The following is a 144179-nucleotide window of genomic DNA, read 5'->3' on the forward strand; positions in this document are numbered from 1 at the left end:
GACTCTGTAGGTTCTGCCTGCCGTACCCCGAACGTCGTGGAAGACTTCTTGCTGCATAGTCTTCAGTTGGGTTGAGTCCGCTGATGCGGTAAGGCACGGTTTGGATTTATGGGGTGAGTACCCACTTTCTTCTTGTAGGTGTAGGGCTTTGGGTTACTTTAGGTAATGTTTCACCCGTTGTAAGCCAGGAATAGATTGTAGAGCGGAAAACTTTCGAATCTTTGGTTTCTTCTCGAGTAGTTTCTTTCTTAGAATTCGTCGATCATGGTGGTTCGATGTTACCACGTTGGCTGTGGTCAGTTGTTGCCGCGATGAGTTGGTGCTGTCCGAAGTCACTGGGAACTGCTTTTCTCTGCACTTTTGATGATGGTCTTCCTTCTTCTTCGGTAGCAGAGCAGTGTAACCCAGGAGTGCCGTCGAGACTGAAGATGCGGATGGAGCGATGGTTGCTCAAGAGCCCGATAGTGCAGTGGAGGTTCTTAGTTGCTCAGAAGGCTGATTAACCCATAAAACAGGGCCTCAATTATACTTTGAGAGTCTTTCTAATCTGCGCGCCAAATCAAACCCGATTCTTTGTTGTAGTTTTGGTGGGCTCATTAACGATAACTTGTTTAGGATGTGTCAATCTGTTGGATTCGAGTTACGATTGTAAGAATTAGTTTTGGTGCTGACATTGTTTGCCGAGGCCTGGGTTTTCCATGCAGGCCGGAAAAGTGATTAACATTATGCATGTGCTCGATGGGTTTCATGCTTAGAGCTATAGCTGGCTATCTCTGGGTCAATTGTTGAAATGTTAATGTCTCCTAGGAAGCAGAGTTTTTGAGTTTACACATTTCCCCAGACAATTTGTTTAGCTCTAATATCCCAGACAGCTCCAATACCCAAAGAATGGCTTTTTCAGATAATAGTAGGGGTTTTGCAGCCCTTTTCCCTTGCAGACCCATGCATCTTTTAAAATCCCAAAGTTCATCCTAAGTGAGTTCAAAATGATCCTTCCTTCAGGTTTCGTCACACAGAGGGGGCACCTTGGAATTTTGAGAAAGCTTCGAGTTTTACAGCACCTCCAACAGTGCAATGCTCCAGCAGCACTGCATTGGAGTGTCAGCCTGGATTTTGTATGCCCAAGTCCCTGGAGTGGGACTTGAACCCACAACCTTCTGACCCAGAGGCAAGAGTGCTACCCCACTGAGCCACACCTAAAGTGTTTAGAAGGGTTTTGGCGTGGCTGGGAGTGAGGCGGGGGTGAAAGATTCACCACCCTCCGAGTGAAGAAGTTTCTCCTCATCTCAGTCCTAAATGGGCGACCCCTTATCCTGAGACTGTGACCCCTGGTTCTAGACTCCCCAGCCCGGGGAAAACATCCTCCCTGCATCTGCCCCATCAAGCCCTGTAAGAATGTTGTGTGTTTCAATGACATCACCTCTCATTCTTCTAAACCCTAGAGAACTCTAGATTTGATTTCAGTCGGGACAGCAGTTGGGAACCTTCTGTTGGCCTCAGCACCCGCTTTGGCAAGGGAGAGGAAAAATAAAATCAGCCAGGTCTCCTACAATATTCCAATAACCTCGAGGAACAGCACCTCATATTTCTATCAGGCACTTTGCAGCCTTCTGAACTCAACCTCGAGTTCCACAATTTCAGATCGTGACCTCCGCCCCCATTTTTTCAAACGGCAGCTTTGTGGATGATTCCGACGTTCACATTTACAGCCCCTCTCGACCCAGCCTTTGTTTAGTAAAAACAGAAAGTGCTGGAAACACTCAGCAAGTCGGGCAGCAACTGTGGAGGGAGAAACAGAGTTAGCGTTTCAGGTCGATGACCCTTTCATCAAAACCCCATCTTTTTGCTGCTTTACTTGTCCCATTGCTATCTCCATTGGCCTCAAACCCAGCATCCCTTTTTCTCTCTCTAATCTCTCCTGGCTTCCATCCGATCACAGACCTTCCCTTTCGTTCTGTATCCCCCCTCCCCCTTGCACTTGCTTAAAATCTGTTACGTCGCTAACATTTTCCAGTTCTGCTGAAAGGTCATTGACCTGAAACGTTGGCCGGAATTTTCCCGCTGACGTAAACCGAAGCAGGTCGGGAATCCGCAGTCACCCCGCCTCCTCGCGCCCTTTCCTCGGCCGCTGTCGCCAGCGCGGCAGTAACCCGAACAACTGAGGCAGCCGACCTAATTTAGATCATTATTCGATAGTTGTCAGACCCTTAGGTGTCTTTTTAACCCACATTCTACCCTACGTAAACTTGAGTTGGTCCAAAACTCACTCTGTAACCCGTGTCCTAACTCGCACCGAATCCCGCTTTCCCATCTCCCCCTGCGCTCGCTGACCTACATTGACTTCCAGTTCAATACCTCGATTTAAATATTCTCATCCTTGCTTTCAAATCCCTCCATGGCCCTCGCCCCTCCCTATCTTTGTAATCTCTTCCAACCCCATAACCCCCCGAGATGTCTGCGCTCCTCTAATTCTGCCCTCTTGAGCATCCCTGATTATAATCGCTCCACCATCGGTGGCCGTGCCTTCTGTTGCCTGGGCCCCAAGCTCTGGAACTCCCTCCCTAAACCTCTCCGCCTCTCTACCTCACTTTCCTCCTTCAAAACGCTCCTTAAAACCTCCCTCTTTGACCAAGCTTTTGGTCACGGCGCTAATGTCTGCATATGCAGCTCTGTGTCAATTATGTACCTCATAATACTCCTGTGAAGCGCCTTGAGATGGTTCACTACATTAAAGGCGCTATATGAATACAAGTTGTTGTTGTTGTTGCGCCTTTCCACTTTCATTAAAAGAGCACAGGAACCACACAGTTCGGGAACCATGTCTGTGAACCTGAGGTGGAAGTTCAGTGGACATCGATCGAGGTTATCACTGCACAGCATGGACAGCACAATAAATACTCCCACCTCACATTTGGTGAGTTTCGTGAGGCAGATGATGTTGCTGACTGCATTGTCAAATCTGGCAACAAGCTCATGGTCGACAGGGCTGTAGTGATACCCTCCCTCCTGTATGGCTCAGAGACATGGACCATGTACAGTAGACACCTCAAATCGCTGGAGAAATACCACCAACGATGTCTCCACAAGATCCTGCAAACCCCTGGGAGGACAGACGCACCAACATTAGCGTCCTCGACCAGGCCAACATCCCCAGCATCGAAGCACTGACCACACTCGACCAGCTCCGCTGGGCAGGGCCACATTGTTTGCATGCCTGACACAAGACTCCCAAAGCAAGCGCTCTACTCGGAACTCCTACACGGCAAGCAAGCCCCAGGTGGGCAGAGGACACCCTCAAAGCCACCCTGATAAAATGCAACATCCCCACCGACACCTGGGAGTCCCTGGCCAAAGACCGCCCTAAGTGGAGGAAGAGTATCCGGGAGGGCGCTGAGCACCTCGAGTCTCGTTGCTGAGATGCAGGAAACAAGCGCAGGCAGCGGAAGGAGCGTGCGGCAAACCAAACTCCCCACCCACCCTTTCCTCCAACCACTGTCTGTCCCACCTGTGACAGAGACTGTAATTCCCATATTGGACTGTTCAGTCACCTGAGAACCCATTTTTAGAGTGGAAGCAAGTCTTCCTCAATTCCGAGGGACTGCCTATGATGATGATGATGTCAGCACAGATTTAACTTTCGGAAGTGTTTTCAGGAATTTTGGTAACCACTGTTACCTCATTGTTGCAACCTGTCACACCATTGACAGATTGCATCTCTCATCTCTACTTGACCCGCTTTCCATTTCATCCGCATGGATGCCGTTTATACGATTGTTATAGAGCTCCACCTAGTGGACTACTGTGGTAATGCAGCTGCTGCTGTGAAGAATAAAAGCATCACGTGACAAGGTCACATGACAAGTTCCTGCAGAGCCATCTTCTGTGCAATGTACTTAGTGATGGCGTAAAGAATATATCACAACTGTCTGACCTTGGTCCTCAGAATTGGACCACGATGAGCCCCAACACCAGCAGCACCAGCAACACCAACAACACCACCACCAACCTTCTCCTCAACCACCTGATGTTCCACAGGACAGAGAGCATCAGCGCAGTGCTGCACCGTGCCGGAGGCGATACCCCCAACACAGGGTATACAGGCAGAGGATGGGCTTCCTCAACATGCCTGAGCAGCAGTGCCAAAGGAAGCTCAGGCTATCACGCCAGGTCGTCGCAGACAATTTACAGTTTGCTGGAGCAAGTCCTGCAGCCCAGACCCAGAGGACCTGGTGGACACTCCTTACCAGTGGCTGTCAAAATCACCAGCACCCTCAACTTCTCCACCTCGGGCTCCTTCCAGCGATCTTCAGCAGGCATTTGTGGCATCTCGCAGTCGGCCGCCCACAGATGCAACACCCAGCTCACCGATGCCCTCTTCAGCAAGTCAGCCAATTAGATCAACGCAGCCGCCGGTTACACCAGTGTTACTGGGCGGACGCTGGAGTTGCCATGCTTGGTGGCTTCCCACGAGTGCAGGGCGTCATCGACTGTACACATGTGGTCAGAATCTCGCACCCCACCGTTACCCAGGAGGGTTTGTCAATCGCAAGGGCTTCCACTCCCTCAATGTGCAGCTGGTCTGCGACCACAGGGAGATCGCTCATCATGCACGGTGTGTGCCAAATTACCCGGCAGCTGCCAGGACTCTTTTGTGCTGCGCCAGTTCACCCTCCCTCAGCTCTTCGCTCCTCCAAACACACTTTCCGGCTCGCGGCTTGGAGACAAGGGCTATCCACTGAAGACGAGGCTCATGGCACCCTTATGGAGGCCACGTACTGAGGCCCAAGAGAGATAGTGGGCCAGAAATCCCGGTCGGCTGCTTCCCGCGTGCGATCGGGTAAAAAAGTTACAAAAGATGCGTGTAAAGTCCTTACTCAAAGGCACAAAACCCACACGAGGCACATTCTATGGACAAGGTCACTCTATGACCTGAACCTTTATTCACAGGACCAAGAAGCGATGACCCTGCGTGGGACCTCCCTTTCTATACCTGGATGACCAGGTAAGGAGTGTCTCCCTCAAGTTCACCCCCTGTGGTCAAGGTGTGCATTGTTTAAGTATATCCAGTATTGCAGTGGTGTTACACAGAGGTTACATACATGACAATGCGCACCTACCTGTTCCTGCTGGGCCCACGTGAGTTCCTGGTCCTGAGGCCTCCACTGACTGCGCGTCGCAGCACGTACACGTCAGGACGTGCGCAGGGCTGGAGCTGCAGTCACATGGCTCTGGGCAGCCAATCAGGTAAAGTATGTTCTCAGTCATCATAATTGGAACTCCGTAAGTTGGAGTTCCCATTATTATGAATGAGAAACAGCCCCAAACACACAAAACTCTGATCCACTCAATGCCGAAAACAGTGGAAAGTGTTGACACGCCTGGTGAGGGTGAGTACCTTAAATGTGAAAGGTCAAGATGCTATGCTCTGAGCTCAATGTGCACTCTCTGCTCAATGTAGTGTTTGGGAATCCATACTCGACGTGGGTGAGGCCAGAGGCAAGGGTCCCATTTGAAACCTCACCCACTGCAAGGAACTGCAAGTGCTCTTGACCTTGGTACTGGGTTCTGCAGACCCACCCCTGATGTTGTTGACTCCTCAATCGGACCGAGAGCTGGAAAGTGGGATGAGACTGGATAGCCTCTTGTTGGCCGGCGCAGACACGTTGGGCCGAAATGGCCTCCTTCCGTGCTGTAAACTTCTCTGACTCTATGATTCATATGTGTCTCAAAGACAGTCGCCTCCCCGTTACTGTTAAGTCCTGGCCCCCTAATTGAAGCATTGCCACAGCAAGTCCACGCAGTGAATGGAAGTTACATCGAGCTGTGAAGACTCTTATACAGTAACATCGAATAAACTATGTAAGGCACGTGGGACACAGTGATAGAAGAACTCTAACTCAGACGTTCTCTTTAATCTTACAGGAGAAGCTCTCCCACAACCGTAGGGAGCAGATGCGGACTGCAGGAGGGGACTCTGAACTCCAGGACCTGAGTCCGTTGGAGGAACGTGTCTCGGCCCTGATGGGCGTTCAAGTTGTTACCATGGCGATGGGTGTGGCCGACCCCCGACCCCGGGGACAGTGATGGTGTGTTAAGTTCCTTTTCAGCGTCTGGCAGGCCATTTCGGCCTGACACCACAATCCTTCAGCTCTTTCCATGAGACTGCCGCTCCTGGCCCCCTTCCCTGTCTGTAACCACCCTTCTGTGGCTTTGTGCTTTCAGATGATGACTCAGACGGCCAGGGTCCTGAACGTGGGCCTTCCACTGGTTGCGGCGGTGGAGAGGACGAGGAGGTGGAGGACACCTCTCTGGATGTGACAGAGGTTCCAGTGTCCCCACAGAGCGGGGCCAGCAGCTTTGTGTCGGAAGGCGAGGTCGGGGAGATGGAGGTGGGTGATGCTCCGCGACCCAGTGACCTGCAGCAACACCACGGGGGGAGGGGAGATCAGGGAACCAGCTCCCCGGAGGGTGAGTGCGGCCTGAGTGATGCTCAGCAACACTCTGGTGATGAGGCCGAGTTAGAGGAACACGCCAGACAGTCATTGCAGATGCACAGTGATCTGCTGGCTGTTTTGTCGAGGGTGCCCGAGAGTGTCGATGTACTTACTTTTAGTGTGGTGGAGGCCGCCTCAACGGTTGCATTTGTGTGTCAGCAGCCCATCGAACCCATCCTTAACGTAGATATAGAAACATAGAAAATAGGTGCAGGAGTAGGCCATTCGGCCCTTCAAGCCTGCACCACCATTCAATAAGATCATGGCTGATCATTCCCTCAGTACCCCTTTCCTGCTTTCTCTCCATACCCCTTGATCCCTTTAGCCTTAAGGGCCATATCTAACTCCCTCTTGAATTATCCAATGAACTGGCCTCAACAACTCTCTGTGGCAGGGAATTCCACAGGTTAACAACTCTCAGAGTGAAGAAGTTTCTCCTCATCTCAGTCCTAAATGGCCTACCCCTTATCCTAAGACTGTGTCCCCTGGTTCTGGACTTCACCAACATCGGGAACATTCTTACCGCATCTAACCTGTCCAATCCCGTCAGAATCTTCTACGTTTCGGTGAGATCCCCTCTCATCCTTCTAAACTCCAGTGAATAAAGGCCCAGTTGATCCAGTCTCTCCTCATATGTCAGTCCAGTCATCCCTGGAATTAGTCTGGTGAACCTTCGCTGCACTCCCTCAATAGCAAGAATGTCCTTCCTCAGATTAGGAGACCAAAACTGAACACAATATTCCAGGTGAGGCCTCACTAAGGCCCTGTACAACTGCAGTAAGACCTCCCTGCTCCGATACTCAAATCCTCTAGCTATGAAGGCCAACATATCGTTTACCTTCTTCACCGCCTGCTGTACCTGCATGCCAACTTTCAATGACTGATGAACCATGACACTCAGGTCTCGTTGCACCTCCCCTTTTCCTAATTTGCCGCCATTCAGATAATATTCTGCCTTCGTGTTTTTGCCCCAAAAATGGATAACCTCACATTTATCCACCATATACTGCATCTGCCATGCATTTGCCCACTCACCTAACCTGTCCAGTCATCCTGCAGCCTTTTAGCATCCTCCTCACAGCTCACACTGCCACCCAGTTTAGTGTCATCTGCAAACTTGGAGATATTACACTCAATTCCTTCATCTAAATCGTTAATGTATATTGTAAATAGCTGGGGTCCCAGCACTGATCCCTGCGGCACTCCACTAGTCACTGTCTGCCATTCTGGACCCGTTTATCCCGACTCTCTGCTTCCTGTCTGCCAACCAGTTCTCTATCCACGTCAGTACATTACCGCCAATACCATGTGCTTTGATTTTGCACACCAATCTCTTGTGCAGGACCTTGTCAAAGGCCTTTTGAAAGTCCAAATACACCACATCCACTGGTTCTCCCTTGTCCACTCTGCTAGTTACATCCTCAAAAAATTCCAGAAGATTCGTCAAGTATGATTTCCCCTTCATAAATCCATGCTGACTTTGTCTGATCCTGTCACTGCTTTCCAAATGCGCTGCTATTTCATCCTTAATAATTGATTCCAACATTTTTCCCACTACTGATGTCAGGCTAATTATCGATTTTCTCTCTCCCTCCTTTTTTAAAAAGTGGTGTTACATTAGCTACCCTCCAGTCCATAGGAACTGATCCAGAGTCGATAGACTGTTGGAAAATGATCACCAATGCATCCACTATTTCTAGGGTCACTTCCTTAAGTACTCTGGGATGCAGACTATCAGGCCTCGGGGATTCATCGGCCTTCAGTCCCATCAATTTCCCGAACACAATTTTCTGCCTAATAAAGATATCCTTCAGTTCCTCCTTCTCACTAGACCCACTGTCCCCTAGTACATTCGGAAGTTTATTTGTGTCTTCCTTTGTGAAGACAGAACCGAAGTATTTGTTCAAATGGTCTGCCATTTCTTTGTTCCCCATAATAAATTGACTGAATCCGACTGCAAGGGACCCAAGTTTGTCTTCACTAATCTTTTCTCTTCACATATTTATAGAAGCTTTTGCAGTCAGTTTTTATGTTCCCTGCAAGCTTCCTCTCATACTCTATTTTCCCCCTCCTAATTAAACCCTTAGTCCTCCTCTGTTGAATTCTAAATTTATCCCAGTCCTCAAGTTTGTTGCTTTTTCTAGCCAATTTATATGCCTCTTCCTTACTTTTAACACGATCCTTAATTTCCCTTGTTAGCCATGGTTGAGCCACCTTCCCCATTTTACATAGAAACATAGAAACATAGAAACATAGAAAATAGGTGCAGGAGTAGGCCATTCGGCCCTTCGAGCCTGCACCGCCATTCAATGAGTTCATGGCTGAACATGCAACTTCAGTACCCCATTCCTGTTTTCTCGCCATACCCCTTGATCCCCCTAGTAGTAAGGACTACATCCAACTCTTTTTTGAATATATTTAGTGAATTGGCCTCAACAACTTTCTGTGGTAGAGAATTCCACAGGTTCACCACTCTCTGGGTGAAGAAGTTTCTCCTCATCTTGGTCCTAAATGGCTTACCCCTTATCCTTAGACTGTGACCCCTGGTTCTGGATGTCATGTATTCAACCAGCATTGTAACCCATGTATAATCTGACCTAAGTTGTACACTGTGAGAACAATGACCACAAGGTGGGAAACACTCCTAACCTGGACCTTCAGGTATAAAAGGGGAAGCTCCACCCACCTTCATCACTTGCGTGCCAAGGAATAAAGGACAGGTCACAGACTGACCTTCTCTCAAGCATGGGCCTCGTGTGCATTTATACTGTGTAGTAAGGACGTATCACTGGACTTCCCCAACATTGGGAACATTCTTCCTGCATCTAACCTGTCTAAACGCGTCAGAATTTTAAACGTTTCTATGAGATCCCCTCTCATTCTTCTGAACTCCAGTGAATACAAGCCCAGTTGATCCAGTATTTCTTGATTGGTCAGTCCCGCCATCCCGGGAATCAGTCTGGTGAACCTTCGCTGCACTTCCTCAATAGCAAGAATGTCCTTCCTCAAGTTAGGAGACCAAAACTGTACACAATACTCCTGGTGTGGCCTCACCAAGGCCCTGTACAACTGTAGTAACACCTCCCTGCCCCTGTACTCAAATCTCCTCGCTATGAAGGCCAACATGCCATTTGCTTTCTTAGCCGCCTGCTGTACCTGCATGCCAACCTTCAATGACTGATGTACCATGACACCCAGGTCTCGTTGCACCTCCCCTTTTCCTAATCTGCCACCATTCAGATCATAGTCTGTCTCTATATTCTTACCTCCAAAGTGGATAACCTCCTCCACGGTATTGCTACCAGTTTGGTTAGCCCATTCAATATGTAGATTAAAGTCGCCCATGATAACTGCTGTACCTTTATTGCACACATCCCTTATTTCTTGTTTGATGCTGTCCCCAACCTCACTACTACTGTTTGGAGGTCTGTACACAACTCCCACTAGCGTTTTCTGCCCTTTGGTATTCCGTAGCTCCACCCATACCGATTCCACATCATCCAAGCTAATGTCCCTCCTTACTATTGCATTAATTTCCTCTTTAATAAGCAATGCCACCCCGCCTCCTCTTCCTTTCTGTCTGTCCTTCCTGAATGTTGAATACCCCTGGATGTTGAGTTCCCAGCCTTGGTCACCCTGGAGCCATGTCTCCGTGATGCCAATTATATCATATTCATTAACTGCTATCTGCGAAGTTAATTCGTCCACCTTATTCCGAATACTCCTCGCATTGAGGCACAGAGCCTTCAGGCTTGTCTTTCTAACACTCTTTGCCCCTTTAGAATTTTGATGTAATGTCACCCATTTTGTTTATTGCCTTGGGTTTCTCTGAGCTCCACTTTTACTATTCTCCTTTCTATCTTTTGCTTTTGCCTCCATTTTGTTTCCCTCTGTCTCCCTGCATAGGTTCCCATCCCCCTGCCGTATTAGTTTAACTCCTCCCCAACAGCACCAGCAAACACTCCCCCTAGGACATTGGTTCCGGTCCTGCCCAGGTGCAGACCGTCCAGTTTGTACTGGTCCCACCTCCCCCAGAACCGGTTCCAATGTCCCAGGAATTTGAATCCCTCCCTTCTGCACCACTCCTCAAGCCACGTATTCATCTGGGCTATCCTGCGATTCCTACTCTGACTAGCACGTGGCACTGGTAGCAATCCTGAGATTACTTCTTTTGAGGTCCTACTTTTTAATTTAGCTCCTAGCTCCTTAAATTCGTCTCGTAGGACCTCAACCCGTTTTTTACCTATATCATTGGTACCTATATGCACTATGACAGCTGGCTGTTCACCCCTCCCTTTTCAGAATGTCCTGCACCCGCTCCGAGACATCCTTGACCCTTGCACCAGGGAGGCAACATACCTATCCATTCCCCTTACAATTGAATCCCCTATCACTATTGCTCTCCCACTCTTTCTCCCGCCCTCCTGTGCAGCAGAGCCACCCACGGTGCCATGAACTTGGCTGCTGCTGCTCCCCCCTGATATGTCATCTAACTCAACAATACCCAAAACAGTGTATCTATTTTGCAGGGGAATGAACGCAGGGGACCCCTGCACTACCTTCCTTCCACTGCTCTTCCTGTTGGTCACCCATTCCCTATCTGGCTGTGTACCCTTTACCTGCGGTAAGACCAACTCGCTAAACGTGCTATTCACCTTATTCTCAGCATCATGGATGCTCCAGAGTGAATCCACCCGCAGCTCCAGTGCCGCAATGCCATCTGTCAGGAGCTGGAGACGGATACATTTCCCGCACATGTAGTCGTCAGGGTCACCGGAAGCGTCCCTGACTTCCCACATAGTACAGGAGGAGCATAACACGTGTCCGAGCTCTCCTGCCATGACTTAACCCTTAGATAAACTTAATTTGGCAACAACAATGCTGAAGGTTACTTACTGATAAAGAAAAGAAAATCCTTGGTCGATACTAACGGATGTTGAAAGCATCAAGTGACTATGGGGTCCCAGACATGGTGGCATGGCCTGTGGCTGACGTGGCAGTAGCCATTGAGCACCAGGCGACGCGAAAGTAGGGCTGAAGACTGTCCTGTCGTCAGTGCGTGGTGACATCAATCAGCTCTGTGGTGTGCTGCAGTCCCAGTCTGCCCTGATGCAGAGCCAGCTTGAATCCACGTGGGCACTGACTGCTGCCATCGTGTCTGTGGCTCTATCAGTTGCACGGGGAACTAACGTTGGTGAAGCACGGCAGCAATCTGTGCTCAGCCAGATAGCTCCAGTTGCTGAGGCTCTGCCCCAGGGGGAGTAGCAGTGTGTCGGGCCTGTTACAACCTGATGTCCTCTCTCAGGATGACATCATTCCGCCCTTGTTCTGCCGCTCTCTGCAACCCATCCACCATAGAGTGCTACCGCCCATGCTGAGGTGATGCAGTCGACAGCCAGTCCGTCCAGGCTCCGTGCTGTTGTGGAACATCCTGCTCGGCCATCAGCTGGGGCAACGGCGCCAAAACAATGATCTTGTATCAGCCTTACTGCAATCACTGAGACCCTATTGAGGAGGAGCAGCAGGTCTGGGAGAACATAAGAAATAGAAGCAGGAGTAGGCCATTTGGCCCCTCGAGCCTGCTCCGCCATTCAATTAATTCATGGTTGATCTAATCTTGGCTTCAATTCCACTCGCTCAATCAAATCGCTCGGGGTAGCCTGGAGGAGGAATTCATAGAATGCATACGGGATTGTTTCTTAGAACAGTATGTTACAGAACCTACAAGGGAGCAAGCTATCTTAGATCTGGTCCTGTGTAATGAGACAGGAATAATAAACGATCTCCTAGTAAAAGATCCTCTCGGAATGAGTGATCACAGTATGGTTGAATTTGTAATACAGATTGAGGGTGAGGAAGTAGTGTCTCAAACGAGCGTACTATGCTTAAACAAAGGGGACTACAGTGGGATGAGGGCAGAGTTGGGTAAAGTAGACAGGAAACAAAGACTAAACAGTGGCACAATTGAGGAACAGTGGAGAACTTTCAAGGAGCTTTTTCATAGTGCTCAACAAAAATATATTCCAGTGAAAAAGAAGGGCGGTAAGGGAAGGGATAACCAGCCGTGGATAACCAAGGAAATAAAGGAGAGTATCAAATTAAAAACCAATGCGTATAAGGTGGCCAAGGTTATTGGGAAACTAGAAGATTGGGAAAATTTTAAACGACAGCAAAGAATGACTAAGAAAGCAATAAAGAAAGGAAAGATAGATTACGAAGGTAAACTTGTGCAAAACATAAAAACGGATAGTAAAAGCTTTTACAAATATATAAAACGGAAAAGAGTGACTAAAGTAAATGTTGGTCCCTTAGAAGATGAGAAGGGAGATTTAATAATGGGAAATGTGGAAATGGCTGAGACCTTAAACAATTATTTGGCTTCGGTCTTCACAGTGGAAGGCACAGAAACCATGCCAGAAATTGCTGCTCACAGGAATGTGGGAAGGGAGGACCTTGAGACAATCACTATCACTAGGGGGGTAGTGCTGGACAGGCTAATGGGACTCAAGGTAGACAAGTCCCCTGGTCCTGATGAAAGGCATCCCAGGGTATTAAAAGAGATGGCGGAAGTTATAGCAGATGCATTCGTTATAATCTACCAAAATTCTCTGGACTCTGGGGAGGTACCAGCGGATTGGAAAGCAGCTAATGTAACGCCTCTGTTTAAAAAAGGGGGCAGACAAAAGGCAGGTAACTATAGGCCGCTTAGTTTAACACCTGTAGTGGGGAAAATGCTTGAAACTATCATTAAGGAAGAAATAGCGGGACATCTAGAAAGGAATAGTGCAATCAAGCAGACGCAGCATGGATACATGAAGGGGAAATCATGTTTAACTAATTTACTGGAATTCTTTGAGGATATAACGAGCATGGTGGATAGAGGTGTACCGATGGATGTGGTGTATTTAGATTTTCAAAAGGCATTCGATAAGGTGCCACACAAAAGGTTACTGCAGAAGATAAAGGTACGCAGAGTCAGTGGAACTGTATTAGCATGGAGAGGGAATTGGCTGGTGAACAGAAAGCAGATAGTCTGGATAAATGAGTCCTTTTCGGGTTGGAAATCGGTGGTTAGTGGTGTGCCACAGGGATCGGTGCTGGGACCACAACTGTTTACAATATACATAGATGACCTGGAAGAGGGGACAGAGTGTAGTGTAACAAAATTTGCAGATGACACAAAGATTTGTGGGAAAGCGGGTTGTGTAGAGGACACAGGGAGGCTGCAAAGAGATTTAGATAGGTTAAGCGAATGGGCTAAGGTTTGGCAGATGGAATACAATGTCGGAAAATGTGAGGTCATCCACCTTGGGAAAAAAAACAGTAAAAGGGAATATTATTTGAATGGGGAGAAATTACAACATGCTGAGGTGCAGAGGGACCTGGGGGTCCTTGTGCATGAAACCCAAAAAGTTAGTTTGCAGGTGCAGCAGGTAATCAGGAAGGCGAATGGAATGTTGGCCTTCATTGCGAGAGGGATGGAGTACAAAAGCAGGGAGCTCCTTCTGCAAATGTATAGGGTATTGGTGAGGCCGCACCTGGAGTACTGCGTACAGTTTTGTTCACCTTACTTAAGGAAGGATATACTAACTTTGGAGGGGGTACAGAGACGATTCACTAGGCTGATTCCGGAGATGAAGGGGTTACCTTATGATGATAGATTGAGTAGACTGGGTCTTTACTCGTTGGAGTTCAGAAGGATGAGGGGTGATCTTTTCGAAACATTTAAAATAATGAAAGGGATAGACAAGATAGAGGCAGAGAGGTTGTTTCCACTGGTCGGGGAGACTAGAACTAGGGGGCACAGCCTCAAAATACGGGGGAGCCAATTTAAAACCGAGTTGAGAAGGAATTTCTTCTCCCAGAGGGTTGTGAATCTGTGGAATTCTCTGCCCAAGGAAGCAGTTGAGGCTAGCTCATTGAATGTATTCAAGTCACAGATAGATAGATTTTTAACCAATAAGGGAATTAAGGGTTACGGGGAGCAGGCGGGTAAGTGGAGCTGAGTCCACGGCCAGATCAGCCATGGTCTTGTTGAATGGCGGAGCAGGCTCGAGGGGCTAGATGGCCTACTCCTGTTCCTAATTTTTATGTTCTTATATTCTTATGAATTATCAACAATATCAATACTTTTATTTCTCACCAATCAATTCACCTCCTCTCCTCTCCACAAGACCTTGAATCAACAACACTAACTTGGATTTATATAGCGCCTTTAATGTGATAAAATGTCCCTTCACAGGAGTGTTATCAAGCAAAACTTGACACTGAGCCACATAAGGGGACATAAGGCCAGATGACCCATACCTTGAGCAAAGAGGCAGGTTTTAAGGAGGGTCTTCAAGGGGGAGAGAGAGATAGATGGGCAGAGAGGTTTAGGGAGAGAATTCCAGAGCTTAGGACTACACCAGCTGAAGGCAAGGTCGCCAGTGTTGGAGTGATTAAAATCGGGGATGCACAAGAGGTCAGAATCCTTGCTGGATAAAACAGATACAGTAATACTAATGTACAGGAGGGTGGAATAGTTCATTTTGTTATTGGTAGGTCTTCCATGGTGTTGTTAATAGGTAGTCTGGGGCCTGCAGGCTGCTTACAGATGGTTACTGAACCTCACGCTCTGGTCCCTCACTGACCAGCTCCCCCAGCCCTTGAGTTTGGTGCTCACTCTCTGTTCTGTAAATGTAGACAACTATTTATCACTGGTAGATCACCCATTGCTCAGGACAGTCTGCAGGGTGAGCAATAGTCACAAATGTAACTTGGCCCCGCTGAGAGAAGGGGGCACGGAGACGGCAAACAATGTCATCTCTGCCCATCGCCCGCGCACACAATTCTCTGGTTTATAACCACGTGGAAACCTGTTATTGTATTCTCACACATCCAGTCATTGTAAACTAGGGCCCAAGGGATTTTGGCTAAACACATTTGCATCAAGGTGAGGCCTTTAACTGGACAGGTTAAACCGTGACATCACATTGCAAACCTGACCCTCTCACAACTCATCACAATTAGAAATTAGACATCACAATAGGTTTGTAATCTGGCTCAATTTGAGGCAGGATGCTGGATAACCAGTTTAAGTGAAGGAAAGGTGACTGTGACAAACTGGCTGATCTCTCGAGGAGTGAATGTGGTCGGCTAGAAAACCTGATAAACAGAGCGTGAACAATAGAATCATCACTACCCAGCTACCCATAAAAGGGGCCCGAGACTCGGAGGAGCCACAGGAGCAGCAGCAGGAGGATCGAGAGATCCATAAAAGGGGCCCGAGATTCAGAGGAGCCACAGGAGCTGGAGCAGGAGGAATGAGAGGCCAATAAAAGGGGCCCGAGAGTCGGAGGAGCCACAGGAGCAGCAGCAGGAGGATCGAGAGATCCATAAAAGGGGCCCAAGAGTCGGAGGAACCACATGAGCAGGAGCGGGTGGATTGAGAGGCCAATAAAAGGGACCCGAGAGTCGGAGGAGCCACAGGAGCAGGAGCGGGTGGATCGAGAGGCCCATAAAAGGAACCCGAGACTCGGAGGAGCCACAGGAGCTGGGACAAAAGCTTTAAAAATAATCAAAATCAAAGTGTGCGTCACAAACAAGCGGGTAAGTGATTGGCTGGTGGATTGGTGAGTGTTTTTCTTTTTCATTTCGGTAGGCATTGTTGCCAAATTAAGTTAATTTAAGGGTTAAGTCATGGTAGGTGAGTCCACACCCATGTCATGTTCCTCCTGTGCTATGTGGGAAATTAGAGACACTTCCAGTGATCCTGACTACTATGTGTGCAGGAAGTGTGTCCAGCTGCAGCTCCTGACAGACCGCATTGCGGCACTGGAGCTGCGCATGGATTCACTCTGGAGCATCCGCGATGCTGAGGGTGTCATGAATAGCACGTTTAATGAGTTGGTCACACCGCAGGTAAAGGTTACAAAGGCAGATAGGGAATGGGTGACCATCAGTCAGAGCAGGAGAAGGAAGGCCGTGCAGGGGTCCCTTGCTGTCATCTCCCTCCAAAATAGATTGAATACTGTTGGGGAAGATGGCTCATTAGGAGAAGGCAGCAGCAGCCAAGTTCATGGCACCATGTGTGGCCCTGCTGCACAGGAACGCAGGGAAAAGAGTGGGAGAGCGATAGTGGTCGGGGATTCTATTGCAAGGCAAATACATAGGCATTTCTGCAGCCGCAATCGAGACTCCAGGAAAGTATGTTGCCTCCCCGGTGCAACGGTTAAGGATGTCTCAGAGCGGCTGCACGGCAGTCTGGAGGGGGAGGGCGAACAGCCAGTTATTGTAGTACATTTAGGTACCAGAAATATAGGTAAAAAACGGGACGAAGTCCTACAAGCTGAATTTACGGAGCTAGGAGTTAAATTACAAAGTAGGACCTCAAAGGTAGTAATCTCAGGATTGCTACCAGTGCCACGTGTTAGTCAGAGTAGAACTAGCAGGATAGTTAAGATGAATACGTGGCTTGAGGAATGGTGCAAGAGGGAGGGATTCAAATTTCTGGGACGTTGGAACTGGTTCTGGGGGAGGTGGGAGCAGTACAAACCAGACAGTCTGCACCTGGGCAGGACCGGAACCGATGTCCTCGGGGGAGTGTTTGCAAGTGTTGTTGGGGAGGGTTTAAACAAATCAGGCAGGGGGATGGGAATCTATGCAGGGAGACAGAGGGAAGTAAAATGGGGCCAGAAGCAAAAGTTAGAAAGGAGATAAGAAAAAGTGGAGGGCAGAGAAATCAAGGGCAAAAATCAAATAGGGCCACTTTACAACATAATTCTAAAAGGACAAAGAGTGTGAAATAAACAAGCCTGAAGTCCTGTGTCTCAATGCGAATTATCTGTGCAGATAGCTGTTAACGGATATGATGTAATTGGGATTACGGAGACATAGCTCCAGGTGACCAAGGCTGGGAACTCAACATCCAGGGATATTCAATATTCAGGAAGGATAGACAGAAAGGAAAATGAGGTGGGGTAACGTTACTGCTTAAAGAGAAGATTAACACAATAGCAAGGAAGGACATTAGCCTGGATAATGTGGAATCTGTATGGGTGGAGCTGCGGAACACCAAAGGACAGAAAACGCTAGTGGGAGTTGTGTACAGACCACCAAACAGTAGTAGTGAGGTTGGGGATGGCATCAAACAGGAAATTAGGGATGTGTGCAATAAAGTTACAGCAATTATCATGGGTGACTTTAATCTACGTATAGATTGGGCTAACCAAACTGGTAGCAATACGGTGGAGGAGGATTTCCTGGAGTGTATAAGGGATGGTTTACTAGACCAATATGTCGAGGAACCAATTAGAGAGCTGGCCATCCTCGACTGGGTGTTGTGTAATGAGAGAGGATTAATTAGCAATCTTGTTGTGCATGGCCCTTTGGGGAAGAGTGACCATCATATTGTAGAATTCTTCATTAAGATAGAGAGTGACACAGTTAATTCAGAGACCAGAGTCCTGAACTTTTAAAGAAAGGTAACTTCGATGGTATGAGACGTGAATTGGCTAGGATGGACTGGCAAATGATACTCAAAGGGTTGACGTTAGATAGGCAATGGCAGAAATTTAAAGATCACATGGATGAACTTCAACAATTGTACATCCCTGTCTGGCGTAAAAATAAAATGAGAAAGGTGGCTCAACCGTGGCTAACAAGGGAAATTAAGGATAATGTTAAATCCCAGGAAGAGGCATATAAATTGGCCAGAAAAAGTAGCAAACCTGAGGACTGGGAGGAATTTAGAATTCAGCAAAGGAGGACTAAGGGTTTAATTAGGAGGGGGAAAATAGAGTATGACAAAAAGCTTTGCAGGGAACATAAAAAGTGACTGCAAAAGCTTCTATAAATATGTGAAGTGAAAAAGATGAGTGAAGACAAATGTAGGTCCCTTGTAGTCAGAATCAGGTGAAGTTATAATGGAGGACAAAGAAATGGCAGACCAATTGAACAAATACTTTGGTTCTGTCTGAACTAAGGAAGACACAAATAACATTCCGGAAATACTCGGAGACCGAGGGTCTAGCGAGAAGGAGGAACTGAAGGAAATCCTTATTCGTCAGGAAATTGTGTTGGGGACAATTGATGGGATTGAAGGCCGATAAATCCCCAGGGCCTGATAGGCTGCATCCAAGAGTACTTAAGGAAGTGGCCCTAGAAATAGTGGAAGCATTGGTGGTCATTTTCCAATAGTCTATAGACTCTGGATCAGTTCCTATGGACTGGAGGGTAGCTAATGTAACACCACTTTAAAAAAAATGTGGGAGAGAGAAAACATCGGTAATGGGGAAAATGTTGGAATCAATTATTAAAGATGTAATAGCAGCAAATTTGTAAAGCAGTGACAGGATCAGATGGGTTTATGAAAGGGAAATCATGCTTGACAAATCTTCTAGAATTTTTGAGGATGTAGCTAGTAGAGTGGACAAGGGAGAACCAGTGGATGTGGTGTATTTGGAATTTCAAAAGGCTTTTGACAAGATCCCACACAAGAGATTAGTGTGCAAAATTAACGCACATGGTATTGGGGGTAATGTATTCACGTGGATAGAGAACTGGTTGGCAGACAGGAAGCAAAGAGTCGGAATAAACGGGTCCTTTTCAGAATGGCAGGCAGTGACTAGTGGGGTGCCACAGGGCTCAGTGCTGGGACCCCAGCTATTTATAATATACATCAATGATTTAGATGAATGAATTGAATGTAATATCTCCAAGTTTGCAGATGACACTAAACTGGGTGGCGGTGTGAGCTGTGAGGAGGATCCTGGGGCATTGGAACCGGTTCTGGGGGAGGTGGGACCAGTACAAACCGGACGGTCTGCACCTGGGCAGGACCGGAACCAATGTCCTAGGGGGAGTGTTTGCTAGTGCTGTTGGGGAGGAGTTAAACTAATATGGCAGGGGGATGGGAACCAATGCAGGGAGACAGAGGGAGACAAAAAGGAGGCAAAAGCAAAAGACAGAAAGGAGATGAGAAAAAGTGGGGGGCAGAGAAACCCAAGGCAAAGAACAAAAAGGGCCACTGTACAGCAAAATTATAAAAGGACAAAGGGTGTTAAAAAAACAAGCCTGAAGGCTTTGTGTCTTAATGCAAGGAGTATCCGCAATAAGGTGGATGAATTAACTTTGCAAATAGATGTTAACAAATATGATGTGATTGGGATTACGGAGACGTGGCTCCAGGATGATCAGGGCTGGGAACTCAACATCTAGGGGTATTCAACATTCAGGAAAGATAGAATAAAAGGAAAAGGAGGTGGGGTAGCATTGCTGGTTAAAGAGGAGATTAATGCAATAGTTAGAAGAGACATTAGCTTAGATGATGTGGAATCTATATGGGTAGAGCTGCAGAACACCAAAGGGCAAAAAATGTTAGTGGGAGTTGTGTACAGACCTCCAAACAGTAGTAGTGATGTTGGGGAGGGTATCAAACAGGAAAGTAGAGGTGCATGCAATAAAGGTGCAGCAGTTATAATGGGTGACTTTAATATGCACATAGATTGGGTGAGCCAAACTGGAAGCAATACGGTGGAGGAGGATTTCCTGGAGTGCATAAGGGATGGTTTTCTAGACCAATATGTCGAGGAACCAACTAGGGGGGAGGCCATCTTAGACTGGGTGTTGTGTAATGAGAGAGGATTAATTAGCAATCTCATTGTGCGAGGCCCCTTGGTGGAATATGGTGGAATTCTGCATTAGGATGGAGAATGAAACAGTTAATTCAGAGACCATGGTCCAGAACTTAAAGAAGGGTAACTTTGAAGGTATGAGGCGTGAATTGGCTAGGATAGATTGGCGAATGATACTTAAGGGGTTGACTGTGGATGGGCAATGGCAGACATTTAGAGACCGCATGGATGAACTACAACAATTGTACATTCCTGTCTGCCGTAAAAATAAAAAAGGGAAGGTGGCTCAACCGTGGCTATCAAGGGAAATCAGGGATAGTATTAAAGCCAAGGAAGTGGCATACAAATTGGCCAGAAATAGCAGCGAACCCGGGTACTGGGAGAAATTTAGAACTCAGCAGAGGAGGACAAAGGGTTTGATTAGGGCAGGGAAAATGGAGTACGAGAAGAAGCTTGCAGGGAACATTAAGGCGGATTGCAAAAGTTTCTATAGGTATGTAAAGAGAAAAAGGTTAGTAAAGACAAACGTAGGTCCCCTGCAGTCAGAATCAGGGGAAGTCATAACGGGGAACAAAGAAATGGCAGACCAATTGAACAAGTACTTTGGTTCGGTATTCACTAAGGAGGACACCAACAACCTTCCGGATATAAAAGGGGTCAGAGGGTCTAGTAAGGAGGAGGAACTGAGGGAAATCTTTATCAGTCGAGAAATTGTGTTGGAGACCGATAAATCCCCAGGGCCTGATGGACTGCATCCCAGAGTACTTAAGGAGGTGGCCTTGGAAATAGCAGATGCATTGACAGTCATTTTCCAACATTCCATTGACTCTGGATCAACTCCTATCAAGTGGAGGGTAGCCAATATAACCCCACTTTTTAAAAAAGGAGGGAGAGAGAAAACAGGGAATTATAGACCGGTCAGCCTGACCTCAGTAGTGGGTAAAATGATGGAATCAATTATTAAGGATGTCATAGCAGTGCATTTGGAAAGAGGTGACATGATCGGTCCAAGTCAGCATGGATTTGTGAAAGGGAAATCATGCTTGACAAATCTTCTGGAATTTTTTGAGGATGTTTCGAGTAGAGTGGACAAGGGAGAACCAGTTGATGTGGTATATTTGGACTTTCAGAAGGCTTTCGACAAGGTCCCACACAAGAGATTAATGTGCGAAGTTAAAGCACATGGGATTGGGGGTAGTGTGCTGACGTGGATTGAGAACATGTTGTCAGACAGGAAGCAAAGAGTAGGAGCAAATGGGTGCTTTTCAGAATGGCAGGCAGTGACTAGTGGGGTACCGCAAGGTTCTGTGCTGGGGCCCCAGCTGTTTACATTGTACATTAATGATTTAGACGAGGGGATTAAATGTAGAATCTCCAAATTTGCGGATGACACTAAGTTGGGTGGCAGTGTGAGCTGCGAGGAGGATGCTATGAGGCTGCAGAGTGACTTGGATAGGTTCGGTGAGTGGGCAAATGCATGGCAGATGAAGTATAATGTGGATAAATGTGAGGTTATCCACTTTGGTGGAAAAAACTGAGAGACAGACTATTATCTGAATGGTGACAGATTAGGAAAAGGGGAGGTGCAACGAGACCTGGGTGTCATGGTACATCAGTCATTGAAGGTTGGCATGCAGGTACAGCAGGCGGTTAAGAAAGCAAATCGCATGTTGGCCTTCATAGCGAGGGGATTTGAGTACAGGGGCAGGGAGGTGTTGCTACAGTTGTACAGGGCCTTGGTGAGGCCACACCTGGAGTATTGTGTACAGTTTGGTCTCCTAATCTGAGGAAGGACATTCTTGCTATTGAGGAAGTGCAGCGAAGGTTCACCAGACTGATTCCCGGGATGGCGGGACTGACCTATCAAGAAAGACTGGATCAACTGGGCTTGTATTCACTGGAGTTCAGAAGAATGAGAGGAGATCTCATAGAAACGTTTAAAATTCTGATGGGTTTAGACAGGTTAGATGCAGGAAGAATGTTCCCGATGTTGGGGAAGTCCAGAACCAGGGGTCACAGTCTAAGAATAAGGGGTAAGCCATTTAGGACCGAGATGAGGAGAAACTTCTTCACCCAGAGAGTGGTGAACCTGTGGAATTCTCTACCACAGAAAGTAGTTGAGGCCAATTCACTAAATACATTCAAAAGGGAGTTAGATGAAGTCCTTACTACTCGGGGGATCAAGGGGTATGGCGAGAAAGCTTGAAGTGGGTACTGAAGTTGCATGTTCAGCCATGAACTCATTGAATGGCGGTGCAGGCTAGAAGGGCTGAATGGCCTACTCCTGCACCTATTTTCTATGTTTCTATGTTTCTAGGCTGCAGGGTGACTTGGACAGGTTAGGTGAGTGGGCAGATGCATGGCAGATGCAGTATAATGTCGATAAATGTGAGGTTATCCACTTTGGTGGCCAAAACACGAAGGCAGAATATTTCTGAATGGTGACAGATTAGGAAAAGGGGAGATGCAATAAGACCTGGGTGTCATGGTACATCAGTTATTGAAAGTTGGCATGCAGGTACAGCAGGCGATGAAGAAGGCAAATGGCATGTTAGCCTTCATAGCGAGAGGATTTGAATAAAGGAGCAGGGAGGTCTTACTGCAGTTGTACAGGGTCTTGGTGAGGTCACACCTTGAATATTGTGTTCAGTTTTGGCCTCCTATTCTGAGGAAGGACATTCTTGCTATTGAGGGAATGCAGCGAAGGTTCACCAGACTGATTCCCGGGATGGCAGGACTGACATATGAAGAAAGACTGGATCGACTAGGCTTATATTTACTGGAATTTAGAAGAGTGACAGGGGATCTCATAGAAACATATAAAATTCTATGGGGATTGGACAGGTTAGATGCAGGAAGAATGTTCCCGATGTTGGGGAAGTCCAGAACCAGGAGTCACAGTCTAAGGATAAGGGGTAATCCATTTAGGACCGCGATGAGGAGCAAATTCTTCACCCAGAGAGTGGTGAACCTGTGGAATTCTCGACCACAGAAAGTTGTTGAGGCCAGTCCGACTAAAGGGATCAAGGGGTATGGTGAGAAAGCAGGAATGAAGTTGCATGTTCAGCCATGATCATATTGTATGGTGGTGCAGGCTTGAAGGGCCAATGGCCTACTCTTGCTCCTATTTTCTATGTTGCTATGTTTCTATGACGGTCGGAAGGGTGTTGCTGTAGAAGGTTTGTTTATTCCAGCTTGTATAATTGCCCGTGAAAGTCACAGAGTGGGGAACAGCAATGACCATGCAGACATCAATGCTCAAATCCTGGAAACTAATAACAGTTCAGTAAATGCTAGTTGTTCTGATCAGACGGTCCTGGACCCTGGGATAATCTGTGGGACAAGGAGTCGATGAGAAACTCTTGACCCAGGTGTTACTGGTGCCTTCTGACCTAGCCAATCCCTGGGTCCTTGCCAAGGACCTCATCCCAGGTGTCCTTGAGAGGGATGGAGTACAAAAGCAGAGAGGTCCTTCTGCAACTGTATCGGGTATTGGTGAGGCCGCACCTGGAGTACTGCGTGCAGTTTTGGTCACCTTACTTAAGGAAGGATATACTAGCTTTGGAGGGGGTACACAGACGATTCACTAGGCTGATTCCGGAGATGAGGGGGTTACCTGATGATGATAGATTGAGTAAACTGGGTCTTTACTCGGAGTTCAGAAGGATGAGGGGTGATCTTACAGAAACATTTAAAATAATGAAAGGGATAGACAAGATAGAGGCAGAAAGGTTGTTTCCACTGGTAGGGGAGACTAGAACTAGGGGACACAGCCTCAAAATACGGGGGAGCCAATTTAAAACTGAATTGAGAAGGAATTTCTTCTCCCAGAGGGTTGTGAACCTGTGGAATTCTCTGCCCAAGGAAGCAGTTTGGGCTAGCTCATTGAATGTATTCAAATCACAGATAGATAGATTTTTAACCAATAAGGGAATTAAGGGTTATGGGGAGCGGGCCGGTAAGGGGAGCTGAGTCCACGGCCAGATCAGCCATGATCTTGTTGAATGGCGGAGCAGGCTCGAGGGGCTAGATGGCCTACTCCTGTTCCTAATACTTATGTTCTTATGTTTTTATGTCAGCTGGCTCAGGTACTGCCACCAAAATCCATCCAATTATATCAGAGTAGCTCTTTTTGCCAGTGATCCTGGTTCACCTGATGGCATTGCAGCCATTCTGGACTATCTCTCTGATTCTGAAGAAGGTGTACATTGCCCAACTCCAGAATCTTTCATCATCATGAGCAGCCCTCGAAATAGAGGAAGACTTGCTTCCACTCTAAAAGTGAGTTCTCAGGTGACTGAACAGTCCAATACGAGAGCCACAGTCCCTGTCACAGGTGGGACAGACAGTGGTTGAGGGAAGGGGAGGGTGGGGCTGGTTTGCCGCACGCTCCTTCCGCTGCCTGCGCTTGGTTTCTGCATGCTCTCGGCGACGAGACTCGAGGTGCTCAGCGCCCTCCCGGATGCACTTCCTCCACTTAGGGCGAACTGGTCTTTGGCCAGGGACTCCCAGGTGTCAGTGGGGATGTTGCATTTTATCAAAGAGGCTTTGAGGATGTCCTTGAAATGTTTCCTCTGCCCACCTGGGGCTCGCTTGCCATCTAGGAGTTCTGAGTAGAGCGTTTGCTTTGGGAGTCTTGTGTCAGGCATGCGAACAATGTCACCCGCGCAACGGAGCTGGTCGAGCGTGGTCAGTGCTTCGATGCTGGGGATGTTGGCCTGACCGAAGACACTGATGTTGCTGCTTCTGTCCTCCCAGGGGATTTGCAGGATCTTGTGGAGATATCGTTGGTGGTATTTCTCCAGCAACTTGAGGAATCTACTGTATATGGTCCATGTCTCTGAGCCATACAGGAGGGTGGCTATTACTACAGCCCTGTAGACCATGAGCTTGGTGGCAGATTTGAGGGCCTGAACTTTGAACACTCTCTTCCTCAGGCGGCCTCCAGTGTACCAGCGCAGCCTTCAGCCACCTGAGGAGGAGTGTTCGAAGATCCAGAACCTTTAATACTCAGGTAGCATCAGAATGTGTGGCCAGTAACATTACATGAAAAGAAACTAGTCGATATGTTTTACACCCAGAATCTGCATTAAGCATTTACAGCTTAAATGGTTTACTATACAAGGGCAGCTCGATAGTATCTGTAGTTGTCTTGTTGCGTGCGATCCAGTGATTTTTAAATCTGTAATTTCTTCTTCTGCTCGAGGTAGACGGTTGGGGTCAGGATGAGAGAGAGGAAACAGGCGGTTTGATCAAACTACCTACAGATGAAAGTTGTGAGTAACTAAACCACGAGGACAAGTGGATCAGGCACACAAGAGAGAGCACATCGCGACAGAAATTAAATCAATCTCAGCAGAGAGAGCACTAACGGAGGGAGAGCTGCGACTGAAATTCTCCTCATGCCATCCCTCTGTGTCCCATCCATTTCTCAGTGCCAACTCCACATCTTTTAATTTCTTTTAATTTGATGGCCAATAAACAACCCCCCGCTCCCACTCCCCCGCCCCCACTCCCCCGCCCCCACAGACCCATCTAGCCCTCATGTCCCTGCATCGGCATCAAGCACCAACCCTGCTCCAACTCCAGGCTCAGTCCGGCACTGCTCGGGATTAAGTGCATTGCACCGGGTAAAGCCCAGTCTGCTCCAACCAGTGCCGGCCAGGGGTCCACCTCGGGACTAAACAGGAAAGTCTCAAGAAGGGTCACTCCGTTTGTTGCCCTGCGACTTCCCAGAATTAAGAGGAAGTGTCCTCCCCTGGCACCAGCTGGCTCGGAGGAGTCCGTGCCGACTGGTGACAGGATCTCTCCCAATTCCTGTGGGACATCTCGGTTCCAAGGGCTGTCACTCCCAGGGAGGGGCTATGTGTGCCTCAGTGGCACCTCCCCCAAGAGGCTGGGGCTCATGTCTGGAGGGTCGAACTCAATCGGCCTTCGTATTCATGAGCTCTTAGCTAATCGTTTCCGAAGGCGGGATGCCTCCAGGAAGCTCCCTCGGGCTGAACCGACAGGGAAGGTCGATAGTGAGGCCCTCATCTCTGTTCCCAGGGCCTCACTCTCAACTTTCCCTCTCAGTTCAGGCCGAGGTCGACACCTGGAGGCATCCCACCTTCGGAAGCCAAGCTGGGAGCCTGAGTCGGACCAGCACCTCCAGTCGTTTGGGCTTTTTCATGTATTTAACACAAGGGTGAGGAGTCTGAAACTGTGGGTTCCAGAAGTCCCTTCACTTGGGGGTTTGAGTCTTTACTTGGGGTTTACTCAGGCTGTTGCTGTATTTATCCGACCAATTTCCAGGGCAGTTCGGGTGGACTTAATATGCACCCTTCAGTTAAGGCCAAGGTAGACAGTATCCATAGTATCTCCCCGACCCTGCTTTCACACCTTGCAGTTTACTGTTATCTGGTGAACCTCAGTCGAGAAGGTATCAGAAGGAAGTTCACTGCCCAGTGAAACTAGTCCTGGCCCGCCCACATTTGGGGTCCGGCGGACCTTTCTGTCGGGTTTGGCGCATGTCCCGAATTCCCCACCATCACTGGGGCCGGCTTTACTGACCAGCAGCCTAATGCCTCGCAGGTGAGTTGAGGGAGCAATCCCTGTCAGAGTGAGGACCACCTTCAGAGAGCATCTACTGCAGCAACAAGCTGTGTGTGTGCCCTCAATGTAGGAGCAAGGTCTATCATCCAGAGGGTCTTGCATCGCCAATGGGCTTGGCCATGCAACATGAGGCTCCGTGACCCAAGGAGGTGCTGCAGCAGAACCTTCATCATTCCCAGAATTGATGGAACGAATCCCAAAACCGCTCACCCTCAAGCAGCAGGTTTTAAAAATGCCAATGCGCAGACCCCACACCCATTCATGGAGCGGAGCGAGCTCTGCCCACACCAGGTGGTGCTCCGAGCATGGCTCCGGCTGTATGGAAACCGGCAGAATGTGGGTGACCTCAGCCCGGGAAATGTAAAGATACTTGTTTCTAAACCTTCCTCCTCTCGATGTTGTAGCCCACCCCATCTATAGGCCCCTTCCACTCACCATCACCAATCCTTTCTTATATTTAAGGAGGGAGATGAAACATGTCCAGGGAACTATAGATCAGTCAGCTTAACATTAGTCGTAGGAAAAATAATGCAATCCCTACTAAAGGAGAAAATAGAAGCACATCTAGAAAACAAAAATATAATAATGAATAGCAGCCTGGATTTCAAAAGGAAATGTCTTGCTTGACCAACCTCATTGAAAAGGTAACAGAGAGAGTAGATGTAATTTATCTAGATTTTCAAAAAGTCTTCAATAAGGTACCACAAAATAGACTAAAATATAAGGTCAGAGAAGGTGGAGTCAGGAGACAAGTAACAGATTGGATAGCTAGCTGGTCTCAAGACAGAAAGCAGAGAGTCGGGGTAAAGGGTAGCTATTGACAGTGGCAGAATGTGGGGAATGGTGTTCTACAAGGTTCAGTGCTGGGACCAAGGTTGTTCACAATTTATATCAATGATTTAGACTTTGGAATCAAAAACACAATTTCTAAATTTGCCGATGACAATATACTGGAGGGTAGTCAATACTGAGGAGGCCCGCAACAAATTATAAAGGAGGACATTAATAAACTTGCAGAATGGGCATATAACTGGCAAATGAATTTCAACACAGAAAAATGTGAGGTATTCCATTTTGGTGGGAAGAATAAGGAGATCACTTATTGTTTGGATCGTGCGAGTCTTGGTGGGGGAGAGGAACAAAGGGATCTCAGAGTACAAATACACCAATTGATAAAAGTTGTGACACAGGGTAACAAGGCCATAAAATAAGCAAACCAGGCACTGGGGTTTATTTCTAGAGGGACAGAATTGAAAAGTAGCGAAGTTATGCTAAACTTGTATCGAACCTTGGTTAGACCACACTTGGAGCACTGCGTACAATTCTGGTCACCATATTACAGAAAGGATATAGAGGCACTGGAGTGGGTGCAGAGACAACTTACAAGGATGATACTGAAATGCGAGGGTAAACCTATCAGAAAGTGATGAACAGGCTGGGTCTCTTTTTGCTTGATAAAAGAAGGCTGAGGGGTAACCAATACAGGTCTTTAAAATGATGAAAGGTTTTGATAGAGTAGATACAGAGAGAATGTTTTCACTAGTAGAGCACAACTAGAGGGCATCAATATAAGATAGTCACCCACAAATCAATTAGGAATTCAGAAGGAACTTCTTTACCCAGAGAATGGTGAGATGTGGAACTCACTACCCACAAGAAGTAGTTGAGGCAAATAGTATCGATGTATTTAAGGGGAGGCCAGATGAGATATGTGTGTGCACTAGGTCCGTGCAGCAGAGCAGGTCTCCAGTCGTCTTGGTTAACCCTTGCCATTGGACAAGACCTAGCTCTGTCGAGCCCGTGTGGTGGCTGGTGTGCAACGGCCACCAGATGTTAAAAACATCCCTGCAGAGGCATCTTCCATCCTTGAGGATGTAGTTCGAGTTCTTCATTGAAACACCTGTGAACGCATCCTTTTTTGGTGTGGAAGCAAGTCATCCTCATTTCGAGGGACTGCCTATTATGTTTGATTGAGGAGCATATAAGGGAGAAGTGAATAGAGGGTTATCCTGATAGTTAGATGAGGGGAGACAGGGGGAGGCTCGAGTGGAGTATAAACGCTAGCATGGACTGGTTGAGCCGAATGGCCTGTTTCTGTGCTGTAATCCGATGTAATCATTCACCTCCATAAGCCTTTACAAGGCTTTATCCAGACCGTAATGTCCTTTGTACCATGCTAGCCCATCATTCCCGATTAGGACCTGGAATGCAGGGAGGTAACCTTCGATACCCGTTCCAGCTCCACCTCCCCAAGCAGTGATCAGCAGCCTCGGGGTGTGAATGGTCCAATAGGACATTGTACACTTTCAGTCTCAGTGCCGGGCAAGTCAGCATGTCTACAGACAGACTGTATGACAGTAGTCGGGTATTTCTACAGTGTGGGACCCCCTCCTGGGTCCCTCTGTCAAGTTGACGTGTTCATTCCCATTGGTGCTTGATCGATAGGGTGACACTCTTGCTGCCACATTTGGCCGGGGTGGACATCATCATCATAGGCAGTCCCTCTGAATAGAGGAAGACTTGCTTCCACTCCGAAGTGAGTACTTTGGTGGCTGAGTAGTCCAATAAGAGAGCCACAGACTCTGTCACAGGTGGGACAGATAGTCATTGAGGGTAAGGGAGGGTGGGACTGGTTTGCCGCATTCTCTTTCCGCTGTCTGCGCTTGATTTCCGCACGCTCTCGGCGATGAGACTCGAGGTGCTCAACGCCCTCCTGATGCACTTTCTTCACATAGGGCGGTCTTTGGCCAGGGACTCCTCGGTGTCAGTGATGATGTCGCACTCTATCAGGGAGGCTTTGAGGGTCTCCTTGCACCATTTCCGCTGCCCACCTTTGGCTCATTTGCCGTGAAGGAGCTCCGCATAGTTCACTTGCTTAAGGAATCTCGTGTCTGACATGCGAACGATGTGGCCTGCCCAGCGAAGCTGACCGAGTCTGGTCAGTGATTCAGTGCTGTGGATGTTAGCCTGGACGTGGACACTAATGTTGGTGCACCTGTCCTCCGAGGGGATTTGTAGGATCTTGCGGAGACATCGTTGGTGATATATCTCCAGCGACTTGAGGTGTCTTCTGTACATCGTCCATGCCCCTAAGCCATACAGGAGGGTATTACTACAGCCCTGTAGAGCATGAGCTTGGTGCTAGATAAACGCCCTCCACCAGCCTGTCCTTGCCACAAAGCACTGTCCCCCAGTCATCAAGTTCCATGGCGTGACCCCCGACAACCTGGACCATTTCCCTTACCTCAGGAGCCTCTTATCAACAAAAGCAGATGTTGATGCGGAGATTCAACACCGCCTCCAGTGCGCCAGTGCACAGCCTTTGGCTACCTGAGGAAAAGAGTGTTCGAAGACCAGGCCCTCAAATCTACCACTAAGCTCATGGTCTACAGGGCTGTAGTAATACCCGCCCTCCTGTATGGCTCAGGGGCATGGACCATGTACAGAAGACACCTCAAATCGCTGGAGATATATCACCAATGATGTCTCCGCAAGATCCTTCATATCCCCTGGGAGGACAGACGCACCAACATCAGTGTCCTTGCGTAGGCTAACATCCCCAGCATGGGCAGGTCACTTAGTTCGCATGCCAGGCACGATGCTCCCAAAGCAAGCGCTCTATGCGGTGCTCCTTCATGGTAAACGAGCCAAAGGTGGGCAGTGGAAACATTACAAGGACACCCTCAAAGCCTCCCTGGTGAAGTGTGACATCACCACCGACACCTGGGAGACCCTGGTCGAAGACCGCCTTACGTGGAGAAAGTGTATCCAGGAGAGCGTTGAGCTCTTCGAATCTCAACGCTGCGAGTGTGAAGAGGTCAGGTGCAGGCAGCGGAAGGGGCGTGTGGTAAATCAGTGCCACCCCACCCTTCCCCCGACGAATGTCTGTCCCACCTGTGACAGGGTCTGTGGCTCTCGTATCGGACTGTTCAGCCACGAAAGAACTCACATTAGTCATGGAAGCAAGTCTTCGTTGATTCCGAGGGACTGCCGATGATGATTGATTGAGGAGCATATAAGGAAGAAGTGAATAGAGAGTTATCCTGATAGTTAGATGAGGGGAGACAGGGGGAGGCTCGAGTGGAGTATAAACGCTAGCATGGACTGGTTGAACCGAATGGCCTGTTTCTGTGCTGTAATCCGATGTAATCATTCACCTCCATTAGCCTTTACAAGGCTTTATCCGGACCGTTATGGCCTTTGTACCATGCTAGCCCATCATTCCCGATTAGGACCTGGAATGCAGGGAGGTAACCTTCGATACCCTGTCAAGCTCCACCTCCCCAAGCAGTGATCAGCAGGCTCGGTGTGTGAATGGTCCAATAGGACATTGTACACTTTCAGTCTCAGTGCCGGGCAAGTCAGCATGTCTACAGACAGACTGTATGACAGTAGTCGGGTATTTCGACAGTGTGGGACCCCCTCCTGGGTCCCTCTGTCAAGTTGACGTGTTTATTCCCATTGGTGCTTGATCGACGGGGTGACACTCTTACTGCCACATTTGGCCGGGGTGGACATCATCATCATAGGCAGTCCCTCGGAATAGAGGATGACTTGCTTCCACTCCGAAGTGAGTACTTTGGTGGCTGAGTAGTCCAATAAGAGAGCCACAGACTCTGTCACAGGTGGGACAGATAGTCATTGAGGGTAAGGGAGGGTGGGACTGGTTTGCCGCATTCTCTTTCCGCTGTCTGCGCTTGATTTCCGCACGCTCTCGGCGATGAGACTCGAGGTTCTCAACGCCCTCCCGATGCACTTTCTTCACATAGGGCGGTCTTTGGCCAGGGACTCCTCGGTGTCAGTGATGATGTCGCACTCTATCAGGGAGGCTTTGAGGGTGTCCTTGCACCGTTTCCGCTGCCCACCTTTGGCTCATTTGCCGTGAAGGAGCTCCGCATAGTTCACTTGCTTAAGGAATCTCGTGTCTGACATGCGAACGATGTGGCCTGCCCAGCGAGGCTGACCGAGTGTGGTCAGTGCTTCAGTGCTGGGGATGTTAGCCTGGACGTGGACGCTAATGTTGGTGCACCTGTCCTCCGAGGGGATTTGTAGGATCTTGCGGAGACATCGTTGGTGATATATCTCCAGCGACTTGAGGTGTCTTCTGTACATCGTCCATGCCCCTAAGCCATACAGGAGGGTATTACTACAGCCCTGTAGAGCATGAGCTTGGTGCTAGATAAACGCCCTCCACCAGCCTGTCCTTGCCACAAAGCACTGTCCCCCAGTCATCAAGTTCCATGGCGTGACCCCCGACAACCTGGACCATTTCCCTTACCTCAGGAGCCTCTTATCAACAAAAGCAGATGTTGATGCGGAGATTCAACACCGCCTCCAGTGCGCCAGTGCACAGCCTTTGGCTACCTGAGGAAAAGAGTGTTCGAAGACCAGGCCCTCAAATCTACCACTAAGCTCATGGTCTACAAGGCTGTAGTAATACCCGCCCTCCTGTATGGCTCAGGGGCATGGACCATGTACAGAAGACACCTCAAGTCGCTGGAGATATATCACCAATGATGTCTCCGCAAGAACCTTCATATCCCCTGGGAGGACAGACGCACCAACATCAGTTTCCTTGCGTAGGCTAACATCCCCAGCATGGGCAGGTCACTTAGTTTGCATGCCAGGCACGATGCTCCCAAAGCAAGCGCTCTATGCGGCGCTACTTCATGGTAAACGAGCCAAAGGTGGGCAGTGGAAATATTACAAGGACACACTCAAAGCCTTCCTGGTGAAGTGTGACATCACCACTGACACCTGGGAGACCCTGGCCGAAGACCGCCTTACGTGGAGAAAGTGTATCCAGGAGAGCGTTGAGCTCTTCGAATCTCAACGCTGCGAGTGTGAAGAGGTCAGGCGCAGGCAGCGGAAGGGGCGTGTGGTAAATCAGTGCCACCCCACCCTTCCCGCGACGAATGTCTGTCCCACCTGTGACAGGGTCTGTGGCTCTCGTATCGGACTGTTCAGCCACGAAATAACTCACATTAGTCATGGAAGCAAGTCTTCGGCGATTCCGAGGGACTGCCGATGATGATTGATTGAGATAAGCAGACAAGGGAGAAGTGAATAGAGGGTTATCCTGATAGTTAGATGAGGGGAGACAGGGGGAGGCTCGAGTGGAGTATAAACGCTAGCATGGACTGGTTGAGCCGAATGGCCTGTTTCTGTGCTGTAATCCGATGTAATCATTCACCTCCATAAGCCTTTACAAGGCTTTATCTGGACCGTATTGTCCTTTGTACCATGCTCGCCCATCATTCCCGATTAGGACCTGGAATGCAGGGAGGTAACCTTCGATACCATGTCCAGCTCCACCTCCCGAAGCAGTGATCAGCAGCCTCGGGGTGTGAATGGTCCAATAGGACAGTGTACACTTTCAGTCTCAGTGCCGGGCAAGTCAGCATGTCTACAGACAGACTGTATGACAGTAGTCGGGTATTTCTACAGTGTGGGACCCCCTCCTGGGTCCCTCTGTCAAGTTGACGTGTTTATTCCCATTGGTGCTTGATCGACGGGGTGAAACTCTTGCTGCCATATTTGGCCGGGGTGGTCATCATCATCATAGGCAGTCCCTCGGAATAGAGGAAGACTTGCTTCCACTCCTGAAGTGAGTACTTTGGTGGCTGAGTAGTCCAATAAGAGAGCCACAGACTCTGTCACAGCTGGGACAGATAGTCATTGAGGGTAAGGGAGGGTGGGACTGGTTTGCCGCATTCTCTTTCCCCTGTCTGCGCTTGATTTCCGCACGCTCTCGGCGATGAGACTCGAGGTGCTCAACGCCCTCCCGATGCACTTTCTTCACATAGGGCGGTCTTTGGCCAGGGACTCCTCGGTGTCAGTGATGATGTCGCACTCTATCAGGGAGGCTTTGAGGGTGTCCTTGCACCGTTTCCGCTGCCCACCTTTGGCCCATTTGCCGTGAAGGAGCTCCGCATAGTTCACTTGCTTAAGGAATCTCGTGTCTGACATGCGAACTCTGTGACCTCCCCAGGAAAGCTGACCGACTGTGGTCAGTGCTTCAATGCTGGGGATGTTAGCCTGGACGAGGACGCTAATGTTCTGCTCCTGCCCTCCGAGAGGATTTGTAGGATCTTGCGGAGACATCGTTGATGATATCTCTACAGCGACTTGAGGTGTCTTTTGTACATTGTCCATGCCCCTAAGTCATACAGGAGGGCGGGAATTAGTACAGCCCTGCAGACCAAGAGCTTGGTGGTAGATTTGAGGGCCTGGTCTTTGAACAGTCTTTTTCTCAGACGGCCGAAGGTTCTCCACCAGCCTGTCCTCGCTGCAAAGCACTGTCCCCCAATCATCAAGATCCACGATGCGGCCCTCGACAACGTGGACCATTTCCCTTACCTCAAAACCCTCTTATCAACAAAAGCAGGCTTTGATGCGGAGATTCAACACCGCCTCCAGTGCGCCAGTGCAGCCTTCGGCCACCTAAGGAAAAGAGTGTTTGAAGACCACCAAGCTCATGGTCTACAAGGCTGTAGTAATACCCAACCTCCTGTATGGCTCAGGGGCATGGACGATGTACAGAAGACACCTCAAGTCGCTGGAAATATATCATCAATTATGTCTCCGCAAGATCCTTCAAATCCCCTGGGAGGACAGACGCACCAACATCAGTGTCCTCGCCCAGGTTCACATCCCCAGCATTGAAGCACTGACCACACTCGATCAGCTTCGCTGGGCAGGCCACTTAGTTTGCATGCCAGACACGAGACTCCCAAAGCAAGCGCTCTATGCGGTGCTCCTTCATGGCAAACGAGCCAAAGGTGGGCAGTGGAAACGTTACAAGGACACCTCAAAGCCTCCCTGGTGAAGTGTGACATCACCACTGACACCTGGGAGACCCTGGCTGAAGGCCACCTTAGGTGGAGAAAGTGCATCCAGAAGGGTGTTGAGCTCTTCGAATCTCAACGCTGCGAGTGTGAAGAGGTCAGGCGCAGGCAGCGGAAGGGGCGTGTGGTAAATCAGTGCCACCCCACCCTTCCCCCGACGAATGTCTGTCCCACCTGTGACAGGGTCTGTGGCTCTCGTGTTGGACTGTTCAGCCACTAAAGAACTCACTTTAGTTGTGGAAGCAAGTCTTCCTTGATTCCGAAGGACTGCCTATGATGATGATTATGGGGCCTTGGAAGTTTGGACTGTAGTTGGTCTCGATTGCGATGAAGAATCCTCGCATATCATGGCTATCGGCCAGCTGCTGTATCTCCTGTGCTTTCCCCATCCACCACCTTTTTATTAGGTCCCGGGTTTTTTGTTGGACCTCAGCCTTGAGCCGTCTGTAATGTTGTTTTGCTGCTCCCATGTTGGGTTGTTGTTTGATGCTCAGAAATGCTCTGCGCTTGTGATCGATTAGTTCTTGGATCTCCTGATCATTCTCATCAAACCAGTCCTGGTGTTTTCTGGTTGAGTGACCAAGTGTCTCTTCACAGGCACTGCTTATGGAGGCCTGGAGGGCAGAGCAAGTGCTGTGGGCATTCAGCATCTCAGGGTCATCAAGGCATGTCAGGTTAGCTGTGAGGTGCTGAATGTATAGGTCTCTCTTTGCTGGGTCTTTAAGTGCCCCTGCATTGACTTTTTGTGGCAATGCTTCTGCTGTCCCCTCTGCTTTGGGGCTTTTTAATGTCGATGATGGATAGGATTAGGCGCTGGTCCATCCAGCAGTCGTCAGCTCCTGTCAAGGCGCGGGTGATGCGCACATACTTGTGATCCCTGGCTCGGACGATGACAGTCGAGCAGGTGACAGTATTTGGAGCGAGGGTGTTGCCACGATGCCTTGTATTTGTCCCTCTGGCGGAGCAGGATGTTGGTGATGAGAAGTTCATGTTCTAGACATTTTGTCAGGAGTAGGGTACCGCTGGCTTTCTCTATCCCCTCTCTGCCAATCCCAGAGGGCTGTGTCTTTGCCGACCCTGGCGTGAAGTCACCTAGGAGGATCAGTTTGTCGCCCGCGGGGACGCGGGACAGGGATGTTTCGAGGTTGGAATTCAAACCCTCTTTGGTCTCATCCGTTGCATCGAGTGTCAGGGCCTACTCAATGATGACCGTGGTGCATCGGTTCCGGGATTGGGTGAGTCGAAGAGTCATGAGGCGTTCGTTAACCCCGCAGCGGGAGTCTTTGAGGCGGCCGACCAGCTCACTTTTGATGGCCAAACCGACTCTGTGAAGGCGCATTCTTCCTCTGGTTTACCTTTCCAGAAAAAGGTGTAACCTCCACCTTGTTCCTTGAGCTGGGCTTCCCCTGCCCGCCGGGTCTCGCTTAGGATGGCGAGGTCGATGTCAAAGCGCCTAAGTTCCCGGGCGACAATGGCGGTGAGGCGTTCTGGCCTGTCGCTGTTGGAGTTCTCCGTGAGGGTCCTGACGTTTCAGGTCCCGAATTTCATGTTTACAAAGTGAAAGCTGCCTGTGTGTGAGTTCTTTTAACGTGGGGTGGTCATTGCACAGCGGCTACCACACGGGCTTAGCTGAGCAAGGTCTTGGTCCAGTGGCAAAGGGTCCAAGACGACTGGAGACCAGGCCCTGCTGTATGAGCATAATTGCCTGCGGTGAGATGTTGGTTGCAAGCTCGGTGCCGAGTAGCGCCCTTGATTGTAGGTGTCCCGAGGCTTGGTTGGGGGCAGGCATTAGGAAGGTCAGTTGTCCGCTGGAGTTCCGAGGGATGTTTTAAAAAGTTTCTTCCAAAGTTTAAAAAATAAGTTTTCCAAAATTATTTAAAACTTTCTCCAGAGGTTTGAAACTAATTCCTCCAAATTGTTTAAAAGTTTAAAAGTTTTCTCAAGTTGATTAAAAGTTTAAAAGTTGATTAAAAGTTGATTAAAAGTTTAAGATGTAAGTCAGGAGTAGGTTACTCCCTTGGCACTGCTCCATGGGCACTGCCAGCCCTCTGCAGCTGCACAAAGCCCTGGGCAGACCACACCCGGAGCACCGTGGGGAAGTAGAGGCCCAGTCGTCCCCAAAGGGGGCCCGAACACCCGGACTCCGCCGGGGAGAGGCCCAGACGTCACTGGGGAGAGGCCTGGATGCCACTGGGGGCACGAGCGCAAGCTGGGTGTATTGAGCAGTAGTTTTGGGGAGTTCCCGCCCTGGAGACCCTTCGGTCAGGGTGGACAATACTACAGTCAGCACAGTCAGCCGCTCTGTGGTTCACCCTGACAAGTGGATGATCCATACTGAGATAGTCCAGAATATCTTCAGCACTTTGGGGCTTACCAGATCGATGGACTTGCTCATATCACCGGCCAATCGCCAATCTGCTCGAGGACCTCAGGCAGTCAGGCGGAGGCTGGACAGTCTTTCGTTCTTTAGTTTCTGGATTCTGTTGCTCAGGTGTTGCCTGATCTCCAGGATGCTACAGAAAATTTCAGCAGATGGTTTTTCTGGTTAACCATTTCCTTGCCTCACAGACCGTGCTTCTCATACACCCGCGTGTTGAATATTGCCGGTCTGACTTCAGAAGCCCACAGGAGTCATTTCCAGATTATAAAGACAAGCCTACTTTTTTTAAGGGAATCTTTATTTTTCCACAGTTGGACACTGACCAACCGGTAGTCAGGGTGAGAAGGGTGGGCCCTGCAAGGGAACAGACTCTCCAACTCCCAGGACAAATTGATCAAAGTCAGTGTTATTCACGGACACCAGCGCCAGATCCAAACAGGAAACTGAATCAGCAGGATCTGGATTTGGACCTTGCCAGCTTCTGATTGGTGGCCTGGCTGTTGAGATGGGATGCCCATCAGGTTAGGATGTACCCATGGGTAATAATCACTTTATCACGTCTGTCTGGTCACTTCAGCCTCCTTTCTCATCGTCCTCGTCCACTTGGTGAGTGGCCAGCAGTGTGTGGAGAACGCCCGACTGAAGGTCAGCTCCCTTGTAAGCTGTTCCCTTGTAAGCTGCTCGTCATTCTTCAAGTGACAGCATTTTCAAGCCACCTGGTGGTCTCTTGTGTCTTGTTGTGAGGGAAGTGAATGGATTCTCCTCATTCTGGGTTGTCTTTGGATGTCAACAAACTGAGTTCTGGAGTGTGCTAAAAGTTTACACAGCACGGGAGCTGGGTAAATTGTGCCGATGCATCCCGATAATTAGGTCCCCATCCCCAACCGGATCCTCCCTTCAACCCTCCCATTTGGCCCATTAATGTTTAGGAGTTGATGGTTCATCCAATCACTGCTGGCTCTTTAACTCAATTCCAATCCACTGAGTATGGCAGGGCCCAAAGGAATGGCAAATGAAAGGGATCACAGTTAGCGCTTTCAAAAACAGATTGGCGACAGTGTTTGTGCAAACCGAAGCAACACAAAAGTGAGAACTGGGGACAAGCCGCTGACTGGTTTCAAGTCATCGTCAAATGTTGTCTGTGGGTACAGAGCATCGCAGTTGTGTGGGACAGGCTGGATGGAGCAGCGGGTCTTTTCCTGTCCGTCATTTATGTTTCAAGTCACGTTATTTCAACAACATAAATGTGAGAAGTTTAACATCTGGAAATAAAGGTGCAATGAAGATTAACGAACTTACTGTGTGTTTCCTGATTTGTGCACAGGTCATAGCAAGGAACAAAGGGGGAGAGATGCGTTCTCCGATGGGGGGGGTTACAGACTGGGGATTGTCCTTGGGCTGAGCCACTGTTTGGGTGAACTCTCTGAGTCACACACCAGACAGGGCCCAGAGACAATCCCCAGAGACAAACACATACAAACCTACAAAAAGACCATCAGTAGATAAAGACTCTCAGACAGCATAACCTCGCCTGCTCCTGTCCCACCTCCAGTAACGCTATCTCTTGGCACATACAAAGGAACGTGGCCCATTCAGGAAAAAAACCTCTGGGCAATTGCTCTACAACTCCCTGAGGCTCCAGGGAGAGCATTGCTGCTCCAGTACCATCACAATCTAAAGTGGCCTCTCACTCCCTGTAACTGCTCAGAAACCTTTCAACTTCCCCTGTGAAATGACTGTAGTGCCCCAGCACTCACCCTCTGTTACTCACCACACGTTGCACACGTTTGTTCCAGAGGGTGATGACTCTGTGACAAGCCATCGACTCATACAGCACGCAAGGAGGCCATTCGGCCCATTGTGTCCGTGCTGGATCTTTGCACGAGCCACACAGCAGTCCCATTCCCCTGCTCCCTCCCCACAGCCCCGCACATGGCTCCCACCAACCCCTGCCCTCCCAGCTGTAAGTGGTTTCCCTGAGGTGTTTCCGAAGCACCCCCACTTTGCAATAGTTCTAACACTGGGAATTATTACTGCACTGAACAGATGAATGAGTCAGGGACGGCTACCTTGGTCCGAGTACTGGCAATGCTTTTATTAAAGTTAAAACACACACCTGCTCCCAGTAGAAACACACCCTGGTAGTGTAATACAAACAAATACAGTACAATACACAGTCTGACCTGTCTAAACAGGCCCCGAACGCAAAGTACCCACGTCTAAAACACCTCCCCTGAAAACGCCTAGGATATTGGTTTGGAGAACGCATGATACCCCTCACATCGTGGTTGTGATATTAAAAGATGAGTGTGCAGAGATGATGCTCACCGATTCGCTGGCTCACTTGCTGCTGCTTCCGATGAAAAGATGTCTCTTCTGGTTTCTTCTCTCTGTCCCACATGAAGGGTTGGATTCTTGTCGAGGCAAAGCAGCGAGGCAAGAGAGAGAGAGAGTGGCCACACGGTCTCTTTTATGTCCGTCCGTACTTTCAGGCCGAATAAAGTTTGTTTCGAGGTGAGACTTCCTGTGGGTATGTCTTCTGCTTTTAGCTCAATAAAGTTTTCTTCCTTTATTTCGAGGTTCCCTGTTTTTCCGGTGATGGGTTTCACTTCCGAGCGGTCTGGGCTGAATGGCTTTCTATTGTTCTGGTATATCATCCAGGTAATAGCTCGATCACTGATCAGCTCACTTGACGAGTTCACATTGCTCAACAAAACACAGTCCATCTGCTCATCACCTGCGATGAATTGCCTTAGCTTGGCCATTGTCTTCCCAGAACCCCTGCCCATCATTCTAAGTCCATCATGGAGCCGCACCTGGGCCCCTCCCACAAACAGCTTCCAGCTTTTTCTGTGGTGAGAAAAATATTAAAACGCAAATTCTTGGGGATTAAAACACAATGTCCAGACCCTTGGGGATTCGTTGCTTACAGTCCTTACAGTCCCCCATATGATATTTCAAGAGTCTTCTAGAACATATCAACGTCCGCTGGTGAGCAAGCCTCGTGGTTCCCAACCAATCCTATCCCTTTTTACTTTTAAAACACCCCGAATATACATCCCTGAAATACAACCGTGCATCGCACTGTTACCATGGAGATACAGAACGTTACATTCACGGTTCGTTAACTACGGCCTCCCATCGACTCCGGAGCCTCTGACTTCTCTTTTTACAAGAAATACACAACAGGTATATCACAATCAAACACTGTACAATGACGAGAGCATGTGAGCATATCTGGATCCACGGAGACACCTCCACACTTATACCAAGGTCCCACCAGGGCGGGGCATTTATCCCTTTAATTCTTTCCGCTGTGTCCTGGTTTGTCTGTTCCAGTGTGAAATAATGTTTTTGGGGTTAGCTCGATGGCCTTTAATAACGTTGTTAGGTGTCCCGCCAGAAAAGGAAGCTAATACCCGAACTGGGTAATGTACTGTTGCAGGTTCGGGATTGTGTTGTTTACCGTAATGTGTACCGTGGATGGCTCTGGGATCGGAATAATACGTTCCTGTGCCACTTGAACTTCGGCGTGGGGTTTGAAGCAGAAAGTGCTGTCATTGCCGGACACCAAGTGTCTCGGTGCACTCGATACCGGTCCACACTCGTGGTTACGCAGTATGTCCTGTCGCCCACATATGCTACCTGAGGTGGAACGTGGCTCTGGGCCCTCACCTCCATGGGGCAATTGATGAGCTCTTGACTCTCGGATTCAAACCCACACTCTGGCCGATCGAACATGTTCAAATGCTGGGGACACAATATGACGTGTGCACCCCTGCTCTGGCACCCCTTGTGGTCAGTGCCGGTCATGGCGTGCTCCCACTTTATAACAAATGGTGGGACTGCATGATACCGTGCGTGCACCCCATCCCGTACGCCCCCAATGTTCTCCACCCTGTATACCGGCGCTGGTTGTGATGTCCCACCCATTACCGACATACACAACACTATCCCCATGATTGAGTGTTTGGACGGACCACAATCCACTGGGACTGAGTAGGCTTCAGAGGCTAGACACAGCTGACACGGGCTCATCGAATTACTGTACGGGCTGAGCGCTGCGAGGTGCTGGTTGCTGATCCATGACGGGACGTGACCTTGCTGGAGGTCCTCTAAATTACTGCGCCCCTCGCTCAGCAACCAGGCACCGTACAACACGCACACTTCGTTTCATGCTGCCTGCACCGAGGGATTCCTGTCCTCCCGTATTAATGCATTTACAGTCTCTGCGTGTGTCTCCAGCTCTGCGATAACCTTTAAATGGACAGTCATTGCCTGGTCCTCCTCTAACTCCGACCCTACCACCGCGTTCCCTTCCCCAGGATTTTCCACAGCTGGTCCCTTTAAACCACTGATCTGCAGCTGCACGGTGTCCATGCTGTTGACCAGAGATGTACCCGCGCTAAACGCTGTAGTGACCTCATTGAGCACCCCTCGCCTCTGCCTCCCCGGAGTAACGTTATCCCTCACTCCCATATCATACAATCTTCCCCGACTCACATCCCCGTAACTGCAAACATGTCTTCAGCCTTCGGTAACGGGTAGTGATCCTGTTTTGAAACTCGGTTGATTGTAACCTTGTAGTCTCCACAAATCCTGACAGTGCAATCACTCTTCAATATCGGAACAATGGGGCTGGCCCATTCGTTAAATTCGACCGGTGATATGATCCTTTCACGCTGGAGTCTGTCCAGTTCGATTTCGACCTTCTCCCTCATCATGTACGGAACCGCCCGAGCTTTATGATGGACGGGTCTTGCATTCGAGTCCACGTGGATCTGCTCCTTGGCTCCGGTGAAATTGCCGATGTCTGGTTCAAACAGCGAGGGGAACATACTCAGAACTTGAGCACACGGAGTATCATCCTCCGACAATAACGCTTTGATCTCGTTCCAATTCCATTTGATTTTTTCTAGCCAATTCCTGCCGAACAGCATTGGACCATTGCCTGGAACAATCCATAACGGTAAATCATGAACCGCACCATCATACGACACCTGGACTACTGCACTGCCAATCACCGTTATGAGTTCTTTAGTGTACATACGCAACTTGGCATTGACTGGACTCAGCTTAGGCCTCACAGCCTTATTATCCCACAGCTTGTTGAATGTCCTCTGGCTCATTATTGATTGACTCGCACCCGTGTCCAATTCCATCGGTTCTGGCACACCGTTAAGTTTCACATTAATCATTATCAGTTGGCTCTTTGTTAGGAACGAATACAGTCCATACACTTCCTCCTCTAGTTTCTCGGATTGCATGTCCGGATCCGCGCTAGACTGGTCATCATCCCCCACGTGGTGTGTCGCAGCACGCTTGCTCAGTTGCGGACACATGCACTGGAGATGCCCCCGTCTCAAACAGCCTTTACAAATACACTGTTTAAACTGACCCTGATGAGGCCGATGATTGCCCCCACAATGCCAACATGATGAAATCGGATTCATTCCCATTGGTGGACTTTGGGCAGCCACAGGTTTCACATACACAGTCGAGTAGGCCCTGCCATATGCAGCTCTGCCAAACGACGATACGATCTTGTTTACAGTACTTGCCGAGTTCCGAATTTTCAATGATATCTGCTTTAAGTTTTTATCTGTCGTCATGCATGCCTGGGCAATCGCGATGGCCTTGCTCAAATCCAACGTCTCCGCTGCCAGTAGCTTACGCAGGATCACCTCGTGGTTGATGCCGATTACAAAGAAGTCCTGCAGCATGTCTCCCAACACGTTTTTCAACTTACACGGTCCACCTAGACGTCTTAGGTCGGCAACGAATTCCGACACATCCTGGCCCTCAGAACGAACGTGCTTGTAGAATCGATATGGTGAGATGATGATGCCTTCTTCTGGTTTGAGATGGTCACGTACCAGAGCACACAATGTTTCATAGTCCTTGTCTGTTGGTCTCGCAGGCGAGAGGAGATTCTTTATGAGTCCATAGATTTTCGGACCACAAACCGTGAGGAAGACCGCCCTGCGCCCTGCGTCAGTGGGTTTCTCCATTTTGTTGGCCACAAAGTACTGGTCCAGGCGAGCTACAAAATCTGCCCAGTCCTCTCCCTCCACGAATCTCTCCAGAATTCCAATTGTGCTCATTTTTGCATGCGAAGGTTTTTAAGTTACCTCGTCACCAAATGTGATGTATGTAACAACGCGATAGACTGAATACTGTAAACTAACACAGGTACAAACCTGGCCCTGCTTTATTAGGGCCCAAAGTGATTACATTACATGATGGCTGGCCTTTTATACCTGGGCCACACAGGCGTGCGTACAGCCCAATGACCTCCGACAGTGGCGCCACCTGGTGGCTAGTAATGCCAAGCATACATACATGACAGGTTCAAGGGTTATTATCATAGAACAATACAGCACAGAAGGAGGTCATTTCAGCCCATCGTGTCCGCGCCGGACGACCAAGAGCTACCCAGCCTAATCCCACTTTCCAGCTCTGGGTCCGTAGCCCTGCAGGTTACAGCACTTCAGGTGCACATCCAAGTACTTGTTAAATGTGGTGAGTGTTTCTGCCTCTACCACCCTTTCAGGCCGTGAGTTCCAGATCCCCTCCACCCTCTGGGTGAAGAACTTGCCCCTCAACTCCCCTCAAAACCTCTCCCCAATTATTTTAAATCTGTTGCGAATTCCACATTCTCACCACTCTCTGGGGAAAGAAGTTTCTCCTGAATTCCCCCATTTGATTTCTTAGTGACTGTCTTATATTTGTGGCCTTTCATTCCGGTCTCCCTCCACAAGTGGAAATATCTTCTCTACGTCTACCCTAAACGAACCCTTTCATGATCTTAAAGTCCTCTATCAGGTCACCCCTCAGCCTTCTCTTTTCTCGAGACAGGTTGAACCAACAGTGCTGGTACACGCAGAAACATATCACTACAGAGGCAAGAAAAGACTCTCAGGGCGACCAATCAGACAGTGAAATTCATTGCACCACCCTCCCCAGTCACTGGTAATCATCACAGGCAGTCCCTCGGAATCGAGGAAGACTTGATTCCACTCCTGAAATGAGTCCTTAGATAGCTGAACAGCCCAATACAAGAGCCACAGTCCCTGTCACAGGTGGGACAGACAGTGGTTGAGGGAAGGGGAGGGTGGGACTGGTTTGCCGCACGCTCCTTCTGCTGCCTGCGCTTGGTTTCTGCATGCTCTCGGCGACGAGACTCGAGGTGCTCAGCGCCCTCCCGGATGCTCTTCCTTCACTTAGGGCGATCTTTGGCCAGGGACTCCCAGGTGTCGGTGGGGATGTTGCACTTTATCAGGGAAGCTTTCAGGATGCCCTTGTAACGTTTCCTCTGCCCGCCTTTGGCTCGTTTGCCGTGAAGGAGTTCCGAGTAGAGCGCTTGCTTTGGGAGTCTTGTGTCTAGCATGCGGACAATGTGGCCTGCCCAGTGGAGCTGGTCGAGTGTGGTCAGTCCTTCAATGCTGGGGATGTTGGCCTGGTCGAGGACGCTAACGTTGGTGCGTCTGTCCTCCCAGGGGATTTGTAGGATCTTGCGGAGGCAACGTTGGTGATATTTCTTCAGCGATTTGAGGTGTCTGCTGTACATGGTCCATGTCTCTGAGTCATACATGAGAGCGGTACTGGTAATGCAGGGGGTAACAAATAGAGTAAGAAGCAGGTGGTGCCAGGAACTAAAGGATTGTTAAATAACACTGGGGAAAGATCAGAGCATAGTGCTGTGTATGTATATACCCTGTACACTCAATGTGCAGTTACATAAGACCACTAGATGTACTTTCACACTGTATACACTATGCCTGTACCACCAGAGGGTGCAACTGGTGGAGACCTGGGGGGTCACCTGCACACTGCAGGTAACCAGGTATAAAAGGGATCTCACCTTACTGTATCCTCATTCGGGAGCTGCAATAAATGGACGAAGGTCACAACAGTTCAAGTGCAATACCTTACCTCGTGGAGTCATTACTGGAGTGCTCACAGACACAACAACTGGCGACGAGATTACGAATTTCCATGCGAGAAATGGCTGACCTTGGCAACTTTCAACACTTCGCTGATGGGGAAGATTGGGATGCCTTTGTGGAAAGGCTCGAACATTACTTCATCGCGAATGACCCCCCTGGCGGGAGACACACCGACCCTCGCTGGCTGATAAACGCAGAGCTATCCTGCTCAGCAGTTGTGGGCCCACCGTTTATGGCCTTGTCAGGGACTTGCTAGCCACAGAGAAGGCGACAGCCAAAACATTCGCAGAGCTTGGAACAATGCTACAGGAACAGCTCAAGCCTAAAGAGAGCATCCTCACAGCCAGACACTGGTCCTACACACACTGGCTGCCCGAAGGCCAAGAAATCGCAAAATATGCTGCAGACCTGAGACGATTGGCTGCACCGTGTGATTTTGGCGACCACTACACCAAAGCACTGAGGGACATCTTTGTTATTGGAATCGGCCACGAGGGCCTGCTCCACAGGCTGCTCTCTGCGAACACCACGGTCACCCTGCAGAAGGCAATTAACATCAGCCAGGCATTCATGGCCTCGGCCTGCGATTCCAAGAGGATGATGACTCACCCCCAGGACTCTAACCCGGCAAGACTGCTACCCAGAGTCCCGCAACCCTGAGTCCGCCACCGGCCAACCGGCCAGGCCCATGCTGGCGCTGTGGAGGAAGTCACAGGGCCCACCAGTGCCGATACAGAGACTATACTTGCAAAGTCTGTAACACTGAAGGCCATTTCCAGTGAATGTGTAAAAGACATTTTACTCACCGAGCCACTGAAGAGTTGGCCAATCACCCAGGCTGCAGTGCTGATGAAGACAAAGAGAGAGTCCGGGGGCAGCTCAGCCCCAGGAAGAGGTATACGGAGTGTTTACCTGCTCCACCGAGAATTCTCCATTGAAAATGGAAGTCGAAATTGTAGTGTATGGAGAAAGAGTCAGGCTGAACACTGTGAGCTCAAAGTAAAGTGTGACCTTAGTCTTTTATTGCAGGTCTCCAGAGTGCCTCTCCAACCTGTGAGGCCTCCTTAAATACCTGTGCTCCCAAGGGATTATGGGATCTCTTCGGACTCTAGGGGATGAGCCCTCTGGTGGCTGTACAGAGTAAATACAAGTATACATATATAACAACATTCCCCCCCAAAGTCAATAGTGTAACTATTTACAATGTGAGTCGATCTGGGGCCCTTCTTGCCCTGGTTGATCGTCTCGGTGTGAAGGCTGGTGTTGTTGAATCATTTGTTGGGCCCTCGCTGGGCTGCTGTGCAGCTGGCCTTGCTGGGCTGCCTGGTGTGTTGGGCCCTGCTGGGCTGCTGTGGATGATGGGTTCTGCTTCATGGTCAACCGTGGTATCGGTTGCCACTGGTGTGTGTTGGGGGATCAAAAAAGGTAGGGTCCAAGGTGGGTTGTTCAGGGTAGTCCTGAGTTTGATTTGGTCCAAGTGTTTCCAGTGAACGAGTCCATTTGAAAGTTGACCCGAAACATCCTGCTCCCCTCTTTGGCCACGACAGTGCCGGGAAGCCACTTGGGACCTTGTCCATAATTTAATACAAATACAGGATCATTGATTTTAATCTCACATGATACATTTGCGCTATCATGGTATGCACTTTGTTGAAGCCACCTGCTCTCTACCTGTTCATGTAGATCAGGGTGAACTAGCGAGAGCCTTGTCTTAAGTGCTCTTTTCATGAGCAGTTCAGCAGGTGGGATCCCATTGAGTGAGTGTGGTCTCGTGCGGTAGCTAAGCAGGACTCGGGATAGGCGAGTCTGCAGTGAGCCTTCAGTTACCCTCTTCAAGCCTTGCTTGATGGTTTGCACTGCTCTCTCTGCCTGACCATTGGACGCTGGTTTAAACGGGGTAGATGTGACATGTTTGATCCTGTTACGGGTCATGAATTCTTTGAACTCAGCATTGGTAAAACATGGCCCATTGTCGCTCACCAGGACATCGGGTAAGCCGTGAGTGGCAAACATGGCCCGCAGGCTTTCAGTGGTGGCAGCGAACATGCTAGCCGACAGTATCTCACAGTCAATCCACTTGGATTACGCGTCTACAACCACAAGGAACACTTTACCCCAAGAACGGGCCTGCATAGTTGACGTGTACCCTAGACCACGGTTTGGAGGGCCAAGACCATAAACTTAGCGGTGCCTCCCTGGGTACATTGCTTAACTGCGAGCATGTATTACATCTGTGAACGCAGGACTCTAAATCTGCATCGATACCGGGCCACTACACGTGGGATCTGGCTATCGCTTTCATCATTACGATGCCTGGGAGGTTACTGTGGAGGTCATTGATGAAGGTGTCTCTCCCCTTCTTGGGAACCACTACTCGATTGCCCCACAGAAGGTAGTCTGCCTGGATCGACATTTCATCTTTGCGCCGCTGGAACGGCTTTATCTCTTCCTGCATTTCCACTGGGACACTGGACCAGCTCCTATGAAGCACACAGCCTTTGACTCGGGATAATAAGGGGTTCTGGCTTGTCCAGGTTTTGATCTGCTGGGCAGTGACAGGTGATTGCTCACTCTCAAATGCTTCCATAACCATGGCTAGATCTGCGGGCTGTGCCATTTCCACCCCCGTGGTAGGCAATGGCAGCTTACTGAGAGCATCGGCGCAGTTTTCTGTGCCTGGCCTGTGGCGGATGGCGTAGTTGTATGCGGACAACGTGAGCGCCCATCTCTGGATGCGGGCCGATGCGTTGGTATTCATCCCTTTACTCTCGGAGAACAGGGATATAAGTGGCTTATGGTCAGTTTCCAATTCGTATTTTAGCCCAAACAGGTATTGATGCATTTTCTTTACCCCATAGACACACGCTAACACTTCTTTCTCAATCATGCTGTAGGCTCTCTCAGCCTTAGACAGACTCCTGGGTGCATAAGCAACCGGTTGCAGTTTCCCGAAATCATTAGCTTGATGCTTGACGCCATATGACGACGCATCACATGCTAGTACCAAACACTTACATGGATCATACAACACAAGCAATTTGTTTGAGCATAACAATTTTCTCGCTTTTACAAAGGCATTTTCTTGGCTTTTGCCCCAAACCCATTCATCCCCTTTTCATAATGAGACATGCAGTGGTTCTAACAGTGTGCTGAGACCCGGGAAGAAGTTGCCAAAGTAGTTCAGGAGTCCCAGAAACGACCACAGCTCCGTCACATTCTGTGGCCTCGGTGCGTTCTCGATTGCCTCTGTCTTTGCGTTGGTGGGCCAGATGTTGTACGCTGCAATCCTCCTTCCCAGGAACTCCACTTCAGGCGCCAGTAAAACGCACTTTGATCATTTTAACCTGAGCCCCACGCAGTTGAGTCGACAAAGAACCTCCTCCAGGTTCTGCAGATGCTCGACTGTGTTCCGACCTGTGACCAAGATGTCGTCCTGGAAGACCACGGTGCATGGGACCTACTTCAGTAAGCTTTCCATGTTTCTCTGGAATATCGCCACCGCCGATCGGATTCCAAACAGACATCTGTTATAAACAAAAAGACCTTTGTGCATGTTGATGCAGGTGAGGGCCTTCGATGATTCCTCCAGGTCCTGCATCATGTAGGCTGAAGTCAGATCCAGCTTCCTGAAAGTCTTTTCTCCTGCTAACGTTGCAAAGAGATCGTCAGCCTTTGGTAGTGGGTATTGGTCCTGCAGGGAGAAATGATTGATAGTTACTTTGCAATCGCCACAGATTCTGAAGGTGCCGTCTCCCTTGAGGACTGGGATGATAGGACTGGCCCACTCTTTCAACTCGATCGGGGAAATGATGCCCTCTCTTTGGAGCCAGTCTAGCTTGATCTCTACCCTTTCTCTCATCATGTACAGTACTGCTCTCGCCTTGTGATGGATGGGTCGCGCCCCGGGAATTAGGTGGATCTGCACTTTTGATCCTTGGAATTTCCTGATGCCTGGTTCGAACAGCGAAGGAAATTTGTTTAAGACCTGTGCACACGAAGTGTCGTCAGCGGGCGATAGCGCTCGGACGTCGTCCCAGTCCCAGCTTATCTTTCCCAGCCAGCTCCTGCCGAGCAGCGTGGGACCATCGCCCGGTACCACCCAGAGTGGTAGCTTGTGCACCGCTCCATCGTAGGAGACCTTTACGGCAGCACTGCCGATTACAGGAATCAGATCTTTCGAGTAAGTTCTTAGTTTCATGCAAACTGGAGTTAAGACTGGCCTCGAGGCCTTGTTGCACCAACAACCTTTCGAAAGTCTTTTTGCCCATGATGGATTGGCACACGCCCGTGTCCAGCTCCATTGACACCGGGAGTCCATTTAGTTCAACATTCAGCATTATTGGGGGACAATTCGTGGTGAATGTGTGCACCCCATGTACATCTGCCTCCTCGATCTGAGGCTCTGGTTCATCGTGATCCTCCGTGGATCTGTCCTCCTCTGCAACGTGGTGGTTTGCAGGTTTAACAGGCTTTGCAGCTCACCTGCACACTCGTTGGAGGTGTCCCATTGTTCCACAATCCTTGCAAACGTACCCTTTGAATCGGCATGAATGGAAACGGTGATCACTCCCGCAGCACCAACAAGATGTTAAAGGCCTTGCATTCATCACCCTTGATGGTGGACTCTGAGACATCTGCAGACGTGTAGCTGCAGGCATGTGTGACCTGCCCTGTACATTGCGATTCGAAAACAACATCACTTTGTTCACAGTACTTGCAGCAGCACTTGTGTGCTGAGAGATTTGCTTTGTATTGTCACTGGTGGCAATGAACGCCTGGGCTATCGCTATGGCCTTACTCAAGGTTGGGGTCTCTACAGTCAAAAGATGGCGAAGTATGGTTTCATGGCCAATGCCAAGTACGAAAAAGTCTCTGAGCATGTGCTCCAAATGTCCTTCAAATTCGCAATGTCCTGCAAGGCGTCTTAGCTCAGCGACATAACTCGTCACTTCCTGGCCTTCAGGCCTTTTGTAGGTGTGGAACCGGTACCTCGCCATCAGAACGCTTTCCTTCGGGTTCAAATACTCTCGGACCAGTGTGCACACATCATCGTACGATTTCTATGTGGGTTTTGCTGGAGTGAGCAGATTCTTCATGAGGCCATACGTTGGTGCCCCACAGACGGTGAGGAGGATCGCCCTTCGTTTGGCAGCACTCTCTTTCCCATCTAGCTCATTGGCCATGAAGTATTGGTCAAGTCACTCCACAAAAGTTTCCCAATCATCTCCCTCCAAGAATTTCTCCAGGATGCCCACTGTTCTCTGCATCTTTGGGTTTGCTATCTGTGTCTCGTCGCCAGTTGTAGTGCATGGAGAAAGAGTCAGACTGAACACTGTGAGCTCAAAGTAAAGTGTGACCTTAGTCTTTTATTGCAGGTCTCCAGAGTGCCTCTCCAACCTGTGAAGCCTCCTTAAATACCTGTGCTCCCAAGGGATTATGGGATCCCTTGGAACTCCAGGGGATGAGCCCTCTGGTGGCTGTGCAGAGTAAATACAAGTATACATATATAACAGAAATCAACGGTGCTCCAGTCTCGATGGAGGTGGGCACAGGGGCGAGCCAATCGCTGATGAACCAGACGGCCTTCGAGAAACTCTGGGACAATCCAATCAAACGACCTAAAATGCTCCCGATCCAGGTGAAGCTGCTCACTTACACAAACGACACCATCCCAGTCGTTGGCAGCGTGGATGTCCAGGTGTCCCATGGCGGCGCGATGCACAAGCTACCTTTGTGGATCATAGCTGGGGATGGTCCAACGCTGCTAGGAAGAAGATGGATGAAACAAATCCAAATCTATTGGAGCTGGGAAAGCCTCCAGGCCCCGGCGATCCACGTCCTACGCGGCCCCAAATTTGGATCCATCACAGAACCTGAAGATCCTACCGTCCAACTCGACACAGACCGCACTACCCAACGGCGAGATGATCCAACCCGAACCACCAGAACTCACCTTCTGGGCTCCAGTGGCAGGACTCCGAAGGAAGAAGTTTCCCGACCTTCGTGGCAGAACCTGGGGAGAAAAGGATCACCGCAGCCTACCTCGTGGAGAGAAAGAAGATGGCGCCCGCACCATGAGGTAAAGTGCCTGAAGTCAAGATGGCCACGACCAGACCGCGAGGGGCAGCGTTGAGGGAGCAACACGTGATGCCGAGCATCGAACCGGATTGGGGTAAAGATTGCAAGGCCCTCTTAAAGGAGACCGACAACCCAGCACAATTAAAGGGACAGTTCCACTTTTTGTACAGCGATGCCGGTGACACTAATGTAAAAGCTGTAATTAACAAATGCAAGTATCTAAACGTAACATTGTACAGCGATGCCGGTAGTAGACAGGGAAAAGATGTAATTGACAAAACTGAATTTGTAAAGACAACTAACAATGTCGAGTCGGGTGATTGCGATCGGAGCCAATGTATCATGAATGTAAATGATGGAATAATGTGTGATGCCGGGTTCTACATGTACGCCGACAAAACCAAGGGCAACCTCCCGTGGGAAGCACCCAGGTCCAGTGGGCTATCCCATCATGTAGCCTGTGCCTCCGGGACCAATGGGATGCCCCAGGGAGTGTGGCCACACACAGAGGGAGCATACCCACTGCAGGGCCAGCGATCAGCGGACAGCACAGGCACCACCACTGGCACCCTGCCCCAGATCGGCCCTACCTCTCTGCCCACTAGGGCCAGTGCTGGGAGCAAGAGGCTGGCACCCTTCAACCCCCCGCCCCACCAACAGGACCTGGGATGACCAGGCTCCCACTGCCGCTGAAGGGCAGCAGGGAGACCCTGCAGCCCTCAAAGGTGGACAGGGAGGCCACACATTCCTGTGGCTCTGCCCACCACTAGGCAACAGCAAAAGCCCCGAGACTCAGCCAGGTGAGCGATCCGAGCCCACCCAGCTGGCAGGGGGCACCATCAGACAACCTGGACACAGTCCGGTCACTCTGGACCTAGCGTCCTCACCCACCTGCACCTACACAACCCGGGGGCAAGACTGTAATACCACCTTACCTGTAATATGTACTTGTTCCACCACTGCTAAACCCAAACAGTGATGTAACTAATCCTAATTTTTATTCTCTGTAAATGTATGCAAATGCAGATGTTGAGCCACACACATAGTCTATGTATGAGGGGGGAGGTGGGGGGGGGGAATGGATGTATGCAGCCATGGACACACATGGATCACACCCAGAACCCACTCAAACCCCCACTGTAACCTCCAACCATCCACTGCTGACCATTTCCCAATGTTGTGGCAATAAGGACTTGGGGGTCCACAGGGAGATAGCCCTTCCCAAGCAAAGACAAAGTGCAAGGTCTTTGGGCACTCAAGTTGAGGGCCAGAGCACCCCATGCAAAGGCCAGTGGCACAAGACTTAGCGGGGAGTGATGTTGTGTATGTACAGTTACGTAAGACCACTGGATGTATCTTCACACTGTATACACTATGCCTGTACCACCAGAGGGTGCAACTGGTGGAGACCTAGGGGTCACCTGTACACCGCAGGTAACCAGGTATAAAAGGGAGCTCACCTTACTGTACCCTCATTCAGGAGCTGCAATAAATGGACTAAGGTCACAACAGTTCAAGTGTTACCTTACCTCGTGGAGTCATTACTGGAGTGCTCACAGAGACAATATATAGAAGAGTCAAGGATGAGAAAAGCAACTTCGGAAAATGAGGAGGCCATTCAGCCCCTCCAGCCTGTTCCGCCATTCAATTAGATCACGACTGATCCATGTCTTAACTCCATTTGATCCACCTTGGTTCCGGGACCCTTAATACCCTTACCCAACAAAAATCGATCAATCTCAGTTTGGAAATTTCCAATTGACCCCCTGTACTCAACAGCTTTTGGGGGAGAGGGTTCCCGATTCCCACGGCCCTTTGTGTGAAGAAGTGTTTCCTGACATCACCCCTGAACGGCCGGGCTCTAATGTTAAGGTGATGCCCCCTTTTTCTAGACTCTCCCCACCAAAGGGAATAATTTCTCTCGATCTACCCCATCAACTCCACTAATCTTAAACCCTTCAATTAGATGACCCCTTAATCTTCATTCCTCGATCAAATACAAACCCAGTCTATGCAACCTATCCTCATAATTTAACCCTTTCAGTCCTGTATCAAAAGTACACACAATGCATCGAAGCCCACCCCTCCAGTACCCTAACTCCCCCATCGAAGCCCATCCCTCCAGTACATTAACTCCCCATCGAAGCCCATTCCTCCAGTCCCCTAACTCCCCCATCGAAGCCCATTCCTCCAGTCGCCAAACTCCCCCATCGGTGCCCATCCCCCCAGTACCGTAACTCCCCCATCGAAGCCCATCCCTCCAGTACGCTAACTCCCCCATCGAAGCCCATTCCTCCAGTCCCCTAACTCCCCCATCGGAGCCCATCCCCCCAGTACACTAACTCCCCCATCGAAGCCCATCCCTCCAGTACCCTAACTCCCCATCGAAGCCAAGCCCTCCAGTACCCTATCTCTCCCATCGAAGCCCATCCCTCCAGTACCCTAACTCTCCCATCGAAGCCCTTCCCTCCAGTACCCTAACTCCCCCATCGAAGCCCATCCCTCCAGTACCCTAACTCCCCCATCGAAGCCCATCCCTCCACTACACTAACTCCCCTGTCGAAGCGCATCCCTCCAGTATCCTAACTCTCCCATCGAAGCCCATCCCTCCAGTACCCTAACTCTCCCATCGAAACCCATCCCTCCAGTACCCTAACTCCCCCACCCAAGCCCATCCCTCCACTACCCTAACTCTCCCATCAAAGCCCAACCCTCCAGTACCCTATCTCCCCCATCGAAGCCCATCCCTCCAGTACCCTAACTCCCCCATCGAAGCCCATCCCCCCAGTACCCTAACTCCCCCATCGAAGCCCATCCCTCCAGTACCCTAACTCCCCCATCGAAGCCCATCCCTCCAGTGCCCTAAATCTCCCATCGAAGACCATCCCTCCAGTACCCTAACTCCCCCATCGAAGTCCATCCCCCCAGTACCCTAACTCCCCCATCGAAGCCCATCCCTCCAGTACCCTAACTCCCCCATCGAAGCCCATCCCTCCAGTACCCTAACTCCCCCATCGAAGCCCATCCCTCCAGTTCCCTAACTCCCCCATCGAAGCCCATCCCTCCAGTACCCTAACTCCCCCATCGAAGCCCATCCCTCCTGTACCCTAACTCCCCCATCGAAGCCCATCCCTCCAGTACCCTATATCCCCCATCGAAGCCCATCCCTCCAGTACATTAACTCCCCCATCGAAGCCCATCCCTCCAGTACCCTAACTCCCCCATCGAAGCCCATCCCTCCAGTACCCTAACTCCCATCGAAGCCCATCCCTCCAGTACCCTAACTCCCCCATCGAAGCGCATCCCTCCAGTACCCTAACTCTCCCATCGAAGCCCATCCCTCCAGTCCCCTAACTCCCCCATCGAAGTCCATCCCTCCAGTACCCTAACTCCCCCATCGAAGCCCATCCCTCCAGTACCCTAACTCCCCCATCGAAGCCCATCCCTCGAGTCCCCTAACTCCCCCAGTTTCTGGTTGTCTGCCCACAAGGGACACACTCTCTCACGATGAATTGGTCATTGATTGCCAGGATGGGTCGGAGAGGAATTTTCCCAGATTTTTTCTCCCTAAATTCGCCTGGGTTTTTAACTGGTTTTTCTCTCTCCCAGGGGATCCCATGGCTCCGGTTGGGGTGGAGTGTAGAATGTTTCAGTTTAAGGGGTGTCGCAGTTGTGTGAGGTGGACTGGTTGGGGTGGGTTTTCTTTACCTGTCCGCCATTGTTCATTGTTCATAGTTTTATATGTAACCTTGAGGACTGTGTGGCTCTTTGTCGGCAGGCACGGACACGATGGGCCGAAATGGCCTCCTTCTGCGCTGTAAATTTCTATGTTTCTATGATTCTATTCTCTTATCTCCTGGACAGTCTTCTTCCACAGTTCCCAGACAAGGGTTTAAACAGATAAAGCCGAGCGCTCCCTTATTAAAGTTTCACTGGAACACACAACTCACCAACTAAACATTAAAGGGAACATTAACAGATCAAATTAAAGTTTGGTTGCTGGGGGTGATGATGCACTCCAGTCCCTCCGGCGCCCACCTCTCGCGGAAGGTCGCGAGCGTACCGGTGGACACCGCGTGCTCCATCTCCAGGGACACGCTGGCTCGGATGTAACCGCGGAAGAGAGGCAGGCATTCGGGCTGAACGACCCCCTCGACCGCCCACTGCCTGGACCGGCTGATGGCCCCCTTGGCCAGGCCCAGGAGCAGTCCCTCGAGGAGGCCCTTCCGACCTTCCCGCTCCCCTCTGCACAGGGTGCCCAAAGCAGGTGTATACATTACACATGTTCCAAGTACAGAAATCACACAAAGCTAATGGACAGATATAAACAGCAATCAAAAAGGCTCAGGGGATGTTGGCCTTTGTCTCCACAGGGTTGGAATACAAAGGGGAAGAAGTCACCTGGTCCCAAAGGCAACGGATTTTCTGACAGGGGGCAGAAAAGGGGATTGGGGTATTCCCGTTGCTAAACTCCTCGACTACCCGGATTTAATCGCCCCAACAACAGAGGAATATTTTGGGGGGTATTTATTCATGGGATGTGGACATTGCTGGCAAGACCAGCATTTATTTTTTTTTTCAAAAATATACTTTATTCATATAAAATTTTCATAATACATTGGAAAATAGTTCAATACCAGCAATTCCATACAATTTGTTTGGATGCTGACAGCAGTTCCATAGAATGCACTAGCGTGCATTTCATTTCAAGGTACAGTTTAGTACAAGCAGTAAATCACGATACATGTAGCACAGTGCAAATGGGGGTATTACATGCAGCAGGTAAGAACAGGTTTACATTACATTCCAGGATACATTTCATTACCAATCACAAATCACGTTACATATAGCACTGTGCAGATGAAAGCAGTACACCAACCGGATGGGAATACATTTACATTTCTTCACAAGTTACTAAACAGTGCAGAGACTTTCATTAGACATGGCACAACACAGGTGTGTTTCAGTACATGGTGCTCGATGTATATAAGCAGATTAACAAGTACAGGCCGAGGGGGGTCTGATTCCATCCCCTGGGTTTACCGAGGCGGAAGGGTCTTAAACTCTGGCCCTGCCCCATCGTGTCTTTGTGACGACTGCACCGACCTTTAGTGCATCCCTCAGCACGTACCCCTGGACCTTGGATTGTGTCAGTCTGCAACACTCGGCCGTGGACATCTCCTTGCTCCGAAAGACCAGCAAGTGTCGGCATTTATTGCCCATCCCTAATTGCCCCTTGAGAAGGCGGTGGTGATTGTTACCAGTGCCATGTGCTAGTCAGAGTAGGAATCGCAGGATAGCGCAGATGAATACGTGGCTTGAGCAGGGAGGGATTCAAATTCCTGGGGCATTGGAACCGGTTCTGGGGGAGGTGGGACCAGTACAAACCGGACGGTCTGCACCTGGGCAGGACCAGAACCAATGTCCTAGGGGGAGTGTTTGCTAGTGCTGTTGGGGAGGAGTTAAACTAATATGGCTGGGGATGGGAACCTATGCAGGGAGACAGAGGGAAACAAAATGGAGACAGAAGCAAAAGACAGAAAGGAGATGAGTAAAAGTGGAGGGCAGAGAAACCCAAGGCAAAAAATAAAAAGGGCCAGTGTACAGCAAAATTCTAAAGGGTCAAAGTGTAATAAAAAGGCACGCCTGAAAGCTCGGTGCCTCAATGCAAGGAGAGGGCTCTGAGCTAGTTAGAGTGGGTGAGAGCTCAGATGAACAGGACCCCAAGAAAGAATGCAAAAGGCAGGAGACAACAGAGCAGTGCAGCACTGGGGTAAGTGTAAACCACAAGGTGATAGGAAGGGACAATATGTATGAATATAAAGGGGCTGAAGGAGGCGCCAAACCCAAAAATCATGGTTTAAAAACTAGTATTAAAACACTCTACCTAAACGCACGCAGCATTCGAAATAAAGTAAATGAGTTGACGGCACAAATCATTACAAATGGGTATGATTTGGTGGCCATTACAGAAACGTGGTTGCAGGGTGGCCAAGACTGGGAATTAAACATACAGGGGTATCTGACAATTCGGAAAGATAGACAAGAAGGGAAAGGAGGTGGGGTAGCTCTGTTAATAAAGGATGATATCAGGGCAGTTGTGAGAGACGATATTGGCTCTAATGAACAAAATGTTGAATCATTGTGGGTGGAGATTAGAGGTAGTAAGGGGAAAAAGTCACTGGTGGGCGTAGTTTATAGGCCCCCAAATAATAACTTCACGGTGGAGCGGACAATAATCAAGGGAATAATGGAGGCTTGTGAAAAAGGAACGGCAGTAATCCTGGGGGATTTTAACCTACATATCGATTGGTCAAATCAAATCGCACGGCGTAGCCTTGAGGAGGAATTCATAGAATGCATACGGGATTGTTTCTTAGAACAGTATGTTACAGAAGCTACAAGGGAGCAAGCGATCTTAGATCTGGTCCTGTGTAATGAGACAGGAATACTAAACAATCTCCGAGTAAAAGATCCTCTCGGAATGAGTGATCGCAGTATGGTTGAATTTGTAATACAGATTGAGGGTGAGGAAGTTGTGTCAGAAACGAGCGTACTATGCTTAAACAAAGGGGACTACAGTGGGATGAGGGCAGAGTTGGCTAAAGTAGACTGGAAACACAGACTAAATGGTGGCACAATTGAGGAACAGTGGAGAACTTTTAAGGAGCTCTTTCATAGTGCTCAACAAAAATATATTCCAGTGAAAAAGAAGGGCTGTAAGAGAAGGGATAACCAGCCGTGGATAACCAAGGAAATAAAGGAGAGTATCAAATTAAAAACCAATGCGTATAAGGTGGCCAAGGTTAGTGGGAAACTAGAAGATTGGGAAAATTTTAAACGACACCAAAGAATGACTAAGAAAGCAATAAAGAAAGGAAAGATAGATTACAAAAGTAAACTTGCGCAAAACATAAAAACAGATATTAAAAGCTTTTACCGATTTATAAAACGGAAAAGAGTGACTAAAGTAAATGTTGGTCCCTTAGAAGATGAGAAGGGGGATTTAATAATGGGAAATGTGGAAATGGCTGAGACCTTAAACAATTATTTTGCTTCGGTCTTCGCAGTGGAGGACACAAAAACCATGCCAAAAATTGCTGGTCATGGGAATGTGGGAAGGGAGGACCTTGAGACAATCACTATCACTAGCGGGGTAGTGCTGGACAGGCTCATGGGACTCCAGATAGACAAGTCCCCTGGTCCTGATGAAATGCATCCCAGGGTATTAAAACAGATGGCGGAAATTATAGCAGATGCATTCGTTATAATCTACCAAAATTCTCTGGACTCTGGGGAGGTACCAGCGGATTGGAAAGCAGCAAATGTAAAGCCTCTGTTTAAAAAAGGGGGCAGACAAAAGGCAGGTAACTATAGGCCGCTTAGTTTAACATCTGTAGTGGGGAAAATGCTTGAAACTATCATTAAGGAAGAAATAGCGGGACATCTATAGGAATAGTGCAATCAAGCAGACGCAGCATGGATTCATGAAGGGGAAATCATGTTTAACTAATTTACTGGAATTCTTTGAGGATATAACGAGCATGGTGGATAGAGGTGTACCGATGGATGTGGTGTATTCAAAAGGCATTCGATAAGGTGCCACACAAAAGGTTACTGCAGAAGATAAAGGTACGCAGAGTCAGTGGAACTGTATTAGCATGGAGAGGGAATTGGGTCCAAGGGATTTTGGCTAAACACATTTGCATCAAGGTGAGGCCTTTAACTGGACAGGTCAAACCGTGACATCACATTGCAAACCTGACCCTCTCACAACTCATCACAATTAGAAATTAGACATCACAATAGGTTTGTAATCTGGCTCAATTTGAGGCAGGATGCTGGATAACCAGTTTAAGTGAAGGAAAGGTGACTGTGACTAACTGGCTGATCTCTCGAGGAGTGAATGTGGTCGGCTAGAAAACCTGATAAACAGATCGTGAACAATAGAGTCATCACTTCCCGGCTACACATAAAAGGGGCCCGAGACTCGGAGGAGCCACAGGAGCAGGAGCGGGAGGAATGAGAGGCCAATAAAAGGGGCCCGAGATTCAGAGGAGCCACAGGAGCAGGAGCGGGAGGATCGAGAGGCCAATAAAAGGGGCCCAAGACTCAGAGGAGCCACAGGAGCAGGAGCGGGAGGATCGAGAGGCCAATAAAAGGGGCCCGAGACTCGGAGGAGCCGCAGGAGCTGGAGCGGGAGGATCGAGAGGCCAATAAAAGGGGCCCGAGACTCGGAGGAGCCACAGGAGCAGCAGCAGGAGGATCGAGAGATCCATAAAAGGGGCCCAAGAGTCGGAGGAACCACAGGAGCAGGAGCGGGTGGATCGAGAGGCCAATAAAAGGGACCCGAGACTCGGAGGAGCCACAGGAGCAGGGACAAAAACTTTTAAAATAATCAAAATCAAAGTGTGCGTCACAAACAAGCGGGTAAGTGATTGGCTGGTGGATTGGTGAGTGTTTTTCTTTTTCATTTTGGCAGGCATTGTTGCCAAATTAAGTTAATTTAAGGGTTAAGTCATGGTAGGTGAGTCCACACCCATGTCATGTTCCTCCTGTGCTATGTGGGAAATTAGAGACACTTCCAGTGATCCTGACTACTATGTGTGCAGGAAGTGTGTCCAGCTGCAGCTTCTGACAGACCGCATTGCGGCACTGGAGCTGCGCATGGATTCACTCTGGAGCATTCACGATGCTAAGGATGTCATGAATAGCACGTTTAATGAGTTGGTCACACCGCAGGTAAAGGTTACAAAGGCAGATAGGGAATGGGTGACCATCAGTCAGAGCAGGAGAAGGAAGGCCGTGCAGGGGCCCCTTGCTGTCATCTCCCTCCAAAATAGATTGAATACTGTTAGGGAAGATGGCTCATTAGGAGAAGGCAGCAGCAGCCAAGTTCATGGCACCATGTGTGGCCTTGCTGCACAGGAACGCAGGGAAAAGAGTGGGAGAGCGATAGTGGTCGGGGATTCTATTGCAAGGCAAATACATAGGCGTTTCTGCAGCCGCAATCGAGACTCCAGGAAAGTATGTTGCCTCCCCGGTGCAACGGTTAAGGATGTCTTGGAGCGGCTGCACGGCAGTCTGGAGGGGGAGGGCGAACAGCCAGTTATTGTAGTACATTTAGGTACCAGAAATATAGGTAAAAAACGGGACGAAGTCCTACAAGCTGAATTTACGGAGCTAGGAGTTAAATTACAAAGTAGGACCTCAAAGGTAGTAATCTCAGGATTGCTACCAGTGCCACGTGTTAGTCAGAGTCGAACTAGCAGGATAGTTAAGATGAATACGTGGCTTGAGGAATGGTGCAAGAGGGAGGGATTCAAATTTCTGGGACGTTGGAACCGGTTCTGGGGGAGGTGGGAGCAGTACAAACCAGACAGTCTGCACCTGGGCAGGACCGGAACCGATGTCCTCGGGGGAGTGTTTGCAAGTGTTGTTGGGGAGGGTTTAAACAAATCAGGCAGGGGGATGGGAATCTATGCAGGGAGACAGAGGGAAGTAAAATGGGGCCAGAAGCAAAAGTTAGAAAGGAGATAAGAAAAAGTGGAGGGCAGAGAAATCAAGGGCAAAAATCAAAAAGGGCCACATTACAACATAATTCTAAAAGGACAAAGAGTGTGAAATAAACAAGCCTAAAGTCCTGTGTCTCAATGCGAATTATCTGTGCAGATAGCTGTTAACGGATATGATGTAATTGGGATTACGGAGACATGGCTCCAGGTGACCAAGGCTGGGAACTCAACATCCAGGGATATTCAATATTCAGGAAGGATAGACAGAAAGGAAAATGAGGTGGGGTAACGTTACTGCTTAAAGAGAAGATTAACACAATAGCAAGGAAGGACATTAGCCTGGATGATGTGGAATCTGTATGGGTGGAGCTGCGGAACACCAAAGGACAGAAAACGCTAGTGGGAGTTGTGTACAGACCACCAAACAGTAGTAGTGAGGTTGGGGATGGCATCAAACAGGAAATTAGGGATGTGTGCAATAAAGTTACAGCAATTATCATGGGTGACTTTAATCTACGTATAGATTGGGCTAACCAAACTGGTAGCAATACGGTGGAGAAGGATTTCCTGGAGTGTATAAGGGATGGTTTACTGGACCAATATGTCGAGGAACCAATTAGAGAGCTGGCCATCCTCGACTGGGTGTTGTGTAATGAGAGAGGATTAATTAGCAATCTTGTTGTGCATGGCCCTTTGGGGAAGAGTGACCATCATATTGTAGAATTCTTCATTAAGATAGAGAGTGACACAGTTAATTCAGAGACCAGAGTCCTGAACTTTTAAAGAAAGGTAACTTCGATGGTATGAGACGTGAATTGGCTAGGATGGACTGGCAAATGATACTCAAAGGGTTGACGTTAGATAGGCAATGGCAGAAATTTAAAGATCACATGGATGAACTTCAACAATTGTACATCCCTGTCTGGCGTAAAAATAAAATGAGAAAGGTGGCTCAACCGTGGCTAACAAGGGAAATTAAGGATAATGTTAAATCCCAGGAAGAGGCATATAAATTGGCCAGAAAAAGTAGCAAACCTGAGGACTGGGAGAAATTTAGAATTCAGCAAAGGAGGACTAAGGGTTTAATTAGGAGGGGGAAAATAGAGTATGACAAAAAGCTTTGCAGGGAACATAAAAAGTGACTGCAAAAGCTTCTATAAATATGTGAAGTGAAAAAGATGAGTGAAGACAAATGTAGGTCCCTTGTAGTCAGAATCAGGTGAAGTTATAATGGGGGACAAAGAAATGGCAGACCAATTGAACAAATACTTTGGTTCTGTCTTCACTAAGGAAGACACAAATAACATTCCGGAAATACTCGGAGACCGAAGGTCTAGCGAGAAGGAGGAACTGAAGGAAATCCTTATTAGTCAGGAAATTGTGTTGGGGACAATTGATGGGATTGAAGGCCGATAAATCCCCAGGGCCTGATAGGCTGCATCCAAGAGTACTTAAGGAAGTGGCCCTAGAAATAGTGGAAGCATTGGTGGTCATTTTCCAATAGTCTATAGACTCTGGATCAGTTCCTATGGACTGGAGGGTAGCTAATGTAACACCACTTTAAAAAAAATGTGGGAGAGAGAAAACATCGGTAATGGGTAAAATGTTGGAATCAATTATTAAAGATGTAATAGCAGCAAATTTGCAAAGCAGTGACAGGATCAGATGGGTTTATGAAAGGGAAATCATGCTTGACAAATCTTCCAGAATTTTTGAGGATGTAGCTAGTAGAGTGGACAAGGGAGAACCAGTGGATGTGGTGTATTTGGAATTTCAAAAGGCTTTTGACAAGATCCCACACAAGAGATTAGTGTGCAAAATTAACGCACATGGTATTGGGGGTAATGTATTCACGTGGATAGAGAACTGTTTGGCAGACAGGAAGCAAAGAGTCGGAATAAACGGGTCCTTTTCAGAATTGCAGGCAGTGACTAGTGGGGTTCCACAGGGCTCAGTGCTGGGACCCCAGCTATTTATAATATACATCAATGATTTAGATGAATGAATTGAATGTAATATCTCCAAGTTTGCAGATGACACTAAACTGGGTGGCGGTGTGAGCTGTGAGGAGGATCCTGGGGCATTGGAACCGGTTCTGGGGGAGGTGGGACCAGTACAAACCGGACGGTCTGCACCTGGGCAGGACCGGAACCAATGTCCTAGGGGGAGTGTTTGCTAGTGCTGTTGGGGAGGAGTTAAACTAATATGGCAGGGGGATGGGAACCAATGCAGGGAGACAGAGGGAGACAAAAAGGAGGCAAAAGCAAAAGACAGAAAGGAGATGAGTAAAAGTGGAGGGCAGAGATACCCAAGGCAAAGAACAAAAAGGGCCACTGTACAGCAAAATTATAAAAGGACAAAGGGTGTTAAAAAAACAAGCCTGAAGGCTTTGTGTCTTAATGCAAGGAGTATCCGCAATAAGGTGGATGAATTAACTGTGCAAATAGATGTTAACAAATATGATGTGATTGGGATTACGGAGACGTGGCTCCAGGATGATCAGGGCTGGGAACTCAACATCCAGGGGTATTCAACATTCAGGAAAGATAGAATAAAAGGAAAAGGAGGTGGGGTAGCATTGCTGGTTAAAGAGGAGATTAATGCAATAGTTAGAAGAGACATTAGCTTAGATGATGTGGAATCTATATGGGTAGAGCTGCAGAACACCAAAGGGCAAAAAATGTTAGTGAGAGTTGTGTACAGACCTCCAAACAGTAGTAGTGATGTTGGGGAGGGTATCAAACAGGAAAGTAGGGGTGCATGCAATAAAGGTGCAGCAGTTATAATGGGTGACTTTAATATGCACATAGATTGGGTGAGCCAAACTGGAAGCAATACGGTGGAGGAGGATTTCCTGGAGTGCATAAGGGATGGTTTTCTAGACCAATATGTCGAGGAACCAACTAGGGAGGAGGCCATCTTAGACTGGGTGTTGTGTAATGAGAGAGGATTAATTAGCAATCTCATTGTGCGAGGCCCCTTGGTGGAATATGGTGGAATTCTGCATTAGGATGGAGAATGAAACAGTTAATTCAGAGACCATGGTCCAGAACTTAAAGAAGGGTAACTTTGAAGGTATGAGGCGTGAATTGGCTAGGATAGATTGGCGAATGATACTTAAGGGGTTGACTGTGGATGGGCAATGGCAGACATTTAGAGACCGCATAGATGAACTGCAACAATTGTACATTCCTGTCTGGCGTAAAAATAAAAAAGGGAAGGTGGCTCAACCGTGGCTATCAAGGGAAATCAGGGATAGTATTAAAGCCAAGGAAGTGGCATACAAATTGGCCAGAAATAGCAGCGAACCCGGTGCTGGGAGAAATTTAGAACTCAGCAGATGAGGACAAAGGGTTTGATTAGGGCAGGGAAAATGGAGTACGAGAAGAAGCTTGCAGGGAACATTAAGGCGGATTGCAAAAGTTTCTATAGGTATGTAAAGAGAAAAAGATTAGTAAAGACAAACGTAGGTCCCCTGCAGTCAGAATCAGGGGAAGTCATAACGGGGAACAAAGAAATGGCAGACCAATTGAACAAGTACTTTGGTTCGGTATTCACTAAGGAGGACACCAACAACCTTCCGGATATAAAAGGGGTCAGAGGGTCTCGTAAGGAGGAGGAACTGAGGGAAATCTTTATTAGTCGAGAAATTGTGTTGGAGGCCGATAAATCTCCAGGGCCTGATGGACTGCATCCCAGAGTACTTAAGGAGGTGGCCTTGGAAATAGCAGATGCATTGACAATCATTTTCCAACATTCCATTGACTCTGGATCAGTTCCTATGGAGTGGAGGGTAGCCAATGTAACCCCACTTTTTAAAAAAGGAGGGAGAGAGAAAACAGGGAATTATAGACCGGTCAGCTTGACCTCAGTAGTGGGTAAAATGATGGAATCAATGATTAAGGATGTCATAGCAGTGCATTTGGAAAATGGTGACATGATAGGTCCAAGTCAGCATGGATTTGTGAGGATTTTTTGAGGATGTTTCCAGTAAAGTGGACAAGGGAGAACCAGTTGATGTGGTATATTTGGACTTTCAGAAGGCTTTCGACAAGGTCCCACACAAGAGATTAATGTGCGAAGTTAAAGCACATGGGATTGGGGGTAGTGTGCTGACGTGGATTGAGAACTGGTTGTCAGACAGGAAGCAAAGAGTAGGAGCAAATGGGTGCTTTTCAGAATGGCAGGCGGTGACTCGTGGGGTACCGCAAGGTTCTGTGCTGGGGCCCCAGCTGTTTACATTGTACATTAATGATTTAGACGAGGGGATTAAATGTAGTATCTCCAAATTTGCGGATGACACTAAGTTGGGTGGCAGTGTGAGCTGCGAGGAGGATGCTATGTGGCTGCAGAGTGACTTGGATAGGTTCGGTGAGTGGGCAAATGCATGGCAGATGAAGTATAATGTGGATAAATGTGAGGTTATCCACTTTGGTGGAAAAAACTGAGAGACAGACTATTATCTGAATGGTGACAGATTAGGAAAAGGGGAGGTGCAACGAGACCTGGGTGTCATGGTACATCAGTCATTGAAGGTTGGCATGCAGGTACAGCAGGCGGTTAAGAAAGCAAATCGCATGTTGGCCTTCATAGCGAGGGGATTTGAGTACAGGGGCAGGGAGGTGTTGCTACAGTTGTACAGGGCCTTGGTGAGGCCACACCTGGAGTATTGTGCACAGTTTTGGTCTCCTAACCTGAGGAAGGACATTCTTGCTATTGAGGAAGTGCAGCGAAGGTTCACCAGACTGATTCCCAGGATGGCGGGACTGACCTATCAAGAAAGACTGGATCAACTGGGCTTGTATTCACTGGAGTTCAGAAGAATGAGAGGAGATCTCATAGAAACGTTTAAAATTCTGACGGGTTTAGACAGGTTAGTTGCAGGAAGAATGTTCCCGATGTTGGGGAAGTCCAGAACCAGGGGTCACAGTCTAAGGATAAGGGGTAAGCCATTTAGGACCGAGATGAGGAGAAACTTCTTCACCCAGAGAGTGGTGAACCTGTGGAATTCTCTACCACAGAAAGTAGTTGAGGCCAAATCACTGAATACATTCAAAAGGGAGTTAGATGAAGTCCTTACCACTCGGGGGATCAAGGGGTATGGCGAGAAAGCTTGAAGTGGGTACTGAAGTTGCATGTTCAGCCATGAACTCATTGAATGGCGGTGCAGGCTAGAAGGGCTGAATGGCCTACTCCTGCACCTATTTTCTATGTTTCTATGTTTCTAGGCTGCAGAGTGACTTGGACAGGTTAGGTGAGTGGGCAGATGCATGGCAGATGCAGTATAATGTAGATAAATGTGAGGTTATCCACTTTGGTGGCAAAAACACAAAGGCAGAATATTTCTGAATGGTGACAGATTAGGAAAAGGGGAGGTGCAATAAGACCTGGGTGTCATGGTACATCAGTTATTGAAAGTTGGCATGCAGGTACAGCAGGCGATGAAGAAGGCAAATGGCATGTTAGCCTTCATAGCGAGAGGATTTGAATAAAGGAGCAGGGAGGTCTTACTGCAGTTGTACAGGGTCTTGGTGAGGTCACACCTTGAATATTGTGTTCAGTTTTGGTCTCCTAATCTGAGGAAGGACATTCTTGCGATTGAGGGAATGCAGCGAAGGTTCACCAGACTGATTCCCGGGATGGCAGGACTGACATATGAAGAAAGACTGGATCGACTAGGCTTATATTTACTGGAATTTAGAAGAGTGACAAGGGATCTCATAGAAACATATAAAATTCTATGGGGATTGGACAGGTTAGATGCAGGAAGAATGTTCCCGATGTTGGGGAAGTCCAGAACCAGGAGTCACAGTCTAAGGATAAGGGGTAATCCATTTAGGACCGCGATGAGGAGCAACTTCTTCACCCAGAGAATTGTGAACCTGTGGAATTCTCGACCACAGAAAGTTGTTGAGGCCAGTCCGACTAAAGGGATCAAGGGGTATGGTGAGAAAGCAGGAATGAAGTTGCATGTTCAGCCATGATCATATTGTATGGTGGTGCAGGCTCGAAGGGCCAATGGCCGACTCTTGCTACTATTTTCTATGTTGCTATGTTTCTATGACGGTCGGAAGGGTGTTGCTGTAGAAGGTTTGTTTATTCCAGCTTGTATAATTGCCCGTGAAAGTCACAGAGTGGGGAACAGCAATGACCATGCAGACATCAATGCTCAAATCCTGGAAACTGATAACAGTTCAGTAAACGCTAGTTGTTCTGATCAGACGGTCCTGGACCCTGGGATAATCTGTGGGACAAGGAGTCGATGAGAAACTCTTGTCCCAGGTGTTACTGGTGCCTTCTGACCTAGCCAATCCCTGGGTCCTTGCCAAGGACCTCCTCCCAGGTGTCCTTGAGAGGGATGGAGTACAAAAGCAGGGAGGTCCTTCTGCAACTGTATCGGGTATTGGTGAGGCCGCACCTGGAATACTGCGTGCAGTTTTGGTCACCTTACTTAAGGAAGGATATACTAGCTTTGGAGGGGGTACAGAGACGATTCACTAGGCTGATTCCGGAGATGAGGGGGTTACCTGATGATGATAGATTGAGTAAACTGGGTCTTTACTCGGAGTTCAGAAGGATGAGGGGTGATCTTACAGAAACATTTAAAATAATGAAAGGGATAGACAAGATCGAGGCAGAGAGGTTGCTTCCACTGGTCGGGGAGCCTAGAACGAGGGGACACAGCCTCAAAATACGGGGGAGCCAATTTAAAACTGAATTGAGAAGGAATTTCTTCTCCCAGAGGGTTGTGAACCTGTGGAATTCTCTGCCCAAGGAAGCAGTTGGGGCTAGCTCATTGAATGAATTCAAATCACAGATAGATAGATTTTTAACCAATAAGGGAATTAAGCGTTATGGGGAGCGGGCGGGTAAGGGGAGCTGAGTCCACGGCCAGATCAGCCATGATCTTGTTGAATGGCGGAGCAGGCTCGAGGGGCTAGATGGCCTACTCCTGTTCCTAATACTTATGTTCTTATGTTTTTATGTCAGCTGGCTCAGGTACTGCCACCAAAATCCATCCAATTATATCAGAGTAGCTCTTTTTGCCAGTGATCCTGGTTCACCTGATGGCATTGCAGCCATTCTGGACTATCTCTCTGATTCTGAAGAAGGTGTACATTGCCCAACTCCAGAATCTTTCATCATCATGAGCAGCCCTCGAAATAGAGGAAGACTTGCTTCCACTCTAAAAGTGAGTTCTCAGGTAACTGAACAGTCCAATACGAGAGCCACAGTCCCTGTCACAGGTGGGACAGACAGTGGTTGAGGGAAGGGGTGGGTGGGACTGGTTTGCCGCACGCTCCTTCCGCTGCCTGCGCTTGGTTTCTGCATGCTCTCGGCGACGAGACTCGAGGTGCTCAGCGCCCTCCCGGATGCTCTTCCTCCACTTAGGGTGCTCTTTGGCCAGGGACTCCCAGGTGTCGGTGGGAATGTTGCATTTTATCAAAGAGGCTTTGAGGATGTCCTTGAAACGTTTCCTCTGCCCACCTGGGGCTCGCTTGCCATCTAGGAGTTCCGAGTAGAGCGCTTGCTTTGGGAGTCTTGTGTCAGGCATGCGAACAATGTCACCCGCGCAACGGAGCTGGTCGAGTGTGGTCAGTGCTTCGATGCTGGGGATGTTGGCCTGACCGAAGACACTGATGTTGCTGCTTCTGTCCTCCCAGGGGATTTGCAGGATCTTGTGGAGATATCGTTGGTGGTATTTCTCCAGCAACTTGAGGAATCTACTGTATATGGTCCATGTCTCCGAGCCATACAGGAGGGTAGCTATTACTACAGCTCTGTAGACCATGAGCTTGGTGGCAGATTTGAGGGCCTGATCTTTGAACACTCTCTTCCTCAGGCGGCCTCTAGTGTACCAGCGCAGCCTTCAGCCACCTGAGGAGGAGTGTTCGAAGATCCAGAACCTTTAATACTCAGATGGCATCAGAATGTGTGGCCAGTAACATTACATGAAAAGAAACTAGTCGATATGTTTTACACCCAGAATCTGCATTAAGCATTTACAGCTTAAATGGTTTACTATACAAGGGCAGCTCGATAGTATCTGTAGTTGTCTTGTTGCGTGCGATCCAGTGATTTTTAAAGCTGTAATTTCTTCTTCTGCTCGAGGTAGACGGTTGGCATCAGGATGAGAAAGAGGAAACAGGCGGTTTGATCAAACTACCTACAGATGAAAGTTGTGAGTAACTAAACCACGAGGACAAGTGGATCAGACACACAAGAGAGAGCACATCGTGACAGAAATTAAATCAATCTCAGCAGAGAGAGCACAAAAGGAGGGTGGCGGTGTGAACTGTGAGGAGGATCCTGGGGCAGTGGAACAGGTTCTGGGGGAGGTGGGACCAGTACAAACCGGACGGTCTGCACCTGGGCAGGACCGGAACCAATGTCCTAGGGGGAGTGTTTGCTAGTGCTGTTGGGGAGGAGTTAAACTAATATGGCAGAGGGATGGGAACCAATGCAGGGAGACAGAGGGAGACAAAAAGGAGGCAAAAGCAAAAGACAGAAAGGAGATGAGTAAAAGTGGAGGGCAGAGAAACCCAAGGCAAAGAACAAAAAGGGCCACTGTACAGCAAAATGATAAAAGGACAAAGGGTGTTAAAAAAAACAAGCCTGAAGGCTTTGTGTCTTAATGCAAGGAGTATCCGCAATAAAGTGGATGAATTAACTGTGCAAATAGATGTTAACAAATATGATGTGATTGGAATTACGGAGACGTGGCTCCAGGATGATCAGGGCTGGGAACTCAACATCCAGGGGTATTCAACATTCAGGGAGGATAGAATAAAAGGAAAAGGAGGTGGGGTAGCATTGCTGGTTAAAGAGGAGATTAATGCAATAGTTAGAAAAGACATTAGCTTGGATGATGTGGAATCTATATGGGTAGAGCTGCAGAACACCAAAGGGCAAAAAATGTTAGTGGGAGTTGTGTACAGACCTCCAAACAGTAGTAGTGATGTTGGGGAGGGTATCAAACAGGAAATTAGGGGTGCATGCAATAAAGGTGCAGCAGTTATAATGGGTGACTTTAATATGCACATAGATTGGGCTAACCAAACTGGAAGCAATACGGTGGAGGAGGATTTCCTGGAGTGCATAAGGGATGGTTTTCTAGACCAATATGTCGAGGAACCAACTAGGGGGGAGGCCATCTTAGACTGGGTGTTGTGTAATGAGAGAGGATTAATGCGAGGCCCCTTGGGGAAGAGTGACCATAATATGGTGGAATTCTGCATTAGGATGGAGAATGAAACAGTTAATTCAGAGACCATGGTCCAGAACTTAAAGAAGGGTAACTTTGAAGATATGAGGCGTGAATTGGCTAGGATAGATTGGCGAATGATACTTAAGGGGTTGACTATGGATGGGCAATGGCAGACATTTAGAGACCGCATAGATGAACTACAACAATTGTACATTCCTGTCTGGCGTAAAAATAAAAAAGGGAAGGTGGCTCAACCGTGGCTATCAAGGGATATCAGGGATAGTATTAAAGCCAAGGAAGTGGCATACAAATTGGCCAGAAATAGCAGCGAACCCGGGTACTGGGAGAAATTTCGAACTCAGCAGATGAGGACAAAGGGTTTGATTAGGGCAGGGAAAATGGAGTACGAGAAGAAGCTTGCAGGGAACATTAAGGCGGATTGCAAAAGTTTCGATAGGTATGAAAAGAGAAAAAGGTTAGTAAAGACAAACGTAGGTCCCCTGCAGTCAGAATCAGGGGAAGTCATAACGGGGAACAAAGAAATGGCAGACCAATTGAACAAGTACTTTGGTTCGGTATTCATTAAGGAGGACATCAACAACCTTCTGGATATAAAAGGGGTCAGAGGGTCTAGTAAGGAAGAGGAACTGAGGGAAATCTTTATTAGTCGAGAAATTGTGTTGGGGAAATTGATGGGATTGAAGGCCGATAAATCTCCAGGGCCTGATGGACTGCATCCCAGAGTACTTAAGGAGGTGGCCTTGGAAATAGCGGATGCATTGACAGTCATTTTCCAACATTCCATTGACTCTGGATCAACTCCTATCAAGTGGAGGGTAGCCAATGTAACCCCACTTTTTAAAAAAGAAGGGAGAGAGAAAACAGGGAATTATAGACCGGTCAGCTTGACCTCAGTAGTGGGTAAAATGATGGAATCAATGATTAAGGATGTCATAGCAGTGCATTTGGAAAATGGTGACATGATAGGTCCAAGTCAGCATGGATTTGTGAAAGGGAAATCTTCTGGAATTTTTTGAGGATGTTTCCAGTAAAGTGGACAAGGGAGAACCAGTTGATGTGGTATATTTGGACTTTCAGAAGGCTTTCGACAAGGTCCCACACAAGAGATTAATGTGCGAAGTTAAAGCACATGGGATTGGGGGTAGTGTGCTGACGTGGATTGAGAACTGGTTGTCAGACAGGAAGCAAAGAGTAGGAGCAAATGGGTGCTTTTCAGAATGGCAGGCGGTGACTCGTGGGGTACCGCAAGGTTCTGTGCTGGGGCCCCAGCTGTTTACATTGTACATTAATGATTTAGACGAGGGGATTAAATGTAGTATCTCCAAATTTGCGGATGACACTAAGTTGGGTGGCAGTGTGAGCTGCGAGGAGGATGCTATGTGGCTGCAGAGTTACTTGGATAGGTTCGGTGAGTGGGCAAATGCATGGCAGATGAAGTGTAATGTGGATAAATGTGAGGTTATCCACTTTGGTGGTAAAAACAGAGAGACAGACTATTATCTGAATGGTGACAGATTAGGAAAAGGGGAGGTGCAACGAGACCTGGGTGTCATGGTACATCAGTCATTGAAGGTTGGCATGCAGGTACAGCAGGCGGTTAAGAAAGCAAATCGCATGTTGGCCTTCATAGCGAGGGGATTTGAGTACAGGGGCAGCGAGGTGTTGTTACAGTTGTACAGGGCCTTGGTGAGGCCACACCTGGAGTATTGTGTACAGTTTTGGTCTCCTAACTTGACGAAGGACATTTTTGCTATTGAGGGAGTGCAGCGAAGATTCACCAGACTGATTCCCGGGATGGTGGGACTGACTTATCAAGAAAGACTGGATCAACTGGGCTTGTACTCACTGGAGTTCAGAAGAATGAGAGGAGACCTCACAGAAACGTTTAAAATTCTGATGGGTTTGGACAGGTTAGATGCAGGAAGAATGTTCCCGATGTTGGGGAAGTCCAGAACCAGGGGTCACAGTCTAAGGATAAGGGGTAAGCCATTTAGGACCGAGATGAGGAGAAACTTCTTCACCCAGAGAGTGGTGAACCTGTGGAATTCTCTACCACAGAAAGTAGTTGAGGCCAATTCACTAAATACATTCAAAAGGGAGTTAGATGAAGTCCTTACTACTCGGGGGATCAAGGGGTATGGCGAGAAAGCTTGAAGTGGGTACTGAAGTTGCATGTTCAGCCATGAACTCATTGAATGGCGGTGCAGGCTAGAAGGGCTGAATGGCCTACTCCTGCACCTATTTTCTATGTTTCTGTGTTTCTAGGCTGCAGGGTGACTTGGACAGGTTAGGTGAGTGGGCAGATGCATGGCAGATGCAGTATAATGTAGATAAATGTGAGGTTATCCACTTTGGTGGCAAAAACACGAAGGCAGAATATTTCTGAATGGTGACAGATTAGGAAAAGGGGAGGTGCAATAAGACCTGGGTGTCATGGTACATCAGTTATTGAAAGTTGGCATGCAGGTACAGCAGGCGGTGAAGAAGGCAAATGGCATGTTAGCCTTCATAGCGAGAGGATTTGAATAAAGGAGCAGGGAGGTCTTACTGCAGTTGTACAGGGTCTTGGTGAGGTCACACCTTGAATACTGTGTTCAGTTTTGGCCTCCTAATCTGAAGAAGGACATTCTTGCTATTGAGGGAATGCAGCGAATCGACTAGGCTTATATTTACTGGAATTTAGAAGAGTGACAGGGGATCTCATAGAAACATATAAAATTCTATGGGGATTGGACAGGTTAGATGCAGGAAGAATGTTCCCGATGTTGGGGAAGTCCAGAACCAGGAGTCACAGTCTAAGGATAAGGGGTAATCCATTTAGGACCGCGATGAGGAGCAACTTCTTCACCCAGAGAGTGGTGAACCTGTGGAATTCTCGACCACAGAAAGTTGTTGAGGCCAGTCCGACTAAAGGGATCAAGGGGTATGGTGAGAAAGCAGGAATGAAGTTGCATGTTCAGCCATGATCATATTGTATGGTGGTGCAGGCTTGAAGGGCCAATGGCCTACTCTTGCTCCTATTTTCTATGTTGCTATGTTTCTATGACGGTCGGAAGGGTGTTGCTGTAGAAGGTTTGTTTATTCCAGCTTGTATAATTGCCCGTGAAAGTCACAGAGTGGGGAACAGCAATGACCATGCAGACATCAATGCTCAAATCCTGGAAACTGATAACAGTTCAGTAAATGCTAGTTGTTCTGATCAGACGGTCCTGGACCCTGGGATAATCTGTGGGACAAGGAGTTGATGAGAAACTCTTGACCCAGGTGTTACTGGTGCCTTCTGACCTAGCCAATCCCTGGGTCCTTGCCAAGGACCTCATCCCAGGTGTCCTTGAGAGGGATGGAGTACAAAAGCAGGGAGGTCCTGCTGCAACTGTATCGGGTATTGGTGAGGCCGCACCTGGAGTACTGCGTGCAGTTTTGTTCACCTTACTTAAGGAAGGATATACTAGCTTTGGAGGGGGTACACAGACGATTCACTAGGCTGATTCCGGAGATGAGGGGGTTACCTGATGATGATACTGGGTCTTTACTCGGAGTTCAGAAGGATGAGGGGTGATCTTACAGAAACATTTAAAATAATGAAAGGGATAGACAAGATAGAGGCAAAGAGGTTGCTTCCACTGGTCGGGGAGGCTAGAACTAGGGGGCACAGCCTCAAAATACGGGGGAGCCAATTTAAAACTGAGTTGAGAAGGAATTTCTTCTCCCAGACGGTTGTGAACCTGTGGAATTCTCTGCCCAAGGAAGCAGTTGGGGCTAGCTCATTGAATGTATTCAAATCACAGATAGATAGATTTTTAACCAATAAGGGAATTAAGGGTTATGGGGAGCGGGCGGGTAAGGGGAGCTGAGTCCACGGCCAGATCAGCCATGATCTTGTTGAATGGCGGAGCAGGCTCGAGGGGCTAGATGGCCTACTCCTGTTCCTAATACTTATGTTCTTATGTTTTTATGTCAGCTGGCTCAGGTACTGCCACCAAAATCCATCCAATTATATCAGAGTAGCTCTTTTTGCCAGTGATCCTGGTTCACCTGATGGCATTACAGCCATTCTGGATTATCTCTCTGATTCTGAAGAAGGTGTACATTGCCCAACTCCAGAATTTTTCATCATCATGAGCAGCCCTCGAAATAGAGGAAGACTTGCTTCCACTCTAAAAGTGAGTTCTCAGGTGACTGAACAGTCCAATATGAGAGCCACAGTCCCTGTCACAGGTGGGACAGACAGTGCTTGAGGGAAGGGGTGGGTGGGACTGGTTTGCCGCATGCTCCTTCCGCTGCCTGCGCTTGGTTTCTGCATGCTCTTGGCGAGGAGACTCGAGGTGCTCAGCGCCCTCCCGGATGCACTTCCTCCACTTAGGGTGCTCTTGGGGCCAGGGACTCCCAGGTGTCGGTGGGGATGTTGCATTTTATCAAAGAGGCTTTGAGGATGTCCTTGAAACGTTTCCTCTGCCCACCTGGGGCTCGCTTGCCATCTAGGAGTTCCGAGTAGAGCGCTTGCTTTGGGAGTCTTGTGTCAGGCATGCGAACAATGTCACCCGCGCAACGGAGCTGGTCGAGTGTGGTCAGTGCTTCGATGCTGGGGATGTTGGCCTGACCGAAGACACTGATGTTGCTGCTTCTGTCCTCCCAGGGGATTTGCAGGATCTTGTGGAGATATCGTTGGTGATATTTCTCCAGCAACTTGAGGAATCTACTGTATATGGTCCATGTCTCCGAGCCATACAGGAGGGTAGCTATTACTACAGCTCTGTAGACCATGAGCTTGGTGGCAGATTTGAGGGCCTGATCTTTGAACACTCTCTTCCTCAGGCGGCCTCTAGTGTACCAGCGCAGCCTTCAGCCACCTGAGGAGGAGTGTTCGAAGATCCAGAACCTTTAATACTCAGGTGGCATCAGAATGTGTGGCCAGTAACATTACATGAAAAGAAACTAGTCGATATGTTTTACACCCAGAATCTGCATTAAGCATTTACAGCTTAAATGGTTTACTATACAAGGGCAGCTCGATAGTATCTGTAGTTGTCTTGTTGCGTGCGATCCAGTGATTTTTAAAGCTGTAATTTCTTCTTCTGCTCGAGGTAGACGGTTGGCGTCAGGATGAGAGAGAGGAAACAGGCGGTTTGATCAAACTACCTACAGATGAAAGTTGTGAGTAACTAAACCACGAGGACAAGTGGATCAGACACACAAGAGAGAGCACATCGCGACAGAAATTAAATCAATCTCAGCAGAGAGAGCACAAAAGGAGGGTGGCGGTGTGAACTGTGAGGAGGATCCTGGGGCAGTGGAACAGGTTCTGGGGGAGGTGGGACCAGTACAAACCGGACGGTCTGCACCTGGGCAGGACCGGAACCAATGTCCTAGGGGGAGTGTTTGCTAGTGCTGTTGGGGAGGAGTTAAACTAATATGGCAGGGTTTTGGGAACCAATGCAGGGAGACAGAGGGAGACAAAAAGGAGGCAAAAGCAAAAGACAGAAAGGAGATGAGTAAAAGTGGAGGGCAGAAAAACCCAAGGCAAAGAACAAAAAGGGCCACTGTACAGCAAAATGATAAAAGGACAAAGGGTGTTAAAAAAAACAAGCCTGAAGGCTTTGTGTCTTAATGCAAGGAGTATCCGCAATAAGGTGGATGAATTAACTGTGCAAATAGATGTTAACAAATATGATGTGATTGGAATTACGGAGACGTGGCTCCAGGATGATCAGGGCTGGGAACTCAACATCCAGGGGTATTCAACATTCAGGGAGGATAGAATAAAAGGAAAAGGAGGTGGGGTAGCACTGCTGGTTAAAGAGGAGATTAATGCAATAGTTAGAAAAGACATTAGCTTGGATGATGTGGAATCTATATGGGTAGAGCTGCAGAACACCAAAGGGCAAAAAATGTTAGTGGGAGTTGTGTACAGACCTCCAAACAGTAGTAGTGATGTTGGGGAGGGTATCAAACAGGAAATTAGGGGTGCATGCAATAAAGGTGCAGCAGTTATAATGGGTGACTTTAATATGCACATAGATTGGGCTAACCAAACTGGAAGCAATACGGTGGAGGAGGATTTCCTGGAGTGCATAAGGGATGGTTTTCTAGACCAATATGTCGAGGAACCAACTAGGGGGGAGGCCATCTTAGACTGGGTGTTGTGTAATGAGAGAGGATTAATGCGAGGCCCCTTGGGGAAGAGTGACCATAATATGGTGGAATTCTGCATTAGGATGGAGAATGAAACAGTTAATTCAGAGACCATGGTCCAGAACTTAAAGAAGGGTAACTTTGAAGATATGAGGCGTGAATTGGCTAGGATAGATTGGCGAATGATACTTAAGGGGTTGACTATGGATGGGCAATGGCAGACATTTAGAGACCGCATAGATGAACTACAACAATTGTACATTCCTGTCTGGCGTAAAAATAAAAAAGGGAAGGTGGCTCAACCGTGGCTATCAAGGGATATCAGGGATAGTATTAAAGCCAAGGAAGTGGCATACAAATTGGCCAGAAATAGCAGCGAACCCGGGTACTGGGAGAAATTTCGAACTCAGCAGATGAGGACAAAGGGTTTGATTAGGGCAGGGAAAATGGAGTACGAGAAGAAGCTTGCAGGGAACATTAAGGCGGATTGCAAAAGTTTCGATAGGTATGAAAAGAGAAAAAGGTTAGTAAAGACAAACGTAGGTCCCCTGCAGTCAGAATCAGGGGAAGTCATAACGGGGAACAAAGAAATGGCAGACCAATTGAACAAGTACTTTGGTTCGGTATTCATTAAGGAGGACACCAACAACCTTCTGGATATAAAAGGGGTCAGAGGGTCTAGTAAGGAAGAGGAACTGAGGGAAATCTTTATTAGTCGAGAAATTGTGTTGGGGAAATTGATGGGATTGAAGGCCGATAAATCTCCAGGGCCTGATGGACTGCATCCCAGAGTACTTAAGGAGGTGGCCTTGGAAATAGCGGATGCATTGACAGTCATTTTCCAACATTCCATTGACTCTGGATCAACTCCTATCAAGTGGAGGGTAGCCAATGTAACCCCACTTTTTAAAAAAGGAGGGAGAGAGAAAACAGGGAATTATAGACCGGTCAGCTTGACCTCAGTAGTGGGTAAAATGATGGAATCAATGATTAAGGATGTCATAGCAGTGCATTTGGAAAATGGTGACATGATAGGTCCAAGTCAGCATGGATTTGTGAAAGGGAAATCATGCTTGACAAATCTTCTGGAATTTTTTGAGGATGTTTCCAGTAAAGTGGACAAGGGAGAACCAGTTGATGTGGTATATTTGGACTTTCAGAAGGCTTTCGACAAGGTCCCACACAAGAGATTAATGTGCGAAGTTAAAGCACATGGGATTGGGGGTAGTGTGCTGACGTGGATTGAGAACTGGTTGTCAGACAGGAAGCAAAGAGTAGGAGCAAATGGGTGCTTTTCAGAATGGCAGGCGGTGACTCGTGGGGTACCGCAAGGTTCTGTGCTGGGGCCCCAGCTGTTTACATTGTACATTAATGATTTAGACGAGGGGATTAAATGTAGTATCTCCAAATTTGCGGATGACACTAAGTTGGGTGGCAGTGTGAGCTGCGAGGAGGATGCTATGTGGCTGCAGAGTGACTTGGATAGGTTCGGTGAGTGGGCAAATGCATGGCAGATGAAGTATAATGTGGATAAATGTGAGGTTATCCACTTTGGTGGTAAAAACAGAGAGACAGACTATTATCTGAATGGTGACAGATTAGGAAAAGGGGAGGTGCAACGAGACCTGGGTGTCATGGTACATCAGTCATTGAAGGTTGGCATGCAGGTACAGCAGGCGGTTAAGAAAGCAAATCGCATGTTGGCCTTCATAGCGAGGGGATTTGAGTACAGGGGCAGCGAGGTGTTGTTACAGTTGTACAGGGCCTTGGTGAGGCCACACCTGGAGTATTGTGTACAGTTTTGGTCTCCTAACTTGACGAAGGACATTTTTGCTATTGAGGGAGTGCAGCGAAGATTCACCAGACTGATTCCCGGGATGGTGGGACTGACTTATCAAGAAAGACTGGATCAACTGGGCTTGTACTCACTGGAGTTCAGAAGAATGAGAGGAGACCTCACAGAAACGTTTAAAATTCTGATGGGTTTGGACAGGTTAGATGCAGGAAGAATGTTCCCGATGTTGGGGAAGTCCAGAACCAGGGGTCACAGTCTAAGGATAAGGGGTAAGCCAATTAGGACCGAGATGAGGAGAAACTTCTTCACCCAGAGAGTGGTGAACCTGTGGAATTCTCTACCACAGAAAGTAGTTGAGGCCAATTCACTAAATACATTCAAAAGGGAGTTAGATGAAGTCCTTACTACTCGGGGGATCAAGGGGTATGGCGAGAAAGCTTGAAGTGGGTACTGAAGTTGCATGTTCAGCCATGAACTCATTGAATGGCGGTGCAGGCTAGAAGGGCTGAATGGCCTACTCCTGCACCTATTTTCTATGTTTCTGTGTTTCTAGGCTGCAGGGTGACTTGGACAGGTTAGGTGAGTGGGCAGATGCATGGCAGATGCAGTATAATGTAGATAAATGTGAGGTTATCCACTTTGGTGGCAAAAACAAGAAGGCAGAATATTTCTGAATGGTGACAGATTAGGAAAAGGGGAGGTGCAATAAGACCTGGGTGTCATGGTACATCAGTTATTGAAAGTTGGCATGCAGGTACAGCAGGCGGTGAAGAAGGCAAATGGCATGTTAGCCTTCATAGCGAGAGGATTTGAATAAAGGAGCAGGGAGGTCTTACTGCAGTTGTACAGGGTCTTGATGAGGTCACACCTTGAATACTGTGTTCAGTTTTGGCCTCCTAATCTGAAGAAGGACATTCTTGCTATTGAGGGAATGCAGCGAATCGACTAGGCTTATATTTACTGGAATTTAGAAGAGTGACAGGGGATCTCATAGAAACATATAAAATTCTATGGGGATTGGACAGGTTAGATGCAGGAAGAATGTTCCCGATGTTGGGGAAGTCCAGAACCAGGAGTCACAGTCTAAGGATAAGGGGTAATCCATTTAGGACCGCGATGAGGAGCAACTTCTTCACCCAGAGAGTGGTGAACCTGTGGAATTCTCGACCACAGAAAGTTGTTGAGGCCAGTCCGACTAAAGGGATCAAGGGGTATGGTGAGAAAGCAGGAATGAAGTTGCATGTTCAGCCATGATCATATTGTATGGTGGTGCAGGCTTGAAGGGCCAATGGCCTACTCTTGCTCCTATTTTCTATGTTGCTATGTTTCTATGACGGTCGGAAGGGTGTTGCTGTAGAAGGTTTGTTTATTCCAGCTTGTATAATTGCCCGTGAAAGTCACAGAGTGGGGAACAGCAATGACCATGCAGACATCAATGCTCAAATCCTGGAAACTGATAACAGTTCAGTAAATGCTAGTTGTTCTGATCAGACGGTCCTGGACCCTGGGATAATCTGTGGGACAAGGAGTTGATGAGAAACTCTTGACCCAGGTGTTACTGGTGCCTTCTGACCTAGCCAATCCCTGGGTCCTTGCCAAGGACCTCATCCCAGGTGTCCTTGAGAGGGATGGAGTACAAAAGCAGGGAGGTCCTGCTGCAACTGTATCGGGTATTGGTGAGGCCGCACCTGGAGTACTGCGTGCAGTTTTGGTCACCTTACTTAAGGAAGGATATACTAGCTTTGGAGGGGGTACAGAGACGATTCACTAGGCTGATTCCGGAGATGAGGGGGTTACCTGATGATGATAGATTGAGTAAACTGGGTCTTTACTCGGAGTTCAGAAGGATGAGGGGTGATCTTACAGAAACATTTAAAATAATGAAAGGGATAGACAAGATAGAGGCAGAGAGGTTGCTTCCACTGGTCGGGGAGACTAGAACTAGGGGACACAGCCTCAAAATACGGGGGAGCCAATTTAAAACCGAATTGAGAAGGAATTTCTTCTCCCAGAGTGTTGTGAACCTGTGGAATTCTCTGCCCAAGGAAGCAGTTGGGGCTAGCTCATTGAATGTATTCAAATCACAGATAGATAGATTTTTAACCAATAAGGGAATTAAGAGTTACGGGGAGCGGGCGGGTAAGGGGAGCTGAGTCCACGGCCAGATCAGCCATGATCTTGTTGAATGGCGGAGCAGGCTCGAGGGGCTAGATGGCCTACTCCTGTTCCTAATACTTATGTTCTTATGTTTTTATGTCAGCTGGCTCAGGTACTGCCACCAAAATCCATCCAATTATATCAGAGTAGCTCTTTTTGCCAGTGATCCTGGTTCACCTGATGGCATTGCAGCCATTCTGGACTATCTCTCTGATTCTGAAGAAGGTGTACATTGCCCAACTCCAGAATCTTTCATCATCATGAGCAGCCCTCGAAATAGAGGAAGACTTGCTTCCACTCTAAAAGTGAGTTCTCAGGCGACTGAACTGTCCAATATGAGAGCCACAGTCCCTGTCACAGGTGGGACAGACAGTGGTTGAGGGAAGGGGTGGGTGGGACTGGTTTGCCGCACGCTCCTTCCGCTGCCTGCGCTTGGTTTCTGCATGCTCTCGGCGACGAGACTCGAGGTGCTCAGCGCCCTCCCGGATGCACTTCCTCCACTTAGGGTGCTCTTGGGGCCAGGGACTCCCAGGTGTTGGTGGGAATGTTGCATTTTATCAAAGAGGCTTTGAGGATGTCCTTGAAATGTTTCCTCTGCCCACCTGGGGCTCGCTTGCCGTCTAGGAGTTCCGAGTAGAGCGTTTGCTTTGGGAGTCTTGTGTCAGGCATGCGAACAATGTCACCCGCGCAACGGAGCTGGTCGAGTGTGGTCAGTGCTTCGATGCTGGGGATGTTGGCCTGACCGAAGACACTGATGTTGCTGCTTCTGTCCTCCCAGGAGATTTGCAGGATCTTGTGGAGATATCGTTGGTGATATTTCTCCAGCAACTTGAGGAATCTACTGTATATGGTCCATGTCTCCGAGCCATACAGGAGGGTAGCTATTACTACAGCCCTGTAGACCATGAGCTTGGTGGCAGATTTGAGGGCCTGATCTTTGAACACTCTCTTCCTCAGGCGGCCTCTAGTGTACCAGCGCAGCCTTCAGCCACCTGAGGAGGAGTGTTCGAAGATCCAGAACCTTTAATACTCAGGTGGCATCAGAATGTGTGGCCAGTAACATTACATGAAAAGAAACTAGTCGATATGTTTTACACCCAGAATCTGCATTAAGCATTTACAGCTTAAATGGTTTACTATACAAGGGCAGCTCGATAGTATCTGTAGTTGTCTTGTTGCGATCCAGTGATTTTTAAATCTGTAATTTCTTCTTCTGCTCGAGGTAGACGGTTGACGTCAGGATGAGAGAGAGGAAACAGGCGGTTTGATCAAACTACCTACAGATGAAAGTTGTGAGTAACTAAACCACGAGGACAAGTGGATCAGACACACAAGAGAGAGCACATCGCGACAGAAATTAAATCAATCTCAGCAGAGAGAGCACTAACGGAGGGAGAGCTGCGACTGAAATTCTCCTCACGCCATCCCTCTGTGTCCCATCCATTTCTCAGTGCCAACTCCACATCTTTTAATTTCTTTTAATTTGATGGCCAATAAACAACCCCCCGCTCCCACTCCCCCGCCCCCACTCCCCCGCCCCCACTCCCCCGCCCCCACTCCCCCGCCCCCACAGACCCATCTAGCCCTCATGTCCCTGCATCGGCATCAAACACCAACCCTGCTCCAACTCCAGGCTCAGTCCGGCACTGCTCGGTGTTAAGTGCATTGCACCGGGTAAAGCCCAGTCTGCTCCAACCAGTGCCGGCCAGGGGTCCACCTCGGGACTAAACAGGAAAGTCTCAAGAAGGGTCACTCCGTTTGTTGCCCTGCGACTTCCCAGAATTAAGAGGAAGTGTCCTCCCCTGGCACCAGCTGGCTCGGAGGAGTCCGTGCCGACTGGTGACAGGATCTCTCCCAATTCCTGTGGGACATCTCGGTTCCAAGGGCTGTCACTCCCAGGGAGGGGCTATGTGTGCCTCAGTGGCACCTCCCCCAAGAGGCTGGGGCTCATGTCTGGAGGGTCGAACTCAATCGGCCTTCGTATTCATGAGGTCTTAGCGAATCGTTTCCGAAGGCGGGATGCCTCCAGGAAGCTCCCTCGGGCTGAACCGACAGGGAAGGTCGATAGTGAGGCCCTCATCTCTGTTCCCAGGGCCTCACTCTCAACTTTCCCTCTCAGTTCAGTCCGAGGTCGACACCCGGAGGCATCCCACCTTCGGAAGCCAAGCTGGGAGCCTGAGTCAGACCAGCACCTCCAGTCGTTTGGGCTTTTTCATGTATTTAACACAAGGGTGAGGAGTCTGAAACTGTGGGTTCCAGAAGTCCCTTCACTTGGGGGGTTGAGTCTTTACTTGGGGTTTACTCAGGCTGTTGCTGTATTTATCCGACCAATTTCCAGGGCAGTTCGGGTAAGGCCAAGGTAGACAGTATCCATAGTGTCACCCCGACCCTGCTTTCACACCTTGCAGTTTACTGTTATCTGGTGAACCTCAGTCGAGAAGGTATCAGAAGGAAGTTCACTGTCCAGTGAAACTAGTCCTGGCCCGCCCACATTTAGGGTCCGGCGGACCTTTCTGTCGGGTTTGGTGCATGTCCCGAATTCCCCGCCATCACTGGGGCCGGCTTTACTGACCAGCAGCCTAATGCCTCGCAGGTGAGTTGAGGGAGAAATCCCTGTCAGAGTGAGGACTACCTTCAGAGAGCATCTACTGCAGCAACAAGCTGTTTGTGTGCCCTCAGTGTAGGAGCAAGGTCTATCATCCAGTGGGTCTTGCATCACCAATGGGCTTGGCCATGCAACATGAGGCTCCATGACCCAAGGAGGTGCTGCAGCAGAACCTTCATCATTCCCAGAATTGATGGAATGAATCCCAAAACCGCTCACCCTCAAGCAGCAGCTATTAAAAATGCCAATGCGCAGACCCCACACCCATTCACGGAGCGGAGCGAGCTCTGCCCACACCAGGTGGTGCTCCGAGCATGGCTCCGGCTGTATGGAAACCGGCAGAATGTGGGTGACCTCAGCCCGGGAAATGTAAAGATACTTGTTTCTAAACCTTCCTCCTCTCGATGTTGTAGCCCACCCCATCTATAGGCCCCTTCCACTCACCATCACCAATCCTTTCTTACATTTAAGGAGGGAGATGAAACATGTCCAGGGAACTATAGATCAGTCAGCTTAACATCGGGGGTAGGAAAAATAATGCAATCCCTACTAAAGGAGAAAATAGAAGCACATCTAGAAAACAAAAATATAATAATGAATAGCAGACTGGATTTCAACAGGAAATGTCTTGCTTGATCAGCCTCATTGAAAAGGTAACAGAGAGAGCAGATAAGGAAAATGCAGTAGATGTGATTTAACTAGATTTTCAAAAAGCCTTCAATAAGGTACCACAAAATAGACTAAAATATAAGATCAGAGAAGGTGGAGTCAGGAGACAAGTAACAGATTGGATAGCTGGCTGGCCTCAAGACAGAAAGCAGAGAGTCGGGGTAAAGGGTAGCTATTGACAGTGGCAGAATGTGGGGAATGGTGTTCTACAAGGGTCAGTGCTGGGACCAAGGTTGTTCACAATTTATATCAATGATTTAGACTTTGGAATCAAAAACACAATTTCTAAATTTGCCGATGACAATATACTGGAGGGTAGTCAATACTGAGGAGGCCCGCAACAAATTATAAAGGAGGACATTAATAAACTTGCAGAATGGGCATATAATTGGCAAATGAATTTCAACACAGAAAAATGTGAGGTATTACATTTTGGTGGGAAGAATAAGGAGGTCACTTATTGTTTGGATCGTGCGAGTCTGGGTGGGGGAGAGGAACAAAGGGATCTCAGAGTACAAATACACCAATTGTAAAAGTTGTGACACAGGGTAACAAGGCCATAAAATAAGCAAACCAGGCACTGGGGTTTATTTCTAGAGGGACAGAATTGAAAAGTAGCGAAGTTATGCTAAACTTGTATCGAACCTTGGTTAGACCACACTTGGAGCACTGCGTACAATTCTGGTCACCATATTACAGAAAGGATATCGAGGCACTGGAGCGGGTGCAGAGACAACTTACAAGGATGATACTGAAATACGAGGGTAAACCTATCAGAAAGGGATGAACAGGCTGGGTCTCTTTTTGCTTGATAAAAGAAGGCTGAGGGGTAACCAATACAGGTCTTTAAAATGATGAAAGGTTTTGATAGAGTAGATACAGAGAGAATGTTTTCACTCGTAGAGCACAACTAGAGGGCATCAATATAAGATAGTCACCCACAAATCAATTAGGAATTCAGAAGGAACTTCTTTACCCAGAGAATGGTGAGATGTGGAACTCACTACCCACAAGAAGTAGTTGAGGCAAATAGTATCGATGTATTTAAGGGGAGGCCAGATGAGATATGTGTGTGCACTAGGTCCGTGCAGCAGAGCAGGTCTCCAGTCGTCTTGGTTAACCCTTGCCATTGGACAAGACCTAGCTCTGTCGAACCCGTGTGGTGGCTGGTGTGCAACGGCCACCAGATGTTAAAAACATCCCTGCAGAGGCATCTTCCATCCTTGAGGATGTAGTTCGAGTTCTTCATTGAAACACCTGTGAACGCATCCTTTTTTGGTGTGGAAGCAAGTCATCCTCATTTCGAGGGACTGCCTATTATGTTTGATTGAGGAGCATATAAGGGAGAAGTGAATAGAGGGTTATCCTGATAGTTAGATGAGGGGAGACAGGGGGAGGCTCGAGTGGAGTATAAACGCTAGCATGGACTGGTTGAGCCAAATGGCCTGTTTCTGTGCTGAAATCCGATGTAATCATTCACCTCCATAAGCCTTTACAAGGCTTTATCCGGACCGTAATGTCCTTTGTACCATGCTAGCCCATCATTCCCGATTAGGACCTGGAATGCAGGGAGGTAACCTTCGATACCCTGTCCAGCTCCACCTCCCCAAGCAGTGATCAGCAGCCTCGGGGTGTGAATGGTCCAATAGGACATTGTACACTTTCAGTCTCAGTGCCGGGCAAGTCAGCATGTCTACAGACAGACTGTATGACAGTTGTCCGGTATTTCTACAGTCTGGGACCCCCTCCTGGGTCCCTCTGTCAAGTTGACGTGTTTATTCCCATTGGTGCTTGAACGACGGGGTGACACTCTTGCTGCCACATTTGGCCGGGGTGGACATCATCATCATAGGCAGTCCCTCGGAATAGAGGAAGACTTGCTTCCACTCCTGAAGTGAGTACTTTGGTGGCTGAATTGTCCAATATGAGGGCCACAGACTCTGTCACAGGTGGGACAGATAGTCGTTGAGGGTAAGGGAGGGTGGGACTGGTTTGCCGCATGCTCTTTCCGCTGTCTGCGCTTGATTTCCGCACGCTCTCGGCGTTGAGACTCGAGGTGCTCAACACCCTCCTGATGCACTTTCTCCACTTTAGGACGGTCTTTGGCAAGGGATTCCTAGGTGTCAGTGACGATGTCGTACTTTATCAGGGAGGCTTTGAGGGTGTCCTTGCAACGTTTCCACTGCCCACCTTTGGCTCATTTGCCGTGAAGGAGCTCCGCATAGATCATTTGCTTTGGGAGTCTCGTGTCTGACATGCGAACTCTGTGGCCTCCCCAGGAAAGCTGACCGACTGTGGTCAGTGCTTCAATGCTGGATGTTAGCCTGGACGAGGACGCTCATGTTCTGCTCCTGTCCTCCGAGGGGATTTGTAGGATCTTGCGGAGACATCGTTGATGATATCTCTACAGCGACTTGAGGTGTCTTCTGTACATTGTCCATGCCCCTAAGTCATACAGGAGGGCGGGAATTAGAACAGCCCTGCAGACGAAGAGCTTGGTGGTAGATTTGAGGGCCTGGTCTTTGAACAGTCTTTTTCTCAGACGGCCGAAGGTTCTCCACCAGCCTGTCCTCGCTGCAAAGCACTGTCCCCCAATCATCAAGATCCACGATGCGGCCTTCGACAACGTGGACCATTTCCCTGACCTCGAAACCCTCTTATCAACAAAAGCAGGCTTTGATGCGGAGATTCAACACCGCCTCCAGTGCGCCAGTGCAGCCTTCGGCCACCTAAGGAAAAGAGTGTTTGAAGACCACCAAGCTCATGGTCTACAAGGCTGTAGTAATACCCAACCTCCTGTATGGCTCAGGGGCATGGACGATGTACAGAAGACACCTCAAGTCGCTGGAAATATATCATCAATTATGTCTCCACAATATCCTTCAAATCCCCTGGGAGGACAGACGCACCAACATCAGTGTCCTCGCCCAGGTTCACATCCCCAGCATTGAAGCACTGACCACACTCGATCAGCTTCGCTGGGCAGGCCACTTAGTTTGCATGCCAGACACGAGACTCCCAAAGCAAGCGCTCTATGCGGTGCTCCTTCATGGCAAACGAGCCAAAGGTGGGCAGTGGAAACGTTACAAGGACACCTCAAAGCCTCCCTGGTGAAGTGTGACATCACCACTGACACCTGGGAGACCCTGGCTGAAGGCCACCTTAGGTGGAGAAAGTGCATTCGGGAGGGCGCTGAGCTCTTCGAATCTCAACGCTGCGAATGTGAAGAGGTCAGGCGCAGGCAGCGGAAGGGGCGTGTGGTAAATCAGTGCCACCCCACCCTTCCCCCGACGAATGTCTGTCCCACCTGTGACAGGGTCTGTGGCTCTCGTGTTGGACTGTTCAGACACAAAAGAACTCACTTTAGTCGTGGAAGCAAGTCTTCCTTGATTCCGAGGGACTACCTATGATGATGATTATGGGGCCTTGGAAGTTTGGACTGTAGTTGGTCTTGACTGCGATGAAGAATCCTCGCATATCATGGCTATCGGCCAGCTGCTGTATCTCCTGTGCTTTCTCCATCCACCACCTTTTTGTTAGGTCCCAGGTTTTTTGTTGGACCTCAGCTTTGAGCCGTCTGTAATGTTACTTTTCTGCTCCCGAGTTGGGTTGTTGCATGAGGCTCAGAAATACTCTGCTCTTGCGTTCGATTAGTTCTTGGATCTCCTGATCATTCTCATCAAACCAGTCCTGGTGTTTTCTGGTTGAGTGACCAAGTGTCTCTTCACAGGCACTGCTTATGGAGGCCTGGAGAGCAGAGCAAGTGCTGTGGGCATTCAGCATCTCAGGGTCATCAAGGCATGCCAGGTTAGCTGTGAGGTGCTGGCTGTATAGGTCTCTCTTTGCTGGGTCTTTAAGTGCCCCTGCATTGACTTTTTTGTGGCACTGCTTCTGCTGTCCCCTCTGCTTTGGGGCTTTTTAATGTCGATGATGGATCGGATTAGGCGGTGATCCATCCAGCAGTCGTCAGCTCCTGTCAAGGCGCGGGTGATGCGCACATACTTGCAATCCCTGGCTCGGACGATGACAGTTGAGCAGGTGACAGTATTTGGAGCGAGGGTGTTGCCACGATGCCTTGTATTTGTCCCTCTGGCGGAGCAGGATGTTGGTGATGAGAAGTTCATGTTCTGGACATTTTGTCAGGAGTAGGGTACCGCTGGCTTTCTCTATCCCCTCTCTGCCAATCCCAGAGGGCTGTGTCTTTGCCGACCCTGGCGTGAGGTCACCTAGGAGGATCAGTTTGTCGCCCGCGGGGACGCGGGACAGGGATGTTTCGAGGTTGGAATAAAAACCCTCTTTGGTCTCATCCATTGCATCGAGTGTAGGGGCCTACTCAATGATGACCGTGGTGCATCGGTTCCGGGATTGGGTGAGTCGAAGAGTCATGGGGCGTTCGTTAACCCCGCAGCGGGAGTCTTTGAGGCGGCCGACCAGCTCACTTTTGATGGTGAAACCGACTCTGTGAAGGCGCATTCTTCCTCTGGTTTACCTTTCCAGAAAAAGGTGTAACCTCCACCTTGTTCCTTGAGCTGGGCTTCCCCTGCCCGCCGGGTCTCGCTTAGGATGGCGAGGTCGATGTCAAAGCGACTAAGATCCCGGGCGACAATGGCGGTGAGGCGTTCTGGCCTGTCGCTGTTGGAGTTCTCCGTGAGGGTCCTGACGTTTCAGGTCCCGAACTTCATGTTAACAAAGTGGAAGCTGCCTGTGTGTGAGTTCTTTTAACGTGGGGTGGTCGTTGCACAGCGGCTACCTCACGGGCTTAGCTGAGCAAGGTCTTGGTCCAGTGGCAAAGGGATCCAAGACGACTGGAGACCAGGCACTGATGTATGAGCATAATTGCCTGCGGTGAGATGTTGGTTGCAAGCTCGGCAACGAGTAGCGCCCTTGATTGTAGGTGTCCCGAGGCTTGGTTGGGGGCAGGCATTAGGAAGGTCAGTTGTCCGCTGGAGTTCCGAGGGATGTTTTAAGAAGTTTCTTCCAAAGTTTAAAAAATAAGTTTTCCAAAATTATTTAAAACTTTCCCCAGAGGTTTGAAACTAATTCCTCCAAGTTGTTTAAAAGTTTAAAAGTTTTCCCAAATTGTTTTAAAAGTTTCTCAAGTTGATTAAAAGTTTAAAAGTTGATTAAAAGTTTATCAAAAGTTTAAGATGGAAGTCAGGAGTAGGTTACTCCCTTGGCACTCCTCCATGGGCACTGCCAGCCCTCTGCAGCTGCACAAAGCCCTGGGCAGACCACACCCGGAGCACCGCGGGGAAGTAGAGGCCCAGTCGTCCCCAAAGGGGGCCCGAACACCCGGACTCCACCGGGGAGAGGCCCAGACGTCACTGGGGAGAGGCCTGGATGCCACTGGGGGCCCGAGCGCAAGTTGGGTGTATTGAGCAGTAGTTTTGGGGAGTTCCCGCCCTGGAGACCCTTCAGTCAGGGTGGACAATACTACAGTCAGCACAGTCAGCCACTCTGTGGTTCACCCTGACAAGTGGATGATCCATACTGAGATAGTCCAGAATATCTTCAGCACTTTGGGGCTTACCAGATCGATGGACTTGCTCATATCACCGGACAATCGCCAATCTGCTCGAGGACCTCAGGCAGTCAGGCGGAGGCTGGACAGCCTTTCGTTCTTTAGTTTCTGGATTCTGTTGCTCAGGGTTTGCCTGATCTCCAGGATGCTACAGAAAATTGCAACATATGGTTTTTCTGGTTAACCCTTTCCTTGCCTCACAGACCGTCCTTCTCATACACCCGCGTGTTGAACATTGCTGGTCTGACTTCAGAAGCCCACAGGAGTCATTTCCAGATTATAAAGACAAGCCTACTTTTTTTAAGGGAATCTTTATTTTTCCACGGTTGGACACTGACCAACTGGTAGTCAGGGTGAGAAGGGTGGGCCCTGCAAGGGAACAGATTCTCCAACTCCCAGGACAAATTGATCAAAGTCAGTGTTATTCACGGACACCAGCGCCAGATCCAAACAGGAAACTGAATCAGCAGGATCTGGATTTGGACCTTGCCAGCTTCTGATTGGTGGCCTGGCTGTTGAGATGGGATGCCCATCAGGTTAGGATGTACCCATGGGTAATAATCACTTTATCACGTCTGTCTGGTCACTTCAGCCTCCTTTCTCATCGTCCTCGTCCACTTGGTTAGTGGCCAGCAGTGTGTGGAGAACGCCCGACTGAAGGTCAGCTCCCTTGTAAGCTGTTCCCTTGTAAGCTGCTCGTCATTCTTCAAGTGACAGCATTTTCAAGCCACCTGGTGGTCTCTTGTGTCTTGTTGTGAGGGAAGTGAATGGATTCTCCTCATTCTGGGTTGTCTTTGGATGTCAACAAACTGAGTTCTGGAGTGTGCTAAAAGTTTACACAGCACGGGAGCTGGGTAAATTGTGCCGATGCATCCCGATAATTAGGTCCCATCCCCAACCGGATCCTCCCTTCAACCCTCCCATTTGTCCCATTAATGTTTAGGAGTTGATGGTTCATCCAATCACTGCTGGCTCTTTAACTCAATTCCAATCCACTGAGTATGGCAGGGCCCAAAGGAATGGCAAATGAAAGGGATCACAGTTAGCGCTTTCAAAAACAGATTGGCGACAGAGTTTGTGCAAACCGAAGCAACACAAAAGTGAGAACTGGGGACAAGCCGCTGACTGGTTTCAAGTCATCGTCGAATGTTGTCTGTGGGTTCAGAGCATCGCAGTTGTGTGGGACAGGCTGGATGGAGCAGCGGGTCTTTTCCTGTCCGTCATTTATGTTTCAAGTCACGTTATTTCAACAACTTAAATGTGAGAAGTTTAACATCTGGAAATAAAGGTGCAATGAAGATTAACGAACTTACTGTGTGTTTCCTGATTTGTGCACAGGTCATAGCAAGGAACAAAGGGGGAGAGATGCGTTCTCCGATGGGGGGGGTTACAGACTGGGGATTGTCCTTGGGCTGAGCCACTGATTGGGTGAACTCTCTGAGTCACACACCAGACAGGGCCCAGAGACAATCCCCAGAGACAAACACATACAAACCTACAAAAAGACCATCAGTAGATAAAGACTCTCAGACAGCATAACCTCGCCTGCTCCTGTCCCACCTCCAGTAACGCTATCTCTTGGCACATACAAAGGAACGTGGCCAATTCAGGAAAAAAAACTCGGCAATTGCTCTACAACTCCTTGAGGCTCCAGGGAGAGCATTGCTGCTCCAGTACCATCACAATCTAAAGTGGCCTCTCACTCCCTGTAACTGCTCAGAAACCTTTCAACTTCCCCTGTGAAATGACTGTAGTGCCCCAGCACTCACCCTCTGTTACTCACCACACGTTGCACACGTTTGTTCCAGAGGGTGATGACTCTGTGACAAGCCATGGACTCATACAGCACGCAAGGAGGCCATTCGGCCCATTGTGTCTGTGCTGGATCTTTGCACGAGCCACACAGCAGTCCCATTCCCCTGCTCCCTCCCCACAGCCCCGCACATGGCTCCCACCAACCCCTGCCCTCCCAGCTGTAAGTGGTTTCCCTGAGGTGTTTCCGAAGCACCCCCACTTTGCAATAGTTCTAACACTGGGAATTATTACTGCACTGAACAGATGAATGAGTCAGGGACAGCTACCTTGGTCCGAGTACTGGCAATGCTTTTATTAAAGTTAAAACACACACCTGCTCCCAGTAGAAACACACCCTGGTAGTGTAATACAAACAAATACAGTACAATACACAGTCTGACCTGTCTAAACCCATCGCAGGCCCCGAACGCAAAGTACCCACGTCTAAAACACCGCCCCTGAAAACGCCTAGGATATTGGTTGGACGAACGCATGATACCCCTCACATCGTGGTTGTGATATTAAAAGATGAGTGTGCAGAGATGATGCTCACCGATTCGCTGGCTCACTTGCTGCTGCTTCCGATGAAAAGATGTCTCTTCTGGTTTCTTCTCTCTGTCCCACATGAAGGGTTGGATTCTTGTCGAGGCAAAGCAGCGAGGCAAGAGAGAGAGAGAGTGGCCACACGGCCTCTTTTATGTCCGTCCGTACTTTCAGGCCGAATAAAGTTTGTTTCGAGGTGAGACTTCCTGTGGGTATGACTTCTGCTTTTAGCTCAATAAAGTTTTCTTCCTTTATTTCGAGGTTCCCTGTTTTTCCGGTGATGGGTTTCACTTCCGAGCGGTCTGGGCTGAATGGCTTTCTATTGTTCTGGTATATCATCCAGGTAATAGCTCGATTACTGATCAGTTCACTTGACCAGTTCACATTGCTTAACAAAACACAGTCCATCTGCTCATCACCTGCGATGAATTGCCTTAGCTTGGCCATTGTCTTCCCAGAACCCCTGCCCATCATTCTAAGTCCATCATGGAGCCGCACCTGGGCCCCTCCCACAAACAGCTTCCAGCTTTTTCTGTGGTGAGAAAAATATTAAAACGCAAATTCTTGGGGATTAAAACACAATGTCCAGACCCTTGGGGATTCGTTGCTTACAGTCCTTACAGTGCCCCATATGATATTTCAAGAGTCTTCTAGAACATATCAACGTCCGCTGGTGAGCAAGCCTCGTGGTTCCCAACCAATCCTATCCCTTTTTACTTTTAAAACACCCCGAATATACATCCCTGAAATACAACCGTGCATCGCACTGTTACCATGGAGATACAGAACGTTACATTCACGGTTCGTTAACTACGGCCTCCCATCGACTCCGGAGCCTCTGACTTCTCTTTTTACAAGAAATACACAACAGGTATATCACAATCAAACACTGGACAATGACGAGAGCATGTGAGCATATCTGGATCCACGGAGACACCTCCACACTTATACCAAGGTCCCACCAGGGCGGGGCATTCATCCCTTTAATTCTTTCCCCTGTGTCCTGGTTTGTCTGTTCCAGTGTGAAATAATGTTTTTGGGGTTAGCTCGATGGCCTTTAATAACATTGTTCGGTGTCCCGCCAGAAAAGGAATCTAATACCCGAACTGGGTAATGTGCTGTTGCAGGTTCGGGATTGTGTCGTTTACCGTAATGTGTACCGTGGATGGCTCTGGGATCGGAATAATACCATCCTGTGCCACTTGAACTTCGGCGTGGGGTTTGTAGCAGAAAGTGCTGTCATTGCCGGACACCAAGTGTCCCGGTGCACTCGATACCGGTCCACACTCGTGGTTATGCAGTATGTCCTGTCGCCCACATATGCTACCTGAGGTGGGACGTGGCTCTGGGCCCTCACCTCCATGGGGCAATTGATGAGCTCTTGACTCTCGGATTCAAACCCACACTCTGGCCGATCGAACACGTTCAAATGCTGGGGACACAATATGACGTGTGCACCCCTGCTCTGGCACCCCTTGTGGTCAGTGCCGGTCATGGCGTGCTCCCACTTTATAACAAATGGTGGGACTGCATGATACCGTACGTGCACCCCATCCCGTATGCCCCCAATGTTCTCCACCCTGTATACCGGCGCTGGTTGTGATGTCCCACCCATTACCGACATACACAACACTATCCCCATGATTGAGTGTTTGGACGGACCACAATCCACTGGGACTGAGTAGGCTTCAGAGGCTAGACACAGCTGACACGGGCTCATCGAATTACTGTACGGGCTGAGCGCTGCGAGGTGCTGGTTGCTGATCCATGACGGGACGTGACCTTGCTGGAGGTCCTCTAAATTACTGCACCCCTCGCTCAGCAACCAGGCACCGTACAACACGCACACTTCGTTTCATGCTGCCTGCACCGAGGGATTCCTGTCCTCCCGTATTAATGCATTTACAGTCTTTGCGTGTGTCTCCAGCTCTGCGATAACCTTTAAATGGACAGTCATTGCCTGGTCCTCCTCTAACTCCGACCCTACCACCGCGTTCCCTTCCCCAGGATTTTCCACAGCTGGTCCTTTAAACCACTGATCTGCAGCTGCACGGTGTCCATGCTGTTGACCAGAGATGTACCCGCGCTAAACGCAGTAGTGACCTCATTGAGCACCCCTCGCCTCTGCCTCCCCGGAGTAACGTTATCCCTCACTCCCATATCGTACAATCTTCCCCGACTCACATCCCCGTAACTGCAAACATGTCTTCAGCCTTCAGTAACGGGTAGTGATCCTGTTTCGAAACTCGGTTGATTGTAACCTTGTAGTCTCCACAAATCCTGACAGTGCAATCACTCTTCAATATAGGAACAATGGGGCTAGCCCATTCATTAAATTCAACCGGTGATATGATCCTTTCACGCTGGAGTCTGTCCAGTTCGATTTCGACCTTCTCCCTCATCATGTACGGAACCGCCCGAGCTTTATGATGGACGGGTCTTGCATTCGAGTCCACGTGGATCTGCTCCTTGGCTCCGGTGAAATTGCCGATGTCTGGTTCAAACAGCGAGGGGAACATACTCAGAACTTGAGCACACCGAGTATCATCCTCCGACGATAACGCTTTGATATCGTTCCAATTCCATTTGATTTTTTCTAGCCAATTCCTGCCGAACAGCATTGGACCATTGCCTGGAACAATCCATAACGGTAAATCATGAACCGCACCATCATACGACACCTTGACCACTGCACTGCCGATCACCGTTATGAGTTCTTTAGTGTACATACGCAACTTGGCATTGACTGGACTCAGCTTAGGCCTCACAGCCTTATTATCCCACAGCTTGTTGAATGTCCTCTGGCTCATTATTGATTGACTCGCACCCGTGTCCAATTCCATCGGTTCTGGCACACCGTTAAGTTTCACATTAATCATTATCAGTTGGCTCTTTGTTAGGAACGAATACAGTCCATACACTTCCTCCTCTAGTTTCTCGGATTGCATGTCCGGATCTGCGCTAGACTGGTCATCATCCCCCACGTGGTGTGTCGCAGCACACTTGCTCAGTTGCGGACACATGCACTGGAGATGCCCCCGTCTCAAACAGCCTTTACAAATACACTGTTTAAACTGACCCTGATGAGGCCGATGATTGCCCCCACAATGCCAACATGATGAAATCGGATTCATTCCCATTGGTGGACTTTGGGCAGCCACAGGTTTCACATATGCAGTCGAGTAGGCCCTGCCATATGCAGCTCTGCCAAACGACAATACGATCTTGTTTACAGTACTTGCTGAGTTCCGAATTTTCAATGATATCTGCTTTAAGTTTTTATCTGTCGTCATGCATGCCTGGGCAATCGTGATGGCCTTGCTCAAATCCAACGTCTCCACTGCCAGTAGCTTACGCACGATCACCTCGTGGTTGATGCCGATTACAAAGAAGTCCTGCAGCATGTCTCCCAACACGTTTTTCAACTTACACGGTCCACCTAGACGTCTTAGGTCGGCAACGAATTCCGACACATCCTGGCCCTCAGAACGAACGTGCTTGTAGAATCGATATGGTGAGATGATGATGCCTTCTTCTGGTTTGAGATGGTCACGTACCAGAGCACACAATGTTTCATAGTCCTTGTCCGTTGGTCTCGCAGGCGAGAGAAGATTCTTTATGAGTCCAGAGATTTTCGGACCGCAAACCGTGAGGAAGACCGCCCTGCGCCTAACTGCGTCAGTGGGTTCCTCCACTTTGTTGGCCACAAAGTACTGGTCCAGGCGAGCTACAAAATCTGCCCAGTCCTCTCCCTCCACGAATCTCTCCAGAATTCCAATTGTGCTCATTTTTGCATGCGAAGGTTTTTAAGTTACCTCGTCACCAAATGTTATGTATGTAATAACGCGATAGACTGAATACTGTAAACTAACACAGGTACAAACCTGGCCCTGCTTTATTAGGGCCCAAAGTGATTACATTACATGATGGCTGGCCTTTTATACCTGGGCCACACAGGCGTGCGTACAGCCCAATGACCTCCGACAGTGGCGCCACCTGGTGGCTAGTAATCCCAAGCATACATACATGACAGGTTCAAGGGTTATTATCATAGAACAATATAGCACAGAAGGAGGTCATTTCAGCCCATCGTGTCCGCGCCGGACAACCAAGAGCTACCCAGCCTAATCCCACTTTCCAGCTCTGGGTCCGTAGCCCTGCAGGTTACAGCACTTCAGGTGCACATCCAAGTACTTGTTAAATGTGGGGAGTGTTTCTGCCTCTACCACCCTTTCAGGCCGTGAGTTCCAGACCCCCACCACCCTCTGGGTGAAGAACTTGCTCCTCAACTCCCCTCTAAACCTCCCCCCAATTATTTTAAATCTGTAGCGAATTCCACATTCTCACCACTCTCTGGGGAAAGAAGTTTCTCCTGAATTCCCCCATTTGATTTCTTAGTGACTGTCTTATATTTGTGGCCTTTCATTCCGGTCTCCCTCCACAAGTGGAAATATCTTCTCTACGTCTACCCTAAACGAACCCTTTCATGATCTTAAAGTCCTCTATCAGGTCACCCCTCAGCCTTCTCTTTTCTCGAGACAGGTTGAACCAACAGTGCTGGTACACGCAGAAACATATCACTACAGAGGCAAGAAAAGACTCTCAGGGTGACCAATCAGACAGTGAAATTCATTGCACCACCCTCCCCAGTCACTGGTAATCATCAGAGGCAGTCCCTCGGAATCGAGGAAGACTTGATTCCACTCCTGAAATGAGTCCTTAGATAGCTGAACAGTCCAATACAAGAGCCACAGTCCCTGTCACAGGTGGGACAGACAGTGGTTGAGGGAAGGGGAGGGTGGGACTGGTTTGCCTCACGCTCCTTCCGCTGCCTGCGCTTGGTTTCTGCATGCTCTCGGTGACGAGACTCGAGGTGCTCAGCGCCCTCCCGGATGCTCTTCCTTCACTTAGGGCGATCTTTGGCCAGGGACTCCCAGGTGTCGGTGGGGATGTTGCACTTTATCAGGGAGGCTTTGAGGGTGTCCCTGTAACGTTTCCTCTGCCCGCCTTTGGCTCGTTTGCCGTGAAGGAGTTCCGAGTAGAGCGCTTGCTTTGGGAGTCTTGTGTCTGGCATGCGGACAATGTGGCCCTGCCCAGCGGAGCTGGTCGAGTGTGGTCAGTGCTTCGATGCTGGGGATGTTGGCCTGGTCGAGGACGGTAACGTTGGTGCGTCTGTCCTCCCAGGGGATTTGTAGGATCTTGCGGAGGCAACGTTGGTGATATTTCTTCAGCGATTTGAGGTGTCTGCTGTACATGGTCCATGTTTCTGAGCCATACAGGAGAGCGGTACTGGTAATGCAGGGGGTAACAAATAGAGTAAGAAGCAGGTGGTGCCAGGAACTAAAGGATTGTTAAATAACACTGGGGAAAGATCAGAGCATAGTGCTGTGTATGTATATACCCTGTACACTCAATGTGCAGTTACATAAGACCACTAGATGTACTTTCACACTGTATACACTATGCCTGTACCACCAGAGGGTGCAACTGGTGGAGACCTGGGGGGTCACCTGCACACTGCAGGTAACCAGGTATAAAAGGGATCTCACCTTACTGTAACCTCATTCGGGAGCTGCAATAAATGGACGAAGGTCACAACAGTTCAAGTGCAATACCTTACCTCGTGGAGTCATTACTAGAGTGCTCACAGACACAACAACTGGCGACGAGATTACGAATTTCCATGCGAGAAATGGCTGACCTTGGCAACTTTCAACACTTCGCTGATGGGGAAGATTGGGATGCCTTTGTGGAAAGGCTCGAACATTACTTCATCGCGAATGACCCCCCTGGCGGGAGACACACCGACCCTCGCTGATAAACGCAGAGCTATCCTGCTCAGCAGTTGTGGGCCCACCGTTTATGGCCTTGTCAGGGACTTGCTAGCCACAGAGAAGGCGACAGCCAAAACATTCGCAGAGCTCGGAACAATGATACAGGAACAGCTCAAGCCTAAAGAGAGCATCCTCACAGCCAGACACTGGTCCTACACACACTGGCTGCCCGAAGGCCAAGAAATCGCAAAATATGCTGCAGACCTGAGACGATTGGCTGCACCGTGTGATTTTGGCGACCACTACACCAAAGCACTGAGGGACATCTTTGTTATTGGAATCGGCCACGAGGGCCTGCTCCACAGGCTGCTCTCTGCAAACACCACGGTCACCCTGCAGAAGGCAATTAACATCAGCCAGGCATTCGTGGCCTCGGCCTGCGATTCCAAGAGGATGATGACTCACCCCCAGGACTCTAACCCGGCAAGACTGCTACCCAGAGTCCCGCAACCCTGAGTCCGCCACCGGCCAACCGGCCAGGCCCACGCTGGCGCTGTGGAGGAAGTCACAGGCCCCACCAGTGCCGATACAGAGACTATACTTGCAAAGTCTGTAACACTGAAGGCCATTTCCAGTGAATGTGTAAAAGACATTTTACTCACCGAGCCACTGAAGAGTTGGCCAATCACCCAGGCTGCAGTGCTGATGAAGACAAAGAGAGAGTCCGGGGGCAGCTCAGCCCCAGGAAGAGGTATACGGAGTGTTTACCTGCTCCACCGAGAATTCTCCATTGAAAATGGAAGTCGAAATTGTAGTGTATGGAGAAAGAGTCAGACTGAACACTGTGAGCTCAAAGTAAAGTGTGACATTAGTCTTTTATTGCAGGTCTCCAGAGTGCCTCTCCAACCTGTGAGGCCTCCTTAAATACCTGTGCTCCCAAGGGATTATGGGATCCCTTGGGACTCTAGGGGATGAGCCCTCTGGTGGCTGTACAGAGTAAATACAAGTTTACATATATAACAACATTCCCCCCAAAGTCAATAGTGTAACTATTTACAATGTGAGTAGATCTGGGGCCCTTCTTGCCCTGGTTGATTGTCTCGGTGTGAAAGCTGGTGTTGTTGAATCATTTGTTGGGCCCTCGCTGGGCTGCTGTGCAGCTGGCCTTGCTGGGCTGCCTGGTGTGTTGGGCCCTGCTGGGCTGCTGTGGATGATGGGTTCTGCTTCATGGTCAACCGTGGTATCGGTTGCCACTGGTGTGTGTTGGGGGATCAAAAAAGGTAGGGTCCAAGGTGGGTTGTTCAGGGTAGTCCTGAGTTTGATTTGGTCCAAGTGTTTCCAGTGAACGAGTCCATTTGAAAGTTGACCCGAAACATCCTGCTCCCCTCTTTGGCCACGACAGTGCCGGGAAGCCACTTGGGACCTTGTCCATAATTTAATACAAATACAGGATCATTGATTTCAATCTCGCGTGACATATTTGCGCTATCATGGTATGCACTTTGTTGAAGCCACCTGCTCTCTACCTGTTCATGTAGATCAGGGTGAACTAGCGAGAGCCTTATCTTAAGTGCTCTTTTCATGAGTAGTTCAGCAGGTGGGATCCCAATGAACGAATGCGGTCTCGTGCGGTAGCTAAGCAGGACTCGGGATAGGCGAGTCTGCAGTGAGCCTTCAGTTACCCTCTTCAAGCCTTGCTTGATGGTTTGCACTGCTCTCTCTGCCTGACCATTGGACGCTGGTTTAAACGGGGTAGATGTGACATGTTTGATCCTGTTACGGGTCATGAATTCTTTGAACTCAGCATTGGTAAAACATGGCCCATTGTCGCTCACCAGGACATCGGGTAAGCCGTGAGTGGCAAACATGGCCCGCAGACTTTCAGTGGTGGCAGCGGACATGCTAGCCGACAGTATCTCACAGTCAATCCACTTGGATTACGCGTCTACAACCACAAGGAACACTTTACCCCAAGAACGGGCCTGCATAGTTGACGTGTACCCTAGACCACGGTTTGGAGGGCCAAGACCATAAACTTAGCGGTGCCTCCCTGGGTACATTGCTTAACTGCGAGCATGTATTACATCTGTGAACGCAGGACTCTAAATCTGCATCGATACCGGGCCACTACACGTGGGATCTGGCTATCGCTTTCATCATTACGATGCCTGGGAGGTTACTGTGGAGGTCATTGATGAAGGTGTCTCTCCCCTTCTTGGGAACCACTACTCGATTGCCCCACAGAAGGTAGTCTGCCTGGATAGACATTTCATCTTTGTGCCACTGGAACGGCTTTATCTCTTCCTGCATTTCCACTGGGACACTGGACCAGCTCCTGTGAAGCACACAGCCTTTGACTAGAGATAATAAGGGGTTCTGGCTTGTCCAGGTTTTGATCTGCCGGGCAGTGACAGGTGATTGCTCACTCTCAAATGCTTCCATAACCATGGCTAGATCTGCGGGCTGTGCCATTTCCACCCCCGTGGTGGGCAATGGCAGCTTACTGAGAGCATCGGCGCAGTTTTCTGTGCCTGGCCTGTGGCGGATGGCGTAGTTGTATGCGGACAACGTGAGCGCCCATCTCTGGATGCGGGCCGATGCGTTGGTATTTATCCCTTTACTCTCGGAGAACAGGGATATAAGTGGCTTATGGTCAGTTTCCAATTCGCATTTTAGCCCAAACAGGTATTGATGCATTTTCTTTAGCCCATAGACACACGCTAACACTTCTTTCTCAATCATGCTGTAGGCTCTCTCAGCCTTAGACAGACTCCTGGGTGCATAAGCAACCGGTTGCAGTTTCCCGAAATCATTAGCTTGGTGCTTGACGCCATATGACGACGCATCACATGCTAGTACCAAACACTTACATGGATCATACAACACAAGCAATTTGTTTGAGCATAACAATTTTCTCGCTTTTACAAAGGCATTTTCTTGGCTTTTGCCCCAAACCCATTCATCCCCTTTTCATAGTGAGATATGCAGTGGTTCTAACAGTGTGCTGAGACCCGGGAAGAAGTTGCCAAAGTAGTTCAGGAGTCCCAGAAACGACCACAGCTCCATCACATTCTGTGGCCTCGGTGCGTTCTCGATTGCCTCTGTCTTTGCGTTGGTGGGCCAGATGTTGTCCGCTGCAATCCTCCTTCCCAGGAACTCCACTTCAGGCGCCAGTAAAATGCACTTCGATCATTTTAACCTGAGCCCCACGCAGTTGAGTCGACAAAGAACCTCCTCCAGGTTCGGCAGATGCTCGACTGTGTTCCGACCTGTGACCAAGATGTCGTCCTGGAAGACCACGGTGCGTGGGACCTACTTCAGTAAACTTTCCATGTTTCTCTGGAATATCGCCACCGCCGATCGGATTCCAAACAGGCACCTGTTATAAACAAAAAGACCTTTGTGCATGTTGATGCAGGTGAGGGCCTTCGATGATTCCTCCAGGTCCTGCATCATGTAGGCTGAAGTCAGATCCAGCTTCCTGAACGTCTTTTCTCCTGCCAACGTTGCAAAGAGATCGTCAGCCTTTGGTAGTGGGTATTGGTCCTGCAGGGAGAAACGATTGATAGTTACTTTGCAATCGCCACAGATTCTGAAGGTGCCGTCTCCCTTGAGGACTGGGATGATAGGACTGGCCCACTCTTTCAACTCGATCGGGGAAATTATGCCCTCTCTTTGGAGCCAGTCTAGCTCGATCTCTACCCTTTCTCTCATCATGTACGGTACTGCTCTCGCCTTGTGATGGATGGGTCGCGCCCCGGGAATTAGGTGGATCTGCACTTTTGGTCCTTGGAATTTCCTGATGCCTGGTTCGAACAGCGAAGGAAATTTGTTTAAGACCTGTGCACACGAAGTGTCGTCAGCGGGCGATAGCGCTCGGACGTCGTCCCAGTCCCAGCTTATCTTTCCCAGCCAGCTCCTGCCGAGCAGCGTGGGACCATCGCCCGGTACCACCCAGAGTGGTAGCTTGTGCAACGCTCCATCGTAGGAGACCTTTACGGCAGCACTGCCGATTACAGGAATCAGTTCTTTCGAGTAAGTTCTTAGTTTCATGCAAACTGGAGTTAAGACTGGCCTTGAGGCCTTGTTGCACAACAACCTTTCGAAAGTCTTTTTGCCCATGATGGATTGACTCACGCCCATGTCCAACTCCATTGACACCGGGAGTCCATTTAGTTCAACATTCAACATTATCGGGGGACAATTCGTGGTGAATGTGTGCACCCCATGTACATCTGCCTCCTCGATCTGAGGCTCTGGTTCATCGTGATCCTCCGTGGATCTGTCCTCCTCTGCAACGTGGTGGTTTGCAGGTTTAACAGGCTTTGCAGCTCACCTGCACACTCGTTGGAGGTGTCTCATTGTTCCACAATCCTTGCAAACGTACCCTTTGAATCGGCATGAATGGAAACGGTGATCACTCCCGCAGCACCAACAAGATGTTAAAGGCCTTGCATTCATCACGCTTGATGGTGGACTCTGAGACATCTGCAGACGTGTAGCTGCAGGCATGTGTGACCTGCCGCGTACGTTGCGATTCGAAAACAACATCACTTTGTTCACAGTACTTGTAGCAGCACTTGTGTGCTGAGAGATTTGCTTCGTATTGTCACTGGTGGCAATGAACGCCTGGGCTATCGCTATGGCCTTACTCAAGGTTGGGGTCTCTACAGTCAAAAGATGGCGAAGTATGGTTTCATGGCCAATGCCAAGTACGAAAAAGTCTCTGAGCATGTGCTCCAAATGTCCTTCAAATTCGCAATGTCCTGCAAGGCGTCTTAGCTCAGCGACATAACTCGTCACTTCCTGGCCTTCAGGCCTTTTGTAGGTGTAGAACCGGTACCTCGCCATCAGAACGCTTTCCTTCGGGTTCAAATACTCTCGGACCAGTGTGCACAAATCATCGTATGATTTCTCTGTGGGTTTTGCTGGAGTGAGCAGATTCTTCATGAGGCCATACGTTGGTGCCCCACAGACGGTGAGGAGGATCGCTCTACGTTTCACAGCGCTCTCTTGAACATCCAGCTCATTGGCCATGAAGTATTGGTCAAGTCACTCCACAAAAGTTTCCCAATCATCTCCCTCCAAGAATTTCTCCAGGATGCCCACTGTTCTCTGCATCTTTGGGTTCGCTCTCTGTAGCTCGTCGTCAGTTGTAGTGCATGGAGAAAGAGTCAGACTGAACACTGTGAGCTCAAAGTAAAGTGTGACCTTAGTCTTTTATTGCAGGTCTCCAGAGTGCCTCTCCAACCTGTGAAGCCTCCTTAAATACCTGTGCTCCCAAGGGATTATGGGATCCCTTGGGACTCCAGGGGATGAGCCCTCTGGTGGCTGTACAGAGTAAATACAAGTATACATATATAACAGAAATCAACGGTGTTCCAGTCTCGATGGAGGTGGGCACAGGGGCGAGCCAATCGCTGATGAACCAGACGGCCTTCGAGAAACTCTGGGACAATCCAATCAAACGACCTAAAATGCTCCCGATCCAGGTGAAGCTGCTCACTTACACAAACGACACCATCCCAGTCGTTGGCAGCGTGGATGTCCAGGTGTCCCACGGCGGCGCGATGCACAAGCTACCTTTGTGGATCGTAGCTGGGGATGGTCCAACGCTGCTAGGAAGAAGATGGATGAAACAAATCCAAATCTATTGGAGCTGGGAAAGCCTCCAGGCCCCGGCGATCCACGTCCTACGCGGCCCCAAATTTGGATCCATCACAGAACCTGAAGATCCTACCGTCCAACTCGACACAGACCGCACTACCCAACGGCGAGATGATCCAACCCGAACCACCAGAACTCACCTTCTGGGCTCCAGTAGCAGGACTCCGAAGGAAGAAGTTTCCCGACCTTCGTGGCAGAACCTGGGGAGTAAAGGATCACCGCAGCCTACCTCGTGGAGAGAAAGAAGATGGCGCCCGCACCACGAGGTAAAGTGCCTGAAGTCAAGATGGCGGCGGCGGCCAGACCGCGAGGGGCAGCGTTGAGGGAGCAACACGTGATGCCGAGCATCGAACCGGATTGGGGTAAAGATTGCAAGGCCCTCTTAAAGGAGACCGACAACCCAGCACAATTAAAGGGACAGTTCCACTCTTTGTACAGCGATGCCGGTGATACTAATGTAAAAGCTGTAATTAACAAATGCAAGTATCTAAATGTAACATTGTACAGCGATGCCGGTAGTAGACAGGGAAAAGATGTAATTGACAAAACTGAATTTGTAAAGACAACTAACAATGTCGAGTCGGGTGATTGCGATCGGAGCCAATGTATCATGAATGTAAATGATGGAATAATGTGTGATTCCGGGTTCTACATGTACGCCGACAAAACCAAGGGCAACCTCCCGTGGGAAGCACCCAGGTCCAGCGGGCTACCCCATCATGTAGCCTGCGCCTCCGGGACCAATGGGATGCCCCAGGGAGTGTGGCCACACACAGAGGGAGCATACCCACTGCAGGGCCAGCGATCAGCGGACAGCACAGGCACCACCACTGGCACCCTGCCCCAGATCGGCCCTACCTCTCTGCCCACCAGGGCCAGTACTGGGAGCAAGAGGCTGGCACCCTTCAACCCCCACCCCCCCGCCCCACCGACAGGACAAGGATGACCAGGCTCCCACTGCCGCTGAAGGGCAGCAGGGAGACCCTGCAGCCCTCAAAGGTGGACAGGGAGGCCACACATTCCTGTGGCTCTGCCCACCACTAGGCAACGGCAAAAGCCCTGAGACTCAGCCAGGTGAGCGATCCGAGCCCACCCAGCTGGCAGGGGGCACCATCAGACAACCTGGACACAGTCCGGTCACTCTGGACCTAGCGTCCTCACCCACCTGCACCTACACAACCCGGGGGCAAGACTGTAATACCACCTTACCTGTAATATGTACTTGTTCCACCACTGCTAAACCCAAACAGTGATGTAACTAATCCTAATTTTTATTCTCTGTAAATGTATGCAAATGCAGATGTTGAGCCACACACATGGTCTATGTATGAGGGGGGAGGTGCGGGGGGGGGAATGGATGTATGCAGCCATAGACACACATGGATCACACCCATAACCCACTCAAACCCCCACTGTAACCTCCAACCGTCCACTGCTGACCATTTCCCAATGTTGTGGCAATAAGGACTTGGGGGTCCACAGGGAGATAGCCCTTCCCAAGCAAAGACAAAGTGCAAGGTCTTTGGGCACTCAAGTTGAGGGCCAGAGCACCCCATGCAAAGGCCAGTGGCACAAGACTTAGGGGGGAGTGATGTTGTGTATGTACAGTTACGTAAGACCACTGGATGTATGTTCACACTGTATACACTATGCCTGTACCACCAGAGGGTGCAACTGGTGGAGACCTAGGGGTTACCTGTACACCGCAGGTAACCAGGTATAAAAGGGAGCTCACCTTACTGTACCCTCATTCAGGAGCTGCAATAAATGGACTAAGGTCACAACAGTTCAAGTGTTACCTTACCTCGTGGAGTCATTACTGGAGTGCTCACAGAGACAATATATAGAAGAGTCAAGTATGAGAAAAGCATCTTAGGAAAATGAGGACGTCATTCAGCCCCTACAGCATGTTCCGCCATTCAATTAGATCACGACTGATCCATGTCTTAACTCCATTTGATCCACCTTGGTTCCGGGACCCTTAATACCCTTACCCAACAAAAATCGATTAATCTCAGTTTGGAAATTTCCAATTGACCCCCGTACTCAACAGCTTTTGGGGGAGAGGGTTCCCGATTCCCACGGCCCTTTGTGTGAAGACGTGTTTCCTGACATCACCCCTGAACGGCCGGGCTCTAATGTTAAGGTGATGCCCCCTTTTTCTAGACTCTGCCCACCAAAGGGAATAATTTCTCTCGATCTACCCCATCAACTCCACTAATCTTAAACCCTTCAATTAGATGACCCCTTAATCTTCATTCACGATCAAATACAAACCCAGAATATGCAACCTATCCTCATAATTTAACCCTTTCAGTCCTGTATCAAAAGTACACACAATGCATCGAAGTCCACCCCTCCAGTACCCTAACTCCCCCATCAAAGCCCATCCCTCCAGTACATTAACTCCCCATCGAAGCCCATTCCTCCAGTCGCCTAACTCCCCCATCGGTGCCCATCCCCCCAGTACCCTAACTCCCCCATCGAAGCCCATCCCTCCAGTACGCTAACTCCCCCATCGAAGCCCATTCCTCCAGTCCCCTAACTCCCCCATCGAAGCCCATCCCTCCAGTACCCTAACTCCCCCGTCGAAGCCCATCCCTCCAGTACCCTAACTCTCCCATCGGAGCCCATCCCTCCAGTACCCTAACTCCCCCATCGAACCCCATCCCCCCAGTCCCCTATCTCCCCCATCGAAGCCCATCCCTCCAGTACATTAACTCCCCCATCGAAGCCCATCCCTCCAGTACCCTAACTCTCCCATCGAAGCCCATCCCTCCAGTACATTAACTCTCCCATCGAAGCCCATCCATCCAGTACCCTAACTCTCCCATCGAAGCCCATCCCTCCAGTACCCTAACTCCCCCGTCGAAGCCCATCCCTCCAGTACCCTAACTCTCCCATCGAAGCCCATCCCTCCAGTACCCTAACTCCCCCATCGAACCCCATCCCCCCAGTCCCCTATCTCCCCCATCGAAGCCCATCCCTCCAGACCCCTAACACCCCCATCGAAGCCCATCCCTCCAGTACATTAACTCCCCCATCGAAGCCCATCCCTCCAGTACCCTAACTCTCCCATCGAAGCCCATCCCTCCAGTACCCTAACTCCCCCATCGAAGCCCATCCCTCCAGTCCCCTAACTCCCCCATCGAAGCCCATCCCTCCAGTCCCCTAACTCCCCCATCGAAGCCCATCCCCCCAGTACCCTAACTCTCCCATCGAAGCCCATCGCTCCAGTACCCTAACTCCCCCATCGAAGCCCATCCCTCCAGTACCCTAACTCCCCCATCGAAGCCCATCCCTCCAGTCCCCTAACTCCCCCATCGAAGCCCATCCCTCCAGTACCCTAACTCCCCCATCGAAGCCCATCCCTCCAGTACCCTAACTCCCCCATCGAAGCCCATCCCTCCAGTGCCCTAACTCCCCCATCGAAGCCCATCCCTCCAGTACCCTAACTCCCCCATCGAAGCCCATCCCTCCAATACCCTAACTCCCCCATTGAAGCCCATACCTCCAGTGCCCTAAATCTCCCATCGAAGCCCATCCCTCCAGTACCCTAACTCCCCCATCGAAGCCCAGCCCCCCAGTACCCTAACTCCCCCATCGAAGCCCATCCCTCCAGTGCCCTAACTCCCCCATCGAAGCCCATCCCCCCAGTACCCTAACTCCCCCATCGAAGCCCATCCCTCCAGTACCCTAACTCCCCCATCGAAGCCCATCCCCCCAGTCCCCTAACTCCCCCATCGAAGTCCATCCCTCCAGTACCCTATCTCCCCCATCGAAGCCCATCCCCCCAGTACATTAACTCCCCCATCCAAGCCCATCCCTCCAGTACCCTAACTCTCCCATCGAAGCCCATCCCTCCAGTGCCCTATCTCTCCCATCGAAGCCCATCCCTCCAGTACCCTAACCCTCCCATCGAAGCCCATCCCTCCAGTCCCCTAACTCCCCCAGTTTCTGGTTGTCTGCCCACAAGGGACACACTCTCTCACGATGAATTGGTCATTGATTGCCAGGATGGGTCGGAGAGGAATTTTCCCAGATTTTTTCTCCCTAAATTGGCCTGGGTTTTTAACTGGTTTTTGTCTCTCCCAGGGGATGCCATGGCTCCGGTTGGGGTGGAGTGTAGAATGTTTCAGTATAAGGGGTGTCGCAGTTGTGTGAGGCGGACTGGTTGGGCTGGGTGCTCTTTACCTGTCCGCCATTGTTCATTGTTCATAGTTTTATATGTAACCTTGAGGGCTGTGGGGCTCTTTGTCGGCCGGCGCGGACACGATGGGCCGAAATGGCCTCCTTCAGCACTGCAAATTTCTATGTTTCTATGATTCTATTCTCTTATCTCCTGGACAGTCTTCTTCCACAGTTCCCAGACAAGGGTTTAAACAGATAAAGCCGAGCGCTCCCTTATTAAAGTTTCACTGGAACACACAACTCACCAACTAAACATTAAAGGGAACATTAACAGATCAAATTAAAGTTTGGTTGGTGGGGGTGACGATGCACTCCAGTCCCTCCAGCGCCCACCTCTCGCGGAAGGCCGCGAGCGTACCGGTGGACACCGCGTGCTCCATCTCCAGGGACACGCTGGCTCGGATGTAACCGCGGAAGAGAGGCAGGCAGTCGGGCTGAACGACCCCCTCGACCGCCCACTGCCTGGACCGGCTGATGGCCCCCTTGGCCAGGCCCAGGAGCAGTCCCTCGAGGAGGCCCTTCCGACCTGCCCGTTCCCCTCTGCACAGGGTGCCCAAAGCAGGTGTATACATTACACATGTTGCAAGCACAGAAATCACACAAAGCTAATGGACAGATATAAACAGCAATCAAAAAGGCTCAGGGGATGTTGGCCTTTGTCTCCACAGGGTTGGAATACAAAGGGGAAGAAGTCACCTGGTCCCAAAGGCAACGGATTTTCTGACAGGGGGCAGAAAAGGGGATTGGGGTCTTCCCGTCGCTAAACTCCTCGACCACCCCGATTTAATCGCCCCAACAACAGAGGAATATTTGGGGGGTATTTATTCATGGGATGTGGACATCGCTGGCAAGACCAGCATTTATTTTTTTTTTCAAAAATATACTTTATTCATATAAAATTTTCATAATACATTGGAAAATAGTTCAATACCAGCAATTCCATACAATTTGTTTGGATGCTGACAGCAGTTCCATAGAATGCACTAGCGTGCATTTCATTTCAAGGTACAGTTTAGTACAAGCAGTAAATCACGATACATGTAGCACTGTGCAAATGGGGGTATTACATGCAGCAGGTAAGAACAGGTTTACATTACATTCCAGGATACATTTCATTACCGATCACAAATCACGTTACATATAGCACTGTGCAGATGAAAGCAGTACACCAACCGGATGGGAATACATTTACATTTCTTTACAAGTTACTAAACAGTGCAGAGACTTTCATTAGACATGGCACAACACAGGTGTGTTTCAGTACATGGTGCTCGATGTATATAAGCAGATTAACAAGTACAGGCCGAGGGGGGTCTGATTCCATCCCCTGGGTTTACCGTGGCGGAAGGGTCTTAAACTCTGGCCCTGACCCATCGTGTCTTTGTGACGACTGCACCGACCTTTAGTGCATCCCTCAGCACGTACTCCTGGACCTTGGATTGTGTCAGTCTGCAACACTCGGCCGTGGACATCTCCTTGCTCCGGAAGACCAGCAAGTGTCGACATTTATTGCCCATCCCTAATTGCCCCTTGAGAAGGCGGTGGTGATTGCTACCAGTGCCATATGCTAGTCAGAGTAGGAATCGCAGGATAGCGCAGATGAATACGTGGCTTGAGCAGGGTGGGATTCAAATTCCTGGGGCATTGGAACAGGTTCTGGGGGAGGTGGGACCAGTACAAACCGGACGGTCTGCACCTGGGCAGGACCGGAACCAATATCCTAGGGGGAGTGTTTGCTAGTGCTGTTGGGGAGGAGTTAAACTAATATGGCAGGGGGATGGGAACCAATGCAGGGAGACAGAGGGAAACAAAATGGAGACAGAAGCAAAAGACAGAAAGGAGATGAGTAAAAGTGGAGGGCAGAGAAACCCAAGGCAAAAAACAAAAAGGGCCAGTGTACAGCAAAATTCTAAAGGGTCAAAGTGTAATAAAAAGGCAAGCCTGAAAGCTCGGTGCCTCAATGCAAGGAGAGGGCTCTGAGCTAGTTAGAGTGGGTGAGAGCTCAGATGAACAGGACCCCAAGAAAGAATGCAAAAGGCAGGAGACAACAGAGCAGTGCAGCACTGGGGTAAGTGTAAACCACAAGGTGATAGGAAGGGACAATATGTATGAATATAAAGGGGCTGAAGGAGGCGCCAAACCCAAAAATCATGGTTTAAAAACTAGTATTAAAACACTCTACCTAAACGCACGCAGCATTCGAAATAAAGTAAATGAGTTGACGGCACAAATCATTACAAATGGGTATGATTTGGTGGCCATTACAGAAACGTGGTTGCAGGGTGGCCAAGACTGGGAATTAAACATACAGGGGTATCTGACAATTCGGAAAGATAGACAAGAAGGGAAAGGAGGTGGGGTAGCTCTGTTAATAAAGGATGATATCAGGGCAGTTGTGAGAGACGATATTGGCTCTAATGAACAAAATGTTGAATCATTGTGGGTGGAGATTAGAGGTAGTAAGGGGAAAAAGTCACTGGTGGGTGTAGTTTATAGGCCCCCAAATAATAACTTCACGGTGGAGCGGACAATAATCAAGGGAATAATGGAGGCTTGTGAAAAAGGAACGGCAGTAATCCTGGGGGATTTTAACCTACATATCGATTGGTCAAATCAAATCGCACGGCGTAGCCTTGAGGAGGAATTCATAGAATGCATACGGGATTGTTTCTTAGAACAGTATGTTACAGAAGCTACAAGGGAGCAAGCGATCTTAGATCTGGTCCTGTGCAATGAGACAGGAATAAAAAACAATCTCCGAGTAAAAGATCCTCTCGGAATGAGTGATCGCAGTATGGTTGAATTTGTAATACAGATTGAGGGTGAGGAAGTTGTGTCAGAAACGAGCGTACTATGCTTAAACAAAGGGGACTACAGTGGGATGAGGGCAGAGTTGGCTAAAGTAGACTGGAAACACAGACTAAACGGTGGCATAATTGAGGAACAGTGGAGAACTTTTAAGGAGCTCTTTCATAGTGCTCAACAAAAATATATTCCAGTGAAAAAGAAGGGCGGTAAGAGAAGGGATAACCAGCCGTGGATAACCAAGGAAATAAAGGAGAGTATCAAATTAAAAACCAATGCGTATAAGGTGGCCAAGGTTAGTGGGAAACTAGAAGATTGGGAAAATTTTAAACGACGCCAAAGAATGACTAAGAAAGCAATAAAGAAAGGAAAGATAGATTACAAAAGTAAATTGCGCAAAACATAAAAACAGATATTAAAAGCTTTTACCGATTTATAAAACGGAAAAGAGTGACTAAAGTAAATGTTGGTCCCTTAGAAGATGAGAAGGGGGATTTAATAATGGGAAATGTGGAAATGGCTGAGACCTTAAACAATTGTTTTGCTTCGGTCTTCACAGTGGAGGACACAAAAACCATGCCAAAAATTGCTGGTCATGGGAATGTGGGAAGGGAGGACCTTGAGACAATCACTATCACTAGCAGGGTAATGCTGGACAGGCTAATGGGACTCAAGGTAGACAAGTCCCCTGGTCCTGATGAAATGCATCCCAGGGTATTAAAACAGATGGCGGAAATTATAGCAGATGCATTCGTTATAATCTACCAAAATTCTCTGGACTCTGGGGAGGTACCAGCAGATTGGAAAGCAGCTAATGTAAAGCCTCTGTTTAAAAAAGGGAGCAGACAAAAGGCAGGTAACTTTCGGCCGGTTGGTTTATCATCTGTAGTGGGGAAAATGCTTGAAACTATCATTAAGGAAGAAATAGCGGGACATCTATAGGAATAGTGCAATCAAGCAGATGCAGCATGGATTCATGAAGGGGAAATCATGTTTAACTAATTTACTGGAATTCTTTGAGGATATAACGAGCATGGTGGATAGAGGTGTACCGATGGATGTGGTGTCTTCAAAAGGCATTCGATAAGGTGCCACACAAAAGGTTACTGCAGAAGATAAAGGTACGCAGAGTCAGTGGAACTGTATTAGCATGGAGAGGGAATTGGGTCCAAGGGATTTTGGCTAAACACATTTGCATCAAGGTGAGGCCTTTAACTGGACAGGTCAAACCGTGACATCACATTGCAAACCTGACCCTCTCACAACTCATCACAATTAGAAATTAGACATCACAATAGGTTTGTAATCTGGCTCAATTTGAGGCAGGATGCTGGATAACCAGTTTAAGTGAAGGAAAGGTGACTGTGACAAACTGGCTGATCTCTCGAGGAGTGAATGTGGTCGGCTAGAAAACCTGATAAACAGAGCGTGAACAATAGAATCATCACTACCCGGCTACCCATAAAAGGGGCCCGAGACTCGGAGGAGCCACAGGAGCAGCAGCGGGAGGAATGAGAGGCCAATAAAAGGGCCCAAGACTCGGAGGAGCCACAGGAGCAGGAGCGGGAGGAATGAGAGGCCAATAAAAGGGGCCCGAGAGTCGGAGGAGCCACAGGAGCAGGAGCGGGAGGAATGAGAGGCCAATAAAAGGGGCCCGAGAGTCGGAGGAGCCACAGGAGCAGGAGCGGGAGGATCGAGAGATCCATAAAAGGGGCCCAAGAGTCGGAGGAACCACAGGAGCAGGAGCGGGTGGATCGAGAGGCCAATAAAAGGGACCCGAGACTCGGAGGAGCCACAGGAGCAGGGACAAAAACTTTAAAAATAATCAAAATCAAAGTGTGCGTCACAAACAAGCGGGTAAGTGATTGGCTGGTGGATTGGTGAGTGTTTTTCTTTTTCATTTTGGCAGGCATTGTTGCCAAATTAAGTTAATTTAAGGGTTAAGTCATGGTAGGTGAGTCCACACCCATGTCATGTTCCTCCTGTGCTATGTGGGAAATTAGAGACACTTCCAGTGATCCTGACTACTATGTGTGCAGGAAGTGTGTCCAGCTGCAGCTCCTGACAGACCGCATTGCGGCACTGGAGCTACGCATGGATTCACTCTGGAGCATCCGCGATGCTGAGGGTGTCATGAATAGCACGTTTAATGAGTTGGTCACACCGCAGGTAAAGTTTACAAAGGCAGATAGGGAATGGGTGACCATCAGTCAGAGCAGGAGAAGGAAGGCCGTGCAGGGGTCCCTTGCTGTCATCTCCCTCCAAAATAGATTGAATACTGTTGGGGAAGATGGCTCATTCGGAGAAGGCAGCAGCAGCCAAGTTCATGGCACCATGTGTGGCCTTGCTGCACAGGAACGCAGGGAAAAGAGTGGGAGAGCTATAGTGGTCGGGGATTCTATTGCAAGGCAAATACATAGGCCTTTCTGCAGCCGCAATCGAGACTCCAGGAAAGTATGTTGCCTCCCCGGTGCAACGGTTAAGGATGTCTCGGAGCGGCTGCACGGCAGTCTGGAGGGGGAGGGCGAACAGCCAGTTATTGTAGTACATTTAGGTACCAGAAATATAGGTAAAAAACGGGACGAAGTCCTACAAGCTGAATTTACGGAGCGAGGAGTTAAATTACAAAGTAGAACCTCAAAGGTAGTAATCTCAGGATTGCTACCAGTGCCACGTGTTAGTCAGAGTAGAACTAGCAGGATAGTTAAGATGAATACGTGGCTTCAGGAATGGTGCAAGAGGGAGGGATTCAAATTTCTGGGACGTTGGAACCGGTTCTGGGGGAGGTGGGAGCAGTACAAACCGGACAGTCTGCACCTGGGCAGGACCGGAACCAATGTCCTCGGGGGAGTGTTTGCAAGTGTTGTTGGGGAGGGTTTAAACAAATCAGGCAGGGGGATGGGAATCTATGCAGGGAGACAGACGGAAGTAAAATGGGGCCAGAAGCAAAAGTTAGAAAGGAGATAAGGAAAAGTGGAGGGCAGAGAAATCAAGGGCAAAAATCAAAAAGGGCCACGTTACAACATAATTCTAAAAGGACAAAGAGTGTGAAATAAACAAGCCTGAAGGTCCTGTGTCTCAATGCGAATTATCTGTGCAGATAGCTGTTAACGGATATGATGTAATTGGGATTACGGAGACATGGCTCCAGGTGACCAAGGCTGGGAACTCAACATCCAGGGATATTCAATATTCAGGAAGGATAGACAGAAAGGAAAATGAGGTGGGGTAACGTTACTGCTTAAAGAGAAGATTAACACAATAGCAAGGAAGGACATTAGCCTGGATGATGTGGAATCTGTATGGGTGGAGCTGCGGAACACCAAAGGACAGAAAACGCTAGTGGGAGTTGTGTACAGACCACCAAACAGTAGTAGTGATGTTGGGGATGGCATCAAACAGGAAATTAGGGATGTGTGCAATAAAGTTACAGCAATTATCATGGGTGACTTTAATCTACGTATAGATTGGCCTAACCAAACTGGTAGCAATACGGTGGAGGAGGATTTCCTGGAGTGTATAAGGGATGGTTTACTAGACCAATATGTCGAGGAACCAATTAGAGAGCTGGCCATCCTCGACTGGGTGTTGTGTAATGAGAGAGGATTAATTAGCAATCTTGTTGTGCATGGCCCTTTGGGGTAGAGTGACCATCATATTGTAGAATTCTTCATTAAGATAGAGAGTGACACAGTTAATTCAGAGACCAGAGTCCTGAACTTTTAAAGAAAGATATCGTTGGTGGTATTTCTCCAGCAACTTGAGGAATCTACTGTATATGGTCCATGTCTCCGAGCCATACAGGAGGGTGGATATTACTACAGCCCTGTAGACCATGAGCTTGGTGGCAGATTTGAGGGCCTGATCTTTGAACACTCTCTTCCTCAGGCGGCCTCCAGTGTACCAGCGCAGCCTTCAGCCACCTGAGGAGGAGTGTTCGAAGATCCAGAACCTTTAATACTCAGGTGGCATCAGAATGTGTGGCCAGTAACATTACATGAAAAGAAACTAGTCGATATGTTTTACACCCAGAATCTGCATTAAGCATTTACAGCTTAAATGGTTCACTATACAAGGGCAGCTCGATAGTATCTGTAGTTGTCTTGTTGCGTGCGATCCAGTGATTTTTAAATCTGTAATTTCTTCTTCTGCTCGAGGTAGACGGTTGTCATCAGGATGAGAGAGAGGAAACAGGCGGTTTGATCAAACTACCTACAGATGAAAGTTGTGAGTAACTAAACCACGAGGACAAGTGGATCAGACACACAAGAGAGAGCACATCGCGACAGAAATTAAATCAATCTCAGCAGAGAGAGCACTAACGGAGGGAGAGCTGCGACTGAAATTCTCCTCACGCCTTCCCTCTGTGTCCCATCCATTTCTCAGTGCCAACTCCACATCTTTTAATTTCTTTTAATTTGATGGCCAATAAACAACCCCCCGCCCCTACTCCCCGGCCCTCACTCCCCCGCCCCCACAGACCCATCTAGCCCTCATGTCCCTGCATTGGCATCAAGCACCAACCCTGCTCCAACTCCAGGCTCAGTCCGGCACTGCTCGGGATTAAGTGCATTGCACCGGGTAAAGCCCAGTCTGCTCCAACCAGTGCCGGCCAGGGGTCCACCTCGGGACTAAACAGGAAAGTCTCAAGAAGGGTCACTCCGTTTGTTGCCCTGCGACTTCCCAGAATTAAGAGGAAGTGTCCTCCCCTGGCACCAGCTGGCTCGGAGGAGTCCGTGCCGACTGCTGACAGGATCTCTCCCAATTCCTGTGGGACATCTCGGTTCCAAGGGCTGTCACTCCCAGGGAGGGGCTATGTGTGCCTCAGTGGCACCTCCCCCAAGAGGCTGGGGCTCATGTCTGGAGGGTCGAACTCAATCAGCCTTCGTATTCATGAGGTCTTAGCTAATCGTTTCCGAAGGCGGGATGCCTCCAGGAAGCTCCCTCGGGCTGAACCGACAGGGAAGGTCGATAGTGAGCCCCTCATCTCTGTTCCCAGGGCCTCACTCTCAACTTTCCCTCTCAGTTCAGTCCGAGGTCGACACCTGGAGGCATCCCACCTTCGGAAGCCAAGCTGGGAGCCTGAGTCAGACCAGCACCTCCAGTCGTTTGGGCTTTTTCATGTATTTAACACAAGGGTGAGGAGTCTGAAACTGTGGGTTCCAGAAGTCCCTTCACTTGGGGGTTGAGTCTTTACTTGGGGTTTACTCAGGCTGTTGCTGTATTTATCCGACCAATTTCCAGGGCAGTTTGGGTAGACTTAATATGCACCCTTCAGTTAAGGCCAAGGTAGACAGTATCCATAGTGTCTCCCCGACCCTGCTTTCACACCTTGCAGTTTACTGTTATCTGGTGAACCTCAGTCGAGAAGGTATCAGAAGGAAGTTCACTGCCCAGTGAAACTCGTCCTGGTCTGCCCACATTTGGGGTCCGGCGGACCTTTCTGTCGGGTTTGGCGCATGTCCCGAATTCCCCACCATCACTGGGGCTGGCTTTACTGACCAGCAGCCTAATGCCTCGCAGGTGAGCTGTGGGAGCAATCCCTGTCAGAGTGAGGACCACCTTCAGAGAGCATCTATTGCAGCAACAAGCTGTGTGTGTGCCCTCAATGTAGGAGCAAGGTCTATCATCCAGTGGGTCTTGCATCGCCAATGGGCTTGGCCATGCAACATGAGGCTCCATGACCCAAGGAGGTGCTGCAGCAGAACCTTCATCATTCCCAGAATTGATGGAATGAATCCCAAAACCACTCACCCTCAAGCAGCAGCTTTTAAAAATGCCAATGCGCAGACCCCACACCCATTCACGGAGCGGTGCGAGCTCTGCCCACACCAGGTGGTGCTCCGAGCATGGCTCTGGCTGTATGGAAACCGCCAGATTGTGGGTGACCTCAGCCCGGGAAATGTAAAGATACTTGTTTCTAAACCTTCCTCCTCTCGATGGTGTAGCCCACCCCATCTATAGGCCCCTTCCACTCACCATCACCAATCCTTTCTTATATTTAAGCAGGGAGATGAAACATGTCCAGGGAACTATAGATCAGTCAGCTTAACATCGGGGGTAGGAAAAATAATGCAATCCCTACTAAAGGAGAAAATAGAAGCACATCTAGAAAACAAAAATATAATAATGAATAGCAGACTGGATTTCAACAGGAAATGTCTTGCTTGATCAGCCTCATTGAAAAGGTAACAGAGAGAGCAGATAAGGAGAATGCAGTAGATGTGATTTAACTAGATTTTCAAAAAGCCTTCAATAAGGTACCACAAAATAGACTAAAATATAAGATCAGAGAAGGTGGAGTCAGGAGACAAGTAACAGATTGGATAGCTAGCTGGTCTCAAGACAGAAAGCAGAGAGTCGGGGTAAAGGGTAGCTATTGAAAGTGGCAGAATGTGGGGAGTGGTGTTCTACAAGGGTCAGTGCTGGGACCAAGGTTGTTCACAATTTATATCAATGATTTAGACTTTGGAATCAAAAACACAATTTCTAAATTTGCCGATGACAATATACTGGAGGGTAGTCAATACTGAGGAGGCCCGCAACAAATTATAAAGGAGGACATTAATAAACTTGCAGAATGGGCATATAATTGGCAAATGAATTTCAACACAGAAAAATGTGAGGTATTACATTTTGGTGGGAAGAATAAGGAGGTCACTTATTGTTTGGATCGTGCGAGTCTGGGTGGGGGAGAGGAACAAAGGGATCTCGGAGTACAAATACACCAATTGATAAAAGTTGTGACACAGGGTAACAAGGCCATAAAATAAGCAAACCAGGCACTGGGGTTTATTTCTAGAGGGATAGAATTGAAAAGTAGCGAAGTTATGCTCAACTTGTATCGAACCTTGGTTAGACCACACTTGGAGCACTGCGTACAATTCTGGTCACCATATTACAGAAAGGATATAGAGGCACTGGAGTGGGTGCAGAGACAACTTACAAGGATGATACTGAAATACGAGGGTAAACCTATCAGAAAGTGATGAACAGGCTGGGTCTCTTTTTGCTTGATAAAAGAAGGCTGAGAGGTAACCAATACAGGTCTTTAAAATGATGAAAGGTTTTGATAGAGTAGATACAGAGAGAATGTTTTCACTCGTAGAGCACAACTAGAGGGCATCAATATAAGATAGTCACCCACAAATCAATTAGGAATTCAGAAGGAACTTCTTTACCCAGAGAATGGTGAGATGTGGAACTCACTACCCACAAGAAGTAGTTGAGGCAAATAGTATCGATGTATTTAAGGGGAGGCCAGATGAGATATGTGTGTGCACTAGGTCCGTGCAGCAGAGCAGGTCTCCAGTCGTCTTGGTTAACCCTTGCCATTGGACAAGACCTAGCTCTGTCGAACCCGTGTGGTGGCTGGTGTGCAACGGCCACCAGATGTTAAAAACATCCCTGCAGAGGCATCTTCCACCCTTGAGGATGTAGTTCGAGTTCTTCATTGAAACACCTGTGAACACATCCTTTTTTGGTGTGGAAGCAAGTCATCCTCGTTTCGAGGGACTGCCGATGATGATTGATTGAGGAGCATATCAGGAAGAAGTGAATAGAGAGTTATCCTGATAGTTAGATGAGGGGAGACAGGGGGAGGCTCGAGTGGAGTATAAACACTAGCATGGACTGGTTGAACCGAATGGCCTGTTTCTGTGCTGTAATCCGATGTAATCATTCACCTCCATTAGCCTTTACAAGGCTTTATCCGGACCGTAATGTCCTTTGTACCATGCTAGCCCATCATTCCCGATTAGGACCTGGAATGCAGGGAGGTAACCTTCGATACCCTGTCAAGCTCCACCTCCCCAAGCAGTGATCAGCAGGCTCGGGGTGTGAATGGTCCAATAGGACATTGTACACTTTCAGTCTCAGTGCCGGGCAAGTCAGCATGTCTACAGACAGACTGTATGACAGTAGTCGGGTATTTCTACAGTGTGGGACCCCCTCCTGGGTCCCTCTGTCAAGTTGACGTGTTTATTCCCATTGGTGCTTGATCGACGGGGTGACACTCTTGCTGCCACATTTGGCCGGGGTGGACATCATCATCATAGGCAGTCCCTCGGAATAGAGGATGACTTGCTTCCACTCCGAAGTGAGTACTTTGGTGGCTGAGTAGTCCAATAAGAGAGCCACAGACTCTGTCACAGGTGGGACAGATAGTCATTGAGGGTAAGGGAGGGTGGGACTGGTTTGCCGCATTCTCTTTCCGCTGTCTGCGCTTGATTTCCGCACGCTCTCGGCGATGAGACTCGAGGTGCTCAACGCCCTCCCGATGCACTTTCTTCACATAGGGCGGTCTTTGGCCAGGGACTCCTCGGTGTCAGTGATGATGTCGCACTCTATCAGGGAGGCTTTGAGGGTGTCCTTGCACCGTTTCCGCTGCCCACCTTTGGCTCATTTGCCGTGAAGGAGCTCCGCATAGTTCACTTGCTTAAGGAATCTCGTGTCTGACATGCGAACGATGTGGCCTGCCCAGCGAGGCTGACCGAGTGTGGTCAGTGCTTCAGTGCTGGGGATGTTAGCCTGGACGTGGACGCTAATGTTGGTGCACCTGTCCTCCGAGGGGATTTGTAGGATCTTGCGGGGACATCGTTGGTGATATATCTCCAGCGACTTGAGGTGTCTTCTGCACATCGTCCATGCCCCTAAGCCATACAGGAGGGTATTACTACAGCCCTGTAGAGCATGAGCTTGGTGCTAGATAAACGCCCTCCACCAGCCTGTCCTTGCCGCAAAGCACTGTCCCCCAGTCATCAAGTTCCATGGCGTGACCCCCGACAACCTGGACCATTTCCCTTACCTCAGGAGCCTCTTATCAACAAAAGCAGATGTTGATGCGGAGATTCAACACCGCCTCCAGTGGGCCAGTGCACAGCCTTTGGCTACCTGAGGAAAAGAGTGTTCGAAGACCAGGCCCTCAAATCTACCACTAAGCTCATGGTCTACAAGGCTGTAGTAATACCCGCCCTCCTGTATGGCTCAGGGGCATGGACCATGTACAGAAGACACCTCAAGTCGCTGGAGATATATCACCAATGATGTCTCCGCAAGATCCTTCATATCCCCTGGGAGGACAGGCACACCAACATCAGTTTCCTTGCCTAGGCTAACATCCCCAGCATGGGCAGGTCACTTAGTTTGCATGCCAGACACGATGCTCCCAAAGCAAGCACTCTATGCGGCGCTACTTCATGGTAAACGAGCCAAAGGTGGGCAGTGGAAACGTTAAAAGGACACCCTCAAAGCCTCCCTGGTGAAGTGTGACATCACCACCGACACCTGGGAGACCCTGGCCGAAGACCACCTTAGGTGGAGAAAGTGTATCCAGGAGAGCGTTGAGCTCTTCGAATCTCAACGCTGCGAGTGTGAAGAGGTCAGGCGCAGGCAGCGGAAGGGGCGTGTGGTAAATCAGTGCCACCCCACCCTTCCCCCGACGAATGTCTGTCCCACCTGTGACAGGGTCTGTGGCTCTCGTATCGGACTGTTCAGCCACGAAAGAACTCACATTAGTCATGGAAGCAAGTCTTCCTCGATTCCGAGGGACTGCCGATGATGATTGATTGAGATAAGCAGACAAGGGAGAAGTGAATCGAGGGTTATCCTGATAGTTAGATGAGGGGAGACAGGGGGAGGCTCGAGTGGAGTATAAACGCTAGCATGGACTGGTTGAACCGAATGGCCTGTTTCTGTGCTGTAATCCGATGTAATCATTCACCTCCATTAGCCTTTACAAGGCTTTATCCGGACCGTAATGTCCTTTGTACCATGCTAGCCCATCATTCCCGATTAGGACCTGGAATGCAGGGAGGTAACCTTCGATACCCTGTCCAGCTCCACCTCCCCAAGCAGTGATCAGCAGGCTTGGGGTGTGAATGGTCCAATAGGACATTGTACACTTTCAGTCTCAGTGCCGGGCAAGTCAGCATGTCTACAGACAGACTGTATGACAGTAGTCGGGTATTTCTACAGTGTGGGACCCCCTCCTGGGTCCCTCTGTCAAGTTGACGTGTTTATTCCCATTGGTGCTTGATCGACGGGGTGACACTCTTGCTGCCACATTTGGCCGGGGTGGACATCATCATCATAGGCAGATCCTCGGAATAGAGGAAGACTTGCTTCCACTCCGAAGTGAGTACTTTGGTGGCTGAGTAGTCCAATAAGAGGGCCACAGACTCTGTCACAGGTGGGACAGATAGTCATTGAGGGTAAGGGAGGGTGGGACTGGTTTGCCGCATTCTCTTTCCCCTGTCTGCGCTTGATTTCCGCACGCTCTCGGCGATGAGACTCGAGGTGCTCAACGCCCTCCCGATGCACTTTCTTCACATAGGGCGGTCTTTGGCCAGGGACTCCTCGGTGTCAGTGATGATGTCGCACTCTATCAGGGAGGCTTTGAGGGTGTCCTTGCAACGTTTCCACTGCCCACCTTTGGCTCATTTGCCGTGAAGGAGCTCCGCATAGTTCACTTGCTTAAGGAATCTTGTGTCTGACATGCGAACGATGTGGCCTGCCCAGCGAAGCTGACCGAGTGTGGTCAGTGATTCAGTGCTGGGGATGTTAGCCTGGACGTGGACGCTAATGTTGGTGCACCTGTCCTCCGAGGGGATTTGTAGGATCTTGCGGAGACATCGTTGGTGATATATCTCCAGCGACTTGAGGTGTCTTCTGTACATTGTCCATGCCCCTAAGCCATACAGGAGGGTATTACTACAGCCCTGTAGAGCATGAGCTTGGTGCTAGATAAACGCCCTCCACCAGCCTGTCCTTGCCGCAAAGCACTGTCCCCCAGTCATCAAGTTCCATGGCGTGACCCCCGACAACCTGGACCATTTCCCTTATCTCAGGAGCCTCTTATCAACAAAAGCAGATGTTGATGCGGAGATTCAACACCGCCTCCAGTGCGCCAGTGCAGCCTTTGGCTACCTGAGGAAAAGAGTGTTCGAAGACCAGGCCCTCAAATCTACCACTAAGCTCATGGTCTACAGGGCTGTAGTAATACCCGCCCTCCTGTATGGCTCAGGGGCATGGACCATGTACAGAAGACACCTCAAGTCGCTGGAGATATATCACCAATGATGTCTCCGCAAGAACCTTCATATCCCCTGGGAGGACAGACGCACCAACATCAGTTTCCTTGCGTAGGCTAACATCCCCAGCATGGGCAGGTCACTTAGTTTGCATGCCAGGCACGATGCTCCCAAAGCAAGCACTCTATGCGGCGCTACTTCATGGTAAACGAGCCAAAGGTGGGCAGTGGAAACGTTACAAGGACACCCTCAAAGCCTCCCTGGTGAAGTGTGACATCACCACCGACACCTGGGAGACCCTGGCCGAAGACCGCCTTTGGTGGAGAAAGTGTATCCAGGAGAGCGTTGAGCTCTTCAAATCTCAACGCTGCGAGTGTGAAGAGGTCAGGCGCAGGCAGCGGAAGGGGCGTGTGGTAAATCAGTGCCACCCCACCCTTCCCCCGACGAATGCCTGTCCCACCTGCGACAGGGTCTGTGGCTCCCGTATCGGACTGTTCAGCCACGAAAGAACTCACATTAGTCATGGAAGCAAGTCTTCGGCGATTGCGAGGGACTGCCGATGATGATTGATTGAGATAAGCAGACAAGGGAGAAGTGAATAGAGGGTTATCCTGATAGTTAGATGAGGGGAGACAGGGGGAGGCTCGAGTGGAGTATAAACGCTAGCATGGACTGGTTGAGCCAAATGGCCTGTTTCTGTGCTGAAATCCGATGTAATCATTCACCTCCATAAGCCTTTACAAGGCTTTATCCGGACCGTAATGTCCTTTGTACCATGCTAGCCCATCATTCCCGATTAGGACCTGGAATGCAGGGAGGTAACCTTCGATACCCTGTCCAGCTCCACCTCCCCAAGCAGTGATCAGCAGCCTCGGGGTGTGAATGGTCCAATAGGACATTGTACACTTTCAGTCTCAGTGCCGGGCAAGTCAGCATGTCTACAGACAGACTGTATGACAGTAGTCGGGTATTTCTACAGTCTGGGACCCCCTCCTGGGTCCCTCTGTCAAGTTGACGTGTTTATTCCCATTGGTGCTTGAACGATGGGGTGACACTCTTGCTGCCACATTTGGCCGGGGTGGACATCATCATCATAGGCAGTCCCTCGGAATAGAGGAAGACTTGCTTCCACTCCTGAAGTGAGAACTTTGGTGGCTGAATTGTCCAATATGAGGGCCACAGACTCTGTCACAGGTGGGACAGATAGTCGTTGAGGGTAAGGGAGGGTGGGACTGGTTTGCCGCATTCTCTTTCCGCTGTCTGCGCTTGATTTCCGCACGCTCTCGGCGTTGAGACTCGTGGTGCTCAACACCCTCCCGATGCACTTTCTTCACATAGGGCGGTCTTTGGCAAGGGATTCCTAGGTGTCAGTGACGATGTCGTACTTTATCAGGGAGGCTTTGAGGGTGTCCTTGCAACGTTTCCACTGCCCACCTTTGGCTCATTTGCCGTGAAGGAGCTCCGCATAGATCATTTGCTTTGGGAGTCTCGTGTCTGACATGCGAACTCTGTGGCCTCCCCAGGAAAGCTGACCGACTGTGGTCAGTGCTTCAATGCTGGATGTTAGCTTGGACGAGGACGCTCATGTTCTGCTCCTGTCCTCCGAGGGGATTTGTAGGATCTTGCGGAGACATCGTTGATGATATCTCTACAGCGACTTGAGGTGTCTTCTGTACATTGTCCATGCCCCTAAGTCATACAGGAGGGCGGGAATTAGTACAGCCCTGCAGACGAAGAGCTTGGTGGTAGATTTGAGGGCCTGGTCTTTGAACAGTCTTTTTCTCAGACGGCCGAAGGTTCTCCACCAGCCTGTCCTCGCTGCAAAGCACTGTCCCCCAATCATCAAGATCCACGATGCGGCCTTCGACAACGTGGACCATTTCCCTGACCTCGAAACCCTCTTATCAACAAAAGCAGGCTTTGATGCGGAGATTCAACACCGCCTCCAGTGCGCCAGTGCAGCCTTCGGCCACCTAAGGAAAAGAGTGTTTGAAGACCACCAAGCTCATGGTCTACATGGCTGCAGTAATACCCGACCTCCTGTATGGCTCAGGGGCATGGACGATGTACAGAAGACACCTCAAGTCGCTGGAAATATATCATCAATTATGTCTCCACAATATCCTTCCAATCCCCTGGGAGGACAGACGCACCAACATCAGTGTCCTCGCCCAGATTCACATCCCCAGCATTGAAGCACTGACCACACTCGATCAGCTTCGCTGGGCAGGCCACTTAGTTTGCATGCCAGACACGAGACTCCCAAAGCAAGCGCTCTATGCGGTGCTCCTTCATGGCAAACGAGCCAAAGGTGGGCAGTGGAAACGTTACAAGGACACCTCAAAGCCTCCCTGGTGAAGTGTGACATCACCACTGACACCTGGGAGACCCTGGCTGAAGGCCACCTTAGGTGGAGAAAGTGCATCCAGAAGGGTGTTGAGCTCTTCGAATCTCAACGCTGCGAGTGTGAAGAGGTCAGGCGCAGGCAGCGGAAGGGGCGTGTGGTAAATCAGTGCCACCCCACCCTTCCCCCGACGAATGTCTGTCCCACCTGTGACAGGGTCTGTGGCTCTCGTGTTGGACTGTTCAGCCACTAAAGAACTCACTTTAGTTGTGGAAGCAAGTCTTCCTTGATTCCGAAGGACTGCCTATGATGATGATTATGGGGCCTTGGAAGTTTGGACTGTAGTTGGTCTCGATTGCGATGAAGAATCCTCGCATATCATGGCTATCGGCCAGCTGCTGTATCTCCTGTGCTTTCCCCATCCACCACCTTTTTATTAGGTCCCGGGTTTTTTGTTGGACCTCAGCCTTGAGCCGTCTGTAATGTTGTTTTGCTGCTCCCATGTTGGGTTGTTGTTTGATGCTCAGAAATGCTCTGCGCTTGTGATCGATTAGTTCTTGGATCTCCTGATCATTCTCATCAAACCAGTCCTGGTGTTTTCTGGTTGAGTGACCAAGTGTCTCTTCACAGGCACTGCTTATGGAGGCCTGGAGGGCAGAGCAAGTGCTGTGGGCATTCAGCATCTCAGGGTCATCAAGGCATGCCAGGTTAGCTGTGAGGTGCTGAATGTATAGGTCTCTCTTTGCTGGGTCTTTAAGTGCCCCTGCATTGACTTTTTGTGGCACTGCTTCTGCTGTCCCCTCTGCTTTGGGGCTTTTTAATGTCGATGATGGATAGGATTAGGCGCTGGTCCATCCAGCAGTCGTCAGCTCCTGTCAAGGCGCGGGTGATGCGCACATACTTGTGATCCCTGGCTCGGACGATGACAGTCGAGCAGGTGACAGTATTTGGAGCGAGGGTGTTGCCACGATGCCTTGTATTTGTCCCTCTGGCGGAGCAGGATGTTGGTGATGAGAAGTTCATGTTCTAGACATTTTGTCAGGAGTAGAGTACCGCTGGCTTTCTCTATCCCCTCTCTGCCAATCCCAGAGGGCTGTGTCTTTGCCGACCCCGGCGTGAAGTCACCTAGGAGGATCAGTTTGTCGCCCGCGGGGACGTGTGACAGGGATGTTTCGAGGTTGGAATAAAAACCCTCTTTGGTCTCATCCGTTGCATCGAGTGTAGGGGCCTACGCAATGATGACCGTGGTGCATCGGTTCCGGGATAGGGTGAGTCAAAGAGTCATGAGGCGTTCGTTAACCCCGCAGCGGGAGTCTTTGAGGCAGCCGACCAGCTCACTTTTGATGGCCAAACCGACTCTGTGAAGGCAACGTTCTTCCTCTGGTTTACCTTTCCAGAAAAAGGTGTAACCTCCACCTTGTTCCTTGAGCTGGGCTTCCCCTGCCCGCCGGGTCTCGCTTAGGATGGCGAGGTCGATGTCAAAGCGCCTAAGTTCCCGGGCGACAATGGCGGTGAGGCGTTCTGGCCTGTCGCTGTTGGAGTTCTCCGTGAGGGTCCTGACGTTTCAGGTCCCGAACTTCATGTTAACAAAGTGGAAGCTGCCTGTGTGTGAGTTCTTTTAACGTGGGGTGGTCATTGCACAGCGGCTACACACGGGCTTAGCTGAGAAAGGGCTTGGTCCAGTGGCAAAGGGATCCAAGACGACTGGAGACCAGGCCCTGCTGTATGAGCCTAATTGCCTGCGGTGAGATGTTGGTTGCAAGCTCGGTGCCGAGTAGCGCCCTTGATTGTAGGTGTCCCGAGGCTTGGTTGGGGGCAGGCATTAGGAAGGTCAGTTGTCCGCTGGAGTTCCGAGGGATGTTTTAAAAAGTTTCTTCCAAAGTTTAAAAAATAAGTTTTCCAAAATTATTTAAAACTTTCTCCAGAGGTTTGAAACTAATTCCTCCAAGTTGTTTAAAAGTTTAAAAGTTTTCTCAAGTTGATTAAAAGTTTAAAAGTTGATTAAAAGTTGATTAAAAGTTTAAGATGTAAGTCAGGAGTAGGTTACTCCCTTGGCACTGCTCCATGGGCACTGCCAGCCCTCTGCAGCTGCACAAAGCCCTGGGCAGACCACACCCGGAGCACCGCGGGGAAGTAGAGGCCCAGTCGTCCCCAAAGGGGGCCCGAACACCCGGACTCCGCCGGGGAGAGGCCCAGACGTCACTGGGGAGAGGCCTGGATGCCACTGGGGGCACGAGCGCAAGCTGGGTGTATTGAGCAGTAGTTTTGGGGAGTTCCCGCCCTGGAGACCCTTCGGTCAGGGTGGACAATACTACAGTCAGCACAGTCAGCCGCTCTGTGGTTCACCCTGACAAGTGGATGATCCATACTGAGATAGTCCAGAATATCTTCAGCACTTTGGGGCTTACCAGATCGATGGACTTGCTCATATCACCGGCCAATCGCCAATCTGCTCGAGGACCTCAGGCAGTCAGGCGGAGGCTGGACAGTCTTTCGTTCTTTAGTTTCTGGATTCTGTTGCTCAGGGGTTGCCTGATCTCCAGGATGCTACAGAAAATTGCAACATATGGTGATTCTGGTTAACCATTTCCTTGCCTCACAGACCGTGCTTCTCATACACCCGCGTGTTGAATATTGCCGGTCTGACTTCAGAAGCCCACAGGAGTCATTTCCAGATTATAAAGACAAGCCTACTTTTTTTAAGGGAATCTTTATTTTTCCACAGTTGGACACTGACCAACCGGTAGTCAGGGTGAGAAGGGTGGGCCCTGCAAGGGAACAGATTCTCCAACTCCCAGGACAAATTGATCAAAGTCAGTGTTATTCACGGACACCAGCGCCAGATCCAAACAGGAAACTGAATCAGCAGGATCTGGATTTGGACCTTGCCAGCTTCTGATTGGTGGCCTGGCTGTTGAGATGGGATGCCCATCAGGTTAGGATGTACCCATGGGTAATAATCACTTTATCACGTCTATCTGGCCACTTCAGCCTCCTTTCTCATCGTCCTCGTCCACTTGGTGAGTGGCCAGCAGTGTGTGGAGAACGCCCGACTGAAGGTCAGCTCCCTTGTAAGCTGTTCCCTTGTAAGCTGCTCGCCATTCTTCAAGTGACAGCATTTTCAAGCCACCTGGTGGTCTCTTGTGTCTTGTTGTGAGGGAAGTGAATGGATTCTCCTCATTCTGGGTTGTCTTTGGATGTCAACAAACTGAGTTCTGGAGTGTGCTAAAAGTTTACACAGCACGGGAGCTGGGTAAATTGTGCCGATGCATCCCGATAATTAGGTCCCCATCCCCAACCGGATCCTCCCTTCAACTCTCCCATTTGGCCCATTAATGTTTAGGAGTTGATGGTTCATCCAATCACTGCTGGCTCTTTAACTCAATTCCAATCCACTGAGTATGGCAGGGCCCAAAGGAATGGCAAATGAAAGGGATCACAGTTAGCGCTTTCAAAAACAGATTGGCGACAGAGTTTGTGCAAACCGAAGCAACACAAAAGTGAGAACTGGGGACAAGCCGCTGACTGGTTTCAAGTCATCGTCGAATGTTGTCTGTGGGTACAGAACATCGCAGTTGTGTGGGACAGGCTGGATGGAGCAGCGGGTCTTTTCCTGTCCGTCATTTATGTTTCAAGTCACGTTATTTCAACAACTTAAATGTGAGAAGTTTAACATTTGGAAATAAAGGTGCAATGAAGATTAACGAACTTACTGTGTGTTTCCTGATTTGTGCACAGGTCATAGCAAGGAACAAAGGGGGAGAGATGTGTTCTCCGATGGGGGGGGTTACAGACTGGGGATTGTCCTTGGGCTGAGCCACTGATTGGGTGAACTCTCTGAGTCACACACCAGACAGGGCCCAGAGACAATCCCCAGAGACAAACACATACAAACCTACAAAAAGACCATCAGTAGATAAAGACTCTCAGACAGCATAACCTCGCCTGCTCCTGTCCCACCTCCAGTAACGCTATCTCTTGGCACATACAAAGGAACGTGGCCCATTCAGGAAAAAAAACTCTGGGCAATTGCTCTACAACTCCTTGAGGCTCCAGGGAGAGCATTGCTGCTCCAGTACCATCACAATCTAAAGTGGCCTCTCACTCCCTGTAACTGCTCAGAAACCTTTCAACTTCCCCTGTGAAATGACTGTAGTGCCCCAGCACTCACCCTCTGTTACTCACCACACGTTGCACACGTTTGTTCCAGAGGGTGATGACTCTGTGACAAGCCATGGACTCATACAGCACGGAAGGAGGCCATTCGGCCCATTGTGTCTGTGCTGGATCTTTGCACGAGCCACACAGCAGTCCCATTCCCCTGCTCCCTCCCCACAGCCCCGCACATGGCTCCCACCAACCCCTGCCCTCCCAGCTGTAAGTGGTTTCCCTGAGGTGTTTCCGAAGCACCCCCACTTTGCAATAGTTCTAACACTGGGAATTATTACTGCACTGAACAGATGAATGAGTCAGGGATGTCTACCTTGGTCCGAGTACTGGCAATGCTTTTATTAAAGTTAAAACACACACCTGCTCCCAGTAGAAACACACCCTGGTAGTGTAATACAAACAAATACAGTACAATACACAGTCTGACCTGTCTAAACAGGCCCCGAACGCAAAGTACCCACGTCTAAAACACCTCCCCTGAAAAGGCCTAGGATATTGGTTGGGAGAACGCATGATACCCCTCACATCGTGGTTGTGATATTAAAAGATGATTGTGCAGAGATGATGCTCACCGATTCGCTGGCTCACTTGCTGCTGCTTCCGATGAAAAGATGTCTCTTCTGGTTTCTTCTCTCTGTCCCACATGAAGGGTTGGATACTTGTCGAGGCAAAGCAGCGAGGCAAGAGAGAGAGAGAGTGGCCACACGGCCTCTTTTATGTCCGTCCGTACTTTCAGGCCGAATAAAGTTTGTTTCGAGGTGAGACTTCCTGTGGGTATGACTTCTGCTTTTAGCTCAATAAAGTTTTCTTCCTTTATTTCGAGGTTCCCTGTTTTTCCGGTGATGGGTTTCACTTCCGAGCGGTCTGGGTTGAATGGCTTTCTATTGTTCTGGTATCTCATCCAGGTAAAGGCTCGATCTCTGATCAGTTCACTTGACCAGTTCACATTGCTTAACAAAACACAGTCCATCTGCTCATCACCTGCGATGAATTGCCTTAGCTTGGCCATTGTCTTCCCAGAACCCCTGCCCATCATTCTAAGTCCATCATGGAGCTGCACCTGGGCCCCTCCCACAAATAGCTTCCAGCTTTTTCTGTGGTGAGAAAAATATTAAAACGCAAATTCTTGGGGATTAAAACACAATGTCCAGACCCTTGTGGATTCGTTGCTTACAGTCCTTACAGTCCCCCATATGATATTTCAAGAGTCTTCTAGAACATATCAACGTCCGCTGGTGAGCAAGCCTCGTGGTTCCCAACCAATCCTATCCCTTTTTACTTTTAAAAGACCTCGAATATACATCCCTGAAATACAACCGTGCATCGCACTGTTACCATGGAGATACAGAACGTTACATTCACGGTTCGTTAACTACGGCCTCCCATCGACTCCGGAGCCTCTGACTTCTCTTTTTACAAGAAATACACAACAGGTATATCACAATCAAACACTGGACAATGACGAGAGCATGTGAGCATATCTGGATCCACGGAGACACCTCCACACTTATACCAAGGTCCCACCAGGGCGGGGCATTCATCCCTTTAATTCTTTCCCCTGTGTCCTGGTTTGTCTGTTCCAGTGTGAAATAATGTTTTTGGGGTTAGCTCGATGGCCTTTAATAACGTTGTTAGGTGTCCCGGCAGAAAAGGAATCTGAAATCCGAACTGGGTAATGTACTGTTGCAGGTTCGGGATTGTGTCGTTTACCGTAATGTGTACCGTGGATGGCTCTGGGATCGGAATAATACGTTCCTGTGCCACTTGAACTTCGGCGTGGGGTTTGAAGCAGAAAGTGCTGTCATTGCCGGACACCAAGTGTCCCGGTGCACTCGATACCGGTCCACACTCGTGGTTACGCAGTATGTCCTGTCGCCCACATATGCTACCTGAGGTGGGACGTGGCTCTGGGCCCTCACCTCCATGGGGCAATTGATGAGCTCTTGACTCTCAGATTCAAACCCACACTCTGGCCGATCGAACACGTTCAAATGCTGGGGACACAATATGACGTGTGCACCCCTGCTCTGGCACCCCTTGTGGTCAGTGCCGGTCATGGCGTGCTCCCACTTTATAACAAATGGTGGGACTGCATGATACCGCATGTGCACCCCATCCCGTACGCCCCCAATGTTCTCCACCCTGTATACCGGCGCTGGTTGTGATGTCCCACCCATAACCGACATACACAACACTATCCCCATGATTGAGTGGTTGCACTGACCACAATCCACTGGGACTGAGTAGGCTTCAGAGGCTAGACACAGCTGACACGGGCTCATCGAATTACTGTACGGGCTGAGCGCTGCGAGGTGCTGGTTGCTGATCCATGACGGGACGTGACCTTGCTGGAGGTCCTCTAAATTACTGCGTCCCTCGCTCAGCAACCAGGCACCGTACAACACGCACACTTCGTTTCATGCTGCCTGCACCGAGGGATTCCTGTCCTCCCGTATTAATGCATTTACAGTCTTTGCGTGTGTCTCCAGCTCTGCGATAACCTTTAAATGGACAGTCATTGCCTGGTCCTCCTCTAACTCCGACCCTACCACCGCGTTCCCTTCCCCAGGATTTTCCACAGCTGGTCCCTTTAAACCACTGATCTGCAGCTGCACGGTGTCCATGCTGTTGACCAGAGATGTACCCGCGCTAAACGCTGTAGTGACCTCATTGAGCACCCCTCGCCTCTGCCTCCCCGGAGTAACGTTATCCCTCACTCCCATATCATACAATCTTCCCCGACTCACATCCCCGTAACTGCAAACATGTCTTCAGCCTTCGGTAACGGGTAGTGATCCTGTTTCGAAACTCAGTTGATTGTAACCTTGTAGTCTCCACAAATCCTGACAGTGCAATCACTCTTCAATATCGGAACAATGGGCTGGCCCATTCGTTAAATTCGACCGGTGATATGATCCTTTCACGCTGGAGTCTGTCCAGTTCGATTTCGACCTTCTCCCTCATCATGTACGGAACCGCCCGAGCTTTATGATGGACGGGTCTTGCATTCGAGTCCACGTGGATCTGCTCCTTGGCTCCGGTGAAATTGCCGATGTCTGGTTCAAACAGCGAGGGGAACATACTCAGAACTTGAGCACACGGAGTATCATCCTCCGACAATAACGCTTTGATCTCGTTCCAATTCCATTTGATTTTTTCTAGCCAATTCCTGCCGAACAGCATTGGACCATTGCCTGGAACAATCCATAACGGTAAATCATGAACCGCACCATCATACGACACCTGGACTACTGCACTGCCAATCACCGTTATGAGTTCTTTAGTGTACATACGCAACTTGGCATTGACTGGACTCAGCTTAGGCCTCACAGCCTTATTATCCCACAGCTTGTTGAATGTCCTCTGGCTCATTATTGATTGACTCGCACCCGTGTCCAATTCCATCGGTTCTGGCACACCGTTAAGTTTCACATTAATCATTATCAGTTGGCTCTTTGTTAGGAACGAATACAGTCCATACACTTCCTCCTCTAGTTTCTCGGATTGCATGTCCGGATCCGCGCTAGACTGGTCATCATCCCCCACGTGGTGTGTCGCAGCACGCTTGCTCAGTTGCGGACACATGCACTGGAGATGCCCCCGTCTCAAACAGCCTTTACAAATACACTGTTTAAACTGACCCTGATGAGGCCGATGATTGCCCCCACAATGCCAACATGATGAAATCGGATTCATTCCCATTGGTGGACTTTGGGCAGCCACAGGTTTCACATACACAGTCGAGTAGGCCCTGCCATATGCAGCTCTGCCAAACGACGATACGATCTTGTTTACAGTACTTGCCGAGTTCCGAATTTTCAATGATATCTGCTTTAAGTTTTTATCTGTCGTCATGCATGCCTGGGCAATCGCGATGGCCTTGCTCAAATCCAACGTCTCCGCTGCCAGTAGCTTACGCAGGATCACCTCGTGGTTGATGCCGATTACAAAGAAGTCCTGCAGCATGTCTCCCAACACGTTTTTCAACTTACACGGTCCACCTAGACGTCTTAGGTCGGCAACGAATTCCGACACATCCTGGCCCTCAGAACGAACGTGCTTGTAGAATCGATATGGTGAGATGATGATGCCTTCTTCTGGTTTGAGATGGTCACGTACCAGAGCACACAATGTTTCATAGTCCTTGTCCGTTGGTCTCGCAGGCGAGAGGAGATTCTTTATGAGTCCATAGATTTTCGGACCACAAACCGTGAGGAAGACCGCCCTGCGCCTAACTGCGTCAGTGGGTTCCTCCATTTTGTTGGCCACAAAGTACTGGTCCAGGCGAGCTACAAAATCTGCCCAGTCCTCTCCCTCCACGAATCTCTCCAGAATTCCAATTGTGCTCATTTTTGCATGCGAAGGTTTTTAAGTTACCTCGTCACCAAATGTGATGTATGTAATAACGCGATAGACTGAATACTGTAAACTAACACAGGTACAAACCTGGCCCTGCTTTATTAGGGCCCAAAGTGATTACATTACATGATGGCTGGCCTTTTATAGCTGGGCCACACAGGCGTGCGTACAGCCCAATGACCTCCGACAGTGGCGCCACCTGGTGGCTAGTAATCCCAAGCATACATACATGACAGGTTCAAGGGTTATTATCATAGAACAATATAGCACAGAAGGAGGTCATTTCAGCCCATCGTGTCCGCGCCGGACAACCAAGAGCTACCCAGCCTAATCCCACTTTCCAGCTCTGGGTCCGTAGCCCTGCAGGTTACAGCACTTCAGGTGCACATCCAAGTACTTGTTAAATGTGGGGAGTGTTTCTGCCTCTACCACCCTTTCAGGCCGTGAGTTCCAGATCCCCTCCACCCTCTGGGTGAAGAACTTGCCCCTCAACTCCCCTCTAAACCTCCCCCCAATTATTTTGAATTCCACATTCTCACCACTCTCTGGGGAAAGAAGTTTCTCCTGAATTCCCCCATTTGATTTCTTAGTGACTGTCTTATATTTGTGGCCTTTCATTCCGGTCTCCCTCCACAAGTGGAAATATCTTCTCTACGTCTACCCTAAACGAACCCTTTCATGATCTTAAAGTCCTCTATCAGGTCACCCCTCAGCCTTCTCTTTTCTCGAGACAGGTTGAACCAACAGTGCTGGTACACGCAGAAACATATCACTACAGAGGCAAGAAAAGACTCTCAGGGCGACCAATCAGACAGTGAAATTCATTGCACCACCCTCCCCAGTCACTGGTAATCATCACAGGCAGTCCCTCGGAATCGAGGAAGACTTGATTCCACTCCTGAAATGAGTCCTTAGATAGCTGAACAGCCCAATACAAGAGCCACAGTCCCTGTCACAGGTGGGACAGACAGTGGTTGAGGGAAGGGGAGGGTGGGACTGGTTTGCCTCACTCTCCTTCCGCTGCCTGCGCTTGGTTGCTGCATGCTCTCGGCGACGAGACTCGAGGTGCTCAGCGCCCTCCCGGATGCTCTTCCTTCACTTAGGGCGGTCTTTGGCCAGGGACTCCCAGGTGTCGGTGGGGATGTTGCACTTTATCAGGGAAGCTTTCAGGATGCCCTTGTAACGTTTCCTCTGCCCGCCTTTGGCTCGTTTGCCGTGAAGGAGTTCCGAGTAGAGCGCTTGCTTTGGGAGTCTTGTGTCTGGCATGCGGACAATGTGGCCTGCCCAGTGGAGCTGGTCGAGTGTGGTCAGTGCTTCAATGCTGGGGATGTTGGCCTGGTCGAGAACGCTAACGTTGGTGCGTCTGTCCTCCCAGGGGATTTGTAGGATCTTGCGGAGGCAACGTTGGTGATATTTCTTCAGCGATTTGAGGTGTCTGCTGTACATGGTCCATGTCTCTGAGTCATATAGGAGAGCGGTACTGGTAATGCAGGGGGTAACAAATAGAGTAAGAAGCAGGTGGTGCCAGGAACTAAAGGATTGTTAAATAACACTGGGGAAAGATCAGAGCATAGTGCTGTGTATGTATATACCCTGTACACTCAATGTGCAGTTACATAAGACCACTAGATGTACTTTCACACTGTATACACTATGCCTGTACCACCAGAGGGTGCAACTGGTGGAGACCTGGGGGGTCACCTGCACACTGCAGGTAACCAGGTATAAAAGGGATCTCACCTTACTGTACCCTCATTCGGGAGCTGCAATAAATGGACGAAGGTCACAACAGTTCAAGTGCAATACCTTACCTCGTGGAGTCATTACTAGAGTGCTCACAGACACAACAACTGGCGACGAGATTACGAATTTCCATGCGAGAAATGGCTGACCTTGGCAACTTTCAACACTTCGCTGATGGGGAAGATTGGGATGCCTTTGTGGAAAGGCTCGAACATTACTTCATCGCGAATGACCCTCCTGGCGGGAGACACACCGACCCTCGCTGGCTGATAAACGCAGAGCTATCCTGCTCAGCAGTTGTGGGCCCACCGTTTATGGCCTTGTCAGGGACTTGCTAGCCACAGAGAAGGCGACAGCCAAAACATTCGCAGAGCTTGGAACAATGATACAGGAACAGCTCAAGCCTAAAGAGAGCATCCTCACAGCCAGACACTGGTCCTACACACACTGGCTGCCCGAAGGCCAAGAAATCGCAAAATATGCTGCAGACCTGAGACGATTGGCTGCACCATGTGATTTTGGCGACCACTACACCAAAGCACTGAGGGACATCTTTGTTATTGGAATCGGATACGAGGGCCTGCTCCACAGGCTGCTCTCTGCGAACACCACGGTCACCCTGCAGAAGGCAATTAACATCAGCCAGGCATTCATGGCCTCGGCCTGCGATTCCAAGAGGATGATGACTCACCCCCAGGACTCTAACCCGGCAAGACTGCTACCCAGAGTCCCGCAACCCTGAGTCCGCCACCGGCCAACCGGCCAGGCCCACGCTGGCGCTGTGGAGGAAGTCACAGGCCCCACCAGTGCCGATACAGAGACTATACTTGCAAAGTCTGTAACACTGAAGGCCATTTCCAGTGAGTGTAGAGCCACTGAAGAGTTGGCCAATCACCCAGGCTGCAGTGCTGATGAAGACAAAGAGAGAGTCCGGGGGCAGCTCAGCCCCAGGAAGAGGTATACGGAGTGTTTACCTGCTCCACCGAGAATTCTCCATTGAAAATGGAAGTCGAAATTGTAGTGTATGGAGAAAGAGTCAGACTGAACACAGTGAGCTCAAAGTAAAGTGTGACCTTAGTCTTTTATTGCAGGTCTCCAGAGTGCCTCTCCAACCTGTGAGGCCTCCTTAAATACCTGTGCTCCCAAGGGATTATGGGATCTCTTCGGACTCTAGGGGATGAGCCCTCTGGTGGCTGTACAGAGTAAATACAAGTATACATATATAACAACATTCCCCCCCAAAGTCAATAGTGTAACTATTTACAATGTGAGTAGATCTGGGGCCCTTCTTGCCCTGGTTGATTGTCTCGGTGTGAAGGCTGGTGTTGTTGAATCATTTGTTGGGCCCTCGCTGGGCTGCTGTGCAGCTGGCCTTGCTGGGCTGCCTGGTGTGTTGGGCCCTGCTGGGCTGCTGTGGATGATGGGTTCTGCTTCATGGTCAACCGTGGTGCCGGTTGCCACTGGTGTGTGTTGGGGGATCAAAAAAGGTAGGGTCCAAGGTGGGTTGTTCAGGGTAGTCCTGAGTTTGATTTGGTCCAAGTGTTTCCAGTGAACGAGTCCATTTGAAAGTTGACCCGAAACATCCTGCTCCCCTCTTTGGCCACGACAGTGCCGGGAAGCCACTTGGGACCTTGTCCATAATTTAATACAAATACAGGATCATTGATTTCAATCTCGCGTGACATATTTGCGCTATCATGGTATGCACTTTGTTGAAGCCGCCTGCTCTCTACCTGTTCATGTAGATCAGGGTGAACTAGCGAGAGCCTTGTCTTAAGTGCTCTTTTCATGAGTAGTTCAGCAGGTGGGATCCCAGTGAACGAATGCGGTCTCGTGCGGTAGCTAAGCAGGACTCGGGATAGGCGAGTCTGCAGTGAGCCTTCAGTTACCCTCTTCAAGCCTTGCTTGATGGTTTGCACTGCTCTCTCTGCCTGACCATTGGACACTGGTTTAAACGGGGTAGATGTGACATGTTTGATCCTGTTACGGGTCATGAATTCTTTGAACTCAGCATTGGTAAAACATGGCCCATTGTCGCTCACCAGGACATCGGGTAAGCCGTGTGTGGCAAACATGGCCCGCAGACTTTCAGTGGTGGCAGCGGACATGCTAGCCGACAGTATCTCACAGTCAATCCACTTGGATTACGCGTCTACAACCACAAGGAACACTTTACCCCAAGAACGGGCCTGCATAGTTGACGTGTACCCTAGACCACGGTTTGGAGGGCCAAGACCATAAACTTAGCGGTGCCTCCCTGGGTACATTGCTTAACTGTGAGCATGTATTGCATCTGTGAACGCAGGACTCTAAATCTGCATCGATACCGGGCCACCACACGTGGGATCTGGCTATCGCTTTCATCATTACGATGCCTGGGAGGTTACTGTGGAGGTCATTGATGAAGGTGTCTCTCCCCTTCTTGGGAACCACTACTCGATTGCCCCACAGAAGGTAGTCTGCCTGGATAGACATTTCATCTTTGCGCCGCTGGAACGGCTTTATCTCTTCCTGCATTTCCACTGGGACACTGGACCAGCTCCTGTGAAGCACACAGCCTTTGACTCGGGATAATAAGGGGTTCTGGCTTGTCCAGGTTTTGATCTGCCGGGCAGTGACAGGTGATTGCTCACTCTCAAATGCATCCATAACCATGGCTAGATCTGCGGGCTGTGCCATTTCCACCCCCGTGGTAGGCAATGGCAGCTTACTGAGAGCATCGGCGCAGTTTTCTGTGCCTGGCCTGTGGCGGATGGCGTAGTTGTATGCGGACAACGTGAGCGCCCATCTCTGGATGCGGGCCGATGCGTTGATATTCATCCCTTTACTCTCGGAGAACAGGGATATAAGTGGCTTATGGTCAGTTTCCAATTCGCATTTTAGCCCAAACAGGTATTGATGCATTTTCTTTACCCCATAGACACACGCTAACACTTCTTTCTCAATCATGCTGTAGGCTCTCTCAGCCTTAGACAGACTCCTGGATGCATAAGCAACTGGTTGCAGTTTCCCGAAATCATTAGCTTGGTGCTTGACGCCATATGATGACGCATCACATGCTAGTACCAAACACTTACATGGATCATACAACACAAGCAATTTGTTTGAGCATAACAATTTTCTCGCTTTTACAAAGGCATTTTCTTGGCTTTTGCCCCAAACCCATTCATCCCCTTTTCATAGTGAGACATGCAGTGGTTCTAGCAGTGTGCTGAGACCCGGGAAGAAGTTGCCAAAGTAGTTCAGGAGTCCCAGAAACGACCACAGCTCCGTCACATTCTGTGGCCTCGGTGCGTTCTCGATTGCCTCTGTCTTTGCGTTGGTGGGCCAGATGTTGTCCGCTGCAATCCTCCTTCCCAGGAACTCCACTTCAGGCAGCAGTAAAACGCACTTCGATCATTTTAACCTGAGCCCCACGCAGTTGAGTCGACAAAGAACCTCCTCCAGGTTCGGCAGATGCTCGACTGTGTTCTGACCTGTGACCAAGATGTCGTCCTGGAAGACCACGGTGCGTGGGACCGACTTCAGTAAGCTTTCCATGTTTCTCTGGAATATCGCCGCCGCCGATCGGATTCCAAACAGGCACCTGTTATAAACAAAAAGACCTTTGTGCATGTTGATGCAGGTGAGGGCCTTCGATGATTCCTCCAGGTCCTGCATCATGTAGGCTGAAGTCAGATCCAGCTTCCTGAACGTCTTTTCTCCTGCCAACGTTGCAAAGAGATCGTCAGCCTTTGGTAGTGGGTATTGGTCCTGCAGGGAGAAATGATTGATAGTTACTTTGCAATCGCCACAGATTCTGAAGGTGCCGTCTCCCTTGAGGACTGGGATGATAGGACTGGCCCACTCTTTCAACTCGATCGGTGAAATGATGCCCTCTCTTTGGAGCCAGTCTAGCTCGATCGCTACCCTTTCTCTCATCATGTACAGTACTGCTCTCGCCTTGTGATGGATGGGTCGCGCCCCGGGAATTAGGTGGATCTGCACTTTTGCTCCTTGGAATTTCCTGATGCCTGGTTCGAACAGTGAAGGAAATTTGTTTAAGACCTGTGCACACGAAGTGTCGTCAGCGGGCGATAGCGCTCGGATGTCGTCCTAGTCCCAGCGTATCTTTCCCAGCCAGCTCCTGCCGAGCAGCGTGGGACCATCGCCCGGTACCACCCAGAGTGGTAGCTTGTGCACCGCTCCATCGTAGGAGACCTTTACGGCAGCACTGCCGATTACAGGAATCAGTTCTTTCGAGTAAGTTCTTAGTTTCATGCAAACTGGAGTTAAGACTGGCCTTGAGGCCTTGTTGCACAACAACCTTTCGAAAGTCTTTTTGCCCATGATGGATTGGCTCACGCCCATGTCCAATTCCATTGACACCGGGAGTCCATTTAGTTCAACATTCAGCATTATTGGGGGACAATTCGTTGTGAATGTGTGCACCCCATGTACATCTGCCTCCTCGATCTGAGGCTCTGGTTCATCATGATCCTCCGTGGATCTGTCCTCCTCTGCAACGTGGTGGTTTGCAGGTTTAACAGGCTTTGCAGCTCACCTGCACACTCGTTGGAGGTGTCTCATTGTTCCACAATCCTTGCAAACGTACCCTTTGAATCGGCATGAATGGAAACGGTGATCACTCCCGCAGCACCAACAAGATGTTAAAGGCCTTGCATTCATCACCCTTGATGGTGGACTCTGAGACATCTGCAGACGTGTAGCTGCAGGCATGTGTGACCTGCCCCGTACGTTGCGATTCAAAAACAACATCACTTTGTTCACAGTACTTGTAGCAGCACTTGTGTGCTGAGAGATTTGCTTCGTATTGTCACTGGTGGCAATGAACGCCTGGGCTATCGCTATGGCCTTACTCAAGGTTGGGGTCTCTACAGTCAAAAGATGGCGAAGTATGGTTTCATGGCCAATGCCAAGTACGAAAAAGTCTCTGAGCATGTGCTCCAAATGTCCTTCAAATTTGCAATGTCCTGCAAGGCGTCTTAGCTCAGCGACATAACTCGTCACTTCCTGGCCTTCAGGCCTTTTGTAGGTGTAGAACTGGTACCTCGCCATCAGAACGCTTTCCTTCGGGTTCAAATACTCTCGGACCAGTGTGCACAAATCATCGTATGATTTCTCTCTGGGTTTTGCTGGAGTGAGCAGATTCTTCATGAGGCCATACGTTGGTGCCCCACAGACGGTGAGGAGGATCGCTCTACGTTTCACAGCGCTCTCTTGAACATCCAGCTCATTGGCCATGAAGTATTGGTCAAGTCACTCCACAAAAGTTTCCCAATCATCTCCCTCCAAGAATTTCTCCAGGATGCCCACTGTTCTCTGCATCTTTGGGTTTGCTATCTGTATCTCGTCGCCAGTTGTTGTGTATGGAGAAAGAGTCAGACTGAACACTGTGAGCTCAAAGTAAAGTGTGACCTTAGTCTTTTATTGCAGGTCTCCAGAGTGCCTCTCCAACCTGTGAAGCCTGTTGAAATACCTGCGCTCCCAAGGGATTATGGGATCCCTTGGGACTCCAGGGGATGAGCCCTCTGGTGGCTGTACAGAGTAAATACAAGTTTACATATATAACAGAAATCAACGGTGTTCCAGTCTCGATGGAGGTGGGCACAGGGGCGAGCCAATCGCTGATGAACCAGACGGCCTTCGAGAAACTCTGGGACAATCCAATCAAACGACCTAAAATGCTCCCGATCCAGGTGAAGCTGCTCACTTACACAAACGACACCATCCCAGTCGTTGGCAGCGTGGATGTCCAGGTGTCCCACGGCGGCGCGATGCACAAGCTACCTTTGTGGATCGTAGCTGGGGATGGTCCAACGCTGCTAGGAAGAAGATGGATGAAACAAATCCAAATCTATTGGAGCTGGGAGAGCCTCCAGGCCCCGGCGATCCACGTCCAACGCGGCCCCAAATTTGGATCCATCACAGAACCTGAAGATCCTACCGTCCAACTCGACACAGACCGCACTACCCAACGGCGAGATGATCCAACCCGAACCACCAGAACTCACCTTCTGGGCTCCAGTAGCAGGACTCCGAAGGAAGAAGTTTCCCGACCTTCGTGGCAGAACCTGGGGAGAAAAGGATCACCGCAGCCTACCTCGTGGAGAGAAAGAAGATGGCGCCCGCACCACGAGGTAAAGTGCCTGAAGTCAAGATGGCGGCGGCGGCCAGACCGCGAGGGGCAGCGTTGAGGGAGCAACACGTGATGCCGAGCATCGAACCGGATTGGGGTAAAGATTGCAAGGCCCTCTTAAAGGAGACCGACAACCCAGCACAATTAAAGGGACAGTTCCACTTTTTGTACAGCGATGCCGGTGACACTAATGTAAAAGCTGTAATTAACAAATGCAAGTATCTAAATGTAACATTGTACAGCGATGCCGGTAGTAGACAGGGAAAAGATGTAATTGACAAAACTGAATTTGTAAAGACAACTAACAATGTCGAGTCGGGTGATTGCGATCGGAGCCAATGTATCATGAATGTAAATGATGGAATAATGTGTGATGCCGGGTTCTACATGTACGCCGACAAAACCAAGGGCAACCTCCCGTGGGAAGCACCCAGGTCCAGCGGGCTACCCCATCATGTAGCCTGCGCCTCCGGGACCAATGGGATGCCCCAGGGAGTGTGGCCACACATAGAGGGAGCATACCCACTGCAGGGCCAGCGATCAGCGGACAGCACAGGCACCACGACTGGCACCCTGCCCCAGATCGGCCCTACCTCTCTGCCCACCAGGGCCAGTACTGGGAGCAAGAGGCTGGCACCCTTCAACCCCCACCCCCCCGCCCCACCGACAGGACCTGGGATGACCAGGCTCCCACTGCCGCTGAAGGGCAGCAGGGAGACCCTGCAGCCCTCAAAGGAGGACAGGGAGGCCACACATTCCTGTGGCTCTGCCCACCACTAGGCAACGGCAAAAGCCCCGAGACTCAGCCAGGTGAGCGATCCGAGCCCACCCAGCTGGCAGGGGGCACCATCAGACAACCTGGACACAGTCCGGTCACTCTGGACCTAGCGTCCTCACCCACCTGCACCTACACAACCCGGGGGCAAGACTGTAATACCACCTTACCTGTAATATGTACTTGTTCCACCACTGCTAAACCCAAACAGTGATGTAACTAATCCTAATTTTTATTCTCTGTAAATGTATGCAAATGCAGATGTTGAGCCACACACATGGTCTATGTATGAGGGGGGAGGTGCGGGGGGGGGAATGGATGTATGCAGCCATGGACACACATGGATCACACCCAGAACCCACTCAAACCCCCACTGTAACCTCCAACCATCCACTGCTGACCATTTCCCAATGTTGTGGCAATAAGGACTTGGGGGTCCACAGGGAGATAGCCCTTCCCAAGCAAAGACAAAGTGCAAGGTCTTTGGGCACTCAAGTTGAGGGCCAGAGCACCCCATGCAAAGGCCAGTGGCACAAGACTTAGCGGGGAGTGATGTTGTGTATGTACAGTTACGTAAGACCACTGGATGTATCTTCACACTGTATACACTATGCCTGTACCACCAGAGGGTGCAACTGGTGGAGACCTAGGGGTCACCTGTACACCGCAGGTAACCAGGTATAAAAGGGAGCTCACCTTACTGTACCCTCATTCAGGAGCTGCAATAAATGGACTAAGGTCACAACAGTTCAAGTGTTACCTTACCTCGTGGAGTCATTACTGGAGTGCTCACAGAGACAATATATAGAAGAGTCAAGGATGAGAAAAGCAACTTCGGGAAATGAGGAGGCCATTCAGCCCCTCCAGCCTGTTCCGCCATTCAATTAGATCACGACTGATCCATGTCTTAACTCCATTTGATCCACCTTGGTTCCGGGACCCTTAATACCCTTACCCAACAAAAATCGATCAATCTCAGTTTGGAAATTTCCAATTGACCCCCGTACTCAACAGCTTTTGGGGGAGAGGGTTCCCGATTCCCACGGCCCTTTGTGTGAAGACGTGTTTCCTGACATCACCCCTGAACGGCCGGGCTCTAATGTTAAGGTGATGCCCCCTTTTTCTAGACTCTCCCCACCAAAGGGAATAATTTCTCTCGATCTACCCCATCAACTCCACTAATCTTAAACCCTTCAATTAGATGACCCCTTAATCTTCATTCCTCGATCAAATACAAACCCAGTCTATGCAACCTATCCTCATAATTTAACCCTTTCAGTCCTGTATCAAAAGTACACACAATGCATCGAAGCCCACCCCTCCAGTACCCTAACTCCCCCATCAAAGCCCATCCCTCCAGTACATTAACTCCCCATCGAAGCCCATTCCTCCAGTCCCCTAACTCCCCCATCGAAGCCCATTCCTCCAGTCGCCTAACTCTCCCATCGGTGCCCATCCCCCCAGTACCCTAACTTCCCCATCGAAGCTCATCCCTCCAGTACGTAAACTCCCCCATCGAAGCCCATTCCTCCAGTCCCCTAACTCCCCCATCGGAGCCCATCCCTCCAGTCCCCTAACTCCCCCATCGGAGCCCATCCCCCCAGTACACTAACTCCCCCATCGAAGCCCATCCCTCCAGTACCCTAACTCCCCATCGAAGCCAAGCCCTCCAGTGCCCTATCTCCCCCATCGAAGCCCATCCCTCCAGTACCCTAACTCTCCCATCGAAGCCCTTCCCTCCAGTACCCTAACTCCCCCATCGAAGCCCATCCCTCCAGTACCCTAACTCCCCCGTCGAAGCCCATCCCTCCAGTACCCTAACTCTCCCATCGAAGCCCATCCCTCCAGTACCCTAACTCCCGCATCGAAGCCCATCCCCCCAGTACCCTATCTCCCCCATCGAAGCCCATCCCTCCAGTACCCTAACTCCCCCATCGAAGCCCACCCCTCCAGTACCCTAACTCCCCCATCGAAGCCCATCCCTCCAGTACCCTAACTCTCCCATCGAAGCCCATCCCTCCAGTACCCTAACTCCCCCATCGAAGCCCATCCCCCCAGTACCCTATCTCCCCCATCCAAGCCCATCCCTCCAGTACCCTAACTCTCCCATCGAAGCCCATCCCTCCAGTACCCTATCTCCCCCATCGAAGCCCATCCCTCCAGTACATTAACTCCCCCATCGAAGCCCATCCCTCCAGTACCCTAACTCTCCCATCGAAGCCCATCCCTCCAGTACCCTATCTCCCCCATCGAAACCCATCCCTCCAGCCCCCTAAAACCCCCATCGAAGCCCATCCCTCCAGTACATTAACTCCCCCATCGAAGCCCATCCCTCCAGTACCCTAACTCCCCCATCGAAGCCCATCCCCCCAGTACATTAACTCCCCCATCGAAGCCCATCCCTCCAGTCCCCTAACTCCCCCATCGAAGCCCATCCCTCCAGTCCCCTAACTCCCCCATCGAAGCCCATCCCCCCAGTACCCTAACTCTCCCATCGAAGCCCATCGCTTCAGTACCCTAACTCTCCCATCGAAGCCCATCCCTCCAGTACCCTAACTCTCCCATCGAAGCCCATCCCTCCAGTACCCTAACTCCCCCATCGAAGCCCATCCCTCCAGTACCCTAACTCCCCCATCGAAGCCCATCCCTCCAGTACCCGAACTCCCCCATCGAAGCCCATCCCTCCAGTGCCCTAAATCTCCCATCGAAGCCCATCCCTCCAGTACCCTAACTCCCCCATCGAAGCCCATCCCCCCAGTAACCTAACTCCCCCATCGAAGCCCATCCCCCCAGTACCCTATCTCTCGCATCGAAGCCCATCCCTCCAGTCCCCTAACTCCCCCATCGAAGCCCATCCCCCCAGCACATTAACTCCCCATCGAAGCCCATCACCCCAGTACCCTAACTCTCCCATCGAAGCCCATCCCTCCAGTACATTAACTCTCCCATCGAAGCCCATCCCTCCAGTACCCTAACTCCCCCATCGAAGCCCATCCCCCCAGTACATTAACTCCCCCATCGAAGCCCATCCCTCCAGTACCCTAACTCCCCCATCGAAGCCCATCCCCCCAGTACATTAACTCCCCCATCGAAGCCCATCCCCCCAGAACCTAACTCCCCCATCGAAGCCCATCCCTCCAGTTCTCTAACTCCCCCATCGAAGCCCATCCCTCCTGTACCCTAACTCCCCCATCGAAGCCCATCCCTCCAGTACCCTATCTCCCCCATCGAAGCCCATCTCTCCAGTACATTAACTCCCCCATCGGAGCCCATCCCTCCAGTACCCTAACTCCCCCATCGAAGCGCATCCCTCCAGTACCCTAACTCTCCCATCGAAGCCCATCCCTCCAGTACCCTAACTCCCCCATCGAAGTGCATCCCTCCAGTACCCTTCTCCCCCATCCAAGCCCATCCCTCCAGTACTCTAACTCCCCCATCGAAGTCCATCCCTCCAGTACCCTATCTCCCCCATCGAAGCCCATCCCCCCAGTACATTAACTCCCCCATCCAAGCCCATCCCTCCAGTACCCTAACTCTCCCATCGAAGCCCATCCCTCCAGTACCCTAACCCTCCCATCGAGCCCATGCCTCCAGTCCCCTAACTCCCCCAGTTTCTGGTTGTCTGCCCACAAGGGACACACTCTCTCACGATGAATTGGTCATTGATTGCCAGGATGGGTCGGAGAGGAATTTTCCCAGATTTTTTCTCCCTAAATTGGCCTGGGTTTTTAACTGGTTTTTGTCTCTCCCAGGGGATCCCATGGCTCCGGTTGGGGTGGAGTGTAGAATGTTTCAGTATAAGGGGTGTCGCAGTTGTGTGAGGCGGACTGGTTGGGCTGGGTGCTCTTTACCTGTCCGCCATTGTTCATTGTTCATAGTTTTATATGTAACCTTGAGGGCTGTGGGGCTCTTTGTCGGCCGGCGCGGACACGATGGGCCGAAATGGCCTCCTTCTGCGCTGTAAATTTCTATGTTTCTATGATTCTATTCTCTTATCTCCTGGACAGTCTTCTTCCACAGTTCCCAGACAAGGGTTTAAACAGATAAAGCCGAGCGCTCCCTTATTAAAGTTTCACTGGAACACACAACTCACCAACTAAACATTAAAGGGAACATTAACAGATCAAATTAAAGTTTGGTTGGTGGGGGTGACGATGCACTCCAGTCCCTCCGGCGCCCACCTCTCGCGGAAGGCCGCGAGCGTACCGGTGGACACCGCGTGCTCCATCTCCAGGGACACGCTGGCTCGGATGTAACCGCGGAA

Source organism: Pristiophorus japonicus, chromosome 3, assembly GCF_044704955.1.
Source record: "Pristiophorus japonicus isolate sPriJap1 chromosome 3, sPriJap1.hap1, whole genome shotgun sequence".
In the NCBI taxonomy this organism is placed as follows: domain Eukaryota; kingdom Metazoa; phylum Chordata; class Chondrichthyes; family Pristiophoridae; genus Pristiophorus; species Pristiophorus japonicus.